The 105,337-nt window shown below is 46.8% G+C and overlaps 2 protein-coding genes and 1 non-coding gene across 6 annotated transcripts; all 3 read right to left on the bottom strand.

The window, feature by feature from the left end:
* Positions 1–8,038: 8,038 nt before the first annotated feature.
* On the bottom strand, positions 8,039–31,739 carry STMN1 (stathmin 1). 2 transcript variants are annotated; one of them, XM_032612512.1, is made up of 5 exons: positions 31,090–31,739; positions 11,808–11,880; positions 11,126–11,298; positions 8,995–9,186; positions 8,039–8,565 (listed from the first exon to the last, which is right to left on the bottom strand). In XM_032612512.1, the coding sequence occupies exons 2-5, from the start codon at positions 11,818–11,820 to the stop codon at positions 8,494–8,496; spliced, it is 450 nt and encodes a 149-aa protein (XP_032468403.1). In that variant the 5' UTR covers positions 11,821–11,880; positions 31,090–31,739; the 3' UTR covers positions 8,039–8,493. The 2 variants fall into 2 exon arrangements, with proteins under 2 accessions (XP_032468403.1, XP_032468394.1); XM_032612503.1 differs by lacking the exon at positions 31,090–31,739 and adding an exon at positions 13,460–13,561.
* Positions 26,992–27,064, bottom strand: TRNAG-GCC. The gene has a single exon. It is a non-coding gene; the product is annotated as a tRNA-Gly (tRNA).
* Positions 31,740–58,411: 26,672 nt separating the features above from the next.
* PAFAH2 (platelet activating factor acetylhydrolase 2) lies at positions 58,412–90,707 on the bottom strand. 3 transcript variants are annotated; one of them, XM_032640696.1, is made up of 11 exons: positions 90,635–90,707; positions 84,988–85,129; positions 83,875–84,028; positions 83,012–83,108; positions 78,351–78,419; positions 77,825–77,966; positions 76,768–76,881; positions 72,549–72,640; positions 70,948–71,118; positions 68,298–68,452; positions 58,412–60,924 (listed from the first exon to the last, which is right to left on the bottom strand). In XM_032640696.1, the coding sequence occupies exons 2-11, from the start codon at positions 85,075–85,077 to the stop codon at positions 60,830–60,832; spliced, it is 1,179 nt and encodes a 392-aa protein (XP_032496587.1). In that variant the 5' UTR covers positions 85,078–85,129; positions 90,635–90,707; the 3' UTR covers positions 58,412–60,829. The 3 variants fall into 3 exon arrangements, with proteins under 3 accessions (XP_032496587.1, XP_032496597.1, XP_032496605.1); XM_032640706.1 differs by lacking the exon at positions 90,635–90,707 and adding an exon at positions 90,570–90,621; XM_032640714.1 differs by lacking the exon at positions 90,635–90,707 and adding an exon at positions 87,692–87,714.
* Positions 90,708–105,337: the final 14,630 nt, after the last annotated feature.

The raw sequence follows: 105,337 nt of genomic DNA on the forward strand, positions 1-105,337 counted from the left end.
CTCTCCCGGGAACACACTGCCCCCTGCCCATCTATCTGTGGAGACCCCTCACTCCCTGCCATGGTCACTGCCTATTATTGCAACACATCACCCCTTTCGTGTTCTCCACGCACTCCTCATAAGCTTTTCTACTGTCTTTCTCCTCCACCAGGATGTAAGCTCATGAGGGCAGAGACCATGTCTGCCCTGTGCACAGCCGTATCCCCAGGGTCTAAAACTGTGCCGGACATGTAGGAGGATTCAGTATTTATTCAGTGAATAAATGAATGAGTGGAGAGGCTTGTTTTGGGTGTTCCCTTAATGAAACTTCCAGCTCTTGGACATCTAAATAGAAAGGAGAGGAAGGAGATTGGGGGTAGGGAACGTGATACCCGAGATATAAGTCAGAAACTGAAACCAACAAGTGACCAACTTTCCACCGACATCCAAACCCTCCTCCCTCACTGCCCAAGTGATCCTGCCAGGGAGAGTGCCTCTGGGGTGGAAGTGAGAGCCCATTTGGGGAAAACAGGAGGGAGGAGGTGAGCACAGGCAGGCACCACATGGAGTCGGCTCTATTCCGACCATCTGGGGAATAATGTTGAGAGCGCCCCCTGCTGGCTTGGCCACTGACAAGCTATGGGGTCAGTACTGTAACCTCTCTGAACCTCAGTTTCCTCTCATGGAATAAGAATAATATTTAATTCACAAGAAAGTTTTAAGGATCCATTAAGATGGAATATGTAAAACACTTATATGGTGTGTGGCAAATAGTTAAGTGCTCAAAACACCTTAGCCATAAAAGGAGGAGGAAAGGGAGACAGCAGAGAGTCAGAAAGTGCAAAGAGGCAACGACAGAGAGAGGCAGGTAGGTGGCGGGTAACCCAGGGGCAGCCCAGTCTGACCCGCTGGAAGTTTGACTCTCCCACAAAAGATACAGAAAGGTAAAGCATCCAAACTTTAGCACCCACTCCCCAAAATGGACTTGAGTTCTTCTGGTTCAACACCCTCATTTTACAAAGGTTCTGAGTCCCAGAAAGAACAAAAATGTCTCTGAGATGCTCAGAGGGCTGGCAGAGGAGCCAAGTGTGGAGGGATGATGGCCAGCTGGGGAGGGAGCTGCAAAGATGGGCCGGTGCCCTGGCTTACGTTTCCTGTTCTCCGCAGTCCAGAGGGAGAGGGTCTGCCTTCCTGTCCCCTCAGCCACAGTGATCCCTCAGAGCACAGCAGACTGAGAAGAGGATCACTGGGCAGGAAGGGACAGGGAGGGGCAGGGAGGGGCAGGGGACCGACTTGTCCTGCCCAGGCCCTGTGCTAGGAGGCACCTCCTTAAACACAGCACAAACTCAATACTCATCCAGCCTGAGAGGGATTATCCCCATTTCACAGGTGAGGGCACAGATGCCCAACGCCCCTGAAGAGCTAACAGAACTAGAACTTCAACCTCAGTCTGTGTGACTCCAAAAAGCCCTGCCCCGCTTCTGCCTGGGAATTGAAAGGCCTGGATTTGGGACCAACACTAACTGGCTGTAACCTTGGGCAATCCTTTCTCTCTGGCCTCAGGCTCTTCCTCTAAACAAGGAGGGTAGACACTGGTCGCTGAGGGCCCTTCCAGCTGGAGCTGACATTCTTAGAATTCTAAACAAAAGCCTCCCCCAGCTGAGTCAGGAGGAAGGCCTGCCAGATACCCCCACAGCCTATCATGCGGGCTTCTTGCCCCGGGAGCACAGGGCAGCCCTGCCCAGGGAGAGCCCCTCGTCCTGCCCCAGCCCCGGGCAGCACGATGCCTCCTCCCCTCCCTTCCAGGGTGGTGCCCATCCCTCCATGCCTCTAGCCCAGGGAGCCTGGGCCTCAGCACCCCCAACTCTCTGGGGCAAATCTCAGCTCAGCAGTTTGGGGAAATGAAACTAAAACAATGAATCAAGCCCTTCAATCAGGAGCATCTTTCCCCCCAAATCTTCAAGGCTTTGGGGAGCCCACAGGTCAACATTTAGGTCAGTGCTTCTCAAACTAAAAAAAAAATTTGGTTTTTAATCTGCTAAGAACTTAGGCTTTTGTAAAATTAAATACACTAGATAGTGGTAACGGTTACACATTATGAATGTTCTTAATGCCACTGCATTGTACACTTAGAAATGATTAACACAGTACATTTTATGCTATGTATATTTTACAATAAGAAAATTTTTGATGAAATGAAAAAAAAAGATGCAAAATGCTAGCCTCAACTTTAATAGTCTTCAACAGACCTTGTAAGATTGTTATGAGAGTTTCTATATGCTTACTTTCTATTTCTGTACTTATCTCATTGCAGACCAGTAACATTTTGTGGACTGACAGTGGTCCCAGGACTGCTCTTTTTTTTTTTTTTTTTTGTGGGCCTCTCACTGCTGCGGCCTCTCCCGTTGCGGCTCAGCGGCCATGGCTCACGGGCCCAGCTGCTCCGCGGCATGTGGGATCCTCCCGGACAGGGGCCACGAACCCGCGTCCCCTGCATCGGCAGGCGGACTCTCAACCACTGCGCCACCAGGGAAGCCCCAGGACTGCTCTTTGACAGTACTGATTCAGGCTGCTGAGAGGTGGACTCTGGCTTTGCAGAGCCTCTCAGGAGACCTTCCAGAAGGAACAAGGTTTCTGCTCCCCAAGCAGGTACCTCTGGATACCAAGCCAGTCACCCCAAGCAGCCCCAGGCCAGGCACACTGATCTGAATTATGTCTGGACGCCTTCTTCCACCCTAGTCTGTCTCCCAGAGTCTTCTTGATGTGCATTATTAATAATGTGTCTCTGTTTGTGGCCCCTGATAAGTATAGGGAATTGTGAGGTAGGGGATGGAGTGGGGTGAACTGGGAGAGAGAGAAGTACAGGGTAGAACTGTGATCTTCTTTGTGATCTAACTCCTATAGCAAACTTGGCCCAAGCATCACCTCCTACAGGAAGTCATCCTAGGCCCACAGTGGAACTGAGGCGCCCCCAGCCCCCACTGCACACTTCTCCCTGTATTCTCATTGAATGGCTGACGTGGAAAATTTGAAAGTGGTGCCTACTCTTCTGGGGTATGGTAGGCCTTGGTTTGCGGGTCTGGCCAGATTTCAGGCATTGGCTAAGCGCTCTCGCTCAGGGTATTATCTGTACAACTCCGAGCATCTGCGCTGATGACTGGGGTTCCGGGCCCATCTCCACCAGACTGTGGGGTACTCCAGAGAGGGGCCCATGTTTGCGATGTTGCATCTGAGTACAGTGGTCTCTGCTTGGCTGAGCAACAGAAAATACTGTGGGCTTTTGAGAGATCTAGACACCTGGGCTCCAATTTTAGAAAGTCTACCTCCAGAGGTCTGATGAGGGTCCTGAATCTCTGTATTTTGAAAAAGTGCCATGTGACTCTGACGCCCAGCTGGTGTCTGGCCCATAAGAGGTGCCCTCGAGTGTTTGGTGACTGTGGTCATAGTGGTGCAGCATGTCTGTGGAAGGAGACTCGGGGACCTCCAGGAGGGGAGCTGGGGGACGTTGGGAAGGAGTGGCACTTTTATATACCCTTTTGTACTGATTGGACTTTGACCTAAAAAAAATGTGTGGCTGACTGATGAAGTGGCTGTCATCCATGTCAGGAACTGCAGACTCTAGGCCTGTATTTATACCTGGGGCTGCTGTCCTTAAGGACAGAAGTGGGTGGATCAGAGGAATGGAGAGCTAGAGAGCACACATCCCACCTCAAGGGGGCAGCAGCTGCCCAGAGCTTGCTCCGTGGGACTGTGAGCCCAGGGTGGCCAGACCTGGTTTTTCAAGATAAGCCTGAAATCATATTTCCAAGTGTAATTAATTGTCAACTAATTCAAAAATTTAAAGCACAGCATGGAGTGAAGACAACATGCCTGCTGACCGGCTCTGGCTGCAGGCCACCAGTTGGCGCCTTTGGATCTAGGAAGATGCTGTTTAGGATTGGGCACCTCCAAGGCCAGTCTGCAAAGCCAGGACAGAGCCAGTCTTTGCTTCTAGAAAATCGGATTGACTCCCCACGGGGTCTACACAGGACAAGAACAAAGCAGGTGCCCAGAGGAGTCACCACCCACTCATAATTCAGCACACATTAACCTCCCACCATGTGCCAGGCTCAGTGCTGGAGATCCAGTGATGCGACAGGCACAGCTCCTGCTCTGGGGGACGCTTCCTTTTAACTAGAGACACACTTGAAATAAATAATTGCATGATAATGAATTCATTTGTGAAACATGAGGAGCTGCAGCATAGCACGGGGGTTAAAAGTTCGGGTTAGGGCTTCCCTGGTGGCGCAGTGGTTGGGGGTTCGCCTGCAGATGCAGGGGGCGCGGGCTCGTGCCCCGGTCCAGGAGGATCCCGCGTGCCGCGGAGCGGCTGGGCCCGTGAACCATGGCTGCTGGGCCTGCGCGTCCAAAGCCTGTGCTCCGCAGCGGGGGAGGCCCGCGGCAGTGAGAGGCCCGCGTACCGCAAAAAAAAAAGTTCGGGTTAGATTCCTGACTCCACACCTAGCCAGTTATGTCACTTTGGGCAAATACCTTAACCTGTCTCACTTGCCTCGTTTCTTGCCTGTGAAATGGGCATGATAATGTCATAGGGTTGTTCTGGGGATCCACTGAGATCATGCAAATAATTATTAGCCGCTGCCATGAAGTACAGAGAGCTGTGAGACCACGTAAGAGGGAGCCTAGGCTTCACAGAGAACCCCACCAAGGCCCCCCCAATCCCAGCGATACTGGAACTTCTCCCCAGAGAGGGGAGTGGGAGGCCACAGGCCTCCAGCCTCCCGTCCAGAGGCGGAATCTCCTCTGTAAGGAGCCTGGCCTTACCTTCTTCTTGTTCCCAGCAAGGCCCAGGGACTGCTGCACCCCCAGAGCTCGGTCCTCCTTGTACCCACCATTCTGCTGTAGCGGCCACGGGCATCTGGCCAATCTCCCGCCTATTTCTTCTCCCCTTGGATCAATTTCACAGCCCACTGGTCCCTAGTAGGATTGGTGCCCAAGGACAGGGAAGGTACTGCTCTTGACCATGCTGGGAGAAAGCTAGGCATTTCCCACTATGGGCCAGAGCCCCTCCACTGAGGTTGCTGCATTTCAGAACTTATCAAACCCTGCAACTGATTTACAAATCTGAGTGCCTATAAAAAACAAGTCAGAAAACCTTCCTGGTGCCGCTGAAGTGCAGAACACCAGCTTCCACTGGCAGGGGCCTGAGCCATGGGGACACTGTGGACCTTCTATTTGACCTGGGCAAAGAGGGAGGAGGCAGACGGCAAGAGGCTGAAGTGCCAGCAATGTTTCTGGGGCCTTGAAGTTCAGCTCAGTGGAGGGATCCTCAATGGCCAAGATATGGTTGGTCCCTGATCTAACCAGGTAGCGAAGACCTGCAACTAGTCTTGAATGTGGAAGGGAATTTCCAGGGCACCTAATCCAGCCTCCCGTCCAAAGGGGGAATCTCCTCTATAAGGAGCCTGGCCTTATCTTCTTGTTGTTCCCAAACAAATCACTTTCAACAGTGATTCAGAAGCCAGACTAACAGTAAAGTGGTCAAACCATTATCTGGGAGGACAGAGTTATATGGGGTGGCCCCCTCCAGCTCAGACGCTCATCACTTCATCCCCGTGCTGCTGAGACAGCCTTCTGCTGTGGTCTCTATCGCCTTCTCTCCAATTCATCCCGCCCCTGCCTCCATTTTCTCTCCCTCAAAACGGCTCTGTTCACTGAACACTACCATTCCTGTGTTCTAAAGCCCCACTGCTTAGGATAAAGGGAATGAGAGCCTACCATGAGTCAGTAATCATGGCAGGTTCTCAAAAAGTGCGTGCTCATCAGTGCATGCTTGGGTCAACATTGGACTTCTCAAAGGACTGGCTCAAGTCTTCCCTCCTCTATTAAGCTTTCCAGACCACCGACGCCTGTGGTTACGCTCTCCACCGAACCACCAAAACACACTTGGCCAAGTACAAGCATGTGGTCGAGACCGTATTCTCAGCAAAGTGTTCCACAACCCTCCTGCCCGCTTCATCCATAAGCACAAGGTGCGCTGGGACCCCATCTCATCTTTTCATCGCTAGCACATAGCTCAATGTGGGGCACACTCTAGCAGCTTGTTAAATGTGGATTTAAGGGCTTTCTTCATCCCTCAAACCTCTCTCTTCTGCTGAGGCCACTCAATCACCATGTCCAAGCACAAAAGCCTCAGGAAGAAGGGACGCACCTCATTTTCCACTCAAGTCAAAGGAAACAGAGTGTGCTCCGTGGTAACAGCCAAACTACTCTGGCCTTACAAGCCCAACCTATGACATAAGTCCTGCCAGGAGAGGCTGGCCCTGCTCACTCTAAGTACAGGACAGAGTCCCCGGGCCCAGGAAAGCACAGACAGACATTCCCCAGAAGCTCCTGGACACCCACTCCTCCTTCTCTCCAAATTATAGGCAAAGACTTTGCGTGGAAATTACTTAACCTAGTTCAACCCTCTCACTTTATCCTGGAGAAAACTGAGGCCCAGGACTAGTACGTCTCCGAAGGTCAGAGGTAAAATAGAAAAGCCAGGGCTTCTGATTTTGTTGGTAAGATGCATCCTCTTCAGTTCCCTGTGACAATAGTTGTCACAAGGTGGGAGCTCAGGATCACTTTTTGATACTAAGTCAGGGCCACTGTGGGGTTGGCTGTGACTAACTGGGGGATCTCTCAAGCCCATCTTGACCCTCTTCTTGCTTTTTCCTGATCTCTGTTACCTAGTCTACATGTCCCATATAAACAAAAACTTACTGCTAACCGTAGGACACCTAGTATCATTACTCCAAATTTCTATCTTCACGCCATCTTTATATCCCAACTACTCAGAACTGGTGCTTTAAAGACTCCCAGAGGCACCATCTCACCCAAGCAAATGTCTAATACCTACTATATGCACACAAGCCTCACCTTTGCCTGTGTTCAGGTATTGCCATCATTAACCGAACTACACTTGATCCTTTTCCTGTTTGCCCTACATGGTCATGACTCTTTAAATTCAGCCTTCTTTCAGAAACCCTACAATTGATCACCTTGTAAATTTATAAGTCAATTCAAGGCATACAAAAGCTTCACAGTCATTTCTACCTCAAGAGTATATACTTAGCTCACTCACTAGCCTCTGGTTAAAAAGTTATTTATATATAGTGCTAAATATATACTAAATACGGTTCTAAGTGTGCTCTACACACACACACACACACACGCACACACACTCACTTAATCCTAACAACATAGAAGAAAGGTTGGTAGGCTATTATTCTAAGTTTGGTAAAACCCAAATCAAGAGCTGCAGAGGCATAAGCATGGCAACATGCAGACCCCACTGCAGTATTAGCAGTCATCCTGGAAACTTTCAAGGAGCGTGGCTTCCAAGAGCTTTTCCACAGATGTCTGAGAAGCAAATAATCATATGTAATTAAGGCTATTTCCCAAATAGCCTAGGAAAGCTGCCAAAGGCTTTCCCGGAATTGAGAGGCAATCCTCGACAACTGTGAACACTGTAGCCTCTGGATACAAGATGAAGCAACTGCCAACCTTCACCACCCAAGTCAATGCTGCTCCAGAAAATAATGTTCCCTTTCTCAGTTCATAAGGGCTGCTATAGTGGTACACAAGGTTTTACTACTCTTTTGACTCTTGAGAAATGGCTCCTATGGCAGGAAAGCATTAGGATTCACGCCACCCCCAGCTGTAACGTAAAGCAAATAAACCATCAAATATATCTAACTAGGATCTTAAGATTTCTCTAAACTGTTCTCTAGAAACACCATTTGCCTTTTTAATGGGGGCACGGAAACAAAAAATGCTTGTTTGCCAATAAACATCTGAAACACTATCGTAACAGCTGATCGGAGCCGAGGCATCACAACAAAGTGACGATTGTGGAAGAAGACAATGCATACAACTCTGAAGCAAGAAACTCCAGGGCAGAGAACTCGCAGCGATGTGCGTGCTGGGTATTTCCGCCAGCCTAAAGGCCCCATCTGGAACAAGTATAAACTAGGAGGGTCTCTATCACTGGACAATTTATTACCTGGACAGAAAGAAGTCACTGCCACCAACAGCACTGTGCAGTTTTATTAACCATTCAAGTACAGTAGCATCTGTTAAGATCGGGACAGAATTGGGATTTAAAAGTGAACAGATATTCAGCATCTAACAGTTTGAAAGAAGCCACTACATACTCTTTTCACAAACATGTTTTCACAGAGCCAATACAGTACTAGCCATTAACCCAGCACACCAAGTGTACTGAAGTAGAAAAGATGCAACAAGAAAAATAGCTACATTAGAAAGACTTCAACACTTTAGAAAAAGAGTAAAACACTTTTAGTTTCTCCCCTTTAGCCCCTAAAACAACATCATACAGTCTGGATCTACCTATACAGTCCTACATCAGCTTCTAGAATATTTGTCAGGAGGGCAAAAATAAAATGACACTGGCCAGTACAGTCTTTGGATATTTAGGAAGGGGAGGGGGAGAAAGTCAGTTCTCAGAACAAATTAGTCAGCTTCAGTCTCATCAGCAGGATCTTTGGATTCTTTGTTCTTCCGCACTTCTTCAATGTGCTTGTCCTGTAAAGAAACAGTATATATCATCAGTCAAGTAAAAGAAGCCTTCCAGGTCACACCCCCAAGAGGCCCCAATCAGCATCAGTACGTATGTTATAGAACATATATAATAATATACTATTATTATATAATTATGTATTATGGGAATCACATCATTAGAGTTCTAAGACATCATCTTTGAACTTCCTGGGTCACTCATGGAACCTAATGATTCAGCCTTCTACTGCTCTTCCAAAGAATGTGCAATTATGCTGGAAATCGGTGAATATTCCTTCTTATTTAATATAAGATGCCTCTGATTTAACATGTTAACCCCAAAAGTGATGACAAAGACACCAAGCACATGTGATCAAGGCAGAGAGTTCAAGCCACTTCGTTGGTGTATCAAACCTCAAGCTCTTAAGCCCCTCAAAGCCAGGAAGAGACACCAACCTTCTCTCGCAAACGCTCCAGTTTGGCAGCCATTTGCGCCTCTCGGTTCTCTTTGTTGGCTTCCATTTTGTGGGTCAGCTTCTCTTCTGCCATTTTACTGAAGTTGTTGTTCTCCTCTATTGCTTTTTGAAGCACTTCCTTCTCATGCTCTCGTTTCTCAGCAAGTTGCTTCAAGACCTCAGCTTCATGGGACTGGAAAAAAATTTAACAGGCTAGGCTCTCTGAAATGTTATTTAGCATAGTTAAAAATCACAAAAGAAATTATTAATTGAGGATTGAAGATAGAAAATTAGATCTCTAAATAATACTGAAGTCAGGACCTGAATTATCCATATCAAAATACCGTGAAAATTATATTCTTTTTCTAGTGTTTGTATTTACTTTGGAAGACTGCCCATATTTTTTCAGAGATTCTTGCCCAATTATTCCTTAAGGAAATATTCGTAAGATTTACTGCTTAATGGTATCAAGATGACTTGAGTGACATGCACTTAGGAATGACACTTTATTGTAAAGAATTTTGGTTTTTTAACTTCAAAGGCTACCTAAAGAAAATTAGGTCATTATAAAAAATGTAACCATATTGATAAAAAGAAAATACATGGCAATGATAGAAAATTTAAGACTAAGCCTCCAGATTACTATTTAAGTCAGAGGATTTGTTTCAAGGAAAGGCTTATTAGCTTTTTTCTGTGGAAGCTGCATTAAATTCCAGACCACTGGAGCTCTGTTACCACGGTGTGCCTCCTTCAACAGACCCAGAATAGCTTATTGCCAAACAGATTCCAATGTGTTTGGAAGCATCAACTTGCATGAAAACTTCAGAGCATCTGCCACTGGTTCTGTTAATTCTCTTCTTCAAAATCCCAGTCGTGATAAGAGTTTCACTATATTTAGCCAGTTACTATGTAAAGCGCAGACTAATGACTACAGGGCCAGCACTGATTCCTAAAAAAAGTCTCTGTCCAGCCTTTGGCTACATCTCTTCCATGAACTCAAACTAAGTGAACTCCATCAACTCAGACTAAACAGAAGAGCAGGTGGGAGATGAAACACCATTGCAAACACAGCCACTCTTCCTGGGGAAATAATTCCATGTTGACAGTGGGTCAGCACACATACATAAAACATGCGGCACCAAAAGGTGCACAGCACATGCTACAGCAGCTTAAAAAGGGGCCCAAAGTGTATGTGTGTGGTTACATGTACCAGACTTCAAAACACTAACTGTGTTGGTCGTAGGCAGGTTACTACTTCACCTTTTTGTGCCTTCATTTCTCTAATTTTAAAATTAAACCCACTTACCCCAAACAAGGTTGTTGGAAAGGGGGACTAGATGAGAATTTCTGTAAAATTCTTAATGAAACGTTGAATAGAGGGAAATACACCAAAATGTTAACAATAGTTATTTCTGCGAAGTAAGATAACGGATACTTTTAATTTCCTACTTATAAACTTCTGCGGTTCTCAATTTTTCTATAACAAGCATATTAATATTTGTTGACTTTTCTGACTAGTTCTTTTTAAAGATAGCTACTTTATAACAGAAGTACTTAGATAATAGCTGCCACAATACCAGTGTGCCAGCTGAGCAACACAATCACATAACTAGCAATTTAAAATGTTTTTATTGTACAGCTCTCAAAAAACGAAACAAACAAAAAAAACCACAGATATACACAGAAACCCAAAAAACAAAACAAAAAAACCCCAAACCATAAGAGACAAAAAAAGAATCATCCACCAACAAATCTGTTTTTCAAAAAGAAAGCATGAGAAGCATGAACTTTGGTTTCAGGCAGACCTGGGCTTGAATTCTGGCTCCAGTACTCACTAGCTATATGACTCAGAAAAATGACAACATTCCTGAGACCATTTTCTAATCTTGTATCTCAGACAACACCTACCCTCTAGGGTAACTGTAGAAAAGGAGAATATAAGTAAAGGAGATGGTACACAATAGGAGCTCAATAAATGCTGGCTGGTATTTTGTTCCCACCACTGGCATATGTAATTTTCACAGTTATAATCACCATCTGGCTACAATTCTGTTTTCCTCCTCTTATAAAAATAACACAGATTTGCCATATTACATTCATAAATATCCTGTTTTCTGTGAATTGATGTTTACCTTGCGTCTTTCTTCTGCAGCTTCTAGTTTCTTCTGAATTTCCTCCAGGGAAAGATCCTTCTTCTTTGGAGGGGAAAGGGGGAATTCTGGGACAGATTCTTTTGATCGAGGGCTGAGAATCAGCTCAAAAGCCTGGCCTGAGGCACGCTTCTCCAGTTCCTTCACCTGGATATCTGGATTTGATCACATTTATAATATATTCAGAAAAATGGAGTTTTCCTATTCTAATAAACTGTTCTACCGTTTTCTAAAAACCAAATCAATTTAATGAATAGAATTAGGGCTGATGAAGCAGCTGTGTTTACAGGCAAGAAATTATTATCTAAATACCACCTCCCAGAAAAACAAAGCTCAACATTTTTGGATTAATAAATACCATTCTAAGATATCAGTATTGACAATCATTTCCCTGAACAAAACAGACTTATGCAAAACTCCACATTTTGCTTTACACCAAGCCAAATCATCTAATAATGAAACAATAATTATGAGCTCTCAGTACATTCAAGTAATAATATTTTTTTCTTTTTTAATTATTCTCTGATTTATAAACTAGATTTTTTTTTTTTTTTTGGTAAGACCAAAACACAAGTGCCAAATTATAAGCTTAAGACTTGAGCCATCTCCTATTCTAAAATTAGAAGCCCATCACAATTTCGGATTTTCCAAATAGATTACCTACCAGAAGAAGCCATGGTGAACAGAAGACAAGAGACTGGCGGTGTATTCTACACAATCCACTAGCAAGGAAAACCCTGGAAACGATTTTCAAAAGCATGCGATCAATTTCTTTGCATTTCCATGCCATCGATTCAAAGGGACCTCAAATCACATCCATATAAATCAATGTCAGAAAAATCACTACTGTGGAATTAAATAAGACATCATTAACTAGAAAATTATAAAAATCCATAAAATACTCCAACACTGGAAAATCTGAATTGAATAGAACGCTGGTTGCAGAAGATGAAGTTAACTGAGCTTGCGTGTTCAAAAAATACTTTTATTTTTTAAATTAGACGGAGTTTCAGTCACAAGATTTTTTCCTCCCCTATATTTTCCCCCTGGTGAGAAGATATTCCAGGTTCAACGCCTAGTGAGACCGGAGCCATCTTAACACTGCCTACAACTCATTGTGCAAATGAAATACCCAACCCTGCTTTGTCTGTGTCTGCCATGTGGAAAACAAAACGCCCAAGCTAATATTAACCAATAATGTCGAACTCCCATTGTTCCTGCGGTTTAAGCTCCTTGTCCAACAGCTGGTAACATTAATTCGTTTTTATGAACCTCTAGGTTTTAGGTTACAATAGTTGCTGCCTTGTGTAGAATTTTTTCATGAAAAATATGATATTTTTTAAAGGTCATGATTCTTGTAGACCCCAGACTAGTACCAAAAACGTAGGAATACAGGGTCTCAACACCTGGAACTTAAAATCCGAGTCAGCAACACGGTCTAACCCCGGCGGAGCATTAGACTCAGCACCAGATCCAGGGTGGGCGTGGCCCTGGCCCAAGCGAGGAAAAGCGGCAGGCCGCCCCCGACCAATCAGAGCATGCCCTACACTCCGGCCTCTGGCCCCGCCCCCTTCCTCCCCGCGCCTTTTCGAATCTCCCCTAACTCATAACACCCCGGAGCCCGCGCGCGTGGGAAGGGGCGGGATAGGCGGGGCTAACGGTCCTATCCGGGTAACTCCGCCCTTCCCGGGCTCGCCCCGTGCGGACGCCCCCACCAACTCCCGCCAAAAACACCTTGCGGCGGCCCCCACCCTCGCCGCAGATGGGCGGGTGGGGCAGTCCCCGGAAAAAAACCGTGGGGTACCCCACCATCGGCTCACCACCTCTTTCCTTCACTCCCAATCTGCCGCCACCCAAGCGGTCCGCGCCCCACGCCATGAGGACTGGAGCGCTCTCATGGGGTGTCAACCTCTCGGGCGCTGCTCCCTGGGGGCACCGCCCCGCCCCTTCAGACAATGGGGACCCCAGCGGGGCCGCGCCTGCAGGAGGAAGGTGGGGGCCAAACGAGGGCCTACGCCCCCTATTGTCTCCTCGACGACCTCCCGGGGCTAACGCACCGAGCTCGCCCAGCAGGCCGCGCCCCCTCCCCACCACAGCCGCGCCCCCGGGGAGCAGGGACAAAGCCGAGGCTCCGCCCGAGCCACACACAAAGCGGAGTGATCCCCGCCCGCCAGCCCCTCTGGGGCCGCGGCCCCGCCCGCCGCCCTCCAGCAAGGGGTCGCTGACAAGACCCTGCCCCTCCCTCCGGCCGCGTCCCTCTCGCTGCCCCCAGCCTGCAGCCGCCGCCGCCACCTCCTCCTGGATCCCCGCACCCACCTGCTCGGTCCGAGCCGCCTGGCCACACTCTGAGCACCCACAGACCCGGGCGCGCACAAAAGCGCCAAACAGCGGCACGTGACCTCCCCGCAGGGCTCCGCATTGGCTGAGAGAGGCGGCACGTGCCGGCCCCTCCCCACCCCTGACAGCCCAAGTGAGCCCCGCCCCTGGGGACCCCGAAGCACCTCGGGAAGTGTAGTTCAGGCTGGCGGGATAGAAGGACAATGCGAGGGGTGAGGCTTCTTGGCGGTGTCTCCAGGTGTGAGCCGGGGGCTGGGACGGTCGTCTGGCCGCGGAAGAGGGTGATGCGGTGACCCTGCCTGGGTCTGAACCAGTTCTCCCATCCTTAGGAAAAGGGCGGGGCAGGGTCCCTTTCTACCTATCAGACGGTGGCCGCCTGGACTCCGCGTCTGTTGAGCCACTTGCCCCACGTCGCCCCAAGGGTAGCACTCGGACAGCGCATTGCCCCTTCGGTGCCCCACCCTGTACCGCCACCTAAGACGTCCAAGCCCTTGTGACAGGACAATGCCACTCGACGCCCCCGTCTGCCACCTGTATTGTGACATCATCATAATCTCTAACCCACTCAGCCCTAACGGGGCACGGGCGTGGCCCTTAACTCACTGTGTGAGTTCTCGCTACCATATTAGGGTCCCTGAGCTGGTGACCAGAGACCTGTGGGGGGAAAGCAAGAGGCTCTGGAATTTGATCTCTTTTGGTCTAACAAAGTCACTCGGCTTAAATGCAGACTCCCATCTGTTCTGCCAAGCCTTTTGCCGGACGATAGGGAAGGAAGCGCAATAGCAGTTCTAGACTACTACACAGACTGCAGTTAAGTGTTGCTTTTGTTCTTGAAGCACGTGCTCCCTGATCGGTGGGGGCCCTTTTAAAGAATCAAAACAAAAGAAGCCACAAGGTCACGGTTCCCCCTGCCCTGGATAGATCAGAAGCACAGCAGATACACAAAGGAAATTGGTCTGACCCTGGCTATCTTAGAACGACTAGCCTCATTCTTACCACAGAAAAGCCAGAGGAAAAATAAATAAAATGAACATGGTTCCCAAACCCCTTCTCCCATTCCCCCGACCAAGGCTCTGTCCTCGGTGGTGGTCATTCCACCAAAGCACCTGCTTTGAGGTCCAGACTAGGCAAAAGGACACCTTCATTTTATTGCTCCGCCTCCCCAAACCAAGAAACAAACACGACCCAGTTTGCTGAAACAGGAGTCCTAATTTAAAGACTCCCCATGTCCAGCTAGTCACTAGGGATATGCTGGAGTTAAATACAATTCAGAGTGCCTGAGACAAGGAAAACTGGATCATACAGGCAGCAGACACACCACACAAAGCAAACAATTAGCAATGCACTGATGCCTGAAATATGCTTGTTGCAGCATTTTCTCCAACAATCGTCCTTGTGTGGGGTCGGCCTCTCCCCCGCCCCCAGTCTAAGTGGTTTTCCCTTAGCATGTGAGCAGGACCAGGAATAATTCAGATTCTGAACCCTGAGAGCCTTCTCCCTCTCAGACCAAACTTAGCCACCGAACAGCCAGGTGTTCCCATCTTTCAGATTTTCTGAGCAAAATCTCAGAAATCGTGAGGAAAAGGAGTGGGGATAAGAGCTCGCTGAAAAGTGACAGATTGGCAGGCAACACACACAAGCAAGAAACCCAAGGCCAAGAGGTCTGTTATCCCCTGAACCAGCCTTTATCTTGAAGTCTTTGTACTTGATCTGGAGGTTTGCAGAGGAAGGTCCCACCCATTTGATACACTTTTTTTTAATACAAGAAATTGCCACAAAAATCTCACATTTCTGACTATTAATGTTATGACAGAAAAAAAAAATAAATCTTTCAAAACACTGATTATTTTAAAGCACTTATACCGCTTCCCCCCACCTTTTCTTTCTCCCTGGAGCAGATGTCTATTTCCATGGAAACCACAGCTAGGAATGAAGATGTTAGAACTCATGTAGATTTTTAATCTTTTTTTAACGATGCCACTTGGCTCCTGGGTTTGTTGATAGAAGCCTGGCCCTGCCAGCCTCTATGACAAGGATTTCCTGAGATCCCCACTGCTGCTTGATGACTTGAGGGGGCTGGAGTAAGGTTTCCCCCAGAATGATCCTGTGAATAAAAATGTGTCCGGTGGGATGATCCTATTCTTTAGGATGGGGCTGCTTTTCTAAGAACTAGACCACAGCTATCTATTGTCAACTCTTTTTTTTTTTTTTTGGCCACATCGCATTGCAGGCGGGATCTTAGTTCCCCCACCAGGGATCAAACCCGTGCCCCCTGCAGTGGAAGCTCGGAGTCTTAACCACTGGACCACCAGGGAAGTCCCATTTGTCAACTCTTAATGAGTGTTCATGTATGAGCCTTGGAATAGGAAGGACTTCAGACTGTAAGGAGAGGAAACAGCTTTGCCATTTCACTTTGGAGAGGGGCAGAAGCCCCCTTCTTGGAAGCTTCCTAAAACTAACTTCAAAATCCACTCCCTCCTGAAGTGGCAGCAAGGAGTTAATGTTCACATCTTGGAATTGTCTGTCTTTGCCCATGAGAATTATTTTTGCCTCGCTCAGATGGTTTGGTCGAATTGCTGTGGAGCTGGCTGCGACTATGGATTAGCACAAAGTGAAGTAGAGATATGGCAGCCATCCAGTTTATTTGATCTGTGTAGACAGCTAAAGGAGAGCGCTTCAGGCTTCAAAGTGCAGAAGGGATGTCTACACTGATCAAACAAGCTGGGCTGTTGTCAGATCTGCTCTGTTCTTACAGAGCACCGGCAGCCTTTGTTCATTGTTGGTTCTGAGGCTGCAGGGTTGTCTGCCACAGAGGCGCCTCCAGGTTCCACTGCTGCTTACAGGGCCTGTCCTTGGCAAAAGGGTGTCGTGGGAGAGGTTTTCTCCTTGTCCCCAGCCTCACTGTTCCCTTTGTCCCCTAATCCTTAGGCATCGTGCTCTAACACTCCTTTTCCTGTTCAAACCCTGTCTGTGAATCGCCTATTTTACTTGTCTGTCTCCCTCACTAGACAACTAAGTCCACGAGGGCAGGGGTTGTGTCCTTGTCTCGGTATCCTTAGTGCCTGCGCAGAACTGAGCCTGGCCCCGGATGGTGGGGCCTGGATGTTTGCAGTTGACTTTAGGCAAGAACCACTTCTCTCATCCTCAGCTTCCTCTTCTGGTGCTGGACACCTCCACCAGATAGAGATGGTGAGGATCAAATGAGATAATGTATGTGAAAGTGCTTAGCACAATGCCTGGCACATCTCAGTGCTGAGACTTGTTAACCATTATTGCTAGAGAAGTTTCTTGATTACTATAGGTTACTGAATAAATGAATGAGTGATGACTAGTAGACTTTCTCCTTTTGGTGGGAATCATTGTCACTGGCTTAACTCTTCCTATGGGGTATTTTTAAAAATTCAATTAATGTAACATTTTGAATAGATCAACACATTCACATAATTTAGAAATAAAGTATAGGAAGTTCTCCTCCCTTCTCTATCCCCATCTGCCAAATTCTCTACTTACACCTCCCCAACCCTAACCATTGTTATCAGTTTCCTATGTATCCTAGGGTTTCTCCATGTGTACATAAGCAAATTTTAGCTATGTATACTTATTCCCCACTTCGTAATAAAATGGTAGTCTGCTGTAACTGTTCTGCACTTAGCATTCTTTCAGTTAACAGTACATATCAGTGATCTTTTCCCTGTTCATACATTTCCTGGATCTGGGATCCAATGTATGAATGTTCCATAATCTAGTTAACCAGTGCCCCATCCATGGCTCTTAGGTTATTCCCAACTATTTGCTATTTCAAACAATGCTGTAATAAACAAGCTAGTATATACGGCATTTTCCATGTGGGTAAGTATATCTGAAAGTGTGGTATTGCTAGGTCAAAGGGCAAATACATTTGTAATCTGGATAGTTCCAAATTGCCTTTTATAGGAGTTGTACCAATTCAACACCCACCACAAAACAATGGTGTTTTAATTCATTATCTCATTTCATTAAAAAAATGGATGGGGCTTCCCTGGTGGCGCAGTGGTTGAGAGTCCGCCTGCCGATGCAGGGGACACGGGTTCGTGCCCCGGTCCGGGAAGATCCCACATGCCGCGGGGCGGCTGGGCCCGTGAGCCGTGTCTGCTGAGCCTGCGCGTCCGGAGCCTGTGCTCTGCAACGAGAGAGGCTTCAACAGTGAGAGGCCCGCGTACCGCAAAAAAAAAAAATGGATGGAAAGGCTTTGTTCCTAGAAATTTCAGGCATTAGGGAAAAGGAGGGGGAGGACTAGAAATCCCAGCAAAGACATGGCTGTCAGTTCTGTCTATATTAATAACTGCTCTCAATACTTGAAAAGCAGCAGCTGATCTCAGAACAGCTCTGGTGCCTGCACTGCATCCCTGTCCCAATCAGTCTTGTGGTAGAAGTATCTGCAGGTGTCACCATGAGATTGGAAGATTATTGAAGGCAGGGTCTTCTTCATAGCTGTATCCCACTCCCCTCTCCATGATTCCTGACACAGTGGCTGGCATGTATTTTATTTAATCCATTCTAAGATGTATTTTCCCCCACATTTGTGTATCTTTGAAATCAGTGTGCTCATAGTCCGTAAGTACCAGGTCATAATTGCTGACAGTGTATTTTCTTAGTGGCATATAAAATAATGCTATCTTAAAAATAAATGGCAGGGCTTCCCTGGTGGCGCAGTGGTTAAGAATCCGCCTGCCAATGCAGGGGACTCGGGTTCGAGCCCTGGTCCGGGAAGATCCCACATGCCGCAGAGCAACTAAGCCCGTGTGCCACAACTACTGAGCCTGCACTCTAGAGCCTGCGTGCCACAACTACTGAAGCCTGTGCGCCTAGAGCCCGTGCTCCGCAACAAGAGAAGCCACAGCCATGAGAAGCCCGCACACCACGACGAAGAGTAGCCCCCGCTCTCTGCAACCAGAGAAAGCCAGTGCGCAGCAACGAAGACCCAACGCGGCCAAAAATAAATAAATAAATTTATAAAAATAAATAAATAAATAAATAAATGGCATATGTGAGTCAACAAAATATGGTAAAATGCACACACATTAAATGTGTGAGTGGAACGGGGCCTAGATGTCACTGCCCCTGCCATCTTCTCACTCTATGTTCTAACCTTCATCCCTTTTATCTACCTCCATGCCTTCCTCCAACAATTCCTTTTATGGGGATGACTCTCTATTTGCCTTCTGGAGCTTCCATCTCTCCCCTGAACTTTAAAAAACATTTCCAGCTGCCTAAAGGACATCTCCTCATGGATGGCCCATAAGGTCCTCAAATTCTATAAGACCCACATTGAACTAACATCTTCCCACCATTCCCCATTCTGCTAGAGGCTTTGCTAGACTCTTGCCCTCCAGACCTAAAACTTCAGTCAAACTCAACTCTTCCCTCTTTCTCACTCAAGCTTCCACTTACAGAAACTTAGCATTTTCTAATAGAATGGAACCTTTAAAATGATAGTAGCTACAAGAACAAAGCTGGAGGACTCATACTTCTTGATTTAGAAACTTGCTACAAAATTACAGGAGTCAAAACAGTGTGGTACTGGCATAAAGACAGATATATAGACTAATGGAATAGAATAAAGAGCCTAGAAATAAACTCTTGCATATACAGTTGAATGATTTTTGACAAGGGTGCTAAGACCCATTCAATGGGAGAAAGGATAGTCTTTTCAGTAAGTAGTGCTGGGACAACTGGATAGCCACATGCAAAGAAATGAAGTTGGACTCTTACCTCACACCATATACAAAAATTAACTCAAAATGAATCAAAGATCTAATTATAAGACCTAAAACTATAAAACTCTTAGAAGAAAACATAGGGCAAAAGCTTCATGATGTTGGATTTGGCAATGATTTCTTAGTGTGACACCAGGCAACAAAAGAAAAATTGGACTTCAGGAAAATTAAAAATTTTGTGCATCAAAAGACAATATCAACGGAGTAAAAAAGCAACCCACAGAAAGTGAGAAAATATTTGCAAATTATATATCTTACAAGGGATTAATATCCTGTAACTCAAAACAAAACAACCTGATTTGAAATGGGCCAAGGGATGGACCTTGAGGGCATTACGCTAAGTGAAATGAGTCAGACAAATTCTGTATGATCTCACTTATATGTAGAATCTAAAACAAAACAAAACAAAACAAAAAAACAAGCTCACAGATACAGAGAAAAGCTTGGTGATTGCCAGAGTGGAGGGTGAAATGGGTGAAGGAGGTCAAAAGGTATAAACTTCCGGTTATAAAATAAATAAGTCATGGGCATGAAATGTACAACATGGTGCCTATAGTAAATAATACTGCATTGCATATTTGAAAGTTGCTAAGAAAGTATATCTTAAAAAGTCCTCATCACAAGAAGAAAAATTTTTGTAACATGTATGGTGACAGATGTTAATTAGATGTTATTATGGTGACAATTTTGCTGCTATAAATATCAAATCATGATGTTGTATACCTGAAATTAACATAATGTTATGTGTCAATTATACCTCAATGAAAAGTTTTTTTAAAAAAAAAAGAAAATGGGCAAAGTACTTGAATAGACATTCCTCCAAAAAAGCTGTACAAATGGCAAATAAGCAACATCACTAATCGTGAGGTAAATGCAAGTCGAAACCACAATGAGACATCACCTCATAGCCATTAGGATGGCTACTATCAAAAAAACAGAAAATAACAAGTGCTGATGAGGATGTGGAGAAATTGGAAACCTGTGCACTGTTGGTGAGAATGTAAGATGGTACGGTCACTGTGGAAAACAGTATGGAGGTTCGTCATAATATCGAAAATAGAACTGTCATATGATCCAGTGAGTCCAGTTCTGGGTATACACACCAAATAATTGAAAGCAGGGTCTTGGAGAGATATCTGTACATCCATGTTCATAGCAGCATTATTCACAGTAGCTAAAACATGGAAGCAATTCAAATATCCATTGACAGATGAATAGATAAACAAAATGTGGTGTAGACATACAATGGAACATAATTCAGCCTTAAAAGGAAGGAAATTTTAACATATTCTACAACACGGATGATCCTTGAGGATATTATGCTAAGTGAAATAAGACAGTCAAAAAAAGATAAATACTGTTTGATTCCACTTTCTTTTTATTCCTTTTTTTTTTTTTTGGCCACATTTTGTGGCAGCAAGATCTTAGTTCCCCGACCAGGGATCGAACCCGTGACCCCTGCAGTGGAAGTGCAGAGGCTTAACCACTGGACTGCCAGGGAAGTCCCTAATTCCACTTTTATGAAATACTTAGAGTAGGCAAAATCTTAGAGCTAGAAAGTAGAAGTGTGGTTGCCAGGGGCTGTTGTGGGGAGGGGGAATAGGGAGCTATTGTTTAGTGGGGATAGAGTTTCAGTTTTATAAGATGAAAGGAGTTATGGAGATAGATGGTGGTGTTGGTTGCATAACATTATGAAATACTTAATATCACTGAACTGTATACTTTAAAATGGTTATGATGGTACATTTTATGTTATATACATTTTACTACAATAAAGAAATTTGAAAAAAATGATAATAGCCAACATACTTATAGACTGCTTATCACATGGCAGGCACTGGTCTAAACACTCCATGTTTGTTAACTCATGTTAATCCCCAGAACAATTTTATGAGATTTATTAACCCAATTGTAAAGATGAGGAAGTGAGGGTGGCCAACTGTCCCTGTTTGCCTGGGACTAAGGGTTTTTCGTGGGATTCAGGACTTTCAGTGCTACAACCGTGAAAGCCCGAGGAAAACCCTGATGAGTTGGTCACTCTAAAGGAAACTAAGGTACAAAGAGACAGTATCTTCCTAGACTTGTCAACAGGGTCCTTGTCCTAGGCCCTGCACTTTAAAGGGCTTCACTCTGACCCTCCTCCAGCTGTGCCCATTTTCATAGGCGAGGAGTCCCCTGGGGCCAAGGAGCCATGCCCACCCTGAGCCTGGGCACCCTTCTAGACCATACTCTGGGAACTGGGACTCCAGAATTCCCTGTCCAAATGGCCAGAGTCTACTTTCAGCAACTGCACCAGCCCCTTCCCTGGGTCTATCCTCCCAAGGGCAAACTTCCCTGCCAATGAGTACACCCCTGTAGGCTGGCTGCTCGTAAGGGGTGTGGATAAATCCTGCACATGGGGGCTGGGGGGTAGGGAGTGTACACAGGAGCCAGAAATAGGAAGAGAAGGGATCTAGCTCGGCCACAGTCTGGCCTGGAACTCCAAGGAACCCAAGAATTCTCGACTCAAAACCTGACTTTCTAAGTTACTTTGGAGGTATACTTGTCAAAGTACAAGGATAAAGCATATATTTTTAGAAAATGGTTTGTTAGCTTGATTTATAACTCTTAAATGCTTAGACGTAAGGTATATGGGCTTCCCTTTTATACTCCTGACTTGGGTCTGGCAAATATTAGCAGCAGGCCTGCAAAGAGATTGTCACTTAACCAACTAGTCCACACACAGAGAAGCACAGACATTTGCAGTCAGGTTCCAAGTCTGTGTTTTTAGCTCTCACTGTAAACTGTTTTATCAGCCTAACCCTATTATTTTACAAATAGGGGGAGGAAAGCCCAGAGAACTTTAGACATTTGTCCAAGGTTACAAAAGCAGGAATTTGAATCTGTGCTTTAAATGATGCTGTAGGTACTGTTCAGTTACTACTGTGTGAGCTTGGGCATGTGACTTCCTCTTTTGGGGCCTGCGTTTCTTCATCTGTGAAATGGGGAGAATTCCCCTACTTCATAGGGTTGTTGTCAGGACTAAATGAAATAATATGTGTAAAGTATCTAGCATTATGTCTCATGCCTAATAAACCTTCAATAAGTGACAGCTATCATCAAGCAAAGCTCTGATCACACGACTTTTCTGCTTGAACACATTTGATGAATTAAACTTTGGGGCACATTACATGAGAAAAATAAAAATTCCTGAAACCTAAAAAAAAAAAAATTGATGACTCCCTTGGATTATAGTCCAAGGGTCCTTGGCATGGCATTTGAGGTAACTGCAACCTACCTCAAGATCAGTTAAACCCTGAAATTCTTTGATTCTTGATGTATTTGAAGATCTGGCATCTTCAAAAAGGGATAGTTGGAGGGAAGCACAATTAAGATGCATGGAAGAACTCTGTGGTCACTGGACTTAGCTAACAATAGAATGGATGTCTTAAAGAATGAATGAGATTCTTGCTAGGAGAGGTGTCCAGACAAAGATCTGTCAGCCAGCCACCAAGATGGTGAAGAAGGATTCTTGCATTACGAGGAAAGTGACCTCCCTTTGTGCTCTAAGATTCTTTCTAAATGAGATGGGGAAAGGCTCGTGATATTAAGCTAAATGAAACAAATGAACAAAGGCTACCCAACTGTGTGTATAGTATGAGCTCAACTACAAGGAACAAAATATAATGAAGGAAATGCACCAAAATATTTGTTCTGGGGGCAAAATAGTCTGGATTTTCCAACATATATTCCTTTTATTAATGATAAAACAATTACATATTAAAAATAGAAAGGAGTTTTGTCCTCCTCACTGAGCTTAGGTCCTTCTACGTCTCTAAGACCTCTGTCCCCACTTCCCCCCACCCCTCCGAGTTTCAGCTTTATTGGACTCTTCCCATCTCCCTGGAAAGTCACACACCTATACGTTTTGCTGACACCAACCCCCAGCCTTGAGTCCTTGGCCTTTGTCTCTATTGAAATTCTCTCCACCTTCAAGGTCTTGATCAATCTCTCTGATCCCCACATTCTCTCCTGGTATTGTAGCTATTTATACATATGTTTGTCCCCCTCACTAGAGAGTAAACTCCTTCAGGGCAGGGCTCTATATGGTTTTGTCTTGGTATCCTTACAGTGCCATGAATAGACAGTCGGCAAATGCCAAATCATCTGATGTCTTTTTGGCCATTAAACAACACTTAGGGCTGAGGGTCAGACAGCATAACTAAGGGTATATTCTGGACCAGTATTATCGCAGAGACATTTAAATATATATATATATTTAACTTGTTTTTAAACTTTTAATTTTGAAATCATTTTAGATTTCCAGAGAGTTGCAAAGGTAGTACACAGAGTTCCCATAGACCCTTCAGCCAGCTCCCTGCTACGTTAACATCTTACATAATCATGGTCCATTTATCCAAACTAAAACATTAACACTGGTACAGCACTATTAACCAAATGGCCAGCTTTAACTGGATTCCCCAGTTTTCCATTGGGGTCCTTTCTGTGTTCCAGGATCCTATTCAAGATACCGCCTCGCAGGTAGCATCCTGTTTCCTTAGCCAGTGACATTTCCTTTAGTGGGGAGGCTTGGCGGGGGGTGGGGGGGTGGAGGGGTGGGCAGGTCGCTTTCTATTGTTCCTTCCAATCAACCTTCTCCAAATAATCAAAATATGACACGAAAGGTGGCGATGGCATGGGGATGGTGAGGTAGAAGCACTCACCCTCTGCTGGGCTGTTGGGACTTTGAACAGGGAAATGAACCATTCTTCCCACATGGGGCTGGGAAGATGATTTTCATCTTAGATCTAGTCTTTTTCTTAAATGGACACATATGGGCCTAAAAACAGCAGGGAGTTACTTTTTTTTTTTGGCCGCTCTGCGCAGCTTGTGCGGGATCTTAGTTCTCTGACCAGGGATGGAATCTGGGCCTCCCACAGTGGAAGCCCCGAGTCCTAACCACTGGACTGTCAAGGAATTCCTGACTCGTTATTTTTAATTCATTAAATTTCTGGGCCGTTCCATAGCCCATTTCCCCATGGCCTGGCACAAAACACATTCCTAGTTACTTATAAAAACTTCCAAGCAGTTGGCATTTATCAGCAGTCTTAGTAATTCAGTGAGAACTGAGGTTACAGCTGTCACAGGAAGTTGAAAGGAAGGCTGCTGAAATCACACCCATTCCGAGGCAGGGTGAAAGTTATACACTTAGTAGAATTCAAGCCCGGAAGGTGGAGGTGGCTGAGGCGTCAGGTGGAGAAGGGTGGGATGCTGTGGAAGAGAAAATACACGAGGGAAAGAAAACCAGATGATGCGGCTCAGGAACTCAGAGCTGGTTTACAGATCTTCTGGGCTTATTGCTAAGCCCTACATCCATCAGTAAGCACTAGCGCTGCGGAGCTCTCACACACCGCTCCCCCTTCTCCACCACTTTACTGGATCACCACAGACCACCTACTAAATGGTCTTCAGTCCGTCCGCTTCCTCGAATCCATTCCCAGCATAGGCATTTACCAACTCAAATCACTGGAGAGTGCGGGCCTCATCTAAGCGAGAGCATTGCTTTCCTGGGGCTGCCTTAACAAAGTGCCAAAAACTGGGTGGCTTAAACAACAGAAATTTATCATCTCACGGTTCTGGGGGCCAGAAGTCCAAAATCAAGATGACAGCAGGTTCCTCCTGAGGGCTGGGAGGGAGAATGTGCTGTGCTCTCCTCTAGCTTCTAGTAGTCCCAGCTGTTCCTTGACTTATAGATCCCCACGTCCTCACATTGTCTCCCTCTACGTGCATCTGTCTGTGTCCAAATTTCCCCTTTATATAAGGACATCAGTTATACTGGATTAAGGCCTATCCTGGTGACCTCATCTTCACTTGATCATCTATCTGCACAGACCCAATTTACAAATAAGGTCACTTTCAAGGTTACAGGTAGGACTTCAACATCTTCGGGGGGGCACAGTTCAATCCATAACAGAAGGTTCCCACCTAGCTTTGGCTGATGGCTATCGTAGAACAATGTGTGGCTAGAGAAGCTGGAATTTAGGATTTCTTGTGAAACCGCCTGATTTTTAAATATCAGCATCTAATTAAATATAAGTAAACTGTTTCTAATACCATGACTGCCAAAAGCAAGTCAACCTCTACTCCACGGTCACCACGGGGTTCTCTCTAAAAGTCTGATCCCATCCTTCCCTTTTATGGGATTAAGGCCAAGTTCCTTAGCCTGGCACACACAGCCCTCCACAATCCAATTCTTTTCTGTCTCTCCAGGATCCTTTCCCACCACTGTTCCTGCAGTGCCCCTCCCCACTGTACCATCATATCAAAAGACCTGTCCTTTTCCAAACATGCCGTGCTGTTCTACACCCCCGTGACTTTGCACTCTCCCTCTGCCTGATACCCTCTCTCCTCCAGCTGCTCAGGAAACTCCTGGCCATCTTTCAAGTGCTTTCTCATTGCCACCCCCAGGGAAGACCCCCTGAAGTCTTCCCTGTCCATCCCCCATGTAGTTAACCTCTTCCTTCTCTAAGCCTCCACTGCACCCTACATTTCCCTAGTACAGCACTCAACATTTTATTTGCTGTTATTTGATTACACATCTGCCTCCTGTCTGGACCACAAGCTCTTTGAGGATAGGGACGGTTGATCTGGATCACCTAGCACAGATCCCAGCACACGGTAGGTACTCAATAAATGTTGAGTAAATGAATACTCTGCACAGCACCCAATTAGGTATCATGAGGGACCCAAAGAAGCATCACGTGGAGTCCCTGTCCTTAAGGTCCTTACAGTTCAGCTGGGTTCACAAGATACACACCAAAGAAAAGGCAAACCATACCGGTGGTATATGACAACAGGCAGAAGGAGAGGCTCCTGGGGCCTCTGGTGGTCATCCTCACGTGGGACAGAAAAGATCCTGTTTTAGTGGCCTGATGGAGCACTGCTTTGTAGGAAGAAAGGTCAAGATAAAACCTGGCTAACTTTCCAGAAAGAGTGAATTGCTGCACTGCAGGCTCGCAGAGATAAAGTTGACTGTGGTGGCTCATGACAAGAAGAGAGAGTGGGGCAAGGAGAAGAAAGAAGGGGAAAGCCCAGGGAAACAAAGCTGGAGAAAGAGGAGGGGTAGAAGTATGAAGAGGAGGACCTAGGACCCATGCTTGTCTCACACCTCTCTCCTGCATCCGTCTTCCCTGCATCAGTGTATTTCCAGGCTGCTATTCATTCCGCCTTAAACCTACCGATAATTCCTTCCAGAGTCCCCCATTTCCCTGCTCAGCCTTTATAACGACATGCTCCAAAAGGGCCGTCTTCGTTGCTGTCTCCGACTCCTCTCTGCCTTTTCTCTTTAAACCCTCCTCATGCAGGTGCGTGCTCCACCTCTCTCTACAGACACTGCTTGCCGAGATCACCAATGACATCTACGTTACCCCACCCAACGGCCGACTCCACGTCTCGTCATCCTTGCCGCTGTTGACCTTGAGTCACTTTATTCCCTGGCTTACAGGGTACTACACTCTTTTAGTTTTCCTCTTACCTCCCTGGTTGTTCCGTTTGTCTCCTTTGCTAATTCTCTTCATTTCTTTCACCTCTAAGTATGGTAGGACTGAGTACTTGGACCTCTTCTCTATACACAATCACATCCCTAGCAATCTCAGCCAGTCCTATGGTTTTATTTTCATTTATTTATTTTTTAAATTGTTTATTTATTTACTTATCTGGCTGTGGCGGGTCTTAGTTGCAGCACATGGGATAATAAGTGCGGCATGCGGGATCTAGTTCCCCGACCAGGGATTGAACCTGGGCCCCCTGCATTGGCAATGCAGAGTCTTAGCCACTGGACTGCCAGGGAAGTCCCAGTCCTATGGCTTTAAATACCATCTATGCTGCTGATTTCCAAATTACACCCTGGGCTCTAGACATTTATCCAACTCCTACTCTGCATCTTCACTTGGCTGTCTCTTAGGTGTTTCAAACTAAGTGTGTCCAGAACTGAACTCCTGATCTTCCCCCATCCTCCAACCTGTTCCTCCCATTGTCCTGTATATTCCCTCCCTCTTATCACAAACAGGCAAATTATACACTTATTTATTTCTGTCTCTTCCCCACCACCAACTTGAATGTAAGATCTGTGAGAATCGGGGCTGTGTCCATTTTCGTTATTACTATAGAACAGTGCCTGACACATAGTAGGCTCTCAGCACGTATTTGGTTCATGAACAAATTGAGGCATTAGGGGCTTAAAGCATAGTGGTTAAGAGTGTGGGCTCTGGGGCCATAGTCTGGTTTCAAATCCTGGTTCTGCCCTTTACGTTATGCAAGTGGAACCCCCAGAGTTTCAGAGTCTCTAGAATGAATAGCAGGAAACAGCCCGAGAAGAGTTTGCTGCTTTTGATCCTAATTGGACATTCATTTACCAGATAGTCACTAAGGACTCTGAGATGGCAGCCCTGCGCTAGGCCTTGGGAGTACAGTAATGAGGAAGGCAAGTCCCTGGTCCCAAGAGCTCACAGTAAATGGCAATCAGCTCAGAGTACTGAGAGGGTACAGGGAGCAGCGGCTAACCTAGGCAGGGGAGGGACAGCAGGAAAGGCCTGCTAGGGAAAGGGGCAGCTGAGCTAGGGAGACCTGAAGGAACTCTGCAGGCTGAGAGGAAGGGAACAGGGTGCCAGGAAGAGGAAAGAGTACAAATAAGTGCCCAGAAGAGAGAGTGAGCCTAGCACAGTTGTGAACTGCAAGTGGCCTGCCCTGGCTGGAGCCCTCCGGCTTCAACTGGTGAGACTGCACCCAAGACTGCGGAGTGGGTGGAGGCTGGAGCACCAGGGCCGTTGAAAGCCCTTCAGGGTAGGGCGAGGACTTTAAGGATGATGACTAGAATCACAGGATTGCAGGCTCTTGAGCTGAGGGATTTGATGGGTCACACAGTCACTCCTGAAGCCCTTCCCTGCCTTTTTTTTTTTTTTTTTTAGGTAGACAAGTCACCATTTATTTTTCTGAGATGGTTTGCAAACACAGTCTGTTCAAAAAACAAAGGACAGGTGTGCTACAGTTAAAAACCAATCTGAACTTTGCAGGTGGATTTTAAAAGGTGATCATTTAGTGTATAAACTGCTTACTATATTCTACTGAATCTAAGATGCACTTAAAAAATTACCATCTTTGGGCTTCCCTGGTGGCGCAGTGGTTGAGAGTCCGCCTGCCGAGGCAGGGGACACGGGTTCGTGCCCCGGTCCGGGAGGATCCCACATGCTGTAGAGCAGCTGGGCCCGTGAGCCATGGCCGCTAAGCCTGCGCGTCCAGAGCCTGTGTTCCGCAATGGGAGAGGCCGCAACAGTGAGAGGCCCGCGTACGCCAAAAAAATAATAAAAATTACCATCTTTGGAATGGGATGTCTTTTAATCGGTTGATATCAGAGTTTAACTGGTACCAGTTTTTCTTTCTTGTATTACATGAAATAATGGTGCATTCTACAGTTGACAACATCTTAGATTTGATGATGTATTCTACTAGATTGATGGAATGGCTGAGAGCAGGATTTTGTTAAATAGCTATGTCTTCTACTGAATTTTTTTTACAAAATTTTTTTTTTTTATTCTGTTAAAGTACACATAGGGACTTCCCTGGTGGTCCAGTGGTTAAGACCCCATGCTCCCAATGCAGGGAGCATGGGTTCGATCCCTGGCCTGGGAACTAAGATCCCTCAAGCCACGTGGCACAACCAAAAATAAATAAATAAATAAATACACGTACATTGTCGTGTAGCCATCACCACCATCCATTCCCATAACTCTTGTAGATCTGAAACTCTATCCCTGTTAAACAATAACTCCCCCTCTCCTCTCCCTCCAACCCCTGGCAACCATCTTTCTACCTTCTGTCTCTATGATTTTGACTACTCAGTACCTCATATAAGCAAAATCATACAGTATTTGTTTTTTTGTGGCTGGATGATTTCACTTAGCATAATGCCCTCAAAGTTCATCCATGTTGTAGCACATGTCGGAGTTTACTTCCTTTTTAAGGCTAATATTCTATCACAACATTTTGTTTATCCATTAGTCCTTCGATGGACATTTGGGTTGTTTCCACCTTTTGGCTATTGTGAATAATGACGTTATGAACACTGGTGTACAAATATCCCTGCATTCTTTTTCCTTATAAAATAGCATTAGATCTCTCTCTTTTTTAAATTTATTTTATTTACTTATTTTTGGCTGCATTGGGTCATTGTTGCTACGCGCTGGCTTTCTCTAGTTGTCGGGAGTGGGGGCTACTCTTCCTTGACGTGCTCTGGCTTCTCACTGTGGTGGCTTCTCTTGTTGCGGAGCACCGGCTCTAGGCGCACAGGCTTCAGTAGTTGTGGCTCGCAGGCTCTAGAGCACAGGCTCAGTAGTTGTGGCGCACGGGCTTCGTTGCTCCACAGCATGTGGGATCTTCCCGGACCAGGGCTCGAAGCCGTGTCCCCTGCATTGGGAGGCGGATTCTGTGCCACCAGGGAAGCCCTATCCCTGCATTTTTAAAAACTAAAACAAACCCCAAAAAGTACAAAGAAGAAAATAACACATATTTCCCATCACCTGGAATAAACCATTGTTTACATTTTGACATTTGTTTCCAGTGTCTTCTTTATGAATATGCAGTTTAAAATTCCTTAATATAGGGCTTCCCTGGTGGCGCAGTGGTTGAGAGTCTGCCTGCCAGTGCAGGGGACACGGGTTCGAGCCCTAGTCTGGGAGGATCCCACGTGCCGCGGAGCAACTGGGCCCGTGAGCCACAATTACTGAGCCTGCGCGTCTGGAGCCTGTGCTCCGCAACAAGAGAGGCCGCGATAGTGAGAGGCCCGCGCACCGCGATGAGGAGTGGCCCCCATTTGCCACAACTAGAGAAAGCCCTCGCACAGAAACGAGGACCCAACACAGCCATAAGTAAATAAATACATAAAAATTAAAATTCCTTAATATAGGAATGCACTGTCATTTTTTTAAAGAAAAAAATTAGAATTTACAAAGAAAGCTGAGGTTCCTGTTCACCTCCACTCACCATCCCAACTCCCTGCCCCTCTCCCTAGAGAAAGTCACTTTTCAGTCCTTTCACTAAAAAAAAAAATTTCTCTTATTACATATGTTTGAAGATACAGAAAATCCACAGTTCTGTTTGATATGTTGCAAAAACCGTATTATGTTGTATACATTATTCTACAACTGTTTTTACTTAATAGATTTTGAACTCTATGCACGTCTCTGCATATATAGATCTAATTTATTCCTTCTAACAGCAATATAGTGACTCATTATGAATACGGGCCTTATTTTATTTATACTTTCCCTATTCGTGGCCAGTGAGCTGTTTTCAGCTTGTTATTAGATATGGTCGTGCAATGGACAGCCTTCTTGAATACATGTGCAAGTATTTCTCCAGGGTAGAAACCAAGAAAGAGAATTGTCAGGGCACAGGGTATGAATATTTTCGGTTTTACTAGATAAGGACAAATCGAGAGAATCCATTTCCCCACAACGCCACCAATCCTTGACATGGTCTGACATTATTCCTTCCCTACATTTTTTTAAATGAGACGAATGAGGCCTGGGGCTGTACTGCTTTCTCACAGTCACTGAACAGGCTAAGTTCAGGGTCAGGGCTAGACCCCTCCTCAGCTGGTACCTGAGGCACAATTTTGCACCACGCCGTATTGCCCCTGTTAGCTCTCCCTGGAAAATCCAGGAAAGACCCCAGTGTAAGGGGGGTGGGGGTGGGCGGGGACGGCATGGCTAAAATTCTCCAGCATGGTGATTATACTGTGAGTAGAAATGACTGCACATCCTCCCAGAAAATGGCTTCGCCCCGCAGATCTTTTCTCCCACCCGAGGCAGTTTCTACCTGCAGTTTTCAGAGCTGCACACAAGGATGGTGATTGGCTCTTCCACGGCCGACACAGGGTGGGACCAGAAATGGCGTCTCCAGCAGCCTGTTTTTTCAGGGCAGCAGCTCCTCTGGGAGGAGGGGGCGGCCAAGCCTCGCCGGGCTTGTGGAGCCCACAGTGGCCGCCCTGAATCCGGGCAGAGGCTCGCCAAGCCGGACCGCAGCATCCAGCACCAAGCCCTGGCGTCACCTCCCTGCCACTTGCAGCACCTCGGAGAGGGTGGGCTGCCTCTGGCGGGGCCTGCAGCCGGCGGCCAAGGGGCTGGAAGGGGGCGAGAGCCGCAGAGAACGGCACAGAGGAGATTTCACCGGGACCTCCCAGCCGCGCCCACCGAAGCACGGGCAGCGGCCGTCTGCCGTTCGCTTTGAGGGAGCAATGGAAGGCTGGGCCGGCACTTCTCTCTCCCCAGCCTCCGATCAGGGTGTCAGCTCCGCGAAAGGGACCTCCAGGGAGGGCGACGACTAAACTCTGCTTGGGCTCCTCCGAGAGGCATCCGGTGAAGCTGGGTGAGGTCCCGGACCCCAGCCCTCTTAAGAGCCAGTCCTGGCGTGGGGTGTTTCTCCCCAGGAGCTGGTGGCCAGATTTCCTTTTTCCTCCGCAAGGCAGGAAAGATCAGTGGGATAATTTGAGGGAAAGAACAAAGCTGGCACCGCCCAGGCCACTTAAAGAGCCTGGAAGGCTCCCTTCCCCTCACAGTCGGGATTACTTGGAGGGCTGGAATTTTTTGTTAATTTTCCTTAACAAAATTTTCTTCTTAGCTACCACCTTTTGAGCCCTTGCTATGTGCCAAGCATTGTACTAGGTGTATTATCTCATCTCCTCCTCATGACAACTCTAAGACATTACAGGCTCAGAGGATGAGGCATTTCCCAGGGTCACGCACACAGTGGCAAAACTGGGAGTAGGAATTTCTCCCAGATCCTATTTTTTTATTTATTTTATTTAAAAAAGTATTAAAAAGTAACTATTTGCTTACTTTTGGTAATCCTTTTGAAAAAATAACACTGCAAACGTCACCATACTATTTTTACTCAGTGGGAGGAGTAAACAGGACACTGTATTGCTGGTGAGAGTGTAAATAGGTAACACTTTTCTGGAAAGCAGTTTGGCCATTTGAATCAAGACCTTAAAAAACTGTCCACACCCTTTAATGAGGAAATGGTCACCCTCTGCAGAGATACCAATAACTATCAATATGTAAAATGCATATTCCCTAGGACCCAGCAATTTCGCTTAAAGGAATCTATTCTACAGATGGATGCACTAGCACATGGAGAACATGGTATATACGGAAGGACATTCATTACTGCACTGCTTGAATCGCAACAGATGGGAAACAACCTAAAAATGTACCAATATACCAATTGATTAACCATTTCCATTTAAGGAAATTCTATGTAGTATTTCTAGAAAATAGGGCAGTTCTCTATTTTACATATGGAACAATCATCAAGAAATATTAAGTGAAAAGAGAAAAAAGTATGTCTATCACGTGCTACAAGTTTTATATGGAAAGAGGAATATATATATATAAAAAAAATTTTTTTCCAGAAGAAAGATACACAAACAGGTAATAGTGTTGCCTTTAAGAAGGAAAACCACAGCCGAGGGACCAATTAGGAGAAAGACATTTTTTTCATTGTGTAATCTTTAGTACCTTTGGAACTTTTACCATGTGTACGTATTAGCAATTCAAAATTCAACTTAAAAAAATAGATTCACTAAAATTCCTACCTCTAGACCCAGTAATTCTCCTTTCGGGAATCTAGCTTAAGAAAATTATTAGATTTCAGACAAAGATTTATGCAAAAAGATATTCACTGAGGTGTGATCATAGTGAGGAAAATGTAGGCAACTTAAAAGTCCAACAACAGGGGACTTCCCTGGTGGCGCAGTGGTTAAGAATCCGCCTGCCAATGCAGGGGACACGGGTTCAGTCCCTGTCCGCGAAGATCCCACATGCCGTGGAGCAACTAAGCCCGAGCACCACAACTACTGAGCCTGTGTGCCACAACTACTGAGCCTGCGTGCCTAGAGCCTGTGCTCCTCAACAAGAGAAGCCACCACAATGAGAAGCCCACGCACTGCAACGAGGAGTAGTCCCCCCTCACCGCAACTAGAGAAAGCCCGTGAGTAGCAACCAAGACCCAACGCAGCCAAAAATAAATAGATTTATTTTTTTTAAATATCCAACAACAGAGAAAAGAAAATTATGGTATGTACATATAATACTGTCATAAAATCACAGAAAGGGTGTTTACAACAATATTTTAGTGACGTAGGAGAATGCTCATAGCATTAACGTTTTTAAAAAAGCCAGGTGGAGAATTATCTATGCAATATGCTCTGATCACTGTAACAATAGCAGGCATAGACAATAATTGCCGAAAAGTAAACAGTCATAACTGCTGGGTGGAGGGACTGTGAGTGACTTTGTTCCCCCCTATATAGCTTTGTACACTTACCCACTTTTTTGCAATGGGCATCTATGTCTTAGATAATCTTTAAAAAACAAAATTTAAGAATAAATCCCCACAGTATTTAGAAAAATGAAAGATATACAGACATATTAACCCAACAATTCTACTTCTAGAAATAAACCCTGCATAAATAGATGCACAGGTTTGCAAAGTGTTATTATGAATAACGAAAGATCATAAACAACTCAAGCATCGATCGAAGGAGACCACTTCAATAAGTACAGAACATCCATAATGCAGAATATGAAACAGCAGTTATGGAGAATGGGGTAGGCAAACCAACATTAAAAAAAATCTGCAGAGTAACATATTGTGGCAGGGAAAGCAACTTGGAGAACAATATGGTTGTTATGACTGCATTTATGCTAAAGAAAGGAAAGCTGAAACTCTGTCTTTGGACATAAATATATGAAGGACATTAAATTGTTAACAGTAACTGCCTCTGGCGAAGGGAATACACTAAAAGAACACTTTTCCTTTTGACTCTACATTTATCTGTGGTGTTTGCATCTTTTATAAAATGTGTTCTCATATCATCCGTGTGATTTAAAAAATAATAATAACAGGGGCAAAAGTATAAGCATAGAGAAAGATCTGAAAAGATACACAACAAAATTATCAGTAGTTTCCAGCAGGGATGAGGGATTGGGACTTAAGGTGATGGGTCATTTTCTCAATTTACTTTATATACCCTGGCATTGACATTTTCTTTAATTATGCCCACCCGTGAACTACCTCCATAATTAAAACAGCAATATCAAAAGCCCTCCTGGTAGGCAGTAGCCTCTGCATTTCCCCAGCTCTCTGCTGTCCCTCCACACTAGGGCTCTATTCTCAGGTGATCACGGTGCTCACGTGCAATGCCCAGGAGCGCAAAGCCCCAGATGACACCAGGACAACAGCCTCGTTTCTCCTCTGAGGAAACCGAGACGCTGAGACACGACCTCCTAGCAGCTCTGCAGGGAAAGTGGACTTGGGCGATCTGGATCCCAGGCCCCCTCTCTCCTACCTTCAATTTCCAGAAATAACCCATAGGAGGGGAGAGCCAGGACTCTTTCCTCCTGGTTAGGGAGGACAGGGCTTGAAGCCACAAATTAATGATATCAGTGTAGTGTCAAATGAGGGAACAATAAACCCCATCATTTACCGAGTTCCCTCTGGGCTCAGCTTCAAGCTCCTTTCCCAGACAATGGCTGGTCACAGCCCCTGCCAGGTTTTCCAGAGAGACAGCAACAGAGCACAGGGCCAAATTGGCCTCTGGTGGCGAACACTCTGGGATTCACCTCCAGTGACTTATCCCCTCCGAAGAGGGAGCTTGGGGACCCTCCCGGGGCCCAGGAGCTCAGCACTGGAAGGTCTGTTGTCTCCAAAAGCTGAGCAGGAGGCAACTGTGGGGCAGCGGGAGGGCACTGGCCTGGAAGCAGAAAACTGGGGCTTCAGGAGCCAGCGCTGCCATGTCTCCTTTTGTGACCCTGGCAACTCACCAGATCCTGCGAGTCTGGATGTTGGGGGGCAGACAGGAACCTCTGTATCTGGGGGAGAGAGGTAGGTGCCGAGCCCCTCCCCCACCATGGCTGTCTCAATCCTAGATGTTGGTGAAGCTGCTGGTCCCTCTTCCCGCGCAGCTGCTGCCTGTCTGTCTCCATGGCAACCAGGCCAAAAGACTAATTTGCCAGGGTCCAGGCTCCGGAGCTTACCTTGGAGCTGGGTTTTAGTTTGCCTTTCTGGAAACCGGTCAATTGCCACTCCCTGCCTCTGACAGCATCCTCTAGCCATTGCATGGGAGGCACCCTGGGCCAGCTAGAAAAAAACACACTACTTAGCCTTTATAAATCTTATCCCCTTGGAGAAAGGAAAGATAGCCTTACGCCCAATGGCCTTGTAATCACTGGTGATTTGTGTTTCAAAGACCCCATCCCTCTTCCTAGTTGCTCTGGGCTGCTAGTAGGGATTTGCAAAAAGAGATGGCTTAAGGGACAGGTCACTTGCACCCAGGTTCCCAATCTTACCCCTTTCCATTCCCTCAGTGCTCTTTGCTGGCCCATGGCTGGGTCCAGGAGGCCTACTGTCGCCTGTCTGGTTCTCACAAGCCTGAAACATAAAAAATCTTGATGATCACCTTTCTCAGAACGTCACGGTGGGTCAGGCAGGTATTCAGAGGTTTACAGACCTCTCCCTTGGACATAGTAAAATTTGCCTAACTTCCTAATTTGCCTGGCTTCCTCCAGGGCCATTTTTAATTGGACAGCTATCTTTTTCTATCTGTGCTCCGACACCCTGGCTATAAGCTTCCTAGAGGACAGGGATTATATGGCTGCCTCTTCCCAGGATCCAGCACACTGCCTCGTACACAGCAGGTGGGTTCCTGAACACCTCAATAGCACAGAAGTACCTTTATGCACCAACCAAAAAATCTGACTTGAGTCAAGGGACTTGTTCTAGGCCTAGCCCTGCAGTTAACTTGCTGTGCGGCTTTGAGCAAGTCTGTTGCCTTTTCTGGGCCTCACTCTCCCCGTCGGTGAAGTAAGTTGGACTTGTGATCACTAAAGTCTCCACTCTCTCTGTCTCAGGGAGAAATCCACAAAGCTCTCGTAGGGGAAATTGGATCAAAACCAAGATAAATTAAGGAAGAGAAAAAGTCATGAAATGGCAGCTACAGACTGTAATGTCACAACTGAAAAGGGCTCGGAGAATAGACAATGCAGTCTATGCAGATTAAATGCCATCCAGGAGGTGAGTTCTGGAAAGCTGAGTACCTGCCCCACTCATAGTACCCCTGAGGAAGGTGTCCTGAGGAGTTCTCTCTGCATAAGTTTGTAGTGGATTATGATTAAAACCAATTCAAGGGTTGGACCAAGGATGGGATGACCTGATGTATGCTGGGCCCGAGTATGGAAACCAACTCGTACCATGGTTGCTGGGCTCAAAACTCTGCCTGATGGGGCGTTACATCGGTCAGAAGCAAACCAATACAACTGGACCCTCTGTCTCTCAGGAACCACCAACAACCAACACGAGGTGCTCATGGAGAGGGTGGGACCCTGGAGCTCAGGTTGTAATCTGAATAGCTCTGCACTGACTTGGAAGGTTAGGGATCCAGAGCATGTCCAGCTAGTAGCTGAGATTGTTTCCTAAAAATCTCCCCTCTCCCCGTGGAATCTCATGACGAAGTTCCATCACTGAATTTTATTTACATGGGCTTCTTCCTGCAGCCAATACACACAGACATACACACCTAAGAGAACTCCAGGGTGATCGCTAGGCTCCATCCCAACAATGAGAAACAGCCACCAGACTTCCCTCCAATACCCTGTGCTCCAGCTACACTAAACTATACTCCCCCATGCCATGTGCACATGGTTTCCTCTGCCCTTCCCCCTCCATCCCCACCCCTAGAACCCTCCTTCTCATTCTCCTTATGTGGAACCTTCTCTGGCTCTAATTGTTGCTCACGGTACCACTCTCTAAACTTCATAGCACCTCTGGACACCTCAGTAAAAGGTCTCCCCAGTTGTGGACATCTTTATAAAAGCCCTCACATCTATGTGCCAATTATTTGTTTAGATCTGTCTCTCCTCCCTTTGAATTCCTCATAGCCTGGGGATTTTCTTGGGTCCCCAGTACTTAACACAGTATCTAGCACAGGGGAAGTATTGAATAAACACTTTTCCAGCATTGAGTGAATGAATGAAAGAAACAATCTGAGGGCCGCCAGCCCTCATTTTTGGGTGAAGATGTTCAGAATCATGCCTTGCATTTGTTAGCATGTTTTTAAGGCTCTCAAAGCATTTCTGACATTGTTTGTCACTTTGATTCTCATCATACCCAAGAGGTAGGCAGGGAGAGGAATATGACTCCCTTTGGTAGACAAGGACTCCAAGATGCTGAGAGGTACCGTGACCTGCTCAAGGCCACAGGAGAGATGGCACAGAGTCATAGGAGAGTTCTGACCTCCTGACTCTGGAGCTGGGGCTCATTCCACTGCCACCACTGGCTTCCTCATGTCCCACATGAAAAGGGATGTCAGGAAAAGGAAGAGAGCTTGAGGCTAAGGATCCTTTGGTCCTTTGCGGGGAACCTTTCCTTCTTAGCAAAAGCCCAAATCCACAGCCCAAGGAAGAAGGCATCTGAAACTGTGGAAGCACTGGGCCCAGAGCCAGCAGAGCTGGGCTCCAGTCTTGGGGTTTCCACTTTCTAGCTATTTGATCTTGGGTATGTCATTTACTTTCTCTGAGCCTCAGTTCCTAAGAAGTGGCATGTGTCTGCTTCACAGGGCGATTATAGAATCTGTGGCCATCCAGGGCGTAAAAGAATTTATTCTCTGTTAAAGTATCATACGCATATGAGGGGAAAGACGAAAGTGACATGGCAAATACAAGGCAAGGTGGACAAGGCCTCAAGTTCAGACCTGTGCCAGGACATGGCCTCGGAGCTCTATGTTTAAGCAGAAGTCACTGGCACAAGCTGCCCTCTGTCATATCATTCCTGCCTTTCCTGTCACTGCCCTACAGCCAGCTGGGGAAAGGGCAGGGTAAAGGGTTTCACTTCAATCTAAACCTGCAAAAAGGCATTTTCCTAAATTCCTTGACCTCATAAAAATGATCTACTTACTGGTAGGTAATAGATTCACCAGATTCTGGCCAGCAGCCTCTTCCCAGATTACCCTTTGGCCATTTTGAGTCCTTATTTTCCCCTCTAAGAGGTGGGTGGGAGGTCAGTAACATACCAGTCCCGACCCTGCTGGTCTTCATTGGGGTAGGGGTTGGTAGGCACAGGGCCTTAGGGACAATTACTTTTATTAAGGCTCCAGAAAAGCCACACTCACCTCTTCAGTTATTCAAATATTATAAGACCTTGCAGCGCATAAAATGAAATGGCTGACTACCGTGACATTTTATACCCTCTCCCTGGAAATAGCCAGTGGCTATCTGCTATTATTTTTTTTTTATGTTCCCATTATTAAGGTCATGAGTTCAGTCTTTGTTCCCACACAATTAACTTCACCTAGAGACAGGGAGATCTATTCCAAAGCTATAGACAGTGCCATTCCTATTGTACTGTTTGGTACATATTTACTTGCCCGTCCTATCCACAAAATAAACTCCTCAGAGGTGAGGAATCTGCTTTATTCAAGTATTTCCAGTAACCGGCACAGTGCCTAGCACACGGTAGACATTTAATAATTATAGCTACCGTTTATTGTATACTATGCTAGGCACTTTCTTATGTATCATCTCATGTATTCCTTACAACAACTCTACAAGGTAGAAATATTATCATTCCCATTTTACAGATGTGGAAACTGAGGCTCAGAAAGGCAGAGTAACTTGTCTAGGACAACACAGCTAGGAAATAGCAGAATCATGATTGCATAGAGGATGACTAGCTTCAGAGTCTTTTCTTGCCATTTTTGTAGTTGGCTCAATGCCATCCACCTCCACTGCTGGAACCCTTTCCTTCATAGTGCCACTTCTCCAGCTGAGAGGCAGAGGCTGCCTCTGATCCTCTCTCCTGTATTCCTGACTGTCTCTGGGGCCCTTACCCTTGGCTTTCCCGGTTACCTTCAGTTCTCTCAAAGCAGAATGGGCCACTTACCCTTTTTCCTTTCCTTATACCTGATGTCTGCAATGGTGGGGCAAGGATTTCTTAATACAAGTGCATGGAGGCTGACTGAAAAGGAAAAATTCACGGTGATTAAATTGATGAGGCAGTCAAGGGACACTTCAGGATCCTGTCGGTCCTCAGGGAAGCCTCACATCCTAATCTGGACCAAGTCACTGACTCTCTCCCCAGTGGGGCTGATGTGATTGTCTGTTAAAATGATGACAATAATGCTGACCCTTTTCATGGGAAGGAGGAGGAGAGGAAGTATGTGGGAGAGTTAAAGCTCGGAAGAGAGAAGATCAGAGATGAAAAAGCATGAGTTTCAGGCTGAATTTAGAGTATGACATCATTCTTTTTAGAAGTCGTGTCTCTTTTAATTCATGTTTATGAAACTGCTTTTTGGAGTTCCTTGAATTCCTCATTTTGCTAATTTTCTATCTCCTATAACAAGAGTCAAAAAAAGGGGAGACTTGAGTCCAGCGGGTGCTTAGATTCAAGCCTTTGCAGGAGAAACTAGAGACTCAAAGGCTCACAAAGCCCTCTTACCCTCACCAAGGAATGAAAGATGGTGACAGCAGGAGGAACTGGTGACAGCTTGGAAGGTGGCTTTGGCTAGCTGCAGGTATAGGAGGATTTTTGGTGGGAGAAAAACAGGTCTTAGGAGGGCGTCTCACTCTGAGCTAGGGAGGGGTCCTTCAACACCCGTGTATTCCCTCAGGCCCACGTGTGGGCCGCTAAAGCAGACACTGTCGTCTCAGGGCTTGTGGGCTCAGCACAGATGAAAATGGTATTTAACAGAAGAGAGAAAAATGTATTCAACACCCAACCTAGTTATGATTTAGATGCAGCCGTGGGCAGAATAGCAATGAGCTCTTATTTTAAGCAAGTGGTAGAGAGATGAAAGGAGATCAAGTGTGTTGAATCAACCCAGGTTTTTGCAATCAGTGAACTAGATTGGAGACCACACCCTTCTCAGAGAGAGAGAGAAGAGAGAAATATGAGGAGTCTTTCTTACAAATGAAGAGCTTCTCTTTTCAGAGAGGAGTGTTCATATTGCTGCAGAGTGACTTTCACCTAAATCATCCCTGGAGAAAATTTATACCCCATCTTGGTGCAGAACTCAGGAAGGGAAGGAGACTCAGCCCCACTCCTTGGTCCTTCAGACCCAAGTGAGACCCTCCAAAAATAAGAGAATCCTGGACTGAATGGACTCTCATTGTCATCTAGCAAATGCTATGACAGTGGTTCCCATGTATAGTTTTGGTGCCAGATCCTTTATATATATTATTTCATTCCAACATCGTGATAAAGTAGGTACTTTTACTTGCATTGCTGTAAATGGACAAACTAAAGCTCAGGGTAAGTGTATATATAGCCCAAGGTCACACAATAAAAAGGACAGAGCCAAGATCTGAACTTAGGCCTGTCTGACCCCCTAAACCCACATTTTCTCTGCTACACCACAGAGATCTTTGCTCAATTGCCACTTCTCAGTGAGGCCTTCTCTGACCACCCAGAGTAAACCATGCACTGCCTCCTTCCTGGGGCTCTCTATGCCCTGTCCCTATTTTCTTTCTTTCTTTCAAGGTTTTTTTTTTTTTTTTGATGTGGACCTTTTTTTTTTTTAAGTCTTTATTGAACCTGTTATAATATTGCTTCTGTTTTATGTTTTCTTGGGTTATTTGGCCACAAGGCATGTGGGACCTTAGCTCCCTGAGCAAGATTGAACCCGCAACCCCCTGCATTGGGAGGCGAGGTCTTAACCACTTCGGACCACCAGGGAAGTCCCCCTATTTTCTTTCTCTTCTCAGCACTTAAAAGCATCTGGCCTACTGTATCTTTACTTGTTTATTTGCTTACTGTCTGTTTCCTTCCCACACAACCTCCACTCTAGGAAGGCAAAGATTTTTATCCATATCCCTAGCGGCTAGGAACAGTGTCTGGAAAATGAGTGAATCATTCAGTGAATAAGTGAATGTTGAATAACTTCTTGCCTGACTTTCTATTGGAAAGTGGGCAGAAATGCATTCCACTTTTGATAAAAAGCAACCCAATGGTCCTTTAGAAAACCTGAAGGTTCTAGACTCCGACAGAATAAACAGGCAGCAGGCCTGCTTTTTGGAAGAAAAGGCATTTATAGGAGAAATTGGCATCCAAGCTGTCAAAGTGGGTGAGATGCAGATACGAGGTGCTGGTTCACGAGTTAATTTGAGTGCACACAGGGATCTGTGTATAAGAAAATAAAACAGGTAACTAGAGCTGCTGGGCGGACAACAGAGCTCAGTCTCTAGGAAGAACCAACAAAGCCATTCCACAGCTTTGTTTGGTATGGATCGTATGTATGCTTGTTGCCAATAACTTTTTTTTCATTTAGGAAGATAAGGAGGGGGGGCGTGCAGATAAGACTTCCCTGCAGCACAGACACTGACTGTACCAGAGAAGAGATTTATGAAGTCACTTTTATTTATTTATTTTTTTGGCCATGCCACGAGACTCGCGGGATCTTAGTTCCCCAACCAGGAATCCAACCCAGGCCCCAGCAGTGAAAGCGCCGAGTCCTAACCACCGGACTGTCAGGGAATTCCCACAAAGTCACTTTAAAGCAGTAGTTCTTTAACTTGCCCCAACTGATAACTTGGGGAAGTTTCTTAACCTCAGGGGGGATTAAATGAGATAATGTATGTAAAACCCTCACTACCAGGCCTGGAACCTGGGGACCACATGACATTCACTCTTAAATTAATATCCTTTTCTGAAAATCCGATAAACACAACAAACTCTCTCTCCAGAAAAATGCACATTTGACCATACACTCAAAATTTTGCATACAATTTCAGAGGGGATTGGAGCCTTCCAGAGGGCCACTGAGCCAGGGGTTAAGGACAAGTGCCTTAAAGAAACAGATGGTTTCCCAGGCCAACAAGATTTGACTATAACTCGCTAGAATATATTCACACAACTAAAGAGACAATGTAGTGTATAGAACAGGGCTTAGTAAACCTTGGGAGCACAGAAGTGGAGAGTTACAGAGGCAAACATAGGATGTCCCCACTCGAGCACTACATACTAAGTGAAGGGTGCCCTGGCCCAGGAACCCATTTGTGTGTCACTGGTGGCAGTGGTTTAGTCCTACTATGGAGACGTGTGTAGCAGGCCTTGGCCTGATATCTTGAACATTTTGATCATGTCACCTAATTCCCCTGGCTCTGACTGCACCCATATCACCAATCAATCTTCTGATTATAACATGGCTCTGCCAGTGGAGGGTCTACGGGGAGAGAAAGGAGAGTCTAGTCCCCTCCACTTACATTTCTCATTGTAAATTAGTACACTGGCATTCAGGGTTTGTAGAACAGTCTGTGAGTATGGCTAATCCCTCCTCCTCTGCTGACATACAGATCAGTTTTCCATGCCCAGGAAGCTTCTTGGGTGATAGCCAATAAACCTCAATGTGCTGTGATTGAGAGCTCTTATTTCTACTTAATTTTCTTTTGAGTAATTTCTCTCTTAGGAATCTACCCTAAGGAAATAATTAGGAGTTGAGATGTACACATGTACATACAAAAGATGTCGACCATAGTGGATTTTCAAAAACTTTTTATTTTGAGTTAATTCTTAGATTAACATTCAGTTTTACAGAATAATATTGAGACATTCCATATACCCTTCCCCAGTTTAACCCAGTGGTAACTGTCTTAGTCTGTTTGGGCTGCTAGAACAAGAATACCACAGACTTGGTGGTTAAAAAACAAACCCTTATTTCTCAGAGTTCTGGAGACTGGGAAGTGTAAGACCAAGGCACCAGCAGATTACATGTCTAATGAGAGCCCCTTTCCTGGTTCATAGATGGCTGTCTTCTCACTGTGTCCTCACATAGTAGAAGGGGAGGAGGAACTCTCTGGTGTCCTTTTTATAAGGGCACTAATCCCATTCATGAGGGCTTTTCCCTCCTGAATATCCTCCTAATCATCTCCAAAAGGCCCCACCTCCAAACACCATCACAACGGGGATTAGGTTCAACATATGAATTCTGAGGAGACAAAAACATTCAGTCTATTGCAATAATATCTTGTATAATCATAATCAAGGAATTACCATTCAAACAATCGACAGATTTCACTATTTTGTGTGCACTCATTTGTGTTTATTTAGTTCTATGCAATTTCATCACATGTAGATTTGTGGGATCACCACCATAGTCAAGACATAGAATAGTTCCATCACAAGAAATGACGTTAATTTTTACAGTAAAAACAACTTCAGCATCCAGCATTAGGAGATTGCTTACATAAATTATAGTACAGTTATAGAGTAAAACATTATTCACTCATTTAAAATGGTGAATACATAAATATTATAAAATGTAAAGATTGTTTAGTATGGGAAAATGTTTATAAGACACAAAGTTTTATGTATAATATATATATCTTAAAGTAAGTGTTGGGACTTCCCTGGTGGTCTAGTGCAGGGGTCCCCAACCCCCAGGCCTCCAACTGGTACAGGTCCGAGGCCCGTTAGGAACCGGGCCGCACAGCAGGAGGTGAGCGGTGGTCAAGCTAGCGAAGCTTCATCTGCCGCTCCCCATCACTCCCCATCACTCCCCATTGCTCCTTGTCGCTCCCCATCACTGCCCGTCACTCCCTATTGCTCACATTACTGCCTGAACCACCCCACCCCACCACGCATCCATGGAAAAATTGTCTTCCACAGAACTGGTCCCTGGTGCCAAAAAGGTTGGGGACTGCTGGTCTAGTGAGTAAGAGTGTGCACTCCCAATACAGGGGGCCCAGTTTCGATCCCTAGTCAGGGAACTAGATCCCACATGCATGCCACAATTAAGGAGTCCACATGCCACAGCTAAGAAGTCCACATGCCACAACTAAAAGATCTTGCGTGCCTCAACTAAAGATCCAGCATGCCACAACTAAGACCCAGCGCAGCCAAAATAAATACATAAAATAAATTAAATAAATATTTTTAAAATATAAATTTATTTTTTATTTTATATATTTATTTTTGGTTGCGTTGGGTATTCATTGCTGCACGCGGGCGTTCTCTAGTTGCAGCAAGCGGGGACTACTCTTCGCTGCGGTGCATGTGCTTCTCATTGCAGTGGCTTCTCGTTGCGGAGCACAGGCTCTAGGTGCACGAGCTTCAGTAGTTGTGGCACGTGGGCTCAGTAGTTGTGGCGCACAGGCTTAGTTGCTCCGCGGCATGTGAGATCTTCCCAGACCAGGGCTCAAACCCATGTCCCCTGCATCAGCAGGCAGACTCTTAACCACTACACCACCAAGGAAGCCAATAAATAGTTTTAAAAAATAAAAAATCGGGCTTTCCTGGTGGCGCAGTGGTTGAGAGTCCGCCTGCCAATGCGGGGGACACGGGTTCGTGTCCCAGTCCGGGAAGATCCCACATGCCGCAGAGTGGCTGGGCCCGTGAGCCATGGCCGCTGAGCCTGCGCATCCGGAGCCTGTGCTCCACAATGGGAGAGGCCACAACAGTGAGCAGCCCGCGTGCCGCAAATAAATAAGTAAATAAATAAAATAAAAAATAATGTAAGTGTTGAGGAATACTTGAAGGAAATATGCTAGAAGTTTCTAACACTATCTTTTGATGGTAGAGTATGTTGTGCTTTTCCTCTGTTTTATTTTTGTGTATTTTTCAAAATTTTCTATAATAAGCGTCTATTATGGACTGAGTGCTTGTATCTTCCCCCCGAATGTTGAAGCCCTAACTCCCAATGTGATAGGATTTGGAAGTGGTGCCTTTGGGAGGGTAATCAGGTATAGACGGGATCATGAGTGTGGAGTCCTCACGGTAGAATTAATGAGTTTATAGGAAGAGAGAGAGATCGCTCTCTCTCTCTGCCATGTGAGGACACAGAGAGAAGGCAGCTGTCTGCAAGCCAGGAAGGGCCCTCACCCAGAAGCAAATCAGCTAGCACCTTCATCTTGGACTTCCAGCCTCCACAACTGTGAGAAATAAATGTCTGTTGTTTAAGCCTCTCACCCTGTAGTACTTTGTTATGGCAGCCTGAACTGACTAAGACAGCATCTTTTAATCAAGAATGGGGTTGCTGGGCAGGGGGAGGTGTGGGAAAATAGGGGAGAAAAAACAAAGGGAAATCAAAACAAAAAACATAACTAAATAAAAATAGCGATTCAAGGCTAAAACCCTAAAGTGAAGAGGGACTGCTCTCTGGGCAGGCAATTGTTCTGTTTACACCTGGGCTCCAGCCCCAGGATCCAGGGGCTGCGGCCTCTTTTCCCAGCCACCCAAAGAAGTTTAGAGGAAGTCTTACAGGCTCTGCAGCTCCCAAGCTTAAACTGGGTGCAGCAGGAAAGTGAGGGCATCCTCTGGGCCTCAGCTTTATTTATCAAAGACAAGGAGGCTAGAGAGACTGAGTGGCAGGGGCTGGGGATGGGAGCTGGGAGTGGAAGCAGCCAGCTAGCTCACCCTTGCCTGTTCCACACTCACCTTCCAGATCTGCAACCCAGGAGGGAGAGGAAGGGGGTGTGGGGAGTGAGGCAAAGGATGGGTGGAGCGTCTGCTCAGGCCAACTGCTCAGGCAGTGACCTGTGGGAGACAAATGAGGGCAGAGTCTGGGCCTGGAATCTGTCCTGCCCCGGCCTAAACCTAATCTGCCAGGAGACCGTGCCCTATCTGATAAGAGTATTGGCCTGAGAGTCAGCCATCTGAGTTTCAGTCTAACTGTGCTTCAAAGCAAGGCAGTGTGGCTAAGCCAATTTGATATGGAGGACATTTTGACTTGGGAGACATTTTGATAGAATTGAGTCAAAATATAAAATTACCATTTAAATACTATCAAGTCGCTTATAAAAGACATATCCAACCCTTACTTTCCATCTGATGCTCACCCTACCCCTGACTTTCATTCCATCATTAACCTTGACTCCATTCCTGACTTCTACCATGTCTCTGAGCCCCTCTCCGTCCTTGATTTCCAAAGGTGAGAGCTGGCGTTACCTGGGGCTCAGAGTGGAATTGAGGATGTCTGCTTAACATGTGTCACTTGACAGTAAAAAATATATACAAATTTAATGATTTGGTTTTTAGGGTAAATTTTCTCAGATGAATAGTGCTACTTCAATGCATCCATGGTTGAATGGCTGCTTTAAAATCTGCTAAAGGTATTGGAAGTACTTTCTAAACAAAGTGAGAGATCTTAGGGAGGATTCCCAAGTGAAAAAGCCAGAGGTCCCAGAAGAGAGAGAAACAACTCCATCTGGGAATGAAATATCCTAGAATCCCTGTGAGGATATGGGTGGTCCGTCTGCCTGGAATTCTGCCCTTTGGGAGGCTGCCCGCCCTTTTGCCATCCCATGGTTCTGGAAACAGTCAGTCACAGTGCCATGCCTGCCCCAGGCATCAGAGGTGGGCCACGGCTCAGGCCTGGCCAATTTCAGTACCTAACTCCTGTCCACAGTGACTGGTCCAAGAGGAGGGTACGGAATCCAAGCAGAGTCAGCCTACTTCCATGGGGTCTAACAATATGATCCCTGGAGAGAACATCTTCAGGGTCTTCCTCCAGGATCATGGACTGTAAGGATGAAGGGAATCTGGGGCTGCTGGCAGCCATGTTGCCACCATGCAGTCAGCAACCCCACTTCAAACTTCCTAAGCCAATAAATTCTCTTTGCTTAAACTGGATCAAGTCTGTTTTCTGTCAGTTGCAACGAACAGACCCCTAACACATTATTCCACTCTTTATCTTGGCACTTATGGAGATCCCAAGACTGCCTAAAGAGAAGCCTCTTATTGACAGGCCCTGTCCGCTTGTCAGAGCCCACGGTCAGACCTCCCACTCAGGAGAGAGATCCTCTGTGAAAGGAAAACTTACATGCTTCAGAGGAAACCTAAACCAGCTATCTGTGTATACCAATCAACCAATTCCTTTATTCATAAATGTCTTTCGATCAAAAAGAGATGCATAACTAGGCATATATTGGTGAAGTTTCTGACCTTTGAGGATAAAGGTCAGCCTCCAAAGTTTCTGGAAATAAAGGACCAAGACTTAGATTGGCATCAGATCTCTTACCTACAATACTGTATGCTGGAAGACAAAAAAGTGAGTTCTTCAAAGTTCTGAGAGAAACAATGAATTTGAACCTAGAATTCTTTCCCCAGCCAAATGAGCATACACAAGATTGAGGTCCTACAAGTTTCGCTCTCATGCTTCATTTCAAAAAAGTATGCATACTCTAGCAAAATGGAAAAGGAATCCCAGCACGAAATGGACCTGAATGGGAGACAGGAAAGAGAGAAACTAACCTTAGAGACTTATGAAGGTGGCGTTTCATAAACTGAAGAAGAATGAGAAGAGCCTCCATATTATTAAATCCAGGTGGTGGATTTAAAGGTGTTCCTTGTATTTTTATTTTAGCTTGTCTCTGTTTGAATTTTTTCATAATTTAAAGTTGGAAAAAATAGAAGCACAAGGATTAGAGAGGAAAAAAATAACAACACATATCTATATGTCAACAGGAAAAAAGAGGCAGTTAGAGGCTAAGATGACTGAAAATAGGGGCTATTTAATGTTTTGTTAATCACGAACGTATTTCCTAATTGACTAGGTTCTACCATCTAGATATTTAAACATATGCACATTAGAAAACGTGATTTTGGGGTTGCACAACAACCTGAATGTACTTAATATCACAAAACAGTACACTTAAAAATGGTTAAATGGTAAATTTTATGTTATATATATTTTACCACAATAAAACATTTAATGAAGTGTGATTTTTTAAAAATTCAGTATTTTCATTATTTTTAAAAACTCTAGCTGGAGCTTTCTGGGAAGCAATAGCTTTTGTTATGAAGAAACATTTATATGCTGCAAGAACCATTTTTGTATGTGCTTCCTTGTACACGGGTATGTGTGAGCAAGGATTTCTTTAGACATATGCCACTTGCTGATTGGAGGATATGAGCATCTTCGACTCCATATTTCCAGGGTGGTTGTCCCACCAGAAGGGTATGAGTGGTCCAATGCTCCACATTTTTGCCAGCACTCATGTTTTCAGACTTGCACATTTTGGGTGTGAAATCTGAGTCTCGCTTTTGTGGAGCAGGGGTAAGCAGTATGTGATTTGTCAGCCTGGCTTCAAGGGTCAGGACAGCACCCAGCACCTGGTCCAGCAGTGACAGAAGCAGGTATGATGTTGGTTGCATTACATTGGCCAGGGACACTTGTCCCATGGGAAGTGCTTTGTGTTAAGGGGGAACCAGGGTGCACCACGAGGACCTGGATAGGAGATACATACCAAGAAAAGTAAAACTAACAAACCTGAGGAATAGATCCACAGCTGACAGCAGACAGGAGAGAGAAGATGCTGGGGCAGCTGGTATGAGGCCTACAAAGTAGGATTCTTAGAGGAGGAGAGTTAGCAGCAATGCTGGAAAGAGTAGAGGAAGAGAACTCGGTGAAGAGAAGGGGGTGAGGGGTCATTTAAGAGACTATAGCCTGGGGACTTCCCTGGAGGCACAGTGGTTACGAATCTGCCTGCCAAGCCGGTGACACAGGTTTGATCCCTGGTCTGGGAAGATCCCACATGCCAGGGAGCAACTAAGCCCGTGTGCCACAACTACTGAAGCCCGTGCACCCTAGAGCCCACGTGCCGCAACTACCGAGCTGCGTGCTGCAACTACTGAAGCCCACGTGCCTAGAGCCTTGCTCCGCAACAATGTGAAGCCTGCACGCCGCAGCGAAGAGTAGCCCCCACTTGCCGCAACTAGAGCAACGAAGCCCCAATGCAGCCTAAAGTAAATAAAATTTTAAAAAAGAGAGAGAGAGAGAGAGACTATAGCCTGTTCCAAAGCTCAAAGGCAGGGGAAAATTCTTAGGCAATGAGGGAGAGAAGAGGGGTGTGTTTTGCAGAAAAGAATTCAAACTAGAGATTAATCAGAAAATAAATTGATTCATGCCTCAGTATCTTCATTCATAAAATCAGAATATCGATGTTACCTATCTCAAAAAATTGTTGGGAAAGTTACATGAGATCTCTAAGGCACTTGGCATAACGCCTGGAAAAAGGAAATTCAGTAAGTACTAGCTCTTGTTAAAGCAAGATCTCCTTAAACCAAGTCGTCCAAGACCACGTAGCTGATAAATGGGTGTCCAGGATTTGAATAGTTTCTCTGATTCCAAAGCCCAAGCTCTAAATCCTAATACCTAATAACTACTGTGCTGTACCTAATAACTACCATTTACTGAGCACAGAGCTCCATTCTCTGCATTCATTGTCTCATTTAACCCTCGTAACATCCTCGAGCTGGGTATCGCCGTTTTACAGAAAAGGAACTTGAGCATCATTTAACTCACTTGCCCAAGTTCACACAGCTGGGACTCACACCCCGGCCTGCCTGGCTCCAGTGCCCTCTCCCCAACACCACACTGGAAGTCAGGAGGCTCGGGTCCCAGTCCCAGATCTGCTACTGATCAACCTGTATCACTGAGCCTCAGTTTCTTCACTTTCTAAAATAACAGGGGCTGGGATAGAGAATGGTCTCTCTGGTCCCTTTAAACTCTACTGTTCTGAGAAGGTGGGTTTGATAAAGTCAGACAGCAGTCCAGGTAGGAGGGAGGGGTATGTCTGAATCAGACAGGACCCCCATCCCTGTCTGACGGCACAACATCAACCAACAGAGATCCAGAAGGGCCGAGAGATGAGTCCGGGTCTCCAAAGCATTAGTCGTCGTCTGCTCCCACTCCCCAGGGGACGAGAAGAGACGCTGCTCCGATTATACTGGGATGATGAGGGACCTCTAAGATCATGAGAGGGTGGGACAGGAGGTGTCAGAGGATACAATGGGACATCTGACTCATTCAGCCTGGAGAATAGAAGGCAAGAAGGGCCAGGCTTCAAGTCTCCTGTGAGTCTGGGGGCTGGGTGGCAGGGTAGAAAGAACAAACGGTTAAGACTCAGGGTGTCTGGGACCTGGTCCCTAGTCCTAGCTCTGCCACTAAAAAGCAGTATGACCTTTGTTTGACAAGTTACTTTACCTCTCCAATCTTCAGATTCCACACCTAATAAGTTAGGGAAATAACTTAAAAAAAAAACACCCCACCAATTTCTACAAAGAAATGTATAATATTATAGCTAAAAACAACTAGAAATGGCTCAAATACCCTGGCAACGGAGAGAACTGCTAAGCAGACTCAGGGAGGGGGAGGGGAGGCGGGGGAGAGTTGATGCAACAGAGTGTTAAAATGCCATTTGGAATGCTGAATAATAACAAACATTTATTAAACACTAACTACATGCCAGGCACGAGGCAGAGGTCTTGACACACATGATCTCACTTAACATCAAGTATCTTTTGAGGTAGGCATTATCACCATCTTTCAGATGCATTAACTGAAGCCTGGAGAGGCTAAATCACCCAACAGGTTGATAAGTGATGTCCTCAGGACTCAGACCCAGAGGTCCTTCTGACTCGGAGGGCCGTGCCCCTAACCTTTACACGCTACTGCCTCAGACTGTTGGATGTGAGGACCACGCAGAAATGCATATATGGCACAGTGTTAAGTGGGGAGAAAAAAAACCCTCTAGAGTGCTTATGTTAATCTAAGAACATTGGCATCAACATTAGGTTTGGAAGTTTATAAATAACAGGCAATTTAGGATGCTGAGAACTTACTCGGGGCTGCTAAAGTTTAGCTATTTCTGCTTACTTGTTGGTAGAGATGATGAAACGTGTAATACCTGAGTGAGGGGGTGAGTACTGATGACAGGGCCTTTCTGGTTCTAATAGTTCTTCTCCTAGGTGAGCAGAGGTTGCACTGCTTCTCAACCTTGGCTGCATATTGGAATCAAGTGAGAAACTTTAAAAACTGCTGGTGTCCGGGTCCACTCCCAGAGATTCTTATTTAATTGATACAGGTGCAGCTTTGGCATTGGAAGTTTTAAAATTTCCTCACGTGATTCCAATATGCAGAAACGTTTGAAAACCACTGGTCTACCTGATAAAGGCCTAACTCCTTCGCTTGGCATAGAAGGCCTTCTCTGATTTCTTCAGTAAGCGCCCCTATATCCCTATTTCTCACCTGTTTTCTCCAAGCCAATTACGATGTCCTGACCATGCTCCGCTCTAATGTTTACATTTCTGTGCCTTTACATGTTATTTCCTCTGCCTGGAAGGCCTTTCTTCTCCCTCATCTATCTGGAAAACTCCATTCGTCTTCAACAACAAGGCAGCCAGCCTCCAAGATGGCCCCCAATAATCCCCACCTTGTTGTATTCATGCCCTTGTGTGGTCCCCTCCCACACTGAATAGGCCTGACCTGTGTGGATATGATGGAGTATGACTTCCAAGGATAGGTCATAAAAGACATTGCAGCTTCCACCTTATCCTCTCTTGGATCACTTGCTTTGGGAGAAGCCAGCTGCCGTGTCTTCAGCGGCCCTACGGAGAGCTCCACGTGGTAAGGAACTGAGGCCTCCTGCCAACAGCCATGTGAGTGAGCCAGCTTGGAAGTGGATCCTCCAATCCTAGTCAAGCCTTCAGACGACAGAAATCCCAGCTGACATCTTGACTGCAACCTCATGAGAGATCTTAAGCCAGAACCACTCAGCTAAGCCATTCTAGAATTCCTGAGCCATAAAGTGTGAGATAATGTTTGCGTTCTAAGCTGCTAAATTTGGGGGTAATTTATTATACAGCAATAGCTAACTAATACAAATGACAAGTTCAAGTATATGATACTCTGTGAAGACTTTTTAGCCTCTCCTCTGCTGAAGTTGAATCGAACACTGTGTGCCACTTCTGAGCTTGATACGCTCCCTATTATAGCACTCATCACACGGGGCCCTCCTATGACTTGCCTTTCTTGCCCTCTAGATCCAGTTCCAGGAGGACAGGGCCAGCCATAATGCCGGCTTCGGTAAGCACTTATAGAATGAATGAACACATATGAGAACGGCCATTTGAGTCTAGTCCAGGCTCCTTCCCTACAAAAACTCCAAGGTATGGTGGCTGGAAATCATGGATGTCATGGTGAATGGGTCCTGAGGGTTTTCTTAATACTTCGACAAAACCCTTTACCCATGGATGTATCTAAAGCACTAGACTGGAAGTCAAAAGATCTGGATTTTAAAGTCTGGCAACTACCTGATGAATTTTTCTGAGATTTGGTTTCCTCTTGGACCAAAAGATGTAAGGGCTCTTCCAGTTCTAAAATTTAATGATTCTATATTTCCAGCTAGCAATTACTCCTGATCCATAAAAGAAGGTAAAATAGGGTAATAGTGTTCAACCATAGCAAGCGTTTTCAAAACCCTTGCATATCAGAAATACCCCTAGAGTTTATCTCACACACACACACACACACACACACACACACACACACACACACACACACTTGGTCCCCACATTATTCCTTCTGAATGAGCTTCTCTGAGTCTCTGGAGACACGGCCAGGGCATCTGTATTTTTATATAGTTCCAAAGTGATTCTGATGTGCATCTAGAGCTGGAAATCGTGAATCTACAATATGTGGGTTAGAGACTTAAAATTTTTTTTCTGCCAGCTGGTTGGCTCCGTTGTTTATAGAGTACAGTACTAATAGATATGTTGTCTGAACTGTTAACTTTATATGAGTGGATGGATGGATGGAACCAGGCTACCTCTACTGCTAGAAAAGCAACTCAAGGTATACTGTTAGGACCCAGTCAGGTCTTCAACAGGAATGACTCTTTGCATGACCCAACTGCTTAGGACATTTACTGGAGATCAAACTGTGGGGTATTTTAGCTTCCATAGGGTAAAGAACTGCTTTCTTTTTGTTAGATAGGAATGAACAGGAATTAAGAGCACTGCTTTTGGAACCCAAAAGTTTAGGTTCCTGGCTCCAGCACTTACGTACATGCCCGGTGACTATGGCTGGACTAGCAAATCTTTGTGAACCTCACTCTCCTGACCTGTTGTATGGACAACATGCACTTCTTTCCAGGAATGTTGTTAGGGTTAAATGCCACAAGGTAGGTAAAACACTTAGCACAGTATCTGGCACAGAACAAGTGCTCACTAAGTAGTAGCACGCTATGGCAAAAACAAAATATGGCCCTTTTATTAACAGCAACATATACTTGTCTAGTGCTTTGTAAATTACAAAGTGCTCTTACATTTTATATTGAAACCCTCTCCCCCCAAAAAATCCCGAGGTGGGCAAGGCAGACCCTAGTGACCCCATTTTACAGAAAAAGAAAGAAAGGCTCAGAAGGGTTCACTGGCTCTAGATCAAATGGCAAAAGAAAGTGTCAGTGTCTGAATTCAGACCTGGGTGTGATTCCATGAAAATGAATAATTATACATGCACACTTGGCAGGCTGAGCATCTAGGGACCATCTGGTTTAGCAGGCTGAGGACTGTATTTCTGAGCAGCTTCTTTTTTTAGATGAAAGCAAGATGGGAAAAATAAGCTGGCAAACTGCTTTCCTTCATTCAACACTGGTGGGATTTGTGCTCAGTTTTGCCCTCTTTTTAACTCTCAAATGCTACATGTCCATGGATCTCAGTTTACTCCACCTGCCCTTGGCCGCTCTGTCACTGGCTCTGCCCTGGGCCCCACAGCTGGGATCTGGGAAAACCAAAAAAAAAAAAAAAAAAGGAAGCAGGAGCAGCTGGAGACATCTGAGGGCTGGACGAACACCAGCTGCTCCCAAGTCTGGCTGGGGAACAAGAAGCCTGCTGATAGGGCATGTGGGGAGGGGACAGCAATCTCTGCTCCCCATGTCAGTCAACAAGAGGATGCTTTTCCCATCCAACAGATGGGTCCTGCTCCTGGAATAATGTAATAAAGTGAAATACTAAATATGGCACAGAATCTATGTCTCTTGGGGAGCAGGAGGCCAAGAGATCAAATGTTAGCTGAATCTAATCAAGAAGGCTCTCGTGGACGAGGTGGAACTCGAAATGGGCCTAAACGAATCGTGGTGTTTGGATGCACAGAAAGGAGGCTGGGAGGCCCCGCAAGCACAAAAACATCACGAGAAAGGGCATGCATATTTGTCTGGGGGATGGGTGGGCATATTAAGGGGAAAAAGAAGAATGCATGGTAAAGAAGCAGAGGACAGGAGAGGTGAGGCGAGAACAGACAGCAAGGGGCACAGATGCAGTTCTACAGAGGAAAGGGAATCTTGTAGATTCTTGACAACTCGGTGACGGAGTTGTCACCGTTGACCACCCCACATCCCAGCTGGCAGATAGGGAAGCTGAAGTCATGAAAGGAAAGCATACACACAGGTCACAGAGTGAGGGACAGGGAGAGAGTCAAGACAAGAACCCGGGGCTCCAGACAATTAGTTTGGTCATCTTTCTGTTAGACCACACTTCCAGGCTGGTATTTTGTTATGAAAATGGTGTGTCGGGCTTCCCTGGTGGCGCAGTGGTTGCGAGTCCGCCTGCCGATGCAGGGGACACGGGTTCGTGCCCTGGTCCGGGAGGATCCCACATGCCGCGGAGTGGCTGGGCCCGTGAGCCGTGGCCGCTGAGCCTGCGCGTCTGGAGCCTGTGCTCCGCAACGGGAGAGGCCACAACAGTGAGAGGCCCGCGTACCACAAAAAAAAAAAAAAAAAAAAAAATGGTGTGTCAGGCAGATCTGGCGGCAGAATGCAAGGGCAAAGAGACGTTCGAGTCCAGGAGGCTGTAAAAATTATTCCAGGGTGAGTTGATGGAGGGACGAAACTCAAGTGAAATGGAAAGGATGGGCTGGGCGTGAGCACCATGGCGAGGGAAGAAACAAGAGGACTTCACAGGAATCGGATATGGCAGCGAGGGAGAGAGCTGTGCAGAGGTCATTCACAGGCCATTCTCAGGCCTGGGAGTTTCTCCTGAGGAGGTCACGGGGCACTTTAACCCCCTGACCTCAGACTCAAAGGCAGCAGACAAAAATTCATAAACTAGCCTCTACAACAAACTCCCTATCCCCAGGTCTTCGTCCCTTTGGCCAACTTCTACACAGACCTTCTCTGAATCTCCCACTCAACATTTCAGGACCTTCAGTTTACATCTGGTGCTTAGATGTGTGTGTTTGGATGATAGGGTGTGAAATTAAAACCCAAACCAGAACTTAGGAGTGTAGCCTCTCCCTGGTGGTGAAGAGAACTTGCACAGCTAGAACTGTGGTGTGGATTTTGATTTTTTGATGTGAGGAGCAGGGAGATCAGAGCGAAAAGAATGGAAAAACTGTCTATCTCCATCTAGCTCCACCTTCCCACGACAGTAGTAGCCGAGTGGCAGTTAGCAAGCTTCATGTGAGGAAGCTCACTGAAACTGGAGAAGCTGGAATAAGAATTAGACTGAGACCATTTGGGGCCATTCAGCACAAGGGCAGATTATACCTAACCTTATGGGTTTGTAAGGAGGACCAAATAAAACAATACTAGTGGGTCTTCCCCGGTGGCGCAGTGGTTGAGTCCGCCTGCCGATGCAGGGGACACGAGTTTGTGCCCCAGTCTGGGAAGATCCCACATGCCGTGGAGCAGCTGGGCCCGTGAGAAAAAAAAAAAAGAACAATACTAGTGATGGCTAATGTTTATTAAGCCCTTAATATACACACTGTGCTAAGCGCTTAACATGCATTATTTCATTCAATTATTACAACAACCCTAAGAGGTAAATACTACCAGAATTCCCATTTTACACATGAGGAAGTTGAAGCTCATAAAAGTGAACAAATTAGCATAGAGTCACAGGGCTAATAGCGGTGGAGTTGTCTGATTTCTGACCATGTTCTTCGTCCCTGAACTGTTTTCCTCATCTGGCAAATCAGCAGAGCACCTGGCCCACAGTCCTCGGCAAAGCTCAGTTCTCTCCCCAAAACCCACCTCTCAGTAGCACTAAGGATATTGCTGAATCTCAGTACAAGTCATATAGAAATTGCTGGAGAGTTTGACCTTCTTGGTTCAATCTCATGAAATTACACTCCTCAGAACTTGACAGTTTATTTTTTCTGTAAATTTATTTATTTATTTATATTTATTTTTGGTTGCGTTGGGTCTTCGTTGCTGCGTGCAGGCTTTCTCTAGTTGTGGCGAGCGGGGGCTACTCTTCGTTGCGGTGCGCGGACTTCTCATTGCGATGGCTTCTTTTGTTGCGGAACATGGGCTCTAGGTGTGCGGGCTTCAGTAGTGGTGGCGTGCAGGCTCAGTAGTTGTGGCTTGCCGGCTCTAGAGCGCAGGCTCAGTAATTGTGGCACACGGGCTTAGTTGCTCCGCGGCATGTGGGATCTTCCCGGACCAGGGCTCCAACCCGTGTCCCTTGCATTGGCAGGCAGATTCTTAACCACTGCACCACCAGGGAAGTCCAGAACCTGACAGTTTAAAGAGATGGGGAAGGTGCAAAACCAAGTGTATCTATTAGGCCGTATGGCCCAGTGATTAAGAGCTTGGATTTTGATGCCTAAATTCCAGTTTTGCCAAATTCCTTCTGGTGAGAGCTTGATCAAATCACTTCTCTATGGCTGTTTCCTCATACATAAAATGAGGCTAATACCACCTGACCTCATGGGCTTACTGTGAACAGCAAATGAGATGGTGCAGGTAAAGCTCTGAGCACAGTCTGGGACACACAGTAAGGGCCCAATAAATGTTGGCTATTACAATGATGATAATACCGTTTTCCATGCAGCTATGGCCAGGGACATTTCGCCTCTGCATCTGGCTGTGATGGGACAGAAGTGAGCTTCCTACTGACTTCCTACATCCCAAGTACAGAGTATGGGCCTCTCCTGTCTGTCTGTGACTTTGCAGGCCCAGGGGTAAGTGGTGCCCCAGAAGAAAAAGGGGGCAGACGAAGGTCCCCACAAGGCCAAGACATAGAGTTGGAATCCATCAATTGACATTTCAAGAGCCCAGTAGTCTTCTTGAAGAAGGGCAAGCAGGGGAGCTGTATCAGGACACATGCTGGCAAGGGGTTTGGGGAGTGCTGAGAGCATAACAAGAACCCCATCAGTCTTAGCCTGACACGTCCAGGAAGTGGGAGGGATGAGGAATTTCATCCCATCCTGTATTTACTTACCATCCTTCCTGACTGACACACCACTCTGTACACAGAAACTTCACAATATACCTATACCATTAGGATGCCTCCACAGGTATGGTCCTGTAACAGGATGGGGAACAAGAAGATGCAAAAGAAACCCGAGACATCTTCTTTGCTTTTGGAAAGGATTCACTAGAATGCAATTTATCAGCACATGTCAATTAATATGCAGGATTACCTTGCTTATTTAAAAGGCCATTTAACTGGTGCCCTCTGATTCCCTGGAAGCTAACAAAAAACCGGACAAAAGACCAAAGGCCTGTGATACCCCCTCTGAGCAGTCAAAGGAAGGATTACAAAGTCTAAGCACTAAAGGCAGTGCATTCTAGTTGCAGGAACGTCCCTAAAGCCCTCTCTCAGTGACTATTTAGTTTTACTTGAGACAGTTGTAAATAACATGGCTGATCAGAAGTTATAAATTTGAAGTGAACAGGGAGAGCTGCTGGGGGGTGGCACAGTCAAGGCAGTGAAGAGTAATGGCTGGCAGGCTGACCACAAGGGAGACAACACAAACTATGAAAAGCAATGAAAAGAACTAAGAGGCCAGCAGCTGGGAGCCACGTAGTGTAGGTGCAAACGGCTCTCCATATCTTCACAGATCAGAGGGCGCCACTGCGCTGGCATTAGACCTGGTCACAGGTGTTTTTGTTCTCTGGGGATGGTATGGAATGTTAGGTACGGCCAGATGATTAGCTCTGGCCAATGAAATGTGAATGGAAATAATGAGGGTCATTTCTGGGCAGGAGCTTTAAGGGCTAAGTGGGTGCTTCACCGTGTTCTCTTCCTGTTCCACCATGGCCAATGGCAACATTTCCAGATAATGGCAGCTCTGCCAGCCTGGTTCCCCAAGTGAGGATAAAAATGATGCAGAGGATGGGCTTCCCTGGTGGCGCAGTGGTTGAGAGTCCGCCTGCCGATGCAGGGGACACGGGTTCGTGCCCCGGTCCGGGAGGATCCCACATGCCGCGGAGAGGCTGGGCCCGTGGGCCGTGGCCGCTGGGCCTGCGCATCCAGAGCCTGTGCTCTGCAGCGGGAGAGGTCACAGCAGTGAGAGGCCCGCGTACCGCAACAACAACAACAAAAAATGATGCAGAGGAGAGTCTCGAGCTGACCCACAGAGGACAAGAAGCACAGGCAAGAAATAAACTTTTATTGCTTCCTGGAATTGCTTGTTACTACTGTATAATTGAATCTATCCTGACTGAAACATTCTAAAAAGTTAAATGAGGTCAGATCACATTAAGAAATGTGAGCATTATGTTTCTGGTAAATTACCCTTCAATATTATAGTCAATATAATGTTGTGTGACTTAAAGGATAATTTTCAGTGAGGAAAATTCACCTACTCCAATGACATCAGATAAATGAGTCATTACCAGAACATGAACTAAATAGAGGAGATGGATCCAGTTTCCGAACAACTTCTTTCTCTAGGAAGGGTCCAGGTCTTTACAAAATATACCTGCATTATTTATGGGTCTAAGGCAGAAGTTGGGTCTCACGCTCTAATGCTGTCAGAACTGACTTCTCAGCGTCTGCAGAACCAGCCCCAGGCACAAGGGATGGCTTCTACTGGTTCTGTGATTGCTGAGGGGCTCTGGTCCCTGTCTAGGGGTTAAAAGGCCCTACAATATATCTGTATGTGCTCTCATAGAAGGAAATCCATAATGTGTTCTTGAGTAAAAACAGCGAGGCAGCAACTTGAGAATGTACAGCCTTATTACGTATACATGGAACATTTACAAAATTGACCTCACACCGAGGCAACAAGCAAGTCTCAGAATGAAAACCACGTGGGTCATTTTCTCTGACCAAAAGCAGTTAAGCTAGAAAACAACAGCCATTGGGTAACTAGGAAAATCTCACGTGTTTGGAAAGTAGGAAACATACTTTTAAATAATCCATGGGTTATACATCTTTTCACTTAATCCTCCTAACTATTCAGAATGCAGATCCTCATTTTAGAAATGCAGGAACTGAGACTAAAAAGAGAACATAATTTGCTCAAATTTACCCAGCTAGCAGTGGTGAAGCCTGGACTCAAAACCACGCTATAGAACTCTAGAGCCAGGGCTTTAACGATATTCTCCTTATGCTGTGTCTCACTGGAATCCACAGATCCTCCCCAGGTAGGTCCACAGCCTCAATGGATCTGGTGTTTCACCTCTGAGAAAGAATAGCTGTTGAGAGATGGGAGACAGTCCCAGCTTGCTTTGGTGACACTGACCTTGGCCCTGTTGCATAGAGGCGCATTTCCTCTTGCTTCCTCTGGGGTGCCCTACTTGGACCAAGGTGAGAGGTCTAGAGTAGTGGAGAGGGGTGTTTCAGGTTGATGTTCCCAGACGGCTTTGAACTAGATCACTAGGAAGACTTCCTTTCCTTTCAAAGTTTTTTTCCACATGGGTACAAGCGGTAAGCAATCAAAGAAAGACAGAAGGAAAAGTTACTTCCAGATGGCTCCCCATCTTGCTGTAATGCAGTTTAAATACAGAAAATATTCTAGGCAAACATATCATTAGGCAAACATGAGTATTAATATCATTCATATTAAAAATGGAACAGAATGGAAATTCAACCTATATCTTGACTTAAATTTGAGACTAAGGCCTCAGAGCCAGAAGACAACTACAGCACCCTGATTCCGCGCAAGTTGGAGGCTCACGATATCTGAGGTAAGAGGCAAGTCCTAAGACTTCTCTCTAGGGAAGGCTTCCTGAATTCGAACCGACCAAACTCCCTCACTGTCGTGGTGAGGGCCTGATCAAATGGCTACTTAACAATGCTATTCTCCCTTCTCCACCCCAACCTACGTCTGTTGTTTCCTGTCAAGCTACATTTTCAGCAAGACTCTAAGACATTCAGAGCTTCTGAGGTACCCGTTGCCCTCCAGCCTCTCTCCTTATGCTATCAGGACAACGCTGTCTGCCCCTTCCACGGGCTCACAAGTATAACTTCATCCTGACTAAATGCCTGAGACTATGTTTCATGCAGTGAGAAGGCTTGAAAATAAACAGAAAATCTGATGGTGGTCCATATCCTAGAAAGCTACCTAAAGTGTTTAGAACTCACCAAGCAACACTGGGGAGGGAGAAGGGGGAGGGGGAGGAAGAAATAGCAGCAGGTTGGGCTAGAGGTCCAGGTAGTGGGACTTTTCCCTCCATCCTTTGGCTCCATTTCTTCCACTGCAGAAGCCACACTGGCCCAAGATGAGGGAGTCAGCTGGCTGGGTTAACAGCGTTCACAGTGCTCAGCCTGGGGCTTGGGTCCTCCCTTGCCCCGTCCCACTGCTTGCTCCCCACACCATCAGGGCTCAGTCCCCAGAAAGTCAGTTTGCCAATCAGTGAGTGACCCAAGTCCCAACATGAGTTTACGATCAACAAGTCCAAGATCCAAGTACCCGGTTATCCAATCAGCAGTGTGATTACATCCTCTCAATCTGTGCAGAAGGCTCACGATGACCACCTCCTGATAGGAGGACATGGGTGTCCCTGGGCAGGCCCCCAATGGGAACTCAGCTCAGTGACCTTTCACAAATGACCCGTTGTGCCTACAGGCTGGACAGATGGTGTGGGGCCCCTGGGGTTAGTGATGGTCCGATGCCTTCAATGAGGTTGTTCCATCGGTCATAGTCCTCGTTCAGGTCTGAATGAGAAAAAATCCAGGTTAGGTAAACGGTTGTAAGGTTAGATCAAAGAGTAGCTACCATGGATTTAGTGGGTCACACTAGAGAGAGGAGCACCTGGGATACTAAAAGGACTGGTTACAGTGGCTGTGATGGTGGAAGAAATAATGACAACTACTATTCATACATGTGCTTCATAAATGACTTGCTTGACCCATAACAACTCAGTAACGATAATAATAACAGAAGGTAGCACTTATTGAAGGATAACTCATTCCAGGAACTTTGCTAAACATGCATTGTTTCATTTAATTTTCATAATATCCCTATGTGTTAAGTACCATATTGGCCCTATTTCACAGTTGAGGAAACTGAGCCTCGGTGAAGCTACCTGATTTGTCCAAAGCCATTACAGATGGTGAGTGGTAGAGACAGAATTCAAACCCCGGTCAGAAAGGGTGAGAAAGTGGAAAGCCCACTTCCAAGCCCATGGATATTGCTGAGCAAGAACAGATCCTTCACACGCCAACCAGTGAGTGTGGAAGCGGGGCCACGTCAGTGAAGGGCACAGGACAGCAACATCATGAAGCAGCAGAACACCGGGTACAGTTCAACAGAGGGCCCTGGGACCACGGGCAGATGGATCTAATGACTTGGCGAGAACAGTCAGAAAGGGTCCAAGGCCGTAGGCTGAGGGAGTAGGACACAGCTGAGCAGGCAAATGGTGTTTTTGTTCAAAACAAACAAAAAACCTGGGACAGAAGGCAGCGACCACTCTCCTTCAGCTTCAGATCCCCAGGGCCCTGCCAAGAACCTGGCATGGAACAGGTCCTCGGCAAACAGAGCGACATATTCATTAATACAAAAATTACCGAGCACACCACTATGTGCCACGGTTTGTTCTTGGTGCCAAAAATACAGCCACAGACAAATAGAAACCCTCATCCTCTCAGAGCTCACAATCTAGGAGGCAGAGATAACAACAAACAAAACAAACTACATAGGATATGAAAAGGTGAGCAGCGCTGTGGCAAAAATGAAAGCCAGACAGAAGCAGTGCTGGTGGCCGGGAGATGGGGGTGACAGGAGGAAGGGACAGTACAATGGTTTTTTGGGTTGTTTTTTGTGTTTTTTAATAAATTTATTTATTTATTTATTTTTGGCTGTGTTGGGTCTTCATTGCTGCGCACGGGCTTTCTCTAGTTGCGGCGAGCGGGGGCTACTCTTCGTTGTGGTGAGTGGGCTTCTCATTGCAATGGCTTCTCTTGTTGCAGAGCATGGGCTCTAGGTGTGTGGGCTTCAGGAGTTGCAGCACGCGGGCTCAGTAGTTGTGGCACACGGGTTTAGTTGCTCCGCGGCATGTGGGACCTTCCCGGACCAGGGCTCGAACCTGTGTCCCTTTCATTGGCAGGCAGATTCTTAACCACTGCGCCACCAGGGAAGTCCCAGTACAATATTTTAAAGAGGGTTGTCAAAATGAGTCTCACTAGGAAGGTGAGCTTTGAGCAAAATGTGGAGGTGGGAGTGAGCCATGAGACTACACGGGAAGAACATTTGAGGCAGCAGGAACAGCAGTGCAAAGGTGTGAAGCGGGAGTGTGCCTGGGGTGTGGAGGCTTGTGCAGCGACAGTGAAGTAGGCCCGGGGAGCAGCCGCAGGAGGGACGCTGGGTGTTGGCTTTGTCTCTCAGAGAAATGGGAGCCACTGGAGGATCCTGAACAGCGGAGTGACAAGATCTGGCTTCCTTTCTGAAACAATCACTCTGGCTGCTTCATTGAGAAAGGACTGTGTAGGGTGGCGGTAGGGAGATGAGTTAGGAAACTCTTAGAGTGATTTAAGTGAGAGAAGAGTTGGACAGAATGGTAGTTGGGGTGGTGACCAGTGATTACTTTCTTTTTTTAAAAATAAATTTATTTATTCATTTATTTATTTTTGGCTGCATTGGGTCTTCATTGCTGCGCACGGGCTTTCTCTAGCTGTGGCGAGTGGGGGCTACGCTTCGTTGTGGTGCGCTGGCTTCTCTTGTTGCGAAGCACGGGCTCTAGGCATGCAGGCTTCAGTAGTTGTGGCATGTGGGCTCAGTAGCTGTGGCTCGTGGGCGCAAGAGCACAGGCTCAGTAGTTGTGGTTCACGGGCTCTAGATCACAGGCTCAGTAGTTGTGGCGTGCGGGCTTAGTTGCTCTGCGGCATGTGGGATCTTCGCGGACCGGGGCTCGAACCCATGTCCCCTGCATTGGCAGGCGGATTCTTAACCACTGTGCCACCAGGAAAGCCCCAAGTGATTACTTTCCATTTGTATTTTGAAGGCAGAGCCTATAGGATTCTCTGAGGGATTAGATGGGAGGTGTAAGAGAAAAGAATGGGGACTTTGGTTTGAGTAACTAGAAGGATGGAGTTACTATTAACTGAGGAGGGAAAGACTGCAGTTGAAAGCCGTTCTTGTGTGTGATGTCCCTAAGAAGTCGAGATGTTGAGTAGTGGGTTATATAAATCTGATGTTCATGGGCGAGATCAAACTGGAGACATAAACTGGAGAGTTGTCAGCACAGATATGGCATTTAAAGCCATGAGACTAGATGACATGAGGAGATACAGGTAGAGAAGCGGTCCAAGCCCTGAGTCCTGGAAGCAGCAAAGCAGATGGAGGAGGAGCAGACACTGAGAGGGGAGGAAGTCACAGGGGGACGTCTTGGAAGTAAAGACAGGGCTTCACAGAGGAGGGCGTCACCAACTCTGTCAGCAGCTGCTGAGGTTCCAGTGAGATGAGGAATGAGGAGAAGTGATCGCTGGATTTAGTGCTGTGAAGGTCACCAGTGACCTTGGCAAAGGCAGTTTTCATGGAGGACTGGGATGCAAAAGGCTGAATAGAGTAGGTTCAAGAGAGAATAGGGATCTTCCCTGGTGGCGCAGTGGTTGGGAATCTGCCTGCTAATGCAGGGGACACAGGTTCGAGCCCTGGTCTGGGAAGATTCCACATGCCACGGAGCAATTAGGCCCGTAAGCCGCAACCACTGAGCCTGTGCGTCTGGAGCCTGTGCTCCGCAACAAGAGAGGCTGCGGCAGTGAGAGGCCCGCGCACCGCGATGAAGAGTGGCCCCCGCCTGCCACAACTAGAGAAAGCCCTCGCACAGAAACGAAGACCCAACACAGCAAAAATTAATTAATTAATTAATAAACTCCTACCCCAAACATCTTCTTAAAAAAAAAAAATCTCCAAGCCAAAATTTATTAAAAAAAGAGAATGGGAAGAGAAGAATCAGAGAAAGTGAAGACATTCTTGTGAGGAGTTCGCTATCATGAGGAACAGGGAAACAGAGTGGTAACTGGGGGGCAAAGTGTGGGTCAAGACAGATTCTTTTCAAGAGGAATTTCAGCATGAAATAAACCAGCAGAGGGGAAAATTTGATGATCTAAGGTAAAGAGGAAAGAATTGCTGGCACAATCATCCTGAACAGACCAAAGAGGGTGACATCCACCGTGCAGGGGGAGGGCTTGGCCCAGTTAGGCGACTGGAGCAGAAACCTAGGAACCAGACGGAAAGCTGAGTATGTGCAAGAGGGTAGGTAGATGCAGCGTTGGGATTTTGAGGAGGTACTGACTGCCTCCATTTTCTTAGTGAAGTGGGAGACAAAGTTAAGCAGCTGAGAGACAGGATGGGGGGAAGGTGTTAGAACTTTGAAGAGAAAGAGGAAGGTGTGAAATGTCTTCCAGGAGAGTGGGAGGGAGGATGAGTAGCTGGAGACAGGAGCTGCATGTAGTTCGTATGAAAGAAACACCAATCTTCTTAACAGAAGGTAATACAATCCCTGTGTCAGCGGAACATGTGCTCTCAGAGGTATTTTTTAGGATCACAGGTATTTTTTAAAAGTGGTGAGAAGTTCACCTGAGCCACCTACAACCTATTTTAGTTTCCCACGTGACAATGTACTGTGGGAAATGGCCACCAAAAAGCTTTTCTCTCTTAGCAAAACTAATTACCCCAAGCTGAGAGCCTTTGCCTTTTTTCACTGTCCTATCTCTTAATCACTTGGATACTGCAAGAGCCTCCTAGCTGGGCTCTTTGCTGGGCAGCTCTCAACCTGCCCCATTTCACCCATCCTCCGTGATGCACCCAGACTACAAACACAAGTCTAATCATGACAATCCCTTGCTTAGAACCCACCAAGGACACTCACAGCCCAATTCAAACTTATGGGACTTCCCTGGTGGTTCAGTGGTTAAGAATTCGCCTGCCAATGTAGGGACATGGGTTCGATCCCTGGTCCGGGAAGGTCCCACATGCTGCGGAGCAACTAAGCCTGTGCACCACAACTACTGAGCCTGCGCTCTAGAGCCCGTGAGTCACAACTACTGAAGCCTGTGCACCTAGAGCCCGTGCTCCACAACAAGAAAAGCCACCGCAATGAGAAGCACGTGCACCGCAACGAAGAGTAGCTCCCACTCGGCACAACTAGAGGAAGCCCGCACGCAGCAACAAAGACCCAATGCAGCCAAAAATAAATTTAAAATAAATTAAATAAATTTTTTTTAAAATTCAAATTTATTTCAGCAAATACATGGGCTTCTAGATCTGGTTTCTGCCCACTTCTCTACCTTTCTCTTCCAACAATTCACTATCCTGAACTCCAGATACACTAAACACAGCTTCTCAAAACTGACCAAGCCCACACCTGTCTTTGTGCCTCTGTCTAGAAGACCCTTGGCCCCTCCCTGCCTAGTGAGCGTTACTCATCTCTAACATTAAAGACAAGCATCGTTTTGTCTAGGGAGCCTCCTTTCCTAGCTGTCTTTTCCGTTCCATCAGAGTTAGGGCCTGTCCTCTGTGTCTCCCGAAGACTCAGTGCATCCCTGGGTCAGCAGAGCCACTACCAGAACAGTGCAGCAATGAAGCACCTGGGCTTTCGAATCAGACAGCCTAGGGGGCATTCGGGCTTTGCCACTTACTAACCAGATAACCTTGGATGAATTACTTAAATTTTCTAAGCTTTAGTATCCTCGTCTGTAAAATGGAGTTAATAATAAAAGCACCCATCAGAAAGGGCCATCTGCAGGATTAGACATGCTAATGTAACTAAAGTACTTAGCAGAAGGCCTGGCATAAAGCACGTCCTCAACAATCTTGCTACAATCTAAGACTCTCCTAACCTTCTGCTGGTCTCCAATAGTGAGTATCTTAGCTCAATGGACATTGCTACTCAGGGGAGAGCAATCATGCCATGGTGGGCTCCCCTCTCATCTTTAGCTCTTCCCTAATGATATGATGCCTAAGAGGAAACAGGGAAAGTGGGCTGAGCACCGTGTAATCAGGCCCTGTTAAAGTCTTGAGACATGGATCCATTCCTCTCCTACCAAGTGATAAGAATGATGCTCTAGGGCCTCCCTGGCGGCGCAGTGGTTGAGAGTCCGCCTGCCGATGCAGGGAACACGGGTTCGCGCCCCGGTCCGGGAAGATCCCACATGCCGTGGAGCGGCTGGGCCCGTGAGCCACGGCCGCTGAGCCTGCGCATCCGGAGCCTGTGCACCGCAATGGGAGAGGTCACAGCAGTGAGAGGCCCGCGTACCGCAAAAAAAAAAAAAAAAAAAAAAAAAAAAAAAAAGAATGATGCTGTAAGGTCTCTACTAACCCTAAAGGCTCTAAACCCATGCTGGCACAATGGCTCATGATGAGCAAGATGAAATGAACAGGCATAAATATTAAAATGTAAATTTAGGTTCAAAAAGTCAATACATTCGAAATAGGACAGATACATTTTAAAAGCAAAGTCAATCCAAATCAGATTTGTTTGGCACTTGGTGGAAAGGTTAATACACTCAGGCCATCCAACTAGAAGTCTAGGGTCCAGAGCTCAGAGGTGACAGTCCTGCTGTACCAGGCACTGGCCACACCGCATCTGGCATGTCGTGTTCAAGTCAGGGCAGCACACATTAACAGGCACACCAACAAACAGCACATCCAAAGGGGGAAATAAAGGCCCCACGGGAAACTGCACAGAGAACAGGTGGAGGTACCAGGCACATTTAGCTTAACGAACAGAAAACTCAGAGAGGACACCATAGGTGACTTCAAATATCTAAAGAGCTGCCATGTACAGGGGTCTGAGGCTTCTCGGGGTAGCTCTTGAGGGGATACCCAGGGCAAGTGGGGAGGAGTTACAAAGAATCAGATCTTGGTCTTAGGTTAGAGTTAGGTCAAACCTAACTTCCTTTCTGAAGGAAGCTGCCTTACTGCCTAGCACCTGCTGAGGGATCAGCCTTGCACAGATAATGGTAGCCTACTCCATTCTGACTGGATCAGAAAGGGACCTCTGATCAAGAGAGCTCTGGGCCCGTGTTGGGCAGTGGCCTACAACGTGTTTTGGCCCGTAAAGATGAGCTGGTACAACCCAGTTGTTTCTCTTGGCAATGTGGTCTAAGAAATCCCAGAAGTATGGCGGAGAACAGAGGGAGCGGAAGATGAAAGGATGCCACGAGGGGAGAGGACAAGCCGCAAGGGGTTCAAGCCAACCGAAGTGATAAGGAAGCAGAAACAGTGAATACGCAGATGCTCTCAGCAAGAGTAAAAGTACAGAGTGGAAAGAGGAAAAATGCAGACCGGAGCAAAGAGAAACAGAGATGTCATGAGAGGAAGAGACAGAGAGACTGAGCCCAAGAGAGAGACAGAGAGAAGTCAGTCTTACAAGCTACCTCGGTTCCCGTAACTTTTCCCTTCCCTGCCTGGCCAGGTGTACTGTCATAAACAAACTCTCCTTCCTTCTTGAGGTAAATTAGTGGATCTCCAGTCCTTGTAACCAAAAAAAGCCTAACTAGAATATCAATTCTTAAAACTATTGAAGTTTCCTGTGACGGAGAGGGCTGACCCTCAGAGCAGCGCACTCTCCAGGCTGCGTGACCACACAGCAGGGAAGATGTGAGAGGATGTCTTCTCTGGGTGGGAGGCTGGACCAAAGACCTCTACAGGTCTGGCCATTTGCTGGCCTGTGATTTATGACATTAGTCATCATCCTTCTATGCTTTTTCTTTCTGTAAATAGCACTTCCACAATTTAGCCCATCTTCTATCGTCATCACTTCCTCCACAACACAGATAAGGTGAGTGCTAATGAGTTAGAACAAAGGTAGTGGAGTAGAGAGAGGTGAATGTTCCATTTACAATGAGGAAACCAAGGCTCAGAAAAGTTAAATGACTAGGCCAAGGTCATTCAGGTGGTAGAGACAGAATCAGGATCTCCAAACTTTCGGCTAAGTGTTTTTTCTAGAATTCTATGGAACTCTCTCCTTCATTCACATTTTGCCATAAATCTCCCTGATCCGAGACATGTCAGTATAGACCACTGTGCAGAGAAATCTAAGAGACCCCCCCACCAGCTGTCCCACGAGCCCCAGTTCTCTCCTTACCAAGGTGCTTCTGCAGGAAGGCCAACATGGCCTGCACCACAGTCTCCTGACCTTTATAGGGGTCCAAGCTCCCATGGGTTTGAGTGGAGAAGAATTTAGCAATCCAGTTACCAGCCATAAAAGCAAAGTCAGTTTGACTCCAATGAACAGAACCACTAAAAGAAAAGAAAAACAAGTAACTGGTAGGGCTCTGGAGGCTAGGGCACATAAATATTTAAGCACCTACAATGTGCAAGGTGCTTTACATGCATTATCTCACTTAATTTTCACAACAATCTTGCAAGGGAAGTATTTTCCTCTTTGACAGACCAGAGGAGAGAAATGATCTGCCCAAGTTCACACAGCTAGTAAGGGATGGAGCTAGGATTTGAAAGGAGGTATACCTGGCTTCAAAGCTGCTTCAACTCCTAGACCATAAGGCCAGACTATGCAGGGAAAAGGCGGAGTCGGCTGGAGAGCGGATGGGGCATTGAGGCGAGGTCTGCAGCACCTGCCATTCCCACGTTATTATAAACTATCACCCCATGGCTTTTACCCAGTGACTTCTGAGCATTCACAAAACTTATCAGCTCCATCTTTAGCTCAGAACTGTACACAAAGTAAACAGGAAAAAGAAATAACTTGCCTTTAAGTAATCAGAAAAGTTATGGCAAGTGCTTGTAAAAGAGTGTTTCTGGATCAGAATTTAAGTCCTTTGACATCAAATGCACTTAATTTGAAGGTGAAATTCTCACTAGGTTCATTTCTAGCTAAATTACTCATAACTAAATTTACTAGTCAATTCAATGAGGGAAGGAAGATTTAAATGTTAAACTCTATTTGATATCATGCAGAAAAACTGACTTTAAAAGGGATTATCTAAGGTACATGCGAAAGTATAAAGAAAAATATAATGGATACTTGAGTATCCAGCACTCAGTTTAAGAAATAATATATCACCATGAGTTAAATCCAGGGACTTCCCTGGTGGCGCAGCGGTTAAGAATCCACCTGCCAATGCAGGGGACATGGGTTCGATCCCTGGTCTGGGAAGATCCCACATGCCGCGGAGCAACTAAGCCCATGAGCCACAACTACTGACCCTGCGCTCCAGAGCCTGTGAGCCATAACTACTGAGCCCACGTGCCACAACTACTGAAGTCCGCATGCCTAGAGCCTGTGCTCCACAACAAGAGAAGCCACCGCAATGCGAAGCACGTGCACTGCAACGAAGAGTAGTCCCCACTCTCCACAACTAGAGAAAGCCCTCGTGCAGCAACGAAGACTCAACACAGCCATAAATAAATAAATAAATTTATTAAAATAAAAAAAAACAGAGCTAAATCCGCAGTTTTTGTGTACCCCTTCCCAAATGCTCTCCCTCCCCTCCAGAGGTCACAGTTATCCTGGATCTGAATGGCTTAGGGAAACTGTCAAGCAGTCCACTGCTGTCATGAAATCATCATGAAAGGAGAGGGGCTGGCCCCAAGGAAGACAGCCTGGGCCAAGATAGGCAAGGGAAGAAGCCATGGCCTACTGAGCAGACCCCTAGCAGTCCTGGCTTTGGATCTGGCATTTCAACCACCTGAATGAGCCCATAGGGCCATGACATGTAGTTACTTGTCATTTCGCTGAAATAGGACCTGGGATCCTTGAATCATGTGGGCTATTTGGCTCAAGGGCAGGACCAAGTCAGAGACTTGTCAGTGAGACTTTAGTCCTGCATCTGTAGCTCTAAGCCACTTCCTATGTAAAGTTCATTCTTTTTTTTAATAAATTTATTTATTTTATTTTATTTATTTTATTTTTGGCTGCGTTGGGTCTTCGTTGCTGCATGTGGGCTTTTCTCTGGTTGTGGCCAACAGGGGCTACTCTTTGCTGCAGTGTGCAGGCTTCTCATTGCGGTGGCTTCTTTTGTTGTGGAGCACGGGCTCTAGGCGTGTGGGCTTCAGTAGTTGTGGCACACGGGCTCAGTAGTTGTGGCCCACAGGCTCTAGGTGCAGGCTCAGTAGGTGTGGTGCACGGGCTTAGTCGCTCCGCGGCATGTGGGATCTTCCTGGACCAGGGCTTGAACCCGTGTCCCCTGCATTGGCAGGTGGATTCTTAACCACTGCACCACCAGGGAAGCCCTAAAGTTCATTTCTTAAAGTCACTCAAAATCTTCTCTCTGTGAAAAATGCCTCCTAAAATCAAACCATCTGATAGTGTTGATGACGGAGTGAAGAGAATATGGTTTCTCTCAGGCAGAGAATAGATGGTTCATGGAAGATACCTGAATTTAGGTATTCATGAAGGTCTCTAAAAATCCATCTTGTGAGTGTCAAAGGTCTACTATATCCATACTCTTCAAAAGACTCAATAAAATTCCCAGATGAGATTAGAGATTCCTGGAGTCCACCCAGACCCACACCTCTTCCTCTCTAACACATAATCCCATAACACCCTGTCATAAAGTCATATAAGCTAGTGAATAAATCACTGTAGGTAGAGCTAAGTGTTAAAGAAGGACAGATATGAAATTCCAAAGGAATTAAGATTTTGAAATTCAGGAGGTATTTATGTATTCTATCAATGGGTAGAACTTCTGGATAATTTAGAGGAAATTACGGGAGCCACAGCTGAGCAGAAAATGGAGAGGCCACTGGGGATCATGATCTTGGAGTTTACTCACAGGACAGTGATGATCCTGGACTGATCATGCTGGGCACAAATCTTCTTCATCAAGTTGACACTCTCCATTGTCTGGAATTTCTCAGCATTGATGAAAAATATAGGGCCTCGGGCCGTGGGGTAAAAGTCATGTTCCAGAGGAAACATCCAAGCATCCAGAGCCACAGCACACCTGGAACAGGACCAGACACATGGAACTGCCACGTAGAAACTCAAGCAAAAATAATTAGGGTAGTTCTCCCTTCGGTGGGGTAAAAAGCTCAGAAAGCCAGGAAGGGGAACCAGGGCCCATACCCTTCAGTTAGGATCTTGGATAGAGATCATTTTACCTGTCGCCAAAAATCCTCTAGATTTTTAAACTCTCTGAAAACAAGGATCAGACCTCCTCCTTCTCTTGGAGCTACTCTCAGGCAGCTGACTTGAGTCGCACAGAATGGCACTTCATTCATTTACTCATTCATTCATTCACCTCATCAAGTACCTACTATGTGCTTAGCCTTGTGCTGTGGATTTAGAGATAAATGACACAGTTGTTGCTCTCCTGGAGCTCCCAGAATAGCAGTGGAGATAGAACCACACAAGGTAGCAAAATACAATTTAGTGTCCCGATTGCACAAGCTGCTAAGTAAGCCCAGAGCATACGTGGCAGGAACGTCAGGGAAAGCCTCCTTGTTGCCACAACTCAAAGTCATGGCCAGTTTGTCCAGCAGAAATCTCTGTCACCAAGGGCAAAACCAAGGCCCTAAGATTAGCATCCTACTATCCCCCACCCCCAATGCTCCTCCAGTCTCCTCCATCTCAGTAAAGGACAATCATCTTCCACTCAAATGATGGGCACACAGATGAAAAACCTTGATTCCTCTCTTTCCTTCACCTCAAACATCACTAAGTCCTGAAAATTCTAAAACCCATCCTGACTCCCTTCACTTCTCTCCATCCCACTACCTCCATCCTAAAGCAAATCCCTCATCTCTCACCTTGACTCTGAAATAGCCTCCCTCTACTTAGCCTCCTTGTTTCCAGTCTTATCCTGCTACAACCCACTCTTCGCATAGTGGTTTTTAAATGTAAATAAGATTTTTCTATACTTAAAGTCTTTCAGTGGTTTCCTGTCATACTCAGAATAAAATCTAACTTCCTTACTCTGGCCAGAAGGCCCCATGACCGGGCCCCTGTTTATCTCACTGATCACACCTTGAATCGCTTCCCCCTTGCTCACTATGGTCCTCCCACACTGAAACAGCAAGCTTCTTTCCACCTCAGGGACTTTAGCTGTTCCCTCGGCCTAGAATGATCTTCTCCTAGACCTTTATGTGGCTGGCTTCTTTGCCTTTGAGTCTAGCTTATGTCACTTTCTCCAGGAAGCGTCCACATACTCCAGCTTATCAGCCTATTTTACTTTCTTCGTTGCACTTGGGTGCCAGGGATTTGATTACTTGTTTGCTAGTCTCCTCCCACAGCCACATAATTCCATGAAATCAGAGACGTTGCTTTCTTCTTCACCACTGAATCCCCACCTCCCAAAACAGTACCTAGCACAAAATACATGCTGAATGAATGTATGGTGTGTGGAGCTAACAGCAGCATCACTGGGAAACTCACCGAAATCGGGTCTCCTTGGCCAAAGCCAGAATAGCTGTGGCCCCTCCAAATGAATGTCCCATTACAGCCACGCGGCTCACGTCAATGCTGCCCTGAGAAAGGTCAGAAACACAGGGGTGCATTTTTAGGAACTCTTCAAGGGCAAGAGGAAGAAACAGTGAGACAATGATGCAGAAACACAATACAGTGGGCGAGACCTCCAAAACCACGGTATTAAGCACCTCTTGCCCACTGGAGAGCAACGGGTCAGGCCATCCCTGGACTGAACAGCCTTCTGTAGGCACGAATTCTGAAAACCACATTTTTCATCTTTATTTTAATAACCTTGCCACCTATAATATCTGGACGAGGTAGATATTCAAATATCTATGAATAAACAGAAATTATATGACCTATCAGTATAAGAGCACGTTAAGAATAAGAACTGTCAGGAATTCCCTGGAGGTTCAGTGATCAGGACTCAGTGCTTTCACTGTGGTGGCCAGGGCTCGATTCCTGGTCAGGAAACTAAAATCCCGCAAGCCGCACGGTGCGGCCAAAAAAAAAAAAAAGAATAAGAATTCACTTTATTTAGATCCTTGCCTTATAACCAATCCAACCAGAGGGATGGATGACACGTGCTCCAAGTCAAGTACAGAATGGGGGTGTTCCTACTGCCCCTCCACTTTGCTCTGAAGCAAGGACTGCTTGTACCAAAACCAATTCAGGTTCTACTTCCTCTGACATCTGTCCTGACTTTTATCTAGCAAAGTGAGCCTGCTCGCTCTAACGTGCTCTGCAAGTATCTATTTCTGGTTGTCCCCAGAAGCCTTCAGGACATGGTTATATAAAAAAACCACTGCATGGGGCTTCCCTGGTGGCGCAGTGGTTCAGAGTCTGCCTGCCGATGCAGGGGACACGGGTTCGTGCCCCGGTCCGGGAGGATCCCACATGCCGCGGAGCAGCTGGGCCCGTGAGCCATGGCCGCTGAGCCTGTGCGTCCCGAGCCTGTGCTCCGCAACGGGAGAGCCCACAGCAGTGAGAGGCCTGCGTACTGAAAAAAAAAAAAAAAAAAACCACTGCAGCTGCCTCCTAAGGGGCTCAAAAAAGTCTCTCCAGGATTTGCTGCCCAGCCTCTGCCCTGAACCCATGTTGTCCTTTGCTCTTCCCAACTTCTATCCCAAGTTTTTGTATCTAAATTCGCCCCTCTTTGCTCAGGACCTTTGGATTGGTCAAGGTTTCTTCAGCTTTTTTAATAAGTTAATATATCTACATAACTCTAAAATCAGGAGTATATAGAGAAGTCTCCTACCTACCCTATTCCCTGTCCACACAGTTGCCCACTCCCTACCCAGACAGGTAAGTTGCTTGCGTCTTTACAGAGCTTACTTATGCCTACACAGGTAAACATGAATATATACTTTCCCCCCTTTTACACAAGTGATACTGTAACTTACTTTTTTTATATAATAATATTAGTATATAAAGAGCTTCCTTATTCTTTTTTACAGCTACATTTGATTTCACCATGGTACAGACAGCTACTGATCACCAAAACTGTTCTTCTTCCTGGACACACAGCTAGACTCTATTTCCCAGCAGTCAGATGTGGCCTTGTGACTTGATGTGAGCGATAGCGGTCTTGCGATAGAATATGAAAGTGATTATCTCCATTTACAGGCATGGTCTATAAAAACTCTTGCATGCAAACCTCCATGCTCTTTCCCACTCCTGGCTTAACGTACATGGTGAAGTTGGGTTTCACAGGTGGAAGAGGGTGGAGCGATTAGAAGAAGGGAGCCTGGATCATGTGGGAGAGAAATAAATTTCTCTTTGTTAAGCCACTGAGATTTGGGGGTTACGTGTTATAGCAATTAGTATTATCCAAAATAATACATCCATTGTTCCATAATCTATTAAACCAGCTGTGGTCACTTATGGGTGAACATTTAGGATACTATCAATCTTTCGTTATTACAAACACCACTGGGATGAATAACCTTGTACATACATCATGTTACATGTGTGCAGGGATGTGTAAAATAAATTCCCAGAATTGGACATTGCCGGGTCAAACACTAGTGCATTCGTGCTGTTGAGAGCTATTGCCAAACTGCCCTGCATGGGGCAATCCGCACCCACACTGGCAACGGAGCAGAGGCTACTTCCCCACAGCTTTGCCGACAGGGTGAGTAATCAATTTTTGGATCTTGCTCAATCTGACAGATGAAAATTCACTTAGCTTTTTTCATTCTGTGTTTCTCCAAAAGGCTGCCTCTTAACTAACCTAACTACATATAGCCCGCCATCCCCCGACGTCTGTCTCAGGCCCACAGGCCCACAGGCCTGAACTGTGCTGCCTGGCCCTGTCTATCTGGTGGGGACTGATGACATACACCATATAGCGGGCAAAGCTCTCTAGATTTCAGGTCCTGCCTTACATCTTGGCCATTCAGGCTGATGCTTCTTCCTGGAAGACTCTTCCAGAGCCTTTAAAAGATATTTTCTAAAGAAGCTTTGGGGCACACTGCATAGGCAAAAAGCCCCAAATTAAAGTTTGACTCTACCACTTGCTTAGCTGTGTAACCTTGGGCAGATACTTACCCTCTTAGATCCTTGGTTTCTTTCTATGTAAAGAGATAACAATGCATATGTTTGTGAAAAGAGCTCTCATCATAGGAAGTCCTCATAAAGGAGTAATTATTATATATTTACATATATATATGTATATACCATTCTCACTCATACAATGGAATATTACATGGCTATTAAAAATCATGCCATAGGGGCTTCCCTGGTGGCACAGTGGTTGAGAATCTGCCTGCTAATGCAGGGGACACGGGTTCGAGCCCTGGTCTGGGAGGATGCCGCAGAGCAACTAGGCCCATGAGCCTGCTGAGCCTGCGCATCTGGAGCCTGTGCTCCACAACAAGAGAGGCCGCCATAGTGAGAGCCCCGCGCACCATGATGAAGAGTGGCCCCCGCTTGCCACAACTAGAGAAAGCCCTCCCACAGAAATGAAGACCCGACACAGCAAAAATTAATTAATTAACTCCCCAAAAAAAAAATCATGCCATAGAAAAATATTAACTGGAATAAGAAGACGTTCATACTGTGACATTCATACTGTTTTGCTAAATGAAGAATAGGGCCACAAAACAGCTTGTATTAAATAGTAACATTATTGTTTTTTTGTTTTTGCAGTACGCGGGCCTCTCACTTTTGTGGCCTCTCCCGTTGCGGAGCACAGGCTCCAGACACACAGGCTCAGCGGCCATGGCTCACGGGCCCAGCCGCTCCGCGGCATGTGGGATCTTCCCGGACCGGGGCACGAACCCGTGTCCCCTGCATCGGCAGGCGGACTCTCAACCACTGCGCCACCAGGGAAGCCCAACATTATTGTTTTTTAAAAAATGCATCTTAAAAGAACTGAAAGGACAAACATCAAAATATCCAAAAATTCCGTTTCTTTTTCCTTCATGCTTTTGTGTGATTTCTTGGTCCTCTAAATAAAGCCTGAGCTACTTTTGAAATTACAGAGGAAAGGACTGGATAGGGGAGGAAAATGTGCCTTCATAGGCACCAAATTCCATGGGGGGGACAGTTTCTCTCCTCCTGGGGGATTCTTGGGATTCCTTTAAAGGCAGGAATGAGCCTGCAGTAGACAACACGCGTTGTATGCGGCTCCATAGCTCCTCCTTTGCGGAACAAACCATCACTCCCTCACCCATGCGGCCCCATGGGGCTGTCAGTCCTGGTGCTCAAGTTCCCCTGACCCGGAAGTGGGTGTATAACGTAGGCAGGCCAACCAGAATACCCTATCCCTCTGGCACAGTGACTGGCCCAGAAGGGGCATGTGACCCAAGCAGGCCATGGCCTTTCCAGATTGCTGAAAGCTACCAGAGTTTCTTTTCCTTTTAGGTCTGGAGCTGAGTTGAGATGCAGGCTTGGAATATGCCAACAACCACCTTTCTTGCCTAATGGAGAGAGCCTGGTGAGAATGAAGCCCATATACACAGAGTGGAGTTGAGCCAGGAGAAGGGAGAGAGTGCCAGAACTTTGATGACAATGTTTGAGACCCTGGATCTAGCCATACTGGCCTGAAGACAATCTGCTTTTGGTCTTCCTACTTAGTTGGGCCAATAAATTCTCTTTTGGTTTAAGCTAGTGAGTTAGGCTTCTGTTATTTGCAAGCAAGATGAATAAAATGTGCTCCAGGTCATACCATCTGCTGCCATACCTTCAAGGTCATCAGATCCAACCCGCCAGGCACGGTGTTGAGGACAGTCTGCCCAGCAGCGGCCTCTTGCAGGACAGTTAACACCCTCAGGCACTCGCTTACCCTCTGATGCACCTGCAATAGACAGTGCCAGTGGGAGCTGGAATACTGCACAACCATCCAGCGGGGATCTCACTCCCCTACAGAGCCGAGGAAGAACGCAGAGATGACGTGCCCACGCACATCTCATCCAGCACTGTGGCCCCCACACCCTGAGAAAGGCTTAGCTCCCTCACAGCCACACATGTAAGCAACACCTAAGAGCACAACGAAGTCAGCCCTGCTGTTCAGACTCTACCTACCTACCCGTGGTACACAGGGCTATAATATGGGTATACAGTGTGCCATATGAAAGCACTTTGACAGCAAAAGGACACAAAAGTGTTCCTATCACCAATCCAGTACTGGATTCCACTTGCCCACTTATAGCACATGTCTATTGTTTTTGTCTGCCTAGTACTCACCTGCCCTTACTTCTCTTGTTAACCCTGACTTTTGAGGATTGCCCCTCCCCCAAAAAATTTAGCAATGTATTTCGGATGGGAACTTCGTATTTTGGTACTTCTCCCCAGCCTCGGAGTCTCTATCTAGGATTTTTCATCTTGCGCCTTGGGGTAGAAGTTGGGGACAACCCCAAAACAGCCCTATTCTCTCAGATGGTGAGGGCAAACATGTGCAACCTCATAAGGTAAGCCAGTCAGCAGATGAGACCAACCAGCAGAGGGACAGAGATAAGAGTGAAAAACAAGTCCCAATGGCATTTGGGACTAGCAGTCTTGCCCTTCCCTTGTCTGCTTACATAAGCCAACCAATTCTCCTTTTTGCCTAACAAGCTTAAGTTGGGTTTCTGTCACTTGCAATCGTAAGAGTCTTGATTAATACCTCATTTCTCTGATGTGACAAGCTCAGAACCTCTATGACTAAGATTTCAAGAGAGGTTAGTTCAAAGTCTTCTCAGTGAGTGTTTTATAGGGAGGACAGGCTTAGTTACTCTCCCTCCCCACTGGCATAAGCCTACCTGGCAATTCCGAACATGGAATTCCTTCTCCCCTTCCTCAGTTTGACGGTGGGGGATCCATTCCTCCTCCAGTGACTCGCTGTTGGGCTGGTTTGCCTCTGGGGGCCGCTTGCAGAAACACGTGGCTGCAGCTGACCCATCCCTGCAATACATGTGCCACCAGAGAGAAACCAGAAGACACTTGGACTTATTTCTCCCCTTTACCAAATCCTCCCATTTCAGCCAAGACATTCTAGATTATCCTCTAGCTAAGAGGGAAGAAGATCGGGGGCACACATAGGAGAGTAGAAAAAAATGTGGATTTTGGAGACTGACCTGGGTTTGAACCCCAATTCAGCTATGTCACTTTCAGCAAGTTATTCAACATCTTTGAACCTTGGTTTCCTCACCTTTAAAATGAATATAACCCCTACCTTGCATAGTGCTGTGAGGACTAGAAATAATATATCTATAGGGAACTAGCCTATACCTTAGCCCACTGCAGGCACCCAACCCATGATGGTTCGTTGTGACTGTCATCCCTCACCTGTGCTCTGGTACAGCAACCACAAAGCCATGGGAGGCCAGCTCCATGCAGAAGGCTGAATACAGTGTCCTAAAGATCCAGGAAGGAACCGAGAGAAGTGATCAAAAGAATGGCCTACCCTTAGCCCCTAGTCCAACCATGCTCTGCTAGTAGCCATCTCAAAAGATGGAATGGAGGAAGCTTCATTTGCAGCAGCCCTGGCCCAGGAGCTTTTTCCAGCCAGCTCTCACCCTGCTCTCACCAAGGCTCCAGGGTCCTCCTCCAGGGAGCATGTGCAAGTCAATCCACCGTGTTTTTCAACCCCATACACTGACGCATCTCCTCCACCCCCAACCCCAATAGTTTGGCTACTTCAAACAATTGCATTCTTATTGTCTATATATTGTACGTCTCCCAACTTAGTTGGTAAGCTCCTTGAGGACAGGGACTCGGGCTATTTCTTTAATATGCAAATATGCATCTGAGATTTAGCACGTGGGTTTTTTTGGTCTGTCCTCCAACTTTCTAGAAAAAATATGGCAGACACTGCTAATTGCCTACTCCAAACACCTATTTTTCCCTTCCTCTTTAATAATAGAATCTAATTTTCAGCTGAAGACATTGTCATGCAAAAAAATATGACATTTCCCAGCCTCTCTGCAGCCAGGTTTGTCTGTGTGATTAAGTTCTAGCCCAGCAATAGAAATATAATGCTATCCTCCTAAGTAATTTAAAACTTTCTAGTAAATATATTTTTAAAAGTAAAAAGAAAGAAGTAGAATTAATTTTAATAATATATATTATTTAACCCAATATAGCCAAAACATCATCATTTGAACATATAATCAAAATTTTTAAATTAATGAAATATTTTATTACATTCTTTTTTTTTCATGTGAAGTCTTTATAATCCAATGTGTGTTTTATACTTATAGCACATCTCAGTTTGGACCAGCCATATTTCAAATGTTCAATATGCACATGTGGTTAGAAGCTACCGATAATGGACAGAGCAGCTCTAGTCAATGGGATGTAAGCAGTTGTGTTATATAGAACTTTCAGGAGAGTTCTCCCTTCCTATTGCATAGACTGCGGATGTAATGGTTAGACCTAAAGCAGCCTGGGTCATGAGATACCCTTAGAAATAGAAGCTACACATCTAGTTTTCCGACAGCTTTGTAGAACTATCATATCAGCTCTGTCTACCTCTAGCTTTCTCTTTATCTGAGCAAAAAATAAATTTTATGTTATTTAGGTCACTATTGTTTGGGGTTTTTCTGTGAAATACAACTTACTCAGATCCTAAGTGATGCGGAAAGTCAGTGTCTTAAGTTTCTTTTCACCTTCTCACTTCTCTCAGGGAGGCAAAGAACTGGACTTGAGAGCCAGAGATTTCTGATCCCTTCCCAGTTTAAACTGTAACTTTGGACAAGTCTACCTTTCAGAGCCTGTTTGCTCATCTGTAAAATATGCAACCCCCTCCCCGCGTACCTCACAGGACTGTGTGGGAACCAAAGGAGACAGAGGCACATTACAAATGGCTAGGTAGTGTTTAAATATATATACTCCTCCCTGGGATGGGAAGCCAGAGGTCTGTGACTCATGGGAAGGATTTCAGGTCCTGAATTAACCGCAGATGCAACAAGAGGAAACCATGTCCCTTTACCTCCCTGCCCCTTTTCTTGGAATTTCACTATGGTTAATGAAGAGTATTTATAACTGATTCACCCCAGTTTATTGAGATCTGAAGCCTCAATACAGACTCTTAGACCAAAAAGACCACTCTAAAGTCATGTGTTCACCTGCTCTCTCTATAAAACACCTGTCAGCTTAGGAAATAATATTTCTTAGCTTCTCTTCCCCACTAGACTACAATCTGAAAGCAGGATCTCTATTTTATTCACTACTGCAAACCCAACCCCAGCATAGCACACAGCAGGTACTAAATTTACTGAATAAGAAATCAACATTGAAAACCATGTTGGACTTCCCTGGTGGTGCAGTGGTTAAGAATCTGCCTGCCAAGGCAGGGGTCATGGGTTCAAGCCCTGGTCTGGGAAGATCCCACATGCCACGGAGCAACTAAGTCCGTGTGCCACAACTACTGAGCCTGCGCTCTAGAGCCTGCAAGCCACAACTGCTGAGCCCATGTGCCACAACTACTGAAGCCCGTGCACCTAGAGCCCGTGCTCCGCAACAAGCGAGGCCACCGCAATGAGAAGCCCGCTCGCCGCAATTAGAGAAAGCCCGCATGCAGCCATGAATACCCAACGCAGCCAAAAATAAAAATTAATTAATTAAAAAAAAGAAAACCATCTTGCTGCCTTTCTAGCCTCATCTCCACATCTGCTCTCCACTTCCTGCCATGTGCTACAGTTATGTGAATCCATATTCAGTCTCCTCTAGTGGATGCAAATTCCTTGATTTGTTTATCTCTATATGTCCCACCTTCTTTTCATGCCAAGGAGCTGGCACAGAGCAGGTGCTCAGCAGATACCTGCTGAATGTATGGAACCTAGCAAAACATAAATATTCATTGGGAAACTACTATTTTCCAGGTAATGCCCTAGGAACTGGGAAAGATAGAAGACAGACATGGTCTCTGCCTTCGTGGAGCTTACAATCTAGTTAAAAAGACAGACATTAAAGAATAATCACATAAGTAATTAATTCATTACAAGTACGTTAAGTACTGAGAGGTACTTATGAAAGCACACCACGGGAAAACTTAACCTAATATAATATAGGGGTCAGGATGGGTGTCCCCAAGAAAGTGACACCCAAACTAAGACCCTGAAGGTAATTTGGAATTAGCCAGGCAAAAGACGAAAAGGAGGAAGAGGAAGAGAGAAGGAGAACAGCAAGTATTCCAGGCAAAGGGAACAGCCACAAAGCACAGCACAAATGAAATCCCTGAGGCAGAAAGTAACATGGTGCCTTTAGGGATGTTTGTCTGGAGAGCTGGAGTAGGGCAAGTAGCAAGCAACAAGGCTGGAAGCTTTGTCCTGGACCTGCATTCAGGTAAGCCAATGACAAGAGTTGAATTAAGTTCAAAGGGCCATTAAAAAGATCTAGATAGGGTCTTCCCTGGTGACGCAGTGGTTGAGAGTCCGCCTTCCGATGCAGCGGACACTGGTTCATGCCCCGGTCCAGGAAGATCCCACATGCCGCAGAGCGGCTGGGCCCGTGAGCCATGGCTGCTGAGACTGCGCGTCCGGAGCCTGTGCTCCACAACGGGAGAGGCCAGAACAGTGAGAGGCCCGCGTATCACAAAACAAACAAACAAAAAAATCTAGATAGCGGACTTCCCTGGTGGCAGAAGTCGTTAAGAATCTGCCTGCCAATGCAGGGGACACAGGTTCAAGCCCTGGTCCGGGAAGATCCCACATGCCGCGGAGCAACTAAGCCCGTGTGCCACAACTACAGAGCCTGTGCTCTAGAGCCTGTGAGCCACAACTATTGAGCCCGCGTGCCACAACTACTGAAGCCCGTGTGCCTAGAGCCCGTGCTGTGCAACAAGAGAAGCCCTGCAACGAGAAGCCCATGCACTACAACGAAGAGTAGCCCCCGCTCACCACAACTAGAGAAAGCCCGCGCGCAGCAACGAAGACCCAATGCAGCCAAAAATAAATAAATAAATTTATTTAAAAAAAAAAAAAAGATCTAGATAGGGAAGTGACATTCATTCAACAAATATTTATCGCGCATCTACAATATTCCAGGCACTGTTCTAGATGCTGGAATGACAAGATCATATCTGGTTTTATAATAGATCTGCCTGGCTACAGTGTAGACAATGGTTTGGGTGGGGGTGGGAGGTGTGAAAAGGCAAAAATAGATGGCTTTGTGTAACACTCTGGGACATAAACTAGACTTATACGTTGATGAATGAACTTACAGAGAGAATATTCACAAGCTTAAATAAGAACGCATGCACTACAGTTATTAAGCTACGTATATAACACACCAAGGTGTAAAAATCAGAATTCATGGGGAGAATTCTGAACGGATACTGACTTGTAAAACTTGGATCAGTGTCTCCCGAAATCTGGTGAAAGAGACCTTACAGTTCATCACCCCACGATCCTCCACGTAGAGAGACAGAGAGGAAAACTGGCAGGCGTGTGCACCTGTTAGGTGCCTGTCTGAGTCCTCATAACCCACACTGTGGGAGCAGCATTCCATTTGACAGATGAGGAAATGTAGGCTCAGAGAGTTCTACCACAGTCCCGAGCTCACAGAGTGCAGTGGTACGGCTGAGATTTACAGCTGAGGCTGCAAGCTCCACGGGAGCAGGAACGAGTCTGTCTTCCTCGTCACTACGCCAGTGCCCCAGGCCGAGGTGCCCTCAGTGTAGGTTGAATAAATGACTCTCTGACCATAAAGCTCAAGCCCCTTCTAGTACTTCTAGGCTGTTATAGAGGAAGAAAGCTAAAAGCAAGTATTTATATAAATGCCAGAACATGAGAAGCGAAGGATATAAAAGGCTCCACCGGGTGAAAGGGGCCTGGGGGAAGGCCTTCAAGAGAAGGTGGACCCAGTGCCTTGGGATGAAGCACATGGTAGGTAAGAAAACTGACAAATGGATATACGCGTTGCCCTGCCCTTTGAGAATAAGCTGAGACTCAGCAGCTGTAACCAGGCAAGGAATATGACAAGGTCTGGGGCAGAGCAGCTCTTACCTGAAGGCTCCCAGGCCATGGGAGAAGATGATCAAGGGGTATCCAGAGTCCTTTGTCTTAAAGGGGCCATTCCAGCTAACAGGCAGGCGACAAGATCCTAGCAGAGACAAGGGCTATAGAATCTCCGGCTGAATGCGAAGGGCAGCCTGGGCACAGGTGTGATGAGGACATGTGGCCCTCCTCTCAGGAGAACCACCTTTTGCCCGAGCAGCCTAGGACAATCAATCACCTATTCTTTCCCCTTTTCTCCCCTAGGGAGCATAAACACAACAGAAAATGGGCAGATAAATCCAAAGGGGAGGTACTGAACAACTTACAGAGGAAGTCCCTGAGATGCCAAGGCAGTGGGTAGAGTTCCTAACAGTGGGGCCTTTGGGGAAAGGGGATGATTCAATGTCATCTGACCCAGAAGAGGGAGGAGCTAGAGAGGCAACTGTAGGAGACAGTATGCTCCTTGGCAGTTAAGAATGTTTCTTTGATCTACACTATAGCTGGCACAGAGTGGAATTAATACGTGCTGGATAAATGAGTAAGAGCCACCATCCATGGAACACATGCTATATCCCAAGCACTGCACTAGAGTACATGTTTTACACAGGTCCCACACTATAACCCTGCAAAAGTAGACACATTTTAAGTAACTTGCCCAAGCCCCACAGTAAATGATAAAGTCTGGATTCGAATCCAAGACAGTCTAACTCTATAACCAAAGCTCTTATGTACATAATTCTCTCCAACTCTCCATACCACACTGGCTAATGGATGCCCCACTACAAAAGGGCTGGGCAATGCAAACTGTAATGTACTGTGTCTGCCTTGGGATCTCCTAGGAACATAATCAAGCAGCTGGGAGAGAATCTTACCCACAACCATGTTGAACAGCAAACCTCCCCAGCGCTTATTAAACTTCAGGTAATCAGCCAGGCCAGTGCAGTACTCATAGCGGGGAATCCACAGGGGCTGCTCTGTGGTCTCTTCTGCCTCTTGGCAGGGGTAGAAGAGTCGAAAGAAGCTCCCCTGCAAGGAAGAAAAGAGAGCAGCAGCTCAGAGCAAGAAGCCCAAGCACGGCTAGATTTCCCAACAGACACATTCAGCAGGTACTTGGGGCACCAGCAAAGCACCAAAACAGGGAAACTTTACCTTCAATTCATATACCTGAATTTTGTATTCAGAAAATCCAGAAAGAAGCAATTTTATGTTTAGCATACATGTAAGGCTTATGTCATTTCAAACAGCCAACTGTATTTTGGATTACATCTGAGGGGTACTACAATATTCCCAATGCTTGAGATATCAAAAGATTTAAATCTGGCCCTGAGCCCAGGCCTGGAGGAGTCCCAGGAGCGAGGGATTAGCCCTCATGCTGAATGGGGTGGCATTGGTGTGTCACCCAGGACAATCCTCCCCTGGGAAGCAACAGCAGCACACTGATTTTACATGGGAGTAGGTGAGAGGTTACCAGGAAGTATGTGCCTCTCACAAGGGAGGGGGGAGTTCAAGGGCCAGCAGAGAATAACCTAGGAACTGATGAAGGGAAAGTCCCGAACCAAAGTACCAGAGGGAAATAGACGAAGGCAGGAGAGGAGAAAAAGGAGACTGTCTTCCTACCCGGGTCAGGGAGTCAAAGGTCAATGGCACATGGTCCACTGCTCTTCCTCTCATACACTCAGATTAAGATGAGATCCAAAACCTTTCCAGGATCAGGCATCTGCTCTCAAGACATTTGAGAGCTACATTTGAAGCTAGAGGCCCCATTTCCTCTGAGCCAGAAAAAGAACCCATAATCTCTTGTCTATTGAGATGCTTCTAATTGGAAAGAGGAAGAAAAAGGTCAGGGAAAAGAGACCTGGGGGCTCTACAACCAAATCGAGACCAGCTCTAACTCAGTTTCCCCCCACCTGGAACTGCAGCGTCAGACTCACTAACGATAAGTCCCGTGCAGACAGAAGCAGCGGAGACATGCTGGAGACACTTACCTGGAGACTCTGACCCTCCATCACATCCCCACAGCCTACGAGGTGGGATCCCGTGACAGGTGGAAAGCCCACGGACTGGTTGACCCCCATTTCACCACCAGTTGAACTGAACAACGACTTGGGCCGTGGCTGAACTTGAGGGCTGGAGGGTGGAACACAGAACAGCTTCTTGCTGGTTTCCTCTCAGCTTCCTGTTGCTTATTCGTGTCATCTGCCACCCCTATCCACCCCTCCTTATCACCCCTCCTTCCCGCCGGTGACTCAGTCAATCTTCCACATCATCCACTTTGCTACACTGCCTTTACTAAGGTTTAGGGGCTGCTTTTTCTGTTGTTGGTGGTGGAGAGGTAAGGAGATGGTCATGAAAAGGAAAGAGAGCCTCCATACTCTTCAAAACCCACTAACAAGTGTTTATCCGATTATGTGCCCAGCACAGCAGTAACTGCTGCATAGACTATAACACAGACCTTGTCCTCATGAAGCTAAGAATAACAATTACTACCATCAATTATTTACTCTGTGTCAGCACTGAACTAAGCTTTTTACATACATTGCGTCATTTCATTCTCTCAATAACTGTCTGAGGGTTAGACCCTGTTTTACAGATGAGGAAACTAAGGCATGAAGAGGTTGAATAACTTCCCCAAGTCACACTGCTTCTAGGTGGCAAACTCGGGTCTGTCTAATCCAGACCTGAGCTCCTAACCCTCACTGACCCTGTTCATGGGGAGTCTCAGTTACATATATACAAAATCACTGACCGAAACTATAAAAGCACTTATGCTAGGCCTTGAAATATAAGGAAGATTTTAGAGGCAGGAGAGAAGGAAAGCATTTCTAGAAAGGACACAATGTAAGAGCAGAAAGGGGTAGAGATACGGAAGAGTATAATGTGGGCAGAAAATCAAACGGGAGCCTTCAACATGGCAGGTGTGCATGCTCTGACTAGAACACATTCCTGTAACTTGGCTGCTTCTTAAATTGGGATTCATGCCACTGCTCTCCGTCCCTCTTCAATCACATCATCACAGCAGCATCACGCTTACTCTGTGCCAGGAACTACACCAAGTGCTTTACATACGTATACTATTTAATTAAATCCTTACAACTATCCTCTGGGATATGTATTGTTACCCCATCTTACAGATAAGGAAACTGATGCTTAATAAAGTTAGGTAATGTACCCAAGAACATATAGCTAGCAGAGCCAGAATTTGATCATAGGCAGTGTGGCTGTGACAGTGGAGAATGTGATCAAACTTCTTGATATCCACTCTATCCTGCCCTCCTACACAGAAGCCTTGTCATTTGGGTGGGGCTGATACCTCACTAACTTCTAGAGTTGGGCCAATCATCCCTTGGTATCCCCATCAGTATCCGGATGAAGAGTGGGCTCATGACATAAGTTGGTCCAACCAGAGTAAAGCCCAGGACTTTGGTTTGATGGTTGAGGGTGGAAAAGTTCTTTCTTGTTTTGAGCTAGAGTGATGTGCGGCTATGAAGGCTGTTGCAGCCACTCTGCTACCTTATGGATGAAGCTACTTGCGGAGGATGGCAGAGCTGAGAGAATCATAGAGAAATACAGTCATATTTGTGAAGACTTTAAGAATCTCTGGATTAGATTGTACCTGAAACCTGAACCAGTCCTAGACCTCCTAGTTACAAGAGTCAATAAATCCCCTTTTTTATTTAAACCAACTGGGTTTAGATTCTATTGCTTGAACCAAAAGCACCTAAACAGATACACTGAGTCCTGAGCCACATTTTCAGTCATTACGTTATTCTGCTTTCTTTAAGATGCTCTGGGATGGATCAGAAAGTTCAGGTCAAAGCATGCCTGGGCAAGAAGAGAACTTAGAGATCATTTCTCCTCACAGTCATCCTCTGCACCACCACCACCCTCAGCCCAGTATATAAATGAGCTTTACTGATAAAGAAATCAAGGTTAAGAGGTTATGAGAGCTGCTCAAAGTCACCAGAACTATTATAACACATAGATCTCCTCACTGCCAACTTCCAATTGTCTGATCTAATGGAAAACCCCAGACAAGCAATAATACTAATGTCATTCTATTTAACTTTGGAAGATAATAAGTGATATTCTTTCTACTACAGACTTCTTCATTTTGTTTCTCTGAAGCAGATTTAAAAATAAACCTAATTCATTTTAAAAAGAAGCTAAGCCCCTGAGGCAGTCAGTGGACTATTCAGCCAAAAGGAAGCTGAACGTGTGCTGCTTAGTCTCAGACCCTGACCTTTTCCCCTTGAGGGCAAATGTACAGAGGACCCACGGCGGGTTGGGAGGGGGCACAGGGCGCGGCACCCACGTGACAATGAAGCAGCGGCAAGTTCTCACTGCCTTAAAAGTGGGTCAGACAAAATACTGTGGGAGTTCCAAGAAGAAAGAGAGCTCCTTTAGCTTGGAAGTGGAGGGCAGGGGAAGATGGGAAGATTGACTTTTGAGTAGAAGAATGTGTGAGCAAAGGCACAGAGGTGAGAAAGCACACTTGAGAAATCTCGAGAAGTTCGTGATGGATGCAAGGTGAGAAAGGACGATGTGACCAGATTTGGAGGGTAGCAGTCCCTCAAGTGCTAGGCTAAGGAGTTGGAATCTACTCTGGAAATGAGGTCGTGGACATGGGAGATATAAAGTCTGAAAGACCCAAGTTTGAGGCCCAGCTCCTTCGCTGCCTAGCATTCTTACCTTGGGCAAGTTACCTGATCACTCTAAGCCCGATTCCCCATCTGTACAATGGGAATGCTACCCATCCTCATAAGGTTGCTATGGAGATAAAATGAAATAATGCATTTAAAGCACCTAGTGCAGTACCTGGCTCTTAGGAAGTATCCAGGAAATATTTGTTGATTGTGTGAAAAGTAGAAACAACAGGATCTGGCAACTAAGTGGATCTGGGGAGTTATGGGAGAGGGAAGAGCCAAAGATGAGTCAGGTTTCAACACTGCGTGACCAGAATGATAGTAGCTTCTTACAGGAAGAGATGTTGGTCTTAATCAGAACAGAGAACACTACGTGAGATAGGAATCAGGATGAGGGCACTTGAGAACAGCCAAACAGAAGGGAAGCACAACTCCCTGGCAGTCTTGGAAAGTTTCTGGGAAGGTCATCAACTAAATTAAACTTGGAAATAAATAAAAACTAAAGAAGCTAATTGGCCAGCGTGAGGCTAACATGAAAATGAATCTGCATTCCCTGGGCTCATACTGACGGACGCACAAGTAGAATGGGAAGATGGGAAAATCCAATCTGACTTGCAAATTTTGCCTAAGAAACATCCACACTGAGCATCCAGAGTTATTTCTAATAAATGCCATGGAATTCTCCACGGAAATCAGCCCAGGTGTCTCTACCTTCTTTGGCTCACCTTATCTAAACAATTTGCGGTGGTGCCTGCCTAAAGGCCTCTCTACCCACCCAAACCTGTCCCAACCATCAAAGCCCAGTGAAATCTCTGGTCCTCTGTGAAGCTTTCCAAGTCCTTCCAACCTTCCCTCCTCTCAACTCTGAGTACTGTCTGCCTCCCTCACCTGATAACCAATCACAGGCTGCCTCAGGACAGCTCTTGAATTAGTACGTATTCTAGCAGTTTTCAATCAGTAACTTGCCTCCAATAAGTGGTCCACGTAGAATCTAGATCAGAAGTTCCTGAATCTATTATCACAATCAACTGGAAAACTTTTCAGGAATATAGGTTTTAGGGCCCCCATTGCCAGAGGTCAATTAGTTTATAAAGCTTCCCAAGCTTTCTGATCCCCAAGGTTCAAGAACCTCTGGTCCAGATGGTACCCAGGATTTTTCTTTTATTCAGACGTGTGCATGCAGCAAATATTTACTGAGTGTATATGGTATTCCAGTCCACCATTTTCATATTAATGAAATGATAATGACTGTGATACCACTTGGTTTAATCCCCATGGCCACCTAGAAGCATGTTCCTGCCAGTTACTAGGCTTACTGCAGTGCCCTGCATATAACTGGTCTCAACAGTCAGTTTATCCAATGAACGCTACTTAATTTTTTACACATGTATGCCTTACCTCTTCAGATACACTACAGAGGTAGACTGTGTTTTACATTTCTTTAGAGTCCAAACCATCTATCCTCATGCTTTCTCCACATAGTAGGGACCCCAAAAATGCTTCCTTTATTTGGCTTTGATTTAAACCCTCTCAATTCTTTAATCTCTGTCTTTTTGATCTAAAAATTAGGCTATATGGTATAGTGGGGGGAAAAAAGGCTTTGGTGACAGTCTGAACTCCACCTCCATCACTTAACTGGCTGTGTGACCTTAAGCAAGGTCCTTCAATTCTAAGTCTCTGATAACTTCTCCACATGGTAGAAATAATAAATCACTCATGAAGCTGCTGACGAGGATCAAATGAATGTACGTAAAGCACCTGACATATAGAAGGTACTATAACCATAACAAACTACATGACCTCTCTCAGCCTAAGCTCCCTATAAGTAAAATGAGGACACTTCATAAGTGAAAATTAATAAGAAAAGTGATATTGCCTAGGACCTGGTACATTTTAAGTGCTCATAAAATGCTAGGAATTAATTAACAATGCTATGTCTCTCTTTCCTCATACCCAGGTAAGCTTTTTTTTTTTCCGGGATTTTTATGGTTTTCTGGATTAAACCCTTTGACAAAATGGTTTCTTTCCTCCTGGCCTTTCCGAGTCTGAGACACCCCTCCCCAAACCAGCATCTACTAAACAGGCCCAGAAGAGCCCAGAGGGAACGGATAGGGCTTACACTGCAGCTGTCCATCTCCCGCTGGGGCCCCGTTTCCAGTGTTCAGGGACCACCCTTCTGCCAGCTGTGTGGACTTTTCATCACTGGCTATTTCAGGACAGAGTCCAAGACAAGCACTTCTCTGGGGCTTCCTTCCAGACAAAGCTCTCTGGAGTCTCAGAGCTCATTAGTCTGTGGTCTCTGGGGAAGTGAGGAACTAACATCCTGCTCTCAGAGAATGGAGACACCAAGTGCTCAAGGGGCAGGTTTGAGCAACAAGGGGACAGAGCTATAAAAGGAGCCAAGATAAAGAGTTTTTCAGAGCATTAATAATTATAGTAAAAATAATCTCTCGCTTGTGGAGGCTTTACAGTTTATAAAACACTTTCACACGTATTAGCTTATTGGCTCCACAACACTGCCTCAAGCTAAGACGGAGAGAGCAACTGTCATCTCCATTTCGTATTATGGGTTGACTTCCAGTCCTGGGCACTTCCGTGGATTGTGAAAGAAGGAATGGTGACCCTTCTTGCACTAGTATGAAAACCAGGAAACTGAGGGTAAGAGTGAAGCACATAAAAAGTGTGGAGCACAAAGGCGGCCACGTTTCAGAGAGGTGATGCCGTGGGCTCGGGGTGGGGCTGTGGGCTCCGAACGAGAGAGCTCACCGTGGGATTCCAGGGGCGCCGGGAGTGAAAGAGCAAGATGATAGTGGGAGAATAAAGGGTGAGGGCGGATATTGGAGGTGTTTCAGTAGGAAACAGAAAAGATAAAGGACTAATGTGGATTAGTCTGGGATTAAGACGAGAAAGCCCCCCAAACCGACCTGGAATGTGAGCAAGTCTTTAGACCCCTCAGTCCAGAATAGAAGCTTTCTCCAATCAAACTTACCCAGTCAAGTTGACCTCTCAGAAGCAACCCAAATGGTCAACTCGACGGAAACGAGAAACTGCCCAGGAGCCAGTGGCCCTTTGGTAGTTGTAGTTTCCAGAACTCGAAATTAGCGCTTAAAACCATTTCCCGCCTCTCTGTCCAGAACTATAACTTCCGAGGTGCACCGCGCAAGATTGCACATTACGACCCGCCCCCCAGGACTACGATTCCCAGAGGTCTACACGGCCCCTCGTCTTGGTGTGAAACCGCCCAAGTCCCGGAATGCGGTGTGATTACTCCCCCTGGTGGTCGAGGAGCCGCCACCACGATTACAAAGCCCGAGCGGAGGGTTACTGCTTATAGTCCCGGTTAGTAACCCTCCGCCTCACCGTTCCTCAAATAATTCCTGGGCGTGCCTGGAGATAACCTGGACTTTGCTTTATTCTCAGGGCCGTGAGGAGGAGGTCTGAGCTTGTTTGGGGTTTTTTTGTTGTTGTTTTGGGGTTTTTTTTGTTTTGCGGTACGCGGGCCTCTCACTGTTGTGGCCTCTCCCGTTGCGGAGCAGAGGCTCCGGCCGCGCAGGCTCAGCGGCCATGGCTCACGGGCCCAGCCGTTCCGCAGCATGTGGGATCTTCTGGAATCTTCCCGGACCAGAGCACGAACCCGTGTTCCCTGCATCAGCAGGCGGACTCTCAACCACTGCGCCACCAGGGAAGCCCGTGAGCTTGTTTTGTGTTCTCCACATTGTGCTTCCAGTGAGAGTATAAGACTGATCATTCAAATTAAGGGCGCATTTCCCACCAACCTTACCTGTTCACACTTGTGGTGGCCCCAGCCGCTCCATCCATCCTCACTTTGCTGACACTATGCTGATTCTTAGGGACACACTGGTGAACAAGTTACTGTCGCTAACCTTGAAAGAATTCACAATCCAGCGGAGGAGTCCGAGAAATGAAGAATTACACGGTGATACGAGGTCTAATGGGGAAGACGCGAGGGGTTATAGGAGCCTTCTTGAAAGGCAGCACCTGCCCAGGCTTGGGAGAAATGGGATGGTGTCTTCAAGGTTTCTTGGAGATCTTAGAGAAATGTTAAAATTGAGAACTGAAGGAATAGGACTTAGCCAGGAGTACGGGGAGTATGAAGAATGTTTTACACTCTGGCTGAAGCACAGAGTGTGAAGGATGGGATAGAGAGGCACACCTGAGGAGGGAGGCAGGACCACATCCTCAGGAGTCTTGTAAACTTCCATAAGAAAACTGGATCATCCTGGCAGCTCAAAAACTTTCAAAAGGGCTTCCCTGGTGGCACAGCGGTTGAGAGTCCACCTGCCGATGCAGGGGCCACGGGTTCGTGCCCCTGTCTGGGAAGATCCCACATGCCGCGGAGCGGCTGGGCCCGTGAGCCATGGCCGCTGAGCCTGCGCGTCCGGAGCCTGTGCTCCGCAACGGGAGAGGCCACAACAGTGAGAGGCCCGCGTACCGCAAAAAAAAAAAAAAAAAAACTTTCCAAGGCTTCCTACTACCTGCTGAATAAGGTCCCAACTTCTCAGCTTGGCATTCAAGGTCCTCCCCAAACTGCACCCCCCCACCCATCACCACGACGTGCTCTGAAGTGTTGCTCCTGGCGTCCTCTGACGGGAATCGCCTTTCTTCGGCCCTGCCCCGCCCCCAGCTACGGTCACCTCCTCACCAGTCTCAAGATGTAGCAGGTTCTCATTGTTACCTCCACACTTTTTTTTTTTTTTTTTTTTTGCGGTACGGGGGCTTCTCACTGCCGTGGCCTCTCCCCTTGCGGAGCACAGGCTCCGGACGCACAGGCTCAGCGGCCATGGCTCACGGGCCCGGCCGCTCCGCGGCATGAGGGATCCTCCCGGACCGGGGAACGAACCCGTATCCCCTACATCAGCAGACGGACTTCAACCGCTGCGCCACCAGGGAAGCCCATAATTCAGGCTTCTTTAGACTCTCCTCTCCTCCTGACACTGTCACCACCACCATCCTTCCAGGAACCAAGATAAAGTCATCAGGAGAGAGTGATGGCAGCACCGCGTGTGGTAATCAAGCCCCAGATTTAATTAAAGCTGTGGTTGGTGGTGGTGACGGCAGAACATAAAAAGCTTAGTGCAGATCAGAGATGGTTCTCTGGCTAATTAATCAGTGCTCTGCAGCTGGCCCAGATTACCCAGGACTAACTAGAGTCCCTGGTCCTGAGAGGGACAGCTGGAGTTTGTTTCTCTGTCTCCTACTCCCAGACTAGGCCATACTGGGGACGTTTGCTGGCCAGCTAAGTTTTAAACTTCCCAGGGATAGGGATGTCACAGCCTCCTTTACCTCCTTTGTCACTGTTAGGAAGATCTACCTTGGGCCCAGACTCCTGTTGCAAAATAAAATACTTGAGTTCAATTGCATTGCATTCCAATCTAGTCTTTTGGGGGATAAACAACCCAAACGCTTTAAGTTTTCAGCAAGTGGTTGATTTTCCAGGCTTTCATTATAGATCCCATCCTCCAACAGTTCAAGGATCTCTTCTGGTTGGCTACCATCCCACTCCAGCCTTTACCTTGTTGCTAAGTTACTTTAAGTTGGCATATGAGTGACCAGCTTTGGATTTCCTTTTCTCCCCACTACATGCTGAAGTTGGTGGACGACACTTTTTAAAATCACACTATAATATGCATACAACAAAGTGTGTGAAGTACACTAACTGTCCAGCTCAACCTTTAAAAAAAAAAAAATTTGATATAGCCATCACCTAGTTTGAAATGTAGAACATTTCCAATGCTCCCCAAAAGTTTGTCTCATGCCTCTTCTCTGTTTTCGATCACTCATCCCCCCAGAGGGAGGCACTGTTTTTTGTTTCCTATCATCTCACTGGGACCCAGTTGGAGTCTGGGTGAATCCTCTTTTAACATCCTGCTAGCAGGTAGAGTGTATATGCTTAATAAAGATCAAGAACGATAACTGCCCTACTCTATTATTGTTACTATAATAACAGTAATAAGCACTGGAAACCAAGCAGTGAATAGAGAGATTGATTCCCTACCCGCATGGTGCTTTCATTCTATTGAGGGGAGACAGATAATAAGCGAGCATATAACTAAGATAATTGCACACCGTTAAGTGCTCTAAAGGAAATAAGATGCTTTGATGGAGAATAAAAGGAGTGAGCTACTCTCAGTAGGATGGCCAGGGAAGGATTCTCTGAGGAGCTGGCATCTGAGCTGAGCCCAACCTACCACAGGGCTCAGCTGCCCTAATACCTCCCATTTCTTGATTATCTACTATGTATCAGACATGTCATTAGGAACTTCCAAATCCTTTACCTCATTTAGTCCTCCTGGAAGTATGTCATATTCTTTCTATTTTTCAGACAAGAAAACAGAGGCTCAAAGAGGTAGTAGCAGACAATGTGGATACCAGCCTCATAGCCCCTCATCCCTTCTCTGAGCCCCCGGTGTGGTGGTTTCCAGCAGCTGAGAGCCTCTGCACTCAAAGTCTCACTTGTGTCTGCTTCCTTGCCCGAGGGCTGTCTTAGGCATCTATGAACCAGGAAGGGAGAGGCATGTGCTACCCACCCCAAGGGCAACCTTCAGCCATGATGGAAGTTGATGACTCCCCATCCTTAGATAGGATGATTCTGAGGTGCATTTCACACCGTCTCTTGAGTTTCCATGGGGAGCTGAACCCAGCTGCTCACAGCAGCAAGATGCACATTAATGCTCCCCTCCCTGTGTCTTCTCCATGCTCTAACTTCTGCTTCTTGAAATCACCTCCCAAATAGACTACGAGCACCCAAGTCTCAGGGTCTGCTTTTGGGGGAACTCAAGCCACCCCCTTGCTCCAAGCACAGAAAAGTGCTTGGGGACATAACATTCTCGAACTGTGCCACGCCCTGTCACCCTCTATGCCTTTGCAAGTGCTGTCTCCTCTGCCGAAATATGTGTTGAATCCGTTGTGGTCCATCCAATGTCCGTGACACTCCATCCCTGCCACCCTCCAGCTGCTAGTGTCCAGCACTGGGAAGAATCATGTCTGTGCCAAGTGCTTGGCAAACCGTATCTCGTTCAGCTGACACAGAGATTCTGAGACATCGGGAGTACCATTCCTGATTTGCAGGTCAGGAAACAGATTCACAGAGACCAGGAGACCTACCCAAGTTTTACAGTTAAAAACTGGCAAAGCCAGGACAAAGGGAATTCCATGGAAGTCAAGTGGTTAGGACTCCGTGCTTCCACTGCAGGGGGCACAGGTTCGATCCCTGGCTGGGGAGCTAGGATCCCACAAGCCACGCAGCATGGCCAAAAATTAAACAAACAAAAATTTAAAATCCAGGACCAAAATGCAGATCTACCTATTCTACTGCCTTAACCCTTGGCTGGAGAGAAAGGATAGGAATCGGGGTCTCTAGAGTTGTTCCAGCATTTCCCCTCTCAGAGAGGGGCCTAAATAAACAGCTGAGGGATGCCCCCCAACCCCAACCCCGAGGTAGTCACCAGAGCCTCAGCTGGGAGGGGTGGAGACTATGGAGCACAGAGGAAGGAGGCCAGGCTGAGGGGGCTTCCTACAAACAAAGAGGCTGGACATTCTGCCCCCCCGCCCCTGGGAGGGGAAAACTGGTGAAGGCATTACTCTTTCTATTTTCTGGCTCCTTCCATGGCTTTGGGAGTTTACTTGGCCTTGGCAATGGCCTGCTTCTCAGAATCTCTCATCAAAAATGATTCTCGGAGGCTAGGCCAGTTCTGGGACACCAAGAAGCCAAGGGAGGCCTGAATTCCCACTCTTAATCTTCTCTTCCAGGCCCTCAGTCTTGTTATCAACAAGCCCATCAAATGCCTGGTAAAGGCCCACCAGCCTGCAGAACACAAGCTGGCTAGGTGGGTACCAAGTTCTCAAGGGAGGTTGGGGAAAATGGGGGTGTGGTGGGGTGGAACCCTTATCAACAATGCCATGTCATTCCCTGCTTAAAATCCTCCTCGGACTGCTGTCAGGCTCCACAACAAAAGCTGCAGTCCTTCCAGAAGTGCAGAAGACCTGCAAGGTCTGGACCAACTTCCTTCAGTCTGTCAGATTCACGCCTCCTTCTCATCCAAGGTGACAAGCTCGTCCCTGGACAGCCACGCACTCAGCCACCTCCACGCATTTGTTTGTGCTTTTTCCATTTTGCTCGTGCTGCGTCTTGCTGGTCTGCTCTCTGTCTGATCTTTCAAACCCAGCAGAGATGTCACTTTCTTTGGGAAATCCTTCCTGGCTGAATCCCCCTGCGCTTCCCTAACACTCACTGGCATCCCCGTAACAGCACACATAACAATGCAGTGAAGTGACCTGTGTGCCCATCTCCTCTGAACAGGACCATGGCTCCTTGAGGGCATGGATGCCATCTTATTCATCACTGTGGGCCTAGCACAGCATCTGCCACAGTGGGTGTTGGTTAAAAGAATGAGCGAATAAGAGGCACCCAGAGGCTGCAAACATGAATGCCTTCAGGGTCCAAGCAAGTCAGGTAAATTGGTGTAAGACAGAAGGGAGCAGGAGGGACTGTGGCAAACTGGACAGTGATTGGCTCGCCCAAAGGAATTCAAATTTGATTAAAGAACACAGGTGGGTAAAACCTGGCCTCTATTCAAAACAACAGAAATAATAATAGTTATTGTAAACTTACTCTGCAGCAGGAGATAAGGTGCAGTGGTTCAGAGTATAGGCTCTGGAAATGGGCTGCTGGATCTGAATCCCAGCTCTCCTGCCTGTTAGCTGTGAGACTTTGGTCATGTCCCTGAACCCTCTGAGCTTCAGTTTCCTCACTTGCAAAATGGAAATAATAATAATACCTACCGTATAGGGTTGTTGTGAGGATTCAAAGAGTGAATACATGAAAAGGACATAAAATGGTGCCTGGCACATAGGAAACACCCAAGAAGTAGCTATCACTATTCCCTGATGGTGAGTGCTCAGAAAAGGCCTCCCTGAGGAGGTGGCATGGAAACTGAGCCCTGCATGTCGATAAGGAGCCACCCATGATGAGCTCTGAGGGAAGAACGGTCCAGGCAGAGGGGACAGCCAGGTGAAAGGTCCTAAGGTGGAAATGGCTTTGCTGGGTCTGGAGCACAGTGTCTGGGGAGCGGGGGCAGGAGACAATGTCTTGAAGGCAGGCAGGGCCCAGCTCTTGGAGGGCCTTCTAAGCTGTGGAAAGAAGCCTGGATTTTGTTCTTGTGTGATGGAAGCCACTGGGGGAGTTTGTTTCAAAATATAGGTTTTATTATTATTTAGGTACAGTGAGGCCAACAGACCAGGAGACAACTGCCATTGGAAAGACAGTTCATTATACTCACAGAACCCAAGAGGAGGAGGCACACCATGCCACTGAGGCGGGGCAGTGGGGGGGGGGGGCACATGGGGAAGCACCAGGGTTGGTCAGGAGGCAGAGGGAGGGAGGGGAAAACACAGGCAAGGGTCTTGATTGTGGTTTCCACGGGAGGAGTGCGTGAGGCCACAAGCAGTCTTAGAATTGGCTGGATGAATAATTTCAGTGGGCTCTGGGCATGAGGCTGTCTCCAGTTGCCTGGTACCTGACCCTATGATGCATAAGTCAGGGGAGCAGTGGCCCTGAGAGTGAGAGCCCAGTAGAGGAGGTGATGGGGTATAGGCTCTGGATTGGGTAGTTTGCATTTGAAAGGCAAGCTCAAGGGTGAGTTGTTTACTATCTATAGGAATTGGCTACCCTGGGAGGGGCAGTCCCTCCAGGGTCAGCAAGGCCCTGGTGCGAAACATCAAAACACAGAAACTAAAAAGACGTGGCTAATACAGAGTTACAGCCAAGGGGAGATGGGGTTTACATTTTAACAGATCCTCTGGCTGCTGTGAGGGGACAGTGTTTTAGTGAGACAAGAGGAAAGCAGAGACCAGAGGCCAATGCAATGACCCAGGTGCAAAATGATGGTGGCCTGGACTTTGGAGGGTGCAGGGGAGTGGGAGCCCGCTAACATCAGGGTCTGTATGGAGGCGGGGCTGCAGGACCTGATAGACATCCAATGAGGATGCCTTTAGGTTACAAGAGGCAATAGTAGCCCATCCTGATTTTATTTCTGGGGTTCACGCCTGTGTTTCCTTCCCCAGTTATGAACTGTATTATCTCACTCTTTTGATGTTAATGGCACAGTAAAAGGATTCTAGGAGATACTTCTGGATTAGAGATTGAAACAAAGTGTCCAACATAGTGCCTGGCACATAGTAAGTCCTCAACAAATTGATAGCCTTTTCTTCCTTGAGGGAAAGTAGAAAGCCCAGCAGATCTGATGTCAAACAGACTGCAGTTTGGTCCCAGCTCTATCGCTCACTAGCTGGGTGGCCCTAGACAAGTGATTTCACCTCTGCATCCCCCTTCCCTAGTCTGGAAGCAGAGATAAGAGTCCCTCACTCTTCTGGTGCTTGTAAGAATTAAATGAGGCGATGTATGTCAGGGGCTCCATCAATTACAGCAATAATTATCACATACTATGGAATGCCAGTCTAAGTCAGGCTCCCGAGGTGGGGCCCAGACTCCAGAAAAATGGGTCTGAGGCCCTTCAGCGCCTCCTCGGGGCCCACCTCTGGGCCTGATCCCTGCCCCCAGCTCCCACCCCTCTGCTGAGCATCGCCTCAAAAAGCCAGCTGAAAGCTGTTTACTCCGCCAAGCAGCATCCCTGGGGAGGAAGGAGAAGACAAATAAATCTTCCTGCCTTGGCTTTGGAAAACAGGCTGTCAATTACCTGGGGTTCCAAGCAGCCTGCCTGCTAGGTAAACATTTGCCAAGCTGGCCCCAATGATTAACCACTTGGCACCCAGGGCTGAGGTGGACGTGTCCAGGTATGGGCAGCTCTGGGAGGCTCCAGAAACTAGGGGAGACTGGGCATGGCTTCTGGAGCCTTCAGAGAGGGTCTGATTCAGGTGAAATATTCAGAAGGATGGCACAGAATGACTTCAGAACTAGGGTTAGAAATCGACTTACTTGGCCTGTCCAAATCTGCTGTCCCCTAGCCCCTACCCTGGACCCTTGGCCCAGGAATACAGGCCCCAAAGGAACAGCCAGAGCTCAGAGCTCGGCCTGTTGTTTCTGGCAGGTGTCCTGTTTGTGAGGGGCTGGACCAGAGATGCCTGCTCACCTCAGTCTCCTCTGACTTTCTCCAGATAACAGAAACCCACCCTGCAGGAAGCAGAGGCCTGCTTCCCAGGGGAGGTGAGACCAGCCCCTGGGCCAGGTCTAGGTGTGGCTGGTTAGAAGATAGCCTAGGGCTGACTATAATTATTCACATGTGTGCATACCTGTAGAGTTTGCCAAGCACTTTCCCACGTGTTGTCTCATTCAAGGAGCTCCACAATAAACCTGTGAAGCAGGAAATAGCGCGCCCCTCCAACCTGTGATGCGTTGGTTCAAATCCAGGTTCTGTTACTCCCTGGCTGTGAAGGCTTGGAGCAATCACTTCACCTCTCTGAACCTCATTAACCTCACAGGGGGTGAATAGCTGCCCTGGCAGTTTTGCTGTGAGGCTTAAATGAAATCATGGATATAAAGAGCTCAACAGGGACTTCCCTGGTGGCACAGTGGTTAAGAATCCACCTGCCAATGCAGGGGACATGGGTTCGATCCCTGGTCCGGGAAGATCTCACATGCCTCAGAGCAACTAAACCTGTGCACCACAACTACTGAGTCCATGTGCCACAACTACTGAAGCTCGCGCACCTAGAGCCCATGCTCTGCAACAAGAGAAGCTACTGCAATGAGAAGCCTGCGCACCGCAAGGAAGAGTAGCCCCCGTTTGCTGCAACTACAGAAAGCCCCCGCGCAGCAACAAAGACCCAACGCAGCCAAAAATAAATAAATAAAGAGCTCAACAGTGCCTGGCACGTGGTCAGCAAATCTGTAAGCCGCTCCCTCGAATTCCTCATTGTACAGAAGAGGAAAATGAGGCCCAGTGACCTGCCAACTCTTAGTCTTCTAAATATTAAAAAAAAAAAATTATTCTACAAATGCGTAGTGAGCACCTGTCAAAGTTGTATTTCACTCATTCATGAGGAAACTCTCAGGATGACAAAGCTGGTTCAGAGGACTCATTGATAATAGTCAGCAAAGCACAGAAAAGGCTGAAATAAGATTGCTAGTCAGATTCCCAACTGGCAAACGCCCTATAGTGCATGACTGTGATCTTCGGGTGATCTCTACTGGTCAGAAATCGTTTGTATCACTATTGGACAAAACTCCTTTGTATCTTATCTGTTTTCTACAAGTTAGCACCTACCTGGATCCTAATACATAGGGAGTCACATGACCCCCGGGGGCTTGCTAGAAGATGCCCCAATGGACAGACGAAGGTCAAGCAGTCGCCCCATTGCCTCACTTCCAAGTTCGTATACTTTTCCTTGACAAAGTCAAGTCTTGACAGGATGGGAAAGGGAAGGATTGACCTGCAACCTATATCAGGATTACTTCTGAGTAAGAATTCCAGACCTTTTTGCTCTGGAAAGCCTAGTCCTTCTACCATGTTAGGCTGAGAGTGAGAAATGGAAGGCCCAGAAAAAAGGATGTGACTTGTCCAAGGTCACAAGCTGTGCCTGGGGGAGAAGCAGAGGCCAGACCTGCTTTCCCCAACTCCCCTCCCCGGGTCCCCTGGGCTGCTCCTCTGGCCCTCCCCCAGGTGGGGTCCAGGTGTGAGTTGGCGCTGTGGGCAGACAACTGCATCCTGCATCTGTCCACTCTGCATGCTGGTGGTGCCTAGAGGGGCAGACTCACTTTAGCTGGAGCTGGACCGATATTGCAGGGCCCTGTGGGGATTCACCACAGTTTGGGGTTATCTGTGCTCCAGCAAGTGAGAGCTGAAACCCCAGAGTCTCCCGCAGCCTCCAGCCCCCGCTCTTGCTAATTCTGTAGTGAGACACCCAGATGGCTCAGAGAGGGAGGAAAAAACAGCAGCAGATAAGACGAAGCAGATGGGTTTCCACGGTGATTGCGTCCTGGAGCTCCGAGTGTCTTCTTTCTTCCAGAACAGAGATGGGGATGCAGCAGGAAGAACACAGGCACAGGAAGGAAAACCCAAGTCCTGGTCCCAATCTACCCAGATGGACAGCTTGATGCCCCTTGTGCAAGTCATCTCGCTGCCCTGGGCCTGAGGTGGGAGAGAGGACATCATTTGTTAGGTGCCTGAGGGTCAGGCATGGTAGTTTTTGTTTGTTATTGTGTTTTTTAATTTATCTTATTTATTTTTGGCTGCACTGGGTCTTCGTTGCTGTGCACAGGCTTTCTCTAGTTGCAGCGAGCAGGAGCTACTCTTCGTTGAGGTGCACGGGCTTCTCATTACGGTGGCTTCTCCTGTTGCGGAGCACGGGCTCTAGGCACGTGGGCTTCAGTAGTTGTGGCTCGCGGGCTCTAGGCATGCCGGCTCATGTGACACAGGGGCTTAGTTGCTCCACGGCATGTGGGATCTTCCTGGACCAGGGCTCGAACGCATGTCCCCTGCATTGGCAGGCGGATTCTCAACCACTGCGCCACCAGGGAAGCCCCGCAGGCATGGTGTTTTGAATGCCAAACATTCACGATCTCACGTAATCCTCTTCCCAGCGAACCTTTGAGGAAGGAGCTATTACCACCATTTACAGATGAAGAAGCAGAAGCACAGAGAGGTAAAGTCGCTTGCACGGGAACCCAAGCTTGCTAAGTGCTCTTAACCACAGCACTATACAGGGCTCCAGGTCCCTTCCTCCTGGGAGACTAGATATAGTCCTTCTGGAGATTTCAGGCCCAACCCAGAGGAGGAAGGCCAGGAGGGAGGCAGACTCAGGGTGCAAAGAGGGAGCACTTCAGATCAAACAGTGATGCTAGTGCCCATTTTCTACCTGGGCACCTTGGCCTGCATGACACCTGGCACTTCAGGCAGGAAGAAACCCCACACTCAGGCAGCGTGACACCACCATGGCAAGGAAACAAACACCGTAGTGCTCAGAGCTCCGGGATGCCGTCCAGAGCACCTCCTTATCCTCAAATCCACATAAAGGCCTTCTTCAACCTTGCCCTGCAGGAAGCAAAGCTTCGGCCTCACCCCAGAAGCCTCTGCATCAGGCGCCAGGCCTTCTCTTCCTCCTCCTCCTATTCACTGCTGTCCTCTCCTTCCTGCCCTTCCCGCTCCCCTCTCCCCAAAGTGTTGGCTTCTGTCCCATTGATTAGAGCCCAAGTATGGGACGGGAACTCCTGGAGGCTTTGATGAGCCCTAAAGAGCCCGATGGAGGCCCTGGAGCCCTTGGCAGAGCCCAGAGATGTACTTTTAGGATAAGGCCAGTGCAGTCCTGCCTGCCAGGATGCCCTGCCTCCTCTTCCTCCATCCAAGGCCCAGGGCAACTCTGTGACTCGCTTTTGGACAAGCCTAGGCCCCGGCTGGCCCCCTGCAGACATGAAAGTAGGAGAGGCCTTGTGTAGAGATGCAAGTGTGGGTGTGCGCACGAGCCAGCCAGGGTGTTCAGGGCCGGCGGTGGGAGAGCTGGAACAGTATCAGGGTCCTCGCAAGCCCCTCACCAGCTGGCCTTGGCCTCCTACCCTCCCAACTTTGTCCATCATCCATTTATTCACTCATTCAACAAGCATTTGTTGGCCATTTATTATACGAATGCTGGAATTAAAAGTATGAATGGGGGCTTCCCTGGTGGCACAGTGGTTAAGAATCCGCCTGCCAATGCAGGGGACACGGGTTCAAGCCCTGGTCCGCGAAGATCCCACATGACACAGAGCAACTAAGCCCGTGTGCCACAACTACTGAGCCTGCGCTCTAGAGCCCGCGAGCCACACCTACTGAAGCCCGCGTGCCTAGAGCCTGTGCTCCGCAACAAGAAGCCACCACAGTGAGAGGCCGCGCACCGCAGCAAAGAGTAACCCCTGCTCGCCGCAACTAGAGAAAGCCCGTGTGCAGCAACGAAGACCCAATGCAGCCAAAAATTAATTAATTAATTTTTAAAAAGGAAAAGATGAATGGAACACAACTCCTAGCCTCAGAACCAAATTCCTGACCTTCCTCCCAAAATTGGCTTCCCGCTCAGTTCATCTCAGTTGACGGGAGCTCCATCTTGCCTGTGGCTCACACCCAACCTCACATCCAATCCGTCAGCAAATCTGTTGTTTTTCCCTGACTCAAAATATATGCAGAAAATAACTATTTCTCACCCCTTTCACCCATGGTCCAAACCACCATCAGGGCTCACCTGCATGACTCACCTGGTCCAATGGGGCTCTCTGCTTCCATCTCTGCTGCTGTGTCAGCCTCTCAGCTGGAGTCAGAGCGGTGCTATGGAAACAAGGTTAGATCAGGCTTTGCACAGGGCAGGCAGACTCCCCACCCAGAACCTGTGCCCTGGCGGAATGACCTTCCCCTAGAAACATCCTCCGCTCACTCCCTCACCTCAAAGGTCAGCTTTTCAGGAAGGCCTGCCTCTAACAGTTAACGTTGCATTTAACATTGCAGGCCCTCCCCTTCTCCGGAGTATCATTGCCAAATATCAAGTGAGATATTTTACTTATCTGTTACGTTTATTGCTGATTTTCTCTCTCAGGAAAGGAAGCACCACCAGATCACTCCCTGAGGACCCGGCTGGCCCACAGTAGTGGCACATTAAGTAGCTGTGGAATGAGTGAAAGCGTGACTTGTGGGGTGACCCGTAGAAAAGCTGACCCTGCCTCCACTTCTGCCATTTCCTGTCTGTCCCCACACAGGCAGCTGCAGTGATGTCATTGCCTCAGACGCCTTTTATGGCCCCCTGGGTTAGGCAGCCCCTCTGAGCACTCCCACAGTCCCCCTTCCCTCGTCCTGTAATTGCTTGGTTACTGGTCTCTCTTTCCCTGGGACAGTGAGCCTGGGAGGGTGGGGCCGTGCCTCTAGCTCAGGAGGTGGAATGGTGCAGAAGTTAAAGGAACGGATGGCCTGGGTCTAAATCCAGGCTGAGGTGTGGGGGGAATTGAATCAAGTTACCTAAGCTCCCTGGGCCTCCATTTCCTCATCTGGAAAATGGGGATAATAATAGTATCTCCCTCAAAGCCCTCACAAGAGAGGATTAAATAAGCTAATGCACGGGCACTCAGAGCCATGCGTGGCACATACTACGTATAATATGAAGGTTAGCTATTATTGTTCTTCAATATTGCATCCACAGTGCCTGGCACAAAACCTGGCCCATATTTAGTGCTCATTAAGTATTTGCCGGATGAATGAATGAATGAGTACAGGCACAGAGGATGAAGAAACGGCATGAGAACCTAGAGGAGCTCCGTAACCCAGCCGAAGGATAGTTAGGGAAACGTCCTACAGGAAGGGAGCCCTGGCTGATCCCCATAGGGTGAGGAGGAGTTAGCAGAGGAAGGTGAAAGGCAGGAGCGGCACGTGCAACGGCCCCTCTTCACGGGAGAGAACCCGATGTGCGCAGGAAAGTCAGCCCCTCACCTAGTGACTGACCCTGTAGTGCAAGGAGGTCAGATTCCCCCTCTGTTGGCCATTTTTAGGACTTTCTTGGGTGTATGAACTGTGCCCCACCCCAGACTGGCTGCCCACTGAGAGAATAACATTCCCATGGTGGCTCCCTCATCAGATCAGCGGCCCTCTGAGATCAGAGGAAGGCAAGAAGGCAGGAGGCTGCCACTTGGTGAGGGACACCCACAGGGTAGGCCTAGCTTTGACCAGGCTACTGTCTCATGGCAGATATTATTATTGCCTTCCTAGAGAAGAGGGGGCAGAGGCCCAACATCATCCAGCCAGTAAGAGGTGGAAGCAGAGTCCACTCCAGGTCTGCCGGGCTCCCTGTGGCTGCCCTTGTCAGACTGGGGCTTCTGGCAGGCAGAGTCTCTCTCTCTCATCATTTCAGGGATTCCTCAGTGGGTGACATCACCCATTCCTGACTTCCGTCGTAGAGCACAGACCCAAGAACTGAGCGGGGGGGGGAACCCTCAGTGGGGTGTGGACTAATGGAGAGTCAGTTCACCCTCAGAAGGAACTCCCCATATGAACTGGAGTAAGCATCCGATCCTACAGACCCTTCCCACAGAGCTCCAGGCGAGGGCTGACCTGTGTGCCTGAGTGTAAGGTGCCACGAAAGGGCCTGAAAAAGCTGGAGCTGGAGCTGGATAGGGCTGGTGGAGGGTGAGGGCGGGGCAGCTGAAGGAAGAGGGACCAATCCTGGGAATAGCTGGGAGCACCTTGCCCAGTACCAGCCCCCCAGCCCCTTGACACCTCACTTACCTCATCTGTTGATAGAAGGGGTTAAATGGAGAGCCTGCCTACCAGCCAGGAGCGAATCCCCCATCTGTGGTGACCAGTGGGAAGCTCTAAGGACTCAGGTCAGGAGCTCTGGGTTCAAATCCCCACCCTGTCACTCCTTAGCTGGGTCACCTTATAAGATACCATCCCCTCTCTGAGCTTCACTTTCCTCATCCATAGGAAACACAACAGTGATAAACTTTGGCCTTGGAAGGTTGATGTGAGAATTCAGAGACAGAGGTTGTGAGAGCTCAAGGCCAACTGTGGGGTGTGGGCCCTGGGGGTTATTATTAATAGCAATCCAGAAAACGGGTTTGGAAGGGGTTAAGTGGAGACCTTGCCTCCCAGCCAGGAGCGAATCAGGGCTGGCAGGGGAGGAGCCAGGCTGCCGCTAGGAAAGAGATCTAGACTGGCCAGATGCTGCCCTGAGAGGGGACGCAAGACACCAGCGGGGCTTGGGGACC

The sequence above is a fragment of the Phocoena sinus genome, chromosome 1, assembly GCF_008692025.1.
Source record: "Phocoena sinus isolate mPhoSin1 chromosome 1, mPhoSin1.pri, whole genome shotgun sequence".
Taxonomy (NCBI): domain Eukaryota; kingdom Metazoa; phylum Chordata; class Mammalia; order Artiodactyla; family Phocoenidae; genus Phocoena; species Phocoena sinus.

What these genes read in the sequence shown, in the direction of transcription:
- PAFAH2 (XM_032640696.1), bottom strand. Translation starts at nt 85,077, where the DNA reads ATGGGGGTCAACCAGTCCGTGGGCTTTCCACCTGTCACGGGATCCCAC. An exon ending in GTTGCTGTACCAGAGCACAG is followed by an intron (nt 77,967 to 78,350) that starts GTGAGGGATGAC and finishes CATGTATTGCAG; the next exon opens with GGATGGGTCAGCTGCAGCCA. An exon ending in TCCAGGATCATCACTGTCCT is followed by an intron (nt 68,453 to 70,947) that starts GTGAGTAAACTC and finishes CTTTTCTTTTAG; the next exon opens with TGGTTCTGTTCATTGGAGTC.
- STMN1 (XM_032612512.1), bottom strand. An exon ending in CTGCAGAAGAAAGACGCAAG is followed by an intron (nt 9,187 to 11,125) that starts GTAAACATCAAT and finishes ATTTTTTTCCAG; the next exon opens with TCCCATGAAGCTGAGGTCTT. An exon ending in TGGAGCGTTTGCGAGAGAAG is followed by an intron (nt 8,566 to 8,994) that starts GTTGGTGTCTCT and finishes GTTTCTTTACAG; the next exon opens with GACAAGCACATTGAAGAAGT.